General features: G+C 38.3%; 3 protein-coding genes and 1 long non-coding RNA gene across 6 annotated transcripts; all 4 read right to left on the bottom strand.

Moving 5' to 3' along the window:
* Positions 1–7,965: 7,965 nt before the first annotated feature.
* Positions 7,966–44,347, bottom strand: mpp3a (MAGUK p55 scaffold protein 3a). 3 transcript variants are annotated; one of them, XM_023263052.3, is made up of 20 exons: positions 44,192–44,347; positions 33,620–33,682; positions 33,392–33,510; positions 31,104–31,181; positions 30,674–30,754; positions 26,765–26,902; positions 26,541–26,622; positions 24,297–24,382; positions 23,224–23,298; positions 21,285–21,481; positions 19,455–19,519; positions 18,586–18,606; positions 17,821–17,862; positions 15,735–15,800; positions 14,978–15,133; positions 13,567–13,647; positions 13,380–13,473; positions 13,192–13,300; positions 12,854–12,982; positions 7,966–11,472 (listed from the first exon to the last, which is right to left on the bottom strand). In XM_023263052.3, the coding sequence occupies exons 2-20, from the start codon at positions 33,654–33,656 to the stop codon at positions 11,293–11,295; spliced, it is 1,836 nt and encodes a 611-aa protein (XP_023118820.1). In that variant the 5' UTR covers positions 33,657–33,682; positions 44,192–44,347; the 3' UTR covers positions 7,966–11,292. The 3 variants fall into 3 exon arrangements, with proteins under 3 accessions (XP_023118820.1, XP_023118823.1, XP_023118824.1); XM_023263055.3 differs by lacking the exon at positions 15,735–15,800; XM_023263056.3 differs by lacking the exons at positions 15,735–15,800; positions 17,821–17,862.
* Positions 44,348–47,000: 2,653 nt separating this feature from the next.
* LOC118469790 (uncharacterized) lies at positions 47,001–56,354 on the bottom strand. The gene is made up of 3 exons (XR_004846761.2): positions 56,256–56,354; positions 47,661–47,748; positions 47,001–47,554 (listed from the first exon to the last, which is right to left on the bottom strand). It is a non-coding gene; the product is annotated as an uncharacterized LOC118469790 (long non-coding RNA).
* Positions 56,355–57,089: 735 nt separating this feature from the next.
* si:ch211-198m17.1 (mucin-2) lies at positions 57,090–80,468 on the bottom strand. The gene is made up of 14 exons (XM_055005439.1): positions 80,219–80,468; positions 66,941–68,614; positions 66,215–66,337; positions 64,348–64,446; positions 64,142–64,251; positions 63,996–64,054; positions 63,765–63,895; positions 63,530–63,664; positions 62,193–62,235; positions 60,996–61,033; positions 60,807–60,894; positions 60,362–60,560; positions 59,851–59,883; positions 57,090–58,077 (listed from the first exon to the last, which is right to left on the bottom strand). The coding sequence occupies exons 1-14, from the start codon at positions 80,454–80,456 to the stop codon at positions 57,949–57,951; spliced, it is 3,099 nt and encodes a 1,032-aa protein (XP_054861414.1). The 5' UTR covers positions 80,457–80,468; the 3' UTR covers positions 57,090–57,948.
* A 12,568-nt stretch (positions 80,469–93,036) lies between these two features.
* Positions 93,037–109,179, bottom strand: znf281a (zinc finger protein 281a). The gene is made up of 7 exons (XM_023263058.3): positions 109,026–109,179; positions 105,063–105,516; positions 101,022–101,123; positions 99,388–99,514; positions 98,136–98,219; positions 97,891–98,009; positions 93,037–96,937 (listed from the first exon to the last, which is right to left on the bottom strand). The coding sequence occupies exons 2-7, from the start codon at positions 105,465–105,467 to the stop codon at positions 95,351–95,353; spliced, it is 2,424 nt and encodes an 807-aa protein (XP_023118826.2). The 5' UTR covers positions 105,468–105,516; positions 109,026–109,179; the 3' UTR covers positions 93,037–95,350.
* Between the last annotated feature and the right edge of the window lie 9,756 nt (positions 109,180–118,935).

Raw genomic sequence — 118,935 nt, 5'->3', positions numbered from 1 at the left:
CCTGGACAGGTTTTGTTGGAGCTCATGCAACAAACATTTTGGGTAACTGCACTTTAATATGGATGGATGACACTGAATTAGAGTCTGTTTCAATGAGACTGAGTTAAGATGTGTAGCTCTGTCGTTTAATGGTAAATTATTTCTCAGAATTCACAGAGAAAAGTCTGAAATATTTGCTAGGTTAGCATCCCACATGTTCTTTGGCTCAGCTAAAGCTAACTCTCTCCAACTTCTGGATCTCTTGAGTTGCTTGTTGTTAAAATATCTTGCTCGAGGTGCTGAAGCTCAGAAAATCTGAGATGTTTGTTCAAATAAGCTCATTCTCAAGTCTTATCTGAACTGTCCTCTTTTGTTTGAACTTTCCCTAAACTTAGGAGTTAATGACAGAGCAGCACATCCAGACTCAGTCTCATTTATGTAGAGATTAAACTTCAGTGTCATTCATTGATGTTAAAGTGCAGTTTTTCAAATGTTTGTTGCACATGCTCCCGACCAAACCAGTCCAGGTGGAAGACGATGTGAAGAGAAAGCTCCAGAGGATGAATATCACACATTTACATTGGAAATTAATGTCCTTTAATTTGACATTGTCATGCAAAAGTTGGATTTCCCTTCAATGATGTTCAAATCTTTGTTGAGTGTTTTGTTGATGTTGGTTTCTAAATGTTTTTTGACACTCGGCCCCAAAGATTAAAACCTTTTACGGCTCACAAGCTGCAACAATTCACACATAATCATCTATCTTTCTAAGACAAAAAGTGAAAAACTGCCTGATTCCTGCATCATGAATGTAAATCTTTTTGTTTTTTTTATGACAGTAAACTGAATATATTTGGGTTTGATATTTTATAAACCAAAACAAGAAATGAGTTACTGGAGAAAACAATCAATAGATTAATCGAGAAAGAAAATGTGTTTTCCAACATGTATGGCTGAATTACTCCCACATTACAAGATACATACAATTTGAATTCAATTTTGTTTACACAACGCCAGTTACAGGTCAAATTGTGTCAAGATGCTTTCTTTTTCCATTTTTTGTCATATTTAAAAATGACAACGTAAGAAATTAAAACCTCTTGACTAATCCAATTTATTATTTGGTTTTTAAGAGACTAATCGGCAACTAAAATAACTTTCTCCACTAAAACTAATAAACACGAGGTCAAATAGAAGAAACAGTTTTAAATACTGCAGTCCCACGATGACAAGAATAAAGTTTCTCAACAAAAACTAAATCTGCTGGTGGATTCCATTAAAGTCCTAATAAATGATAATAAAGTGTGATGTTAAAGGTTTGTGGTGCTAAAAATCTCCAAGTAAAAATATCAAGTTGAACATGTGGATGGAGGTTGATAAAAGTTGACCTCCCTTCATTTCTCTGGAAGGACTCCATGGATTTTATGGATGGTGGTTAAAGACCTGCTCTTCTCGTCGTCTTCCTTCTAGTCGCTGTAAAAAGTCACTCCATCCTGGCCGACTTCAACACCTCTTCATGACAACTTGTTCTGCCTCCGACCTCGTGGAAACTCCAGAAACTCAGGAAAACCCATGGAGACTCGAAGAACTCGTGGAGACTCGAAGAACTCGTCGGGTGGGGGAAGGTGGGGGAGTAGAGGGGGGAGGCCGCCACCCACCTCCCCGCCTACTCTCCGCCCTGACTCCACCCAGGCTCTGCCTTGGCTCCGCCCATGTGGTGACTTCACGAACTACGATGCCAAAGGGACGACGAATTTATTTCTTTTTGTCTGATCTGTAGCTCAGTGAGTTAAGGATTTGCCTATGGAGCTGCAGGTCGCTGGTTCAAGACCAGACCCTTCTTAAATTTTCATCAAAATCTGACAAAGACAAAGAAAGAAAAGTGCCAGTGGTGGGTCTCGAACCTGCGACCTTCCACTTGGTAGTCTTCTTCTTATCCTCCTGAGCTACTCGCTCAGATACTAATTCTTCTTTTTTTTGCGCATTTATCATCTATTTTTTGTCGTTTTCGAGTTTTTTTTTTAACTCGAGTCTCGTCTTGACCGTTTTTCTCAGGAGGTTGGACTTCAGCCTTTGTGCTGGAGGGTTGAACCTTCAGTTCCAAGACTTTCCAAAGCCTCCACACCTCCCGAGTCCTCAGGACCTGAGCTTTCACACAGTCTGAGGGCTGAAATTTTCTAAGTCCCACAGTAGTTCTCTGTTAGATTTAACTTTCACACAGTCCAAGGACTGATATCTTCTAAGTTCCTGAGTAGTTCTCTGTTAGTTTGAACCTTCAGACAGTCTGAGGACTGAAATCCTGAAAATTCTTGAGTAGTTCTCTGTTAGTCTGAACCTTAAGACAGTCCGAGGACTGAAGTTTTAAAAGTTTCTCAGTACTTCTCTGTTAGTTTGAACTTTCTGGTTAACAGAAGCCTTAAAACTTGTGACCATGAGTCTTGATTTCACATTTAGACCATCCATCTGAGTTCTTCTCAGACCTTCACCTGTGGGTTTTTTAGAAATCCTCAACAAACTTTGATTCTCTTCACTGAACAGTAAAGTTTGTGGAGATCAAAAGGTAACATTAGTTTGATCAATGCCTTCAACTACTAGTAGACTTTATCTGGAAAGCAGTTTTCTGAAATGAGTTCTTAGTAAATCAGTCCACAATCAAACCAAGAACATAGAAAGAGGAAATGTTTGAAGAAACAACTTGATGTTTTCATTTCAGACTAGAAAACGCTTTAACACCTATACCTGTTTTTGCTCTTTTTGATCGTTTTATTGTCTCTTCTGTTTAATTTGATCTTCTAAAGTTTAACTGGTGTCTTTTCAAATGTTTTGTCTTTAGTTTGATTCTTCTTAAATATTTAGTTTTGCTCTTTTCTCACCTTTTATTCTTTTCTAATGTCTGATTTGATTTCCAAATGTTTTGTCTTTTTAATGTTTAATTGTTGTTTTTTCAAATGTTTTATCGACGTGTTTGAAAAATTTCCTTTTCTTTCCCAATGTTAAATTTTTTGATTAAATGTTTAAGATGTTTCTTTTTAAATGTTTTATCACCTTTTAATGTTTAACTTTCTTTTAAAATGCTTCATTGTATTTTCTGTTTAATTCCTATTTATAGTTTTATTGTCTTTAAGATTTAATTTTCTAATTAAACATTTAATTTTTTAATTAAATGTTTTGTCTTTTTAAAGGTTTAATAATCTAATTAAATGTTTTGTATGTTTTAAAATGTTTAATATTTTACTTGTTTAATTGTATTTCTTCAATGTTTAATTATCTAAAATATTTCATCTTTAATGTTTAATATTTTTGTTTAAAAAATTGTTTAATTTCATAATTACATATTTTGTATCTTCTGTTTATCTAATTAAATATTTTGTCTGTTTAATGTAATTTAATTGTGTTTAATGTTTAATTTTCTTTTTAAAAGTTTTATTGTATTAAATGTTTCTTTCCTTTGATTTAATTGCTTTTTTTAAATGTAGTTTATTTCTTTAATCTCTTTTTTGTCAAGATTTTAACCCCAACCTTAAAAATGAAACAAACCCTTAAATCACAATGAAAATACTTCTGTTGTCACAGTCATGAGTTAGTCAATTATTCAGTTTATCAATTCAACTTTATTTGTTTAGCACCTTTCACACAGATGACAAAACTAAACAAGCAGAGAGAAAAAACTACGCTAAAACTATGATTAAAACTCAAAAACATATTTTTTAAAAAAAGATTTAACGTGGTAATAAAATATGTTGTGTCCAGGGGATGGAGGGAGTTTATTGAAGTCTTCTTGGGCTCACATGGGAAATCATTTAAAATATAAACTTGATATTCAGTCTAAGGAAACTGCAGAGTGACAAGAAAAACCAACAATATCTCCTGTTTTCTCCTTTAATGAGTCGACTCTTCTTGTGCTTTCAGACCAAAGAACTACAGACTCTTCACAACCTGCTCAAACTCTTGGTACAGGACCTCACCACACGGGTCAAGAAGGTTTCTGTCTCATTTCTACTCTGAAGCTCACCTTCTCTTGCTCAAACTACTGACAAAGGTTTCTGCTGTTCTAAAGTCTGGTCTCCAGAACTTCCTAAAAACTCTCAAAGTCTCTTCTGCTGCAGGTTGCTTTGTAGAACTGTTGCAGAAAACCTCACTAAACCACATAGAGGGGCCTCAAGATAGTCGTCCAAATGAAACCGTACAAAAACCAAACTAGCACAACCCAAACGCTAAAGTCTCCTGCAGCCTACCAGAGAACCTCTGAGAACAGAGAATCAGGACAGGATCTCTTACCTTCTGGACAACCAACATTTGTTCACAAACAAGAATACAGAATGTGTCTGACCAAAAACCTCTAAAGACTCACTACAGCCAAGATAAAGACACAACTCAGCTGCATCAAATCCACTAATCACTGCATACATTAGCACCATGTGCTAACTGTGGCTAAAGAACCACCTTTATCAGGATGACTATCCAGTACAAAGCCCTAAAACACACCAAGAAACACATTAAAGACGATTTTACTGCTGGAAGCTGCAAGCAAACACCTAAAGAACAAACTAAAGCAATGGAGCCAAACCCGTTTCAGTGGTGAAGAGAAACAGAGGAAATGTTTGGCTGCAGCTAAATAAAGCAGGAAGACACTGAGCTGCTCAGGTGTTCCTGATAACACCAAGCAGCCACCTGGACAGCCAATAGGAACACAGCTTACTGGAAGTCCAGAGGGCTGGGTTAGTGAAGGAAATTTAGTTTAAAGTTGAAGCAGAAAGTTAACAAAGAAAGTTGAAAACCACCTTCTGATACCTGAAATCTCTGAGTTTTCACACAAAGAACGCCTGAACATGTCAAACTGGTTTCATAGTAGAACCATCATTGTAAAAACGTCATAGTATGGTGTGTTGCTCAAAAAACAGTACGACCCGGCACACAGGTCTTGCGAAGTGGCGTAAAGGTATTAAAAATTTGCAGAATAAATGGTTAGTGCCACGTTAAAATCCAGTACCCGAGGTTTACAAAACTGTCAAGAAAAAAATTTTCTGATGAGGGATTCTCAAAAATACGTAATTTAAAAATTACATTAACTTTTGGGAAAATGATGTGATTTTGAGATGCTCGCCAAGGTGCACTATTGCAGATCTTATACTAATGTGACATTTAAGGGTTGCTGGGAGTAAAAATTAATAACTGTTTTGATTGGATTTAGTTCAGAGACCTAAATACCTCCTTATGCCTATCTACCGTGTCAAGGTACCAATCACAGACAGGTTTTTTTTTTTTTTTTTTTTTTTTTTAAATTTTCGTTTTGTTTTTCTAAAATATATCTATGTAATTCTAAAAAAATACATAAAATAAACAAGATTAAAAGAAAACAAAAACAACAAATCATTGAGTACAAGAAATTGCAACATTTAACAGTTAACTGTCCAAATGCTTGTTGCTCATGACTCAGAGATTGACAAGTCTGAGTGCACTGTGTCTGAAGCCTATTCCGACTTATTTCCCAGTCCTTTATTTGAAGACTTGTGGCGTTTGAGGAAATGGGGACATACACAACAAAGAATGCATCAAGTTCAATGTTGTAAAGTCAACTGGATCTTCCAGAGCAGCAGGCTTTCCCTTGTCTAATTCCAAGAGGCTGTTTCTGCAGTGTGTACAGATACCATTGGGCAACTTTTGATCAGTTGGATCAAAATCTTCCATGAAGAATTTGTGTACTCTAATGAGAACAATTCCTGTGATAGGCACCATGGATGAGCCTTTCTTAAAGCAGACAAGGCAAACCAAAGATCGATTGATATCATGAGTTTTTGCTGGCGGCATTCTTAGTCTAACTCAGGTTGTGTAATATCAGTCACTATCTGTTTATCTCAACTTCAACAAAAAGAATAAATTGCTTGTGAAAAAGAGCTAATTAAGGCCTCTAACATGTTACACACTGCAAAACAGATATTAACTTTGGCATATAACAGAAAAGGAAGGGTGCAATCCATTGCCTCTTTCAGGTCATCTTTCAAAAGTTTGAATACATTTCTACCATAACATTTGATTTGATGAAGCTAATAGAAATGCTAACTTGCCAACTACTGTGTTACACCAATATCAGCATGTACCTCGAGATGCAAATGTAGAGGACTTAAGATGTGTGGGATGACTAGTGTTTCAACAGATTAATGTATGAAAAGTAAATGGACCAGATGGGCTTTCTCCTTACGAAACTTTCAGTACTATGGAACTAACAATAATACGTGTGCACACCAAAACTGCTGAGATAGGATGATAAGGATACATCTCTTACTTTGATGAATTATGTACATGAGCACCAAAATTTACCTGTAAACTATGCACATTGGCCCTGTTTCTTGATTTTAAGTCAGTATTTTATACAATTCTTAGTAGAAATATTCATGAAACTTGTGTCAGAAATATTTGTGTGCAATAATCACATACTTTCTGTTTAAGGAATAAGAAAATGTGCATCATGCTTGCTATTAACACTGTACCTCAGCAAGGCTGTGTGCACTCACCAACATTGTTTACTATCTATACCATTCACTTTTGTAATATTACTTTGAAATATTTACAATTTGTAAACCTCAAAACATCTGTTTCATGCTTTGAATGCCACATCTAGTTGAAAACTTGCAAAAGTATGCCTTGGCAAGCAAGTAAAAATCATGTAATTTTTGCAAAAATAGCCATAGATTTAAAATCAATTTTCTTGAGAATCTCTCATCAGAAAATTTTTTTCTTTGCAAATTTGTAAACCTCAGATACTGAATTTCAACGTGGCAATAACTATTTATTCTGCAAATTTTTGATACCTTTACACCACTTCGCAAGACCTGTGGGCTGTCTAGGGTCGCTGAGGAGCAACACAAAAACAGGACAAACACTGGTTTCCAGGGGGTTAGGCGGGTATTTATTTGAAAGAGGAAGTTTACAACAACACAACATGTGAGCAGAAAAATCACAAAGTCTGTCTTTAGTTCAGCTGAAAATATTCGTTTTTGTCTTTTTTATTTACCAAACTTTTCAGGAAGTAGATGAAGAATAATTAAAGCTCTCATGTAGAAGTCCAAATTATTTTGGATCCTTGTGGAGAGTTTAATCAGGGTTCCCACTCTTTCCCTGAAATTATTTTCCAGGACATTTCCAGCCGGTACAGACACACATTATCACGTCATACACTAATACATTCCCGTCCCCCTCATTCTTTGGAAGTGTTCTTACTACAGCTGTAACTTGCATTTACCCAGATTGTAAACACGGGGTGGCCAATCAGATCACAGGGGGGGCCACTGCCCCCACGTGCACCCACAGAATATTCGCCACTGATGTCAGAGTCTCCAAAATGCCAGAAAATGTCGCTAGATTTGTCGCTAGTCGCTTTTGACAAAAAAAAAAAGTCGCCAGGAGGCTTTGGAAAGTTGCCAGATTTAGCAAGAAAGTCGCCAAGTTGGCAACACTGCTCAGCACCCCTAAACCTCTGATTCTAGAATCGCCCCTGATATATATTATATGCCAAAATGTGGCCAAAAACGTCATAGTTTAGTATGTCGTCCAAAATGTGGCCAAAAACGTCATAGTTTAATATGTCGTCCAAAATGTGACCAAAATATTTCCTTGCCTGTTACCATATCATATAGTTTCATTCCAACAAGTCTTTACATGATCTGACATACTTGCAAAAATACAAGGTGATAGAAAACATATTTGTATATCAGAACTTTTTCTACTTGTTTCAATCAGAGCGCTCATTGTCATGTCATTACTGTTGTCATGAACACGTTTTTGCTCATCACTCTGACAATATTCTGTTCTCGGAGCCGAACACCCTGCTGACGCCATGGAGATGCGATGTGTCGAGTGGTCTGATGGATTAAAGCTGAAGAGTCCCAGTGACATTTAGATGGACTTGGATGCACTGAAGCCAACAACCGCTCAGAGGTAAACACGCTAAACATTTACATATAAAAATAAATAACTACATACTCACGGTTAGATTCAGCTAGCTTTATTATGGCACTTTGTACATGTCAGGTTCCAAATCAACATCCTGGGTTTCTTGGTTCATACAGCACTTTAAATATTTCATGTTCTACAAAGAAAAACAAAGAACAGTGGGGATCTGGAAGCTGCTTTGGTTTGGAGTTTATTTCCTGATTGGTTCACATTTTTTTTAAAAAAGGAAGCAAAATGCATGCCAAAGAAAGAGCTGTCAGTTGCTTCAATTCTTCCTTTTCATTCTGGCTGTGAGAGGATCCCTGTGATTTGAGAAGTGAACAGATTTTTGTACAAATTTGTGTATTTCAAGAATTGCTTTTGTATTTTTTTCAGAACAAACTTCATTCATCTGTGTAGAATCCCAGTCATACAGGTCAAGTTAATTCTACGTGTTTCAACCAAAGTTTTCTTAATTTGGGTTTCTTTTGGTTCTTGGTGATGTTTTACATTCATCCAAGAGGCCTCATGAGTTCTAATGGACTTATTGTAGGTATTTATTGCCATAGACACCCTTTTATCTCTTTGGAGTGTGCATTATCCTTTAGATGTAGGTGGATTGCAGTCTTTTTCTGTAGTTATTGACAAAAACGGGCACAGCACAACAACAGAGAGCCAGTTCCCTAAACAAGAGTCAAGTCTTTAGTTGTTTTTGAGGTGAACATAAACATCTTTGATAGAATTGAAGACGCCTCTTGGATGAGAGGTGATCCAGTTTCCTAGACATAGATTAAGCCTCGTCCTAGTTTTGAAGAAAAAGTTTCTGGACTAGGATTAACTCAAAGCTGGGAAACTGAGCAAGATTACATTTCAATTCAGAGTTTCACCATTAAAATAGGTATGTTTTCACAGCCAGTGCAGGGAAAAGGAACAATTGCAACGTTTTTATTTTGCTACACTAAATGCTAGCATATCAAAGTTCTACTGTATCATATGTCAGTGCCAGGTCTTTAATTGGATGTAGTTTTCATTTCAAAGAATTAGTTGTATGATATCATGCCTTCAAATTGTTACTTTCTGCCCAACCAAAACCCCAATTGTGATTTTACTATCACATAATGCAAAGAAAAGCCAGCTAGTGTCCAACCCTGTTTTACAGTCAAAAACACAGATGCTGTATGTGCAAAGAAACTGTACAAAATCCATTCCTGTATGTAAAAGGAGCATCGCAGGTTGGCATACGTGAACACACACTGTGACATACATCCACACACACTTTGTGCACAGCTTTGTTTTTTTAAAACACACAAACTGACGTGGGTTCCCGGGGATCCAAGGTAAACAGGTTGCATTGAAGTGCTACGAGATGTTTCGTTGGCACACAAGGAGTAACATTTACACTATTTACACCCTAAATAATCATGCATTTCCTAAAAACAGACAGTTTGGTAGAAAATAAAATTCTCACATTCCATTTGGATATAATTTCCGTGGAAATTATATTTAGCAAAAACAATGAATTAGTGTCAGATGGCATTTACTTAACTCTGTATTTCCTGTTGTGTAGGTTGTATGACAGGCTCGTATACTGTACAGGATGCATGAGCAGTAGGAATAAACAGGAAGCATTCTGCAGTTGGCATTGAGGTGAGTAAAGCTGTTTAATAAAAAAAAAAAACATGCTACCAAAAGTTACTCCAACAGGAGTCACAATAAAGCTGACTGAGAAATCCTCTGAGTGGGATCCCAAACCTGAAGCTCTCAGTGTGAGGAATAAAACGTGGTTTATTTTATTACATGCTTTCCAGCTAATTTCATGGATCAGTTTCTGCAACAGCCACAATGAGTCACATTTGTTTGAAATATGTTTAACTGATGATTTAGTGAAATTTATAGTATTGAGAGTGTTTGATTTGTGGCTCATTGTATGAGGCTGAAACACAAAACTAGAGAATTTCTAGTGCAGTGCGAAAACTATACATGAATTTATTGCATAAATTCTTCAAAAACTGACTTCAATAGACAATCTTTATTTCAGTTTCACTTCTAACTGCTAGAGCCACTTGGAAATGAAGTATTTATTAATATGAGTTGCTCTATATTGGTTAAATTTCATGTGCTGATTTGTAGTTTTCAGCTGCACTGGAACTGTCTTAGTTTTGTATGCTGAAAACTACAAATCAGCACATGAAATGTAACCAAAACACTGCACAAATGTCGATTAAATCAATAGTTGCCCCCTGATGTAATCAAAACCTATTGCAGGTCAAATTCAAATGCATCTTAATCAATACATGCAATTGTAGTTTTCAGCTGCACTGCAGGTTCTTTAGTTTTATGTTTCAACCTCATGCTATGAAAGCATATTAATGCCACACCAGAGAACAAGACACTGGTCAGATTCTTGTTATATATGTAAAAAAAAATTCTCTGATAGAAGGTGAAGCTCATGTTTTAATGAGAAAACTGTGCACAGAGCAGATAAAATTAAAATATGGCTCATTTATATGATTTCATTAAGTAGAAAGTTTTGCTGGACAATTAATTTCAAATTGAAACAGTGCAATTAGCAAAGGCTACAATTTAGTACAGAAGAGATGCGACTGTTAAACTAATGCAGCTGAAACGTTCAGGAGCTCTTTTGCTGATTAATCAATGATGCTTCAGGCATCTGACATGAGCCCAGTGTCATTATTTAACAGCCACACCTCTTACATTTTGCAGCACATGATACTGATCAGATTTTGTTTTCTTTGTGTGATGATCCAGAAACTCACATCCTGAGTAGTTAAACATATTTTTACAGAGAAATTAATTAATTTTGATTAAATTAAATGCATTACATTTTCTAAATAATCACTAATTTTCATTCTCGGAAATTTGGCTGTATATTGACATCACTTAATCACCTATTGTTTTAGTTGCCAGTTCCCTTCTTCCCCCTTGTAATTAGTTCCAAATTGTGATGCATTGATGTTGTAATTTACAGTTAAATAAAGGTTTATCGTTGCAAAATTATGCATGAAATTACTTGGAAAATACAAGAGCAATAAATTAAACCATTACATTTTGAACTACAAACTTTGATCCCTTTCTTGTCTTTGAAGTCAATAAATAGATTAAAACCAAACCTGAATAATTTTGAGGAAGTAAGACTGTGACTTTTGGGCAATTTACCTGCTGCAAAACTGAGGTGATCCTCTGACATCATCCTCTCGTTTGGCTGACCAGCCCACTGTCAGTCAGGTTGTGGAGTTCTGCAGACTCCAGGCCGGACAGCAGGCCTTTGTGGGGGGGATCAGCTCATCAGGAGAGGAGCAGTGCAGGGTTTGGGACTGTGAAGTTCCTCCAGAGGGCTTTGGGGGAGGGTGGTGTCGTTAAAGTTTAGGTCCGCACCCAGCAGAGAGGCACCCAGAAGGACTCTCGCTCCAGCCTCTCCAAAATACCTCGCAGTTCTGCACAAGCGCTGGCCGAGTCCTCCTTGATCAGGACCCGGTCCACCAGGTGTCCGTACTGCTGGTCGATCTGGATGGCAGACTGACGCATCTCCTGGAGGTCTTCATCCTGGAGGAGGAAGCAAAAAGAAGGATTGTTATAGGGATTACTCATTATGTGTGGTTTGTGTCCTCACAGAGTCTGGATCCTCTGGAGGAAGAGCCCACTGGACCGTGGCCTCCTAAAGGACAGAATGGTCTCTTTGAATGAGGCACTGACAGTAGATTGCAGTCGGCACCCAGCGAGTACATCTGGAAATGAACAAAACCTCTATCAGTTTAAATGTGTGCTATATTTAGACACCTCATTTTTCCACATGCTGTGCGACACCACAGATCAGCTGTCAATCATAGCTTGACAGGTGAGAATATTGGAAATACAGCATACACTTAAGCTGCTATTATTTATTTTTTCTTATTTAGGTGGTTAAAATAGACTTTACTGCTAACCTTGTTACTCACTGCCAGCTGCTTCTTCAAACTGAGGACATGACAGCTGCAATCTAATGAAGTGACTCTGGATATGAACAATATACAACCTTACTTTAAAGACACCAAACATTCATATTTGCAAGCCTCAAGGCTGAACCTGTTTTTCGTCCAAAAAGGCCAAAACTAACTACAATTTAGCTGCTGCTAAAATAGTCAAAAATGTGCACAGAGCCAGTTTTACAAGTTGGTGTGACATGCCAACTGTCCTACGAATGGTATTAGAAATTATGTCATGTTTAATATTTGGTCAAAGATTTCTAGAACTGTGATTGGTGTGTGACATTAAACATATTATGGATACAAAAGAATGCCTCATTTTACTGTTTATCATGTGATACTGCAAATTCATTAGTTACTCGAGCATTATAAGGTGGTTGCACTTTTGTGGAGGTGATGAACTAGCACAAATCACTAGCCTGCTGTTACTCCAGCCCTCTAACTTGGTTTGAAAGGCATGCTTTTTTTTTTTTTTTTTTTAAATGCCAAAATCACATTATCACACACAGAAACTGCAAAACCAGCAAGAATTGCATCTGTCAGTCATTACATGTAATACAATTCCATTAGGAAACATAACAAAATCTAATCACATTTTAAAAACAAAAGACTTCATGCTTGTTGGTACAACCATGAAGTCTTTAGTGACTCAGCTGTGACTATTTGTCAAAATTTAGGACTCTTGAAGTGCACAGAGCAGATAGGAGACAAATACATAGTAAAATATCTACAGTATGTAGTGTCACCTGTAGTCATTATGGCATTCTAACTTCAACTGCACACAAGACTCTCTACTTCTAGCCATAGTTGTGCTGTGTTTTATAGAGGTGCAGGAGTTTATACTGCAGTGAAAATAGCAGCTGGAAACTGCTTTGGGTTCAGAGTCTTAAAGACATTTGTACCCTGAGGCTGGCAAAAAGAAGCCTACATTTGGAACATTATTAAAAGAAATCAGGACTCACTGTGATGCGGCCGTGCTCGCCCCCTCCTGGTGAAGTAGCTGCACTGCGGCGACGTCGGCTCTCGGGAACACGAGGTTTGACAAATATAACGTATGGCTTGAACTCTGCCGTCCGCAGCCTCTTGAGGGCCTGGAGTGGTGGAAGATTTACATACAGAAAGACGACGTGGAAGGAGAAAATCAACGGTCAGAGTCTCGGCTCAGTGAGCAGATCTGAGCTGACTGACTGCCTTCATCCGCTCAGGCTCTAAGTAAAGTGCTTCTGCCTGAAGACTGTAACTCATCACGACATGTTATAATAGTACATTCTGATAGCTTTAAAAGAACTGTGACCCTCACCTCAGGCTGCACATCTACTATACACATCTTATTCTTGGCCTGGACGGAGCGGATCGCCTCTATACTGGTGCCATACTGGTTCTCCTTGTATTCCCCGTGCTCTATGAACCTGCAGAGCAAGAATAAAACCTTCACTTCTACAAGAAATCATGTTCACAAAGCAATAAAGAATCAGCAGAAACACCTACTTGTTGTTCAAAGCATCTGCGTCAAACTGCTGCTTGGTGACAAAGTGGTACTCTACACCGTCCTTCTCGTGAGGTTTCTTGGGCCTGGTGGTGTCTGTGGGAACACAAAAGAGGAATTTAGTTGATATTTGCAGCAAATTGTTGCCCCTTTTATAAGAACTGAGTGCAGAAGTGTTGAGCAACTCACGTGGTACAGCTACTGCGTAACGATGAGGGTTTTCTGCAATCACCCGCTGCTTGAGCTCATTGATTCGAGCTCCGAGAGAACCTTTGAAAAACAACATTGTGTGTGCATGAAAGAGAAGATATAAAATACTCAGCATGTTGAAAAGCAGGTTTTAATCCACTAGATGTCACTGTCACCACAGGAGACCATTTGTGCTGCTGATGTAGGTAAAAGAAACACATTTTGCCTCAGTTCAAGTAAAAGTTTGCCAGTTATTAACACAAAACAGATACCATGAACTGACAGAAGACGGTCTTATGCAAATAGGTGGCTATGAGGCAGAGGGAAAAAAAACCTGAAAGACCAGCCAAGATGCAGATATGTGAAAAAGGAAGGCTGTTGTAGGGTTCTTAGCAATTCATAGAAATGTCTGTTCATCCAGTACCAAAGATGGCGGCCATTAACAAGATCTGCAGGTTCTCACCACTAGTATGTTTTGAAAAGGACGCATGGAGCTACGTTTATGGACTATGGTGTGCAACTTCAGCAGAAAATGGCAAACAAAGGTCTAAAAATTTAGATCTGGATGATTGCCACATGTGAGTGGAGGGAGCTGACTTGGGCGTATGAGATGATGTTTCCCAACTTAACATCAGTGCCTGCTTCATTAACCAGCCTCAGTTTATTGTATTTTGCCAAAACAAAATGTAAGAATCTAAGAAATGCACCTGCCTTCATGTCTAATTTGATTTTTGAGCTGAGTAGAATTCATCCCCATCTTAAGTCAGCAACATTTTGAAAGACTGTCTGCTCGACCATACTTGATTTGCCTAAAAATTTCATAGCATAAATATAGATATTCATGAAGGTATTTGTGCAATTCTAGATTTAGATATTCATGGTTCAAGTTTTTCATATTAAAAAAAGATTCTATATGAAGATTTTACTTGGTGACTCGCATCATTTTAGTTAATGTGTGTTCAAAGATGGGCTTTTTCATTACAGCTTCCATTTCTTTCCAATATTTCAACTCCATCCATAATCTGAGAATATTTGATCTACTTGTCCAATATTAGACTTTAAATTAATGACATGATGGGATAAAACTGTGAATATTTTGGGTTTTTATCTTTAATAGTTATTGAAATATTGTTATTCAAACAGTTTTAGTTTTCAATGTGTGAAATAGCTGAAAGTGCTATTGATAGTTGATTTTTTTTTTTTTAAAGTTTGATATATTAATGTCAATTTCACAGATATCTTCATAAACCTCTAGATTTTATTCTATTAAAAATGTCAGGCAAATCCAGAGATAGTCAAGCAAAAGTCCCCCGATGATTTGAGATGGAAAAGCCCAGAAATAGTTGTTGTTTTCAACAAATTCAGTGGCCCTTCTGGAGTTTTTTTGCACTACTCAGCGGCTCAGTCTTACCGATCAGAACCACCAGCCGTGGCCTCTCATTGGGCCTTTGCTGGTAGCGGGTCACCTCCTCATAGGTCAGGAAGTCGGGGTCTCCTGGATCAGATCCCTCCCCCGATGATCCCTGCCTGTCCTTACGACTCAGCCGGAAACTCCTCCGTAAACCAGCTACAGCGTAGAGCCAGAGAGGGGAACAGAAATCATAAAAGTTTGGTCAGATGTGACGTACAATAAAAAATATTTACATAAAATTACATTACACAGCTTATCAGGTAAATGCAAACATGTGCTGGATAAATGCAAGACCAACCCATTTATTATCATGCATTAAAGAACCTCGGTAAACAGTGCACATGGATGAAAATAGCTCACTCTTATCTGAAGTGCAAATACTTCACGGTGAGAGATATTAGCAGAACTCTGAGGCGATTAGATGTCATGCTTCAACTAAAAATTGCATCACATGCGAGTAAACATATTAGGTGAAATATTAAAAGCCTGAGAATGAAGCAGACTCTGATCTATTTTAAGCATCTTCATTAACAGTTCAAAACAGATTCCAGGGACTGAAGTTAAACATAGATTTCCAGCATTATGTTCCCAGTAAGGCATGCTGTTTTCAACAAGGCTACAGTGCTGAGGCAGGACAGACAGTGGAGCCTGGTCCTGGGAGACGCCACGACAAAGATCAGGGTCTCCCATGATCAGGACTGTCTGGATCCCCCCTGTCAGTGGTGTGTACCTGCAGGAATGAGCCGGGGCACTGTACCTGAATAAAATTCCCAGGAAAACACCTGGCCACAGGAGGGCGCCACTGCTTTACACTTAGGAGAGACTATAACCGGCGTTAGAGCATCACACAACCCAGCCTCACACCTCCACACAGGGTGAACGAGCCACAAACGTGCCTGGTTGAGTGTGCAATGCGTCCAACGCAGCAGGGCCCTCGTGAGGGTGGGAGCAGGTCGAGGCGGGGGTGGTTTGTTTTTAGTGGGAAGGGGGGCAAGCAGTGCACTGACCACAGCAGCAGCACGGGCAGTTAGTCGGATGCAGGGCAGGAAGGGGACGGAGGGACGGGGTTCATAGGAGGATCCAAACACTGCTTATGTGGAGGCGGTGGGTGGAGGGACGGGAGAGGAGGTGGGGAGGGATTTACAGCTCCAAGCAGGTGGGACAGAAAGCACAAATACTGTCGAATAAGGAGTTTCGTGTTACGGTGAGAGGGTGGTGTTAAGCTTTCAGCCTGTGTTTTGATCGCTCCTCATCGTCATTCCAGCGGGCGGGGGGGGTTGGGTTGGGTTGGGTTGACGAAGGGTGAGGGAGGGGAGGGTTAGAGAGGGGTTGAGGATAAAGGGGACTGATATACTCCATCCACCCCATTATGGATACAGTAAAGCCTTTTATCGCAACATACCTGTGGCCTGGCCGTCTATTTAAAGGCTTACGACTCACTGATGTTTCACTAATTAACCCTCTGATCCCCAAAAAACACTGGCAGGTTTAAAAGACATATTATTATTTAAAAAAAGAAGAAAAAACTGCCAAAATTATATCATTTATCAAGGCCACAAAACAGAAAGAATCGGATGTTCAACTTCATATTGAGGAAAATGAGCCAGTTCCAAGCTTAAAACTGTGTTATGTCATTAAAATCACTTCATTCTACAGGTCTTGTTTAAAAATTTGGCCCAAAATATGCTGTTGGCAGTAACCAGATTCTGTAAAAAATAAAAAATTCTGTGCTCAACACAAATGTGAAGCCATTTGTGAATCAGCTACAGAGACCTTTTTGCTGACCTGCAGGTTGTATGGAAACAAATTACAAATGTATATACTTAAATATATAATAGTATGTAGAGTTTATCAGGATAATGAATACATGTGGGGACTTGGAAAAAGGTTGTTGATTCCAGAGTTTTTCAATTTTGTATAAGTAATAAAAAGAAATATCCAATTTTCTTTTTTTCTTTTTTTTTTTTTTTTTTTAATAATTTATGGTATTACAACCATAACTGAGTTCTCTCTCTCCTTGTAGTCACGGGTGTACTGTTTTTATAGAGGTATAGATCTATGTTTGAATGAAAAATGAGCCCAGAGTGAGTAAAAATATGACAGAAGCAAAAAAAAGACTGGTTGGGGTTCAGAAGGTTAAGCCACAGTAAAAAAAAAAGGAACTCTCTTGAATATACAGTTCCTTTTAATCCAAATGAACTTTCATGTATTAGCAATGCATTATTCTCTGTTAAAGTTGAATTATATGCTTTGCATTTTAGCTAGCTTCTATTTGGATTTGATCATATTAAACATCCAAACTGAGTGCACCAATTGAACACTGTTTCTCTCCAAATAACAGTATTTTTCAGGAAATTTTCAAAGAAATAATCATACATACTGCAAACTATGCACCAACCAAAACACCAATGATTAGTTTTGTGTGTTATTCAGTCTGTTTGTTGTGATTCTGTGCTGCCACACTTGGATGCATCCCTGAACTACCACCTAACTCTAATTATGCAGAGTCTCTGAAGAGGCAAATCTGTTACTGACACCTGCAGAAGTGTGAGACGATACTTCCTACACATTTTCCAGACGTTTTTTTTTTTTTTTTTTTTTTTTTTGACAACACATTAGCAGTTGCATCTCTACTCTCTGGTTTTCAGTATACTCATCGGGTTTCTCAGATTCCCCTCTTTTGACCCTTCCCTCAACCCCGAGCTCCAGACGGGTCGAACCCTACAAGCATTTTCTGGCGCCCCCAGCCCAAAGCACCCAAAGGGAAGCAGCGCACAGCCAGGCTGCGACAGGCAAAGAGCAGATAGGGAGAAGGAGGTGGAGAAAGATGTGCACGCTCTCACCTATGTACTGTCCATTGAAATAGCCCTCACAGTCACAGTCCTCTGTAGGGAGGCAAGCAGGGAAAAGATGGGGGTAAGCACAGGGTAAGAGACCTGGAAGAGTTAAGGGGGGGGGGAATAGTTAAAGGCGGCCCGTGGGTGCTGGAGAGGGGAGGCGGGAGGCCCAACAGGCAGCAGGCAGGCAGACAGCAGGGACAGCCAAGAGGTAATGAAGGAACGCTGTTGGAGGCCGCTAACAAAGGCTTCGTAAAGAGATTTGAGGAGAGGAAAAAGGAGAGAGACGGCTCTACTTCATCTGTACGTGAGTCCAGAGTTTGTGCACGAAAGATGCACAGCTGATGCACATAAACAAAATATATATATGCATTTTTTTTCCTCAACTGTGTCCGAATATGCACTGAGCTCACAATCTATACATGAGGAAAAAAACTGAAAAACAGAACAAAGAAGATGACGCAAAACAAAAGATGAGCTATTGTTATCTTTAACAACCTCTGCTTGCTAAAGTCTCCAGGGATGCTGCTTCTGCCTGCACATCACCTGGTACACGCAAACAAGCACAAAAAAAAATCTATTCTGGTCTGGTACACTAACAGCAGGAGGGGAGGAATTAAGCTGCGAGCAGTAGAAATCCCAAATGCACACCCCACTAGCACACATGCAGGCTTTACACACAGGCTTTAAGGCCTCATGAACATTTTATGTTTTTTGTAACTGTGTCTCTTTGTTGAATGCTGCTGTGTTTGTGACTGCACGTGTACCCACCTTTATCACATCCTTGGTCATCTGATATAGCGAAGGGGGATCAAAGAGTAAAAGCATTAAGAAGGTGAAGCATAGAAATTCATGACAGTGGAGAATGAAGTTTTACAGATGCTAAATATAAGGTCATTAAGCTGACGTTGCTTGGAGACGAGGAGGGGGGGACCCACATTTTAAAAAAGCCCCTGCTGGGATTTGTTGGAATTACTAAAGCGAGCTGGAGGAGCGTGTAGGAGACAGAAGAGTCCGGCAGGTCTGCCGCTGCGTGGCGTAGCAGGGCTAGCTGCCATATTGCTAAGCTCTTGTTGTCTCCCCACGGCTCAGGCCTAATCGGATCGCCTGCAGCTTATGCGCCACGAAGAGCCACCACTCGCATTATCCACTCACCTGGCTGTTTACATACGCCGCTTCCTCTGCAGCATCGCATGAGAAAGTGAGAAGTACTACCGACGCTTTGCTTCTACGGCTGCTGTTACACTGTGCAGATCTGCCTAAGCTGAACTCACCGCCTGCTTACTGGCCAGATGGACTAAACATGAAAGAGATTAATTCATATCTGTGATCCCTCCCTCCTCCATCTCGGTGCCCCTCCATCTCCATCTCATCCCTTTTAAAAACATGTCTACATAGCAGCATTTAGAGGACAGACAATGAATGCTAATGGATCCGAGAATGCCAATTAGTGGCAGAAAAAAAGGTCAATAAATGTCAGTGAAAACATCCAGCGGAGTTATTATTGTCCTCTAACGACACTGACTGAGCACACTATTAAAGAACGCAGCGCTGCTAGACAAAGAGATGCTTCAGGTAGTGAACTGTAATTATGAAAAGATGCTGAAGATGCAGTGAAATCCTGGGAAGCAGAAACTTACAGGCAGGCTTTTTAGGGGATTTTGGATTCGGAAGCGTGCCCATTTTCATCCTGTAGGCCAGTCGCCTGGAGGAATGAGCAGCAGAACAGAGACACAGACAATAAAAGGCAGGAAGAGAATCATCAGCAGAGAAATGAGAGTAAGCAGAAGTGAGGAGAAGCTGTCAGGAAAACAAGACGCAGTCATGAAAGGCAGAGGAACATACGACGCACATGGATAGATTGTGAGACAATGAGTTGCTGAATAAAGAAGCTGTGTCTGCACTTGTTTTGTGTCTCTGTGGTCACCTGTTAACCCTCTGAACCCCAATAAACAATGTTAAAAAAAAGAAAATTGACTAAAAAGATCATTTATCAAAGGCAGAAACTGTAAAAACAGAAGTTGTTCAATTTTTCTGAAAGAAAAATAATCAAATAAGCTTAAAATCGTACTATTTTTAGCCATATTACTTGATTCTATATGCCTTTTTTTAAAATGCCAAAAATAAACAGCATGGAAGTATAGAAATTAATTTTAAAAGTAAGTAGTAAAATATCTATATCTACAAGATTTATTGTTTTTTAAAAAAAACTGCCAACATTACAGCATTTATCAGAAACAGAAAAACCTCTTGGGAAATGTGTGGTTCTGTTGGTAAAAGGACCCAAATCTAAGCTTCAAATTGTAATATTTCATCAAAATCACATTACTCTGTACCTCTCATTTAAATACATTTTTTGAACAAAATAAACCATTTTCTGAAACCAGGTCCTGTAAAAAAGAAAACAACAACACAAAGCTCTGCATTCCTCAGGGCAACCAAGAGGCGATTTGTAACCAACAGTCACAAAACTTTAGAGACTTTTTGATTGAACTGCAGGCTGTGTTTACACAAAGCAGATATGAGACAACAACTAAAAAAATGTAGGTTAGTATAATATCTATTCTATGTAGAGTCAGCCTTTTTTTCCAGTACCGGTAACACCTGTGGGAATTTGGAAGAATGTTGTCGGTTCCAGATTTTCACATATTTTGTCGAAATTCAACTTTCGTTTTTCCTTTGGTTAATCCTTTGTGGCATTATAGGTTTGATATGTTGCACAAAAGAAATTTCTGAGTTCTCTTCACTCCTATCTGTGGTTGTTCTGTTTGCATAGAGGTGCAGGAGTTTATATTGCAGTAAAAAATGAGCCCACAGTGAATAAAAATGTAATGGGAGTGAAAAGGCCTTTTCACTCCCATTACATTTTTCAGTGTTAACATCATTGTGGTCATTTTGAGTCTCTATCTTGTTAGAAAGTTAAATGACTACAGTCGCTTCCAAGAGAGACCTATTAAACCTAACCTCAAATCACGTCCTGCTGATGCATTTAAAGCCAATTTACCCTTAATGTAACCAAGAGCTCAAAGCGCAGCAGTGACCCACAGCATTGTTCCATCCTTCATTTATTTACCCTATAAAAACCCTCCGTTTAGGCTTTTCTGACCCGGATCTCTCTGTGTGCTCAGCCTGCGGTTATTAATCCAGATGCTGCAGTGTTTGGCAGGGATCTCCCAGCCTGCTGAGATCATCTTACTGATGGATTATGACACTTAGGGTATCAGCGTGCGCCTATTCAAGGCTGTGTTTCCATTTATTTTTTTCCACGCTGCTCCGATGCTCCATCTAATCATAGTTGACCCCTCAAAGTGGAACACATGAATGTGGATTTAAAAGATTACAAATGGCTGGATAAAATAAAATACTGGCGGCGCGCGGGTGAACAGTTCAGTCCCGCCGCTGATTAGTTTACACCACCAGCTGTGAAGTCGTGGGATTTAAACCTTCATCTCAGCGTCTTATGTTCTCACCTCTCCTGGAACTGTTTGGACGGGACGAGTCCGGCCCGCAGGTTGCTGTCTCCGACCCGCTTGGCCTGCCACCACGTGGGGTCGTCCTGGGTCACGACCTGCAGGATGTCTCCTCGTTTGAAGGGAAGTCCCGCCTCCTGGCAGGGTGTGGCCTTGTCTTCCAATGGGATGTAGTCAAACAGGGCTCTCATGTAAACCTGGAATCGAAGGCGCAGGTTGGAGAAAACATATTTGATACTCTTAACTGCAAAAACATGAACAAAAGTAATCTTCAGTTTTTCTGAAGTATAAATGGATTTAGAATCACAACTATTCAGTACAAGCATTTATGTATGTTTTTATTTTTTTTTCTACTGATATTCTTTCATTGTTTGAACTATCCTCTTTGCTGCTGTAACAAAATTTCCCCACTATTTTTCTTTAATAATAAGATGAATGAGAATCTTCTTTTATACACTACTTTTCAAAGTCTAAATCAAAAAGTGCTTCACAGGGCAGAATTTAAAATAAAGATGAAAAGGCAATATGGTGAATAAACACAAACAGTACTAAAGAAATAAAGACAGTTTAAAGGAAATAACAAACATAATCAAGACAGTATATGCTTTAAGAAGAGACCTAAAAGATGTTACAGCACATTTAGGTATCATTTAGTATGTTTTTCTATTCTTGTATACCAGATTATTGACAGGATAAAAAAAAAAATACACCCTGCCTAGGCTTTATCAGGGGTGAAAGTGACTCTGGGGTATTATTTGGGCAATTTAATACCCTTCTAGGCCAAATTACACCCACTGCATCAGACACACAAAGCATTCAAAGATACAATCTTAGGTTTTTGATTTGATTTCATTTTACACAACCTTATTCACTACCATACACAGTATAAATCACTAAGAAAAACAAGTGCAGACCACAATGCCTCATGAACTGAACAAAATATACAACTAGCTTTGCACAAATAAGCTGTCCCCTGAAGTTATAAAGAGAAAACATATGTTACTGCAACTGTTTTCAATTGTGCGAATTTCCAAAACATCCAAGAAACAGATTCGGTTTTCTCTGCACTGTGACTGACAATGTGATATTTAGATCTAAAACTTAATAACTCTCTCAAAACTATCAGAATTCTAACTAAATTAAAGCAAAAGTTGCCACAACATACTCTACTTACTTTATACAATACTTACCAAAGTTTAATTATGCTACTTCTGTGTAGGTTTTCCACATCCAAATGTTAGTTAGCCTTCAAATGAAAGCTGTCACAAGATAAAATATGATGCTCACAAACGCCCAAATTTAAAAACCTAAGCTGTTATTCTATAACGGTCAAAACCTTGGGGGTACAAAATCTGCATGGTCTCAGTAAATTGTGAATAGATTTTCTTTTTGTTTTCCTCTTGTAGGTCTATAATTATGTGACGTAGCATCATATTGCCAAGAGCCATGATCTGATTAATCAATAATTCTACAATTATATGACCAACTTTTGAGATACTGCCGCTTTGTCTGGACTTTTTGGCGCCACATTTCATTGCACAGAGTTCCTTTCAGCAGAATTTTTCAGCACATTGGGTGGGTTTCTTTTCAGGAAACAAGAAGTTCACCTAAGTTGTAATGTGATTATTGCTGTGACAGGGTGTGCTTCAATCCAAACCTAAACTTAATTAATTAGTTTTGTAGTTGTCCAGCATAGAATATGAACTTCAGTCTCCTGGATCAAAGTCTGAGCGACTCTTTCAAAGAAAAAAAAACAAACTCCTATATATCTATTGGTGCTGAATACTGACGCAGTGAGCGCCGAAGCTAAAGGACATCTTTTGTGCATCTCTGAGACACCAGCAGCTTTGACAAAGCAGCGGTATCTGCCGTCCTGACAACGAGAAGAGGTTGGAAGTGTTTTAAATGATCATAATCAGCCAGTCGTGCTTCGTCTCACCTTGCTCTCCTTCAATCGGTCCTCCTCTTTAATGGCGGGGATTATCTTTAGAGTGATGGAGCCTTGGGACTGAGACTAGATCACAAATAGACAAGAAGAAGAAAGGGAGGGAAGATTGTGACTGCAGCCTCAAATTAAAGACAAATACTAAACATACTCGGCTTTAAAATGCATTTTGATGTGAATTTTACTTTTAAAGGAGTATCAGTGATCCCTGTGTGTGTCTGCAAATAAAAGAAGGATATTTCATAATCCTACAGAAAGTCATGTTGGTTTTTTGGTATTTTCTTTACTGACCTTAACTTACAGCTTAGATTTAGCCCAACATTTATTCATACAAACTTAGAACACAGGGGGACAAACACTAAGTTTTTTTTTTTCAGAAAATCAAACTGAAATTTGCTCTGCACTCCTCAGTGCAACCAAGAGGATATTAGTGACTTGGAGTTTTTTTCAATTGGTGTAAAATAGATACAGTAATCCAAAACACTCAACTTTATTTTTTTCTGATTTCTGACAATATAACTGTGTCAAACTGCACAGATTTTTCTGACTTCTCTCTTCTTCTAGAAGAAGTTGTTTTCATAGATGTACAGGACTTTATATTGCAATGAAAATGAGCCCACAAACATGAATAAAACATACCCAGAAACTGTAATTTGGAGTATTCAGAGAGTTAAATTGACCAATTTAGCCTGAGAAAGCCACATCTTCAATTGATTTGATGCTGTACTAGATCATTTTAAGTGATTAAATAGTGTATAAATGTGACATGACCAGTTCCACAAATATATTTTTTTCTTTAATAGCTTAAAATGCAAATCGGAACTGTATCAACACACTTTTCCTGTTAGAAAACGGTGGATTTTACTCTGTAAAGCCGACACACATTCACTGAGAACGATGAACCTCTGGGATTAAATAATCTATACTGGATCATTAAAGGGAAAATGGGGATTCACAGAAAAATCTATTCCTATCCTCCCTCAACAGAAACTCTCGGATGTCTACATTTCTCAAATTACATCAGAATGGCATTATTTCTGCACACTAAGTCTGTCTGTTTGTCTTACCAGCAGCTGACTGATCTCGTCGGGCCTCTTGTGGATCACAGAGACTCCGTTGACCTCCCTGAGTTCATCTCCAACGTGGACGAGGCCTGCGACGAGGGGAGGCAGAATGAAGACACAGATGGAGTGGCAGATACATGAGTGACAATCAAAGAGGCTTCCTGGGTCTTTGGGGTTTATCGGTCGTATCTCAACATCAGCATTGTTGTCGGAGCCACGGATTCGGGCTGCTTCTATCCTCAGCTGTGATCTGTTTATCTGCAGCCGCAACAATGAGACCGAAAGGCTGAGAGAAATGAGATCAATACAGTTTTCCCCTCAGGACAGAGATGCACACGGCAGACACAACGTTTTGCAGTCATGTAATGTATGCTTTATCAGACATACGAGTGCTGAAATGTCTCTACAGCTTCTGTCTCCACACTAATGAGAGCTTTTTCCATCACTTGACGCAGCAAGAAATCGGAGGAAGACATTAATGATTAATGGATGTGGACACTGATTGGTTTACGTGACCAGCATGCATTTTTCTAGTGTCAATAACGCACCTGCATGTGGCTGGAATTTCCATGGTAACACCCATGAAAGGATCTTTGCCGAATGTATATCATAAGTGATTGATTCTACTTCCAGCAGAGCTTTGGATTTCAGCAAACTACCGCACTACTCTTCTCATTTTTCTCCTGCTGCAGCGTCTCTCTTCTCTGTGCTTTGATCTCACCATCGTTAGATGATCAGGTTTTGATTTGTTGTCCCACACATATGTGCATATTTTCCAAGAAACAATTTCCCTCATCTGCCGTGGTTGCAAGAAGAGAAAAGTAATCCCACTACTATAATAATCAGAAGCCTCCCTCAGGGCTCTGCTACATTTCTGCAGCAGTCTGGCTTAGTTCTCACTCTGGGGGCTTTTTTTTTCATGCCATTTGTGACTTTTTCCAATTTTTTAAACTATAAAACATCAACAAAATCCCTAAAAAAGTTATCTTTTACCTCAGCAATTAGCACTATTATTTGCACTCATGGAAATCTTTTCTGTCCTGCAATCTGAAAACCCCAAAACCAGCAAATCGTTTATTTTTTCACAATAAATTATCACCAAAATTACACCCTTTATCCACGCCAAAACAAAAAACTATATAAGCAGAGAGAATCACCAGATTTTTAACTTTCCAATTTTCCTCAATTTAATCATGTGAACCTGTGGTTCTGCTGGAAGAATGAACCAAATCTAAGCTTAAAAGTGTGAAAAAAAAATTGAAATCATGTAATAAAAACCATGTTATTCTACAAATCTCTCTGAAACATTTGCAAAAAAAAAATCAGTTTGCACTAAACAGAATCTGAAAAAAAATAAAAATCTGCACTTTGCAATATGTTTATAGAGTTAATGTGCAATACTGTAAAAAATCCCTTGTTTATTGAGATTGGAAAAATAAATGTGAATATTTAAATATCTGTAGTATATAGACCCGCCCCTTCTTTCCTTGTTAACACATGGGTGCTTGGAACAATGTGGTACCAGCTGATTAGATGGTTTTATTTTCTTTGTGAAACAAAACAAAAAAAAAATCAAAGAAATCTAACTTGTCTTTTCTTATGGTTTATGACCTTATACCTGTTTTATACTGCACAGAAGATATTTCTCACTTCTCTCTACTTCTTCATAGTTGTTCTGTTTCCACAGAGGGACAGAACTTTATATTACAGTGAGTAAAAATATGAAACACCCAGAAATTGCTTTAGGTTAATACTAAGTTTTATCTCTATTATGGTGCACAACCAGAATCTATAATTCAACAAAAATAACTCATGTTATCAGAAGTAGATTCTAATATTTATTACATTCAGTGTCTTTAATTGGTTTTAGAGCTAGAATGAAATAAAGGGGATTTAAATTTTATGAGCCAGAATTAAATTCCTGCCAAAGTTATGTAGGTTTTAAAACTGCAGTTAGACAATCATTGAGGCAGATATAAATTTAGATAAAATACTTTCATAGCAGTTATAAAATTACAAAAATAATGATTTAATTTTCATTTATTTATTTTTTTTTTTAACATTGTTTGATGGCCAACAATTAACATCTTGGAAGTATAAAGCTACACAGGGAGAATATAATAATATATATAGAACATAATTTAAAAACTCTGGCTATGGCCTTGAAACTGTTCAATATCTCACAATAATAAAGCTGTAATCTGTAATTCTTTAACCTATATTGATAGTGGAATCATACAGACTCACCGCTTCGATCAGCTGCACCTCCTCTCATGATCCGAGCTACGATCACCGCCCCAGTGGCTTCATCTCTCCTGATGGTGGCGCCCTGGAGCACAGACAAAGAACAGGATCATTAACAGAGGAGAGCAGAGGTCTCTACTTCTATAATCCCTTCCTCTCTTCATCCAGATCTCCTGCAGGCTCTTATACGTTTTCATTACCGACCTCGTCCTTCCGTCTCAACTCACCAGAGGCTCCTTGTTCTTCACCAGCCGGACAATCTTCACCGACTCCTCCTCCAGCTCGTCCTCCAAGTCGTCCGGCAGCGGCGGCAGCACTGGGTCGAAGTTCTTCTGGGCCACGGTGTCGTGAACTGAGAGGACAGCCTGATGGGACAGAAACCACACGTTCAGCTGCTGAGAAGCAGGAATAGCAGCCTGAAATCTGCTACGATGTGTAAACAGCTTCAGAGATGAATTTACAGAACGATGTCAGAGCAAATAAAATCTCAAAGCATCAAAAGAGGCAGCGTGGAAGCACATTAGAGTAAAAAGGAAATACCAGCTTTTGTGTTATTATTCAAAGCTTTGGCACCTGATCTTGATGTAGTTTTAGTCATTAGAGTTTGACTAATTTAGTCTAGTTTTAGTCAACAAAAACTAAAGACATTTCAGTCTAGTTTTAGTGACACTTTCATCACATTTGTCTGTGAAGCTCTCTTGTTCTTGAAATTGTTGGAGTTTACAGCATAATATGTCGCGATATCTACTGATAACAGGCAATATTATAATTGTGTTTCTGATGTTTAAGTCGTTTGTGTTTGGTACGGTCTAATATTCTTGTTTATATTTAGAAATGACACTATAATGATCTCTTTTACAGTTATCCTATGGGCTGCAATCTGTAAAATATAACCCTCAACAATGAAATCATTTTGATGCATTATTAATATTACTAACAATGAAGGAGCTGTAATCACTTCTTTGGCAAAAGAAAACTGCATTGTAAGAATAGAGTTAGTCCTTTAAAGCTAGTTCAACAGCTATAGAGAACTTGATCAGTTATAATTTGAGGCACAGGGCAGGTTAAATAATGCAGAGCAAGCAGATAAGTGCAAAAAGATATTTTCTTTAGGACTGCTTGCCCCAGATAAAAGCAGCAGCTGTAGAGTTACAGTTCCTATAAAAAGTATTCTGCCTCCTTGGAAGTTTTCCCTTGTTAGTGCTTTAAACACTGACTCATGGTCAATTTAATCGGACTTGTTTATGACAAGAATTTACAAAAATACACTCTTTCATGTCTAAATGAAAGCAGATTTCTACAAAGTAATGTCAGTTAATTAAAAATAGAAAATGTAAACAAAAGACTGCATAAGTATTCACATAAGTAATCACTTTATTAATACATTTTATAGTCTTTGCACATAAACTGGGCTTTAAAAAGTAGCATCAGTTTTTGGCAGATGATCATCATTAAGGAAACTTATTCATTATTTCTGACAACAACATTAAAGATATCCGACTGAAAATAACATTAACTGTACATCAGGATCCCCTGCTTTAGATTTGCAGTGTTAGATTAATGTTAGCTTAGCTTAAATGTTTGTCTTAGCTGTTTTGTTGCTTATTTGTTTGCATTGCAATTTGCAAATAAGTTAATTCTTGAGTCCATTCCTTTCACAAAACTGTCAGATAACATCATAGCCTGGCAAGTTATATTAATGAATGTAAGAAGCTTCTTAAGTAACAGAAGTACAACAGGACAAACTGATAAATCCTACTGAATGATTCAACAGATGCTACAGCTCACTGAGAAACACTTTGCATTCAAACAGTTCATATTTCTGTTCATATGTCTCGAACATTAACGTAAAACATTTTGTCATAGTTCCCGTCTTGAAAAATTATTTTCAACCTTGTGTCAGTTGAGTGTTTGTTGTGAAAAGTAAGTCATAAACATACATTTTTAATCATAGTTATTGCTGAAATTAACTCATTTGAAGTCATAAAACCTAAATAACCTGAAAATGTGTCTATCTTTAACAACACCACATTCTCTAATATTAATTGTTTATGGACAAAATTACCTGTATTCTTGTTTGAAGTCAACCTCAGCAATGCGGTTGAGATGAACGTTGGGAAAAATAGGTCGTCAACTGTATTTTTTGGCATAGGTTTTGTTGAAATTAACCTAATTTAGCAGAAATTGCATTTTCCTAGAGATGCAGTTTATTTATTTTCCTGAACTTAGAGGCTTTAACAATGCCTGCTTCTCTAATAGGAATCGGTTATGGCCAAAATGTATTCTATTCTTGTTTTCTGTCAGGTTCAGTTACACAATTGAGATGAACATTGTGAAAAACAGGTCATTAACTGTACTTTTTGTCATAGTTTTCATTGAAATTAACACACTCTAACACACTGTATTTATATTCTTGAATAACAAGGTCTCCTACTCTAATAGTTAGTTTGTTTTCAGTCAGCTTCAGTAGCATAGTTGGGATGAACGTAGTGAAAAATAGGTCATTAAGTGTGTTTTTCTTCACAGCTGTTGTTGAAATTAACCCACTGGAAGCCAAAACAGCTTCATTAGCTGGAGGTGCATCTATATTAAGATGAGGTATATTTAACAAAGTCTCCTTTTCTGGCCAAAAGGATTGTCTGTTCTTGTTTTTAGTCAGCCTCAGTAACACACTGGAGATGAGCATCTTGAAAAACAGATTATCAACTGTACTTTTCGTCACAGTTTTTGTTGAAATGAATGCACTGGAAGCCATAAACAGTTTTTGTTGAAATGAATGCACTGGAAGCCATAAAGTGTAACTAAGCTGAAAATGTGTTTACCTTGAGATGTGATACATTTATTTTCTTGAATTTGGAGATTTTAAAAAGGTCTCCTTCTCTAATGGGAATTCGATTTTGACCCAAATGAGTTTGTTACGGCCAGCGCCTCCTACCCCGTGTGTGTGTGCTTTAACCAAATGTTGTGAGTATGCAAATAGGGCTGTGTGATCCCCACTCCCTGGTTGGACCACGACGACGGAGGCGTGGCTGCGACCAGGAGCCCAGTGATTGGTGCGGCGCTCCCCAGGCCGACCAACCGAAAACTGCCAACTCCTTTAAAAGAGTTGGCAGTTCCACTGAACGGGGCAGCTGACTTCCAGCGTGTCATTCTGTGTTCCTGTGTGGTGGAGGCAAGATTGTCTGTGTGAAAGGAATTGGGCGAGGGCTAGAATCAAAACTGATACAGCTTCATTTCATTCCAGGTAGTTCCTTTTGTCTAGTTTTCACCAGGATTAGGGGTGCTGACTCCTGTGTAAGTTTTGTTTTGTCAGTTCCTCTTTAGTGAGCCTTTTTGTTCCGTTTTTCTTTTGTCCACCGCGATGGTAGCGTTAGGTTCTCCTTATGAGAACTCTTTTTGTGTTTTGCTGTTTTCTTTGATTTGAGCAGCACCCACCAGCCCTCTTCCTCAGTTCTGCCTCAGTTTGTATAGTAACGTTGCACATTTCTGTTCAACCTTTTCTGTAATAAATAATTTGATTTTTACCACCAACAACTGTTTATGTTGCTTCCCTTCCCTCCCCACGAGCCGAGGGTTGTAACAGAGTTCTATTCATGTTTTTAGTCAGCCTCAGCTACAGAGTTAAGATGAATGTTATGGAAAAAGAGGTTTCCAATGCATCATTTTATCATTGTTTTTGCTGAAATGAACACATTGCAAGCAAAAAAAAAATATAATTAGTTAAAAATGTGTCTACATTGAGATGTGGTGTATTTATTTTCTTGTTTTTAGAGGCTTTAACAACGTCTCATTCTCTAATATGAATTGATTATAGTCAAAATGTGTTGAATTCTCGTTTCCAGCCCAATTGAGATGAAAATCTTGAAAAAAAGGCCATGAACCACATTTTTTATCATAGTTTTTGTCTAAATTAACACATTGAAAGTAAAAAAAAAACTGTAGCTGAAAGTGCATCTAACTTGAGATGTGATATTTTTATTTTCCTGAATTGAGAGGCTTTAAAAAGGTCTCCTTTCCTAATAGGAATCGGTTAAGGCAAAGAAAAATAGGTCATCAACTGTATTTTTCGGCTTTGTCATTCGTTGAAATGATCACACTGAAAGTCAAAAAAAAATCTAAATTAGATAAAAATGTACCTTGAGATGTGGCGACGTTAACAGGTGCAGCAGCTCCTTCTCCTCTGTGCTCATTGGTCCACTCTGCAGCTCCTCTGCCACCTGAGAATCACAACACATGAACCCTCAGCCTTTAATTCCCGCATATTCCGGTAATGTAAACTGCTGAAGAATAACTGCAGACAGATATACGCAGATGCAGGAGGAGATAAGTAGCAAGCAGCTAAGGTCAGCAGTTTCCCCCCACTGATAGCTGGTGGGAGTGAGACAGCAGCAGGATATGGAGTTTCATTAGATGAGCATCAGGATGATTCAGCACTTTGAGAACATTAAAATTCCCTTTTGATACCTGCATCGCTTCTCTGTCGGGGCTAACTCATTGTGACTGACTGCTGTGCCCGAGTGGAAAAGTAATTTCGGGTTTGTGGGAGTGTGTGTGTGATGAACTTACATCCTCTGCCAGGGAAGAGGCACTGTGGAGAACAGGTGTCGGACTCTGCCGCTCGTACTGTCGCAGCTTCTCGTGAATCTGTGACAAACACAATTAGCACATCAGAGGGGAGGATTTCAATAAAGCAAGGCACAGTTTTCAGAAAAGATATGAGTCAAGCAGTTTGATATGATGTGCCACACAAACAGGCAAGATTTGCATTTGCACCACCACATAAAAACACGAAAAAAGGACTTTTACTATGAAAAACCACTAAAATGTTACTTGTGACAGCGACGGATCCTTTTTCCTTAAAGAATAGATTTTATATTTTTGCTCACAAAATATTCATTATGAGCTCATACAACCACTAAATCTTTCAGGGTTGTGATATCTTCTTCTGCTCCCCTCAAGGCGCCACAAATGAGCAGCTTTATAATAAAAGAGCAAGGAAAAAGTAGGAGGAGGAGGCCTGAAATTAGAGCATTTTTCCTCTAAAGGTCTCAAAACCAACTAAATTGATGACTTTGTCTGTCATTGCTTGTCTGTAGATTTAAATTTTGGGGCTGTAACAAGGCCCCATACTCTAATGGCAATGGCCAAAATGTGTTGTATTCTTGTTTTCAGTGAGCTTCAGTGACACAGTTGAGATATTAAAAAAAAAAGAGAGAGAATCCTAAAAATCTGCCCAAAACACAGATATATGTGATATTTTCTGAAAGTTTTTAGCATGAGCAGAAATCATACTGGAATCCACATAAGACATGGAAATCCAGGATTTATAAATTAATTAAAACAAATTCATTTATCATTGATGTTGAACATGAAAACAGTTAAAGTGGTTTCTTCCCCAAACAAAAGACAGCAAATGGACAGAAGAGTAAATCCAGAATATATGTGTGTTTTGACTCAGCAGGGGCAATATTAGAGAACAGTTGATCTGGGGAGAATAAATATTTGAAAGCAACACAGAATACCTGACAGCTTCACTGCTTTATATTCCGTTTTGTTATGAATTTTCAGCACATTTCCAACACAAATTGATGCAGAAAAAGAACAAATTGGTGCAGAATAATTCACTAGAATGCAGAAAACTGAATGTTTGATGCTCAGAATTTCCCAGCGGAAGGATCCCAAGACCACCTTCTTATTGTTCACCACCCTGAACGTTTACACAAAACCCCACACATCCAGGTCCAAGTACGGTGGCAATGGCTTATTAAAACTTTCATCAAGGTTGAGCAATGTTTGCATTTTGTTTTTGTAATCACAGAAAACATTTTTACAAAGTTCCATCCATATCTGATCTTCACGAAAGACATACACTGATGTCTGACATATGACAAATGAGCTATGTGCCATATTTTATCTGATGAAGTGTTACAGTTGAAGAAAAAAGTGAAATTATGATGAAATATTGTTAAAAATAAATAAATTTAAAAAAAAGCTCAGCTATGCTCATTAATATTCACCCACACCAAAACTCGAAAAGATAACACATGCTCTTTCAATTTGGGTTTAATGTCCAACAATTTTAAAGTATAGTTCTGATGTTTTTGTCTTGGAAGTACTCTGTGAATTAACAAGATGCAAAATCTGAATTTGAAACAGAGGAATTAGCAAATCAAAAAGGCTGCAAATTAAGATATACGTTATGCAATACATCTGGGCTAGAATATTAACTGTCATGTCAATGTTTTAACAAATTAACGCCACCTTTTATTGTGATAAGTCACAATTTTGATACTTTCTCATGTTGAAATGCTAAATTAAGAGTTTAAAATCCTTTCTCCAGTGAATACTGACCTAAAAAGGAATTTATTTCGCAAATAAAATCACAATATTTGTCTGAAAATCTGCAATTTTTCCCAAATCGTTGAGTTCCAGTTGCCTCTTTGGCAAAAAGTAATCCAAATATCTTCCATGTGAGCTAAACGGAACTCAGCTGTACAACAGATTAATACAGTTGCTGCTAACCTGACACACAGTTCTTCAACATAGAAACCTTCTAAAACATCTAATTTCTAAGCCTCATGAGTGTGCAGGCCTGGAGAGAGAGTATAAAAACATAATTCCAAGGCTGCTTTGTCTTACAGAATTGCAGGCTGATGATACTGTAGTTGCATCATCGCACAAGGAGACTATAGGAACCTTGAAATGACATTAAAATGATGTTCTCCTGGTAAGTGAAATGAGTGTCATCCCTCTGATGCAAATGCACAAACCTCGGAGAACACAGCGGCGGCAGCTCAGCTGAGAAAACTGTGGTGACATTTCAGAAAGTTTTAGAAGAACTAGGTCTTGCTAACCTTCATGAGGTAGCCCAAACTCCGCTCGCTGAAGACGTCTTTGAGGAACACCATGTCCTCTTTGTGGTTGGCATCGGGCCTCAGCTGAGAGGTCAGCAGGGCCAGCGTTTCGTGCAGCCCTGCGGACGACAGCAACGAGAAAACCCATCACGTACATTAAAGACAAACAGATGGAGCGCAGCGAGCTCCGAGCGGTGAGCGTCGAGCATCTGTGCCGGCTTGTCTTACCCGCTCCTGCTGTGAGAACCGGCATGGCTTCTTTCATGGGTCAGTGAGGTGAGGAGGGGAAACCTGTGAGGGGTAAGAAGAAGAAATAATTCAGATTAGCCTTTCCTCTCACGCTCATACAGGCTTTCACCAACCGAGAGGATAAAACATTATTTCTTCTTCTTCTTGTAAACTGTGAAAAAAAAGGCGTGTTTTCAGCATGTAGACGTGATCTAAAGGCACCCGGAGACCCATGTTTGGCAATCACAGCCGTATATCATGTTCTTGTAGGCTCGCTGCAATAAATCCTGGCTGCACTTTCCATTTTGCAACGCAGTTACCTCATCTGTGAATGTGTAGGTGTGGATGCATAAGTGCGCCTGCTTTATAGAGCAGGAATACTAAGATAAACAGTCGCTGCTGGTACTATTAATCGCACCAACTCTCACCAGGCCCTCTGAGCTTTGTGTTGGTGTGTGAGAGAGCAGCAGAGTGGGATACTCTGGCATGAAAACCTGTAAGAAATAAACACTGTCTCATACCTCAAACTGATAGGAAAGCTGCTGGTAGGACAGGGAGGAGGCTTTGTTTTGTCCACAACCCAAATATAATCAGTTTACTGGCATAGAGAAGGAGTCAAACCAGAAAATATTCACTTTAAGAAGCTGGAAACAGAGAATTTCAATCAACTGATTATTCTATTATCAAAATAGTCACAGCTCCAGTGGTAAAGATATATATATATGTAGCAAAATACATCCGTGTTGACAGGCCTTTAGGTCCAATTTCTTATATTTCTGAAGCTTATTTTTCATTTAAAGAAAAAAAAAGTCACCATTATTTGACCCAGGTTGAAGAATTTCATTTTTTTGACACAGCAGAATGAGGCAGATCAGTGAAACGGTATCATTACATATTATTCCAGATCATTTAAGCAAGTTGATTTGTGTATATAGCAAAATATACCCATGTTGACAAGTCTTTAAGTCTAAATGTGAACATTTTTAGGCTTTTTTAAAGAAAAAATGAATGAAAAAAGCACCTTGAGCTTGTCCCAGTTTGTCTAGTGTGAAGAATTTTACATTTTTTTGACATAACTAAATAAGGCAGATCAGTAGAACTGTAACGATACATACTGTTTGAAATCATTTAAACAAGTTGATTTGTGTATGTAGCAAAAGATTATCATGCTGGCACATGCTTAAGTCTAACTTTTTGACTTTTTTAAGGCTTATTTTAATAAAAAAAATAAGTACCTTGAGCTTGGCCCAATTTCTCTCATGTGAAGAATTTTATGTACTAATCAGCATTTTGGATTTAGTTCTATAAATACATACTACTGAAAATGATTTAAACAGGCTGAGTTGTATAGGAAATGTCCTTATTTTCCTGGGTAATAGCTAAATCTGATCTAAATCACATGAGCTAAATTACATGTTGAAAGAACATTAATGGAACTGACAGACACTGAAACAGCCTGAACAGTATCAATATATTCATATATACTGACGGAACTCTAAGTGACTCACAGATACAGTCAGCAGACCGCTGCATTATTGCAGGTGCTACCGATCAATAATCCTGTCGCTCCACTCAATATTCACCATAATTCCTCGCTGGTAACCTGAGTCGGTAACAAAAAGACTGAGACTCCCTCATGCCACACAGAAAATGCAGCAAGGCCAAAGCAGTGCATTGAAGAGAATTAGCTTTTTCTATTATGTTGCCATAATAGTCAATAATCTATGATGTCATAGCTCAAATTTAGCGATATTAGTGGAAGAGCTGCAAGGCTTATTCGATGAGTTCTAAAACAATTAAATGAATCATCATCTGTTTTGATATTCAATTGATTGGTTTGGGTAACTTTTTAAGCAAGAAAAACATCAAATTTGTCTGAATTCAGCTTGTTAAATGTCACTATTTTCTGGGTTCTTTTCCTCTTCTATGATAGCTTCTGGAAACAACGATCGACATTTTTCACCATTTTCCGACATTTTAAAGACCAAACAGCAATGAAATGATTGAGAGATTAACTGACAGTGAAACTCCTCATTAGTTGCAGTATGAGCAAACAGCATCCCAACACATTAAGCGATTTAGCTTGAAAACCAATGACATTTCTATTAGCCATATTAGCAAAATGCTATGTTTCACTAAGCTGGTGAAGATGGTGAATCTATCAGTTAAACAACAGCATGTTGTAAAAATAAATGATGTGTTTCATGAGTGTACCTAATACACACTCAGCCGTAAGAAGTTGCTCTGTAGTGACGTAAACCAGGATTCATGTGCTCACATGAATCCTGGTTTGCATCAGGTCACAGTGATATTCTTGGGTCTCTAACCTAAAAACATCAACATCGATATGCAGCGCAGCAAGTGAAGAGTTCCTGAATGAGGACATGAGCAACATGAACCAACTGCATCTGTCTGAATCCTCAACTTAAAATCAGATTATCCTCGTTAATGCTGCTGTTACAGTGAAATAAAGTACTCATGAACTCATGTCACTTCTGACTGATTCCATCTAAAAGCAAAGGCAAAAATACCAAATCTTACTGGAATATTCTGACACCATCCTGCTTTTCTGCGAGTTTTAATGTGTCTCAGGAACTTGATTTACTTTGAAATCTGTAAGTCTTTTTGTTCAGTTATGTTACTTATCGACAGACATAAAAAAAAATAGATAAAAATCTGCAACATATTCTATAAATCCCATACAGTATTGTTAAACTGCAGAATTTGAGCACCTATTTTGTATTTTTGCAAGCTTCTACATGTTCCATTATTGCAGTATTGCAGTTTTCTTACTCCTGAAGCATTTCTAAAACCCTGTGCTTTGATGGTTTACTATCAGAATATGATTACGATCAGCAGAGATGTAGACAAAGGCAGCAACGAGCTCATGAATAATGAACAAAAGCGATATTACAGCAGCAGCAGCAGGAGGAGGAGGGGAGGCAAAACTTTTTTTTTTTTTTTGTTCTGCTGTGAAAATCAGTGGGAGCAACACCCAAGAGATATATTCTTTATTCTCTAGAGTGTCAGGGGGAATTTTCTCCATATAACCTCACTATATATAACTCAGAGGAGGAAAAACATCAATACAGCATCTCTGGGAATGATAAAGTACGGGCTTCATTTTGTGCTCTTTATCAATATATGCTTTTCAGAGATATATTTTAATGTCAAACAAGCACTTTAAACGCTTTGTCCCATCTCCTCCCACTCATCTTCTGACGGACAGAACTTGCAGACTAGGGAGGATTAATGGGCAAATAAAAAATGTTATGTCTGTCTTTGTAATGTACAAACAGTTGATTTATATTAAAGGCTTGAATGGACCAGGCTTCACAGTGGAGGCTTGAATAGAAATGCAAGGTTAGTAAAGGTTTTCATTAGATGACATCCTTTATCATTTTAAATTTGAATTTGTAACACCACTTAATTTTCTTCAGTATCCATTGAAAGCTGTCTGCAAAGTATTCATGGATGTACAATACAAAGGATAACTGATAATACTTATTTCATCAGATTTTCAGTGGTGCCAGTTAGATATTAAAATAAGAACGTGACTTACTATATATATATATATATATATATATATATATGTCTATATATATATATATATATATATATATATATATATATATATATTTTTTTTTTTTTTTTTTTTTTTTTTTTTTTTTTTAAATTTTTTGCCTTCGCAGGAGTACAAACAATTGCAAACATCAAAATACAACACAATAATGTTTCATGTTTGTGCTTGAAGCTGCTTATTTGCACATCCAGGAATTACAGAGCATCTTGACATTCATTTAGAGACATCTCTCTGGTCATCTAAACCAACATTTACTCTCTTCTAGTTTGGTCTCTACTAAAAATGAGGGACATATCTGACTTTTTAGCCGTTGAATGCTTCGCTAAGCTCACCAGCATATTTCTAAATTTGTGTAACTGCTGCTTGGGGCTGAGCATGTAGAATAAAATGGGTTTTTAGAGGCTTTTTGTTGAATTTGCTGCCTGCTGTTGTCAAAAACAACACGACAGAGAAATGAGAATGAACCAAATTGAAAAAATCTGTAGAAAGCTAAACAAAGACCTGAAAATTTGCTATAGAGCTCCCAAATTTTCTGAAACCCAATACCTGCCAGTAGTGTTGAATAGGTTTGGGAAAAATAAAATGATTTTAAAAAAAGCACCAAAATTTACACCATTTATTGTAGCCAGAACCTGTAAAAGCAGAGAGAATCACCAGATTTTCCACTTGTCAGCTGTCATTTAACGAGTCGTGTGTGACACGTAGTTCTGTTGGAAAAAATGACCAAGTCTAAGTGGAAAAATTGTGAAATTTCATCAAAATTACTTTATTCTATGTGCATCATTTTAATAAAATGCCAAAAATAAGCATTTGAAAAAGAGACTTTTTCAGCTGAACTGCAGGCTGTGCTTACACGCACACACCAGATAGGAGACAACTTTGAAAACAAATTAAGAAAAGGAAAGTATTAAAATATCTATATCATTGAGAGCCACCATCCGCCCCCCCACCCCCGATCCTGAAGCTGCTGTTAGAGATCTAGATGATGACATATGACAACCACAATACCTGACTAAGTTAATTTTAGTCTCAGCAGCGTTTAACATGTTACATGACTACCCTCCTTTCATCACCCACATCTTTACATCATCAGTTCCTTCGTTATTTCCACCACTGACAACATCAAAATCAACTCCAAGTAAACAAAAGTGCTTCACAAGGAAAAAAAATACATTCATTAATGTCAGATTAATTAGCCGAAAATGGCAGGCAGATGATATGTTTCTGAATAATTAAACTGGATATGGATGTGCTTAGAAACTGCAGCCTTTAAACAATCAAAAGTGCACGGTTCATTACATCTCCCTCTGCAGCTGTTCGGTAACAGAGCTAGGACATCATTTGCATTGCTGCTGACACATCGACATCTTGGGGACATCAGAGGGAGGTGTTATGGGGACGCCGCTAAATGACACCCATGGGGCGTCACGATCGAAGGAAGATGTGGATGGATTAAGGCAGAAATTAGTGTTTTGATTTGGGGGAAAATGACAAAATATTTCAACTTTGGGAAGGCATTTCTGCTAAGCTTTTAAATGTGAAACAGTGACAATTAGCACTTTATTTAGTGCTTTAGTATTTAATTAGTCACAAGCAGTACTTTATATTCTTGTGTACCATGATAGCTGCCACAACAGTACAATGCTGACATTAGTACATTTACACTGCTAAATGGAACTGGAACACATGAAAAGTTTTTCCAATTAACAGCTGGATTAACAGTGTAAATTAGACTTGTGTTCTCTATAATATAAAATTTTGCCAATGAATTAGTTTATTGTTGTTGTTTATTAATTCAAACCTCGTGGCAAAACTGCTTATGATTATAAAGAAAGAGTCAATGCTAATACTTAATGTTCACTTGTCTAAATAGTTCTGAATCTTAAAATTACAGCAGCGCAGCGTTAAATCAGCAAGCTAAAAGCTGGATGGTGTGCCGTGACTGTCTGTGCTTTCCCTGATGAGACAATAACATATTTAATTCGAAGGAGCAAATTTGGACTATCTTCTATTTTGGATTCGTCAGTACTCTGTTTCCTCAAAGGTCAGTATTGTCAAAACCGTTTATAAATGCATGAAATTTGCATGCAAAAGTTCTAAGTTAAAGGAGTATTCCAGATCTTCCAGAGATAGTTTAACCCTATGAACACCTGCTAGCAGTTTCGAAAGCACGTTATCTTCAAAATAGATCTATAAATAACAACACATCTAAGTGAAAATAGACCCTATGTGTTCAATTTTACAACTTCGGCAATTCTTTTAAAGCATCTTTAAAGTCTCACCAATCGCAGATTTTTCACAGGATTTGGCTGCCTTTTTAATGAATATCCCAGAAACCTCAAAAAACAGTTGTAACTTGTATTCATGTCAACAGCTTATGCAGATTTTTTTGTCTTTAACAGAAATTTAAATAATAAAAAATTACAATTTATCATCAAAATGAAAGAGTTTTCATTTTCAAAAATATATATCTCAGCTAATATTCCAACCTATTTTTTGTTGGTGGTAGAAACAATTTAGTTTTGTCCTGTCAAAATTTCATATGGTGCTACATCAGAAACTGATTGCAACAGGTCTTCCTAAAATTAGCTTTGGTGCTGGAAAATCCACTTTTTAGGATGTGTTTGTTGTTTTATTTGCAGGAAGGATGGTTTTGATTCCTTTGAAACGGGAAAGTCTTCATGTCCACTGAAAACACATAAAAAAAATCTCACTGATTGGAGTACAGCTGTGGGATTTTGCAAGATTTCATGGTTTAGGTAGAAGTTTTTGCCTGATTTATTTCAAGAAACTCCATGACCTCAACTGTGAGGCCCTATTTGAGTTGGCATGGAATGACCCATATCGTACAGAAGATATTTTCAAGTTCTCTCTAGCCCAGAAACTGCTTGGGGATCAAAACTAATGCAGAAGACCCAAAGATACTGTCCTTGTTGAAACCTGGCGACTTAAACAGCGAAAGCTTTAGGTGTGTTATGCCAGCAGTGGATAACAAAACCTCGAGCAGAGATACAGACGCTAACTGAAGCATGTAATATGTACAAAATCCGATAAACTGCCATTTAGAAGTCAAATCTGTAAACGCTTCAGTGTGTATGAAGCAGTTATGCCGTAAGTCTTTCCAAGACCTGTAAACAAATTTGTTTAAATGTGTAAAACTAAAAGGAATCAGTGAGAACTTCTAAATTAAATGCAAGGGCTAAATTGCAGCAACATCTGGTTCCGCGAAATTAATTCAAGAATTCTGGCAACACGAGCCTCCTCTGCTGGGATTCAGACCGGCAAACAGAAATAATGTTCAATCTCCCCATCATTTAAACAAACAACACTTGTATCAGCACTTTCTCTCATCCACTGACCTCTGGCTTCACAGCTCTCTATAAAACCTGCAGGAGTCAACCCAGGTTCCTGCAGCTGAACGGGCCTTTGGAAAGCACCAGATTCCTGCCGTCTCACATCGACATGACTACACATCAGCGCCAAATCACCACACGTCACCGATCCAGAAATAGACTCAGACATCACCCTTTTTCTGCGTTCTGTCCCAGCAAAAATGACGTTTTCACTTCAAATCTAGTTAAGAGCTTAGCTGCAGATCACACAAACATGATGGAGCGCCGGTGAAGCTCAGAAGTCAGCTGATCAGATAACCAGCCTTCGTCATACAACGTTCTTATGGGCACATTTTGCAAAAGTGCAAAACGATCAGCCATTTCTACCACTAATGACGTGATCCTGCCTTAAATGTAACATCTATAGAGCAAAATAACACCGCATGTGACTCCCAGTGCCATTCATAAAGAGATCAGCAGGTTGGATTCACATGAACACAACATACTCAGCCAGCTTCTCCTACTTCATCTTGCTCTGTTTCTTTCTACTCCTGATTCATCTTTTATCTTTGCTAGCCGGCTCCTGAAGCCTTTTATTCCTGTGCTTTCAGTCACGAGCCCTGGAGGTGGCGTGACGTCAGCGGGTTCAGCTGGATGGCAGTTGGCCCTCGCAGCAAATCAACAGACTGCCAAGAGTTTCATCAGGTCTTCATCCGAGTGACTTTGATGCCGCTTCGAGTGAAGACCTCACAAGAGCCTGAACGGAGCTACAGAGCAGCTGCTAAACTGGGTTTCAAACTCACAAGGCGAGACAATGATGTTGGCTTCAGGGCAGCTGCTATTTTTTCATCATCTATCAAACTGTTGATTATGTTTGAGCGTAATCAATTACTATTTTATTCTACAAAATGCAAGAAGAAAAAGTCTTCAACCTCGAGTATATGAAATTGACAATCAGATTTAATCAGAGAAAAGTAGCAAAATACTCATGCCATATAATGGTCCTAAATAATTTTCTGTTTTCACATAGGTTTTTGCAAGAATATAGGAAAGGGTTTGTTTTTATTCTCAGGTTGTTGCTGTTTTTTTTCTTTTTCACAATGATGCAGGTCAACTATTCTACTTGTCTGTTAATCTGAATTACAACCAAATATCTGCACAATTGATGAAATCCCCATAACTGTCATGCCATTGTCATGCTAATCATAGCATTTGCTTCATGTATTTCAGTGCATAGCTGCTAGCATGGCTTTAAACTATTAATCTTCTTTACATGGACTAATATAAAATCACCTCCTGAGCACAGAAACAATACAACTGGCAGCCATTTACATATTTTTATTATATATATATATATATATATATATATATATATATATATATATATATATATATATATATATATATATATATATATATATATATATATATAAATAAAACAAAATAACTTTTAGGGTGGAGGTTAGAAGGCATAAATGTGAAAGTGGCTGGCACCCTACTAACATTTAAACTTTCTGCTTGCAGGTGATTCTTTTCTAATCCAGTAGTATGAGTTGCATCACCTTAACCAGACTTCAACCCCTTTCCTGCAGAGTCTACTGTTTACAAGCCGCTCATTAACCACAACTAATTAACACTCAAATATTTGCAGGTCTCATAATGATCTAAATGATCATTGTCAACTTCTGAACTACCACTTTGAAAATGTATTTGAAGTCGTACTTCTATTTTTGTAGTTAATAAAAGTTTCTTCCAGTGTCCCCTCTGTTTTCATTACAACCAAGTGTACCATCTGCACATTAAAGGCAATTTAAAGGAACTTAAAAACTGTTTTGAACATTTTCCTTCACCATCAAAAACCGATTTCCTATCATAGATCTACCACGAATATATGGCAACTTTTTCAAGAGTCATTTAAATAATTGGTGTATTGATTGTATTATAATTTCCTGTAGATGACTAAATTAAGTAATTTATGCTAATACATTCAATGGGACAATATTCTTCCTCACCTGAAGCTTTTAAGAATGATTCTGTGATGCTTACATGACAAGTTATGAACTATTAAACAGAGTTGCAATGACTGATCAATGAGTTGTCAACTATTAATGAATGGCCAACTGTTTTGATAATTAATCGGTTTGAGTAATTTTTTTCAAAAAGAAACTCAGACTCCAGCTTCTTAAATGTGAAAATATACTGATCTCTTCACTCCTCTGTGACACTAAACTGAAAATCTTAAAAAACTGATGAACATTTTTCATCATTTACTGACATTTTACAGACCAAACAACTAATAGAAAGAAAATTACTGACAATGGAGGGGGTTAACCACAGAAGTGGCTGATCAAAAAACCCACTCATGAGTAATTTTGGGACAGCAGAGTGAATTGTTTTTGGGAGCACAGATTATCCATCAATTTTGTCATTAAGGTTTGAGTTTTAAGAAATAAAAAACAGTGTAGCAAGTAGTTGTTTTTATTTCTCTGAGATGCATATTTTTGTCTAATCATCTGAAAACCCAAGTGGAAGTCTAGCTCAACCCTTTCCACAATATCTCCATTAGATGCAGCGGTAAGCCATCATGCTGTGGCATTGCTTGTTATTGTTTATGCGCTGCTAAAATACGCTCCATCACTGTGTGTGTACATCTAAAGATGTGACAACATAAAATCTGCCATCTGGAGTGTTTACTGCGCTGCCTGTGTGTGTGCAGGGATCACTGGAAACACCCTCTTGAACATAACAGCTCTTAATGAAAATGTATTGTCTACTATGCTGTGAAAACGCGCTGGCATCGAGGCACTAAAATAACAAATGCTCGGTCAAGCTGTTCCAAGCAGGCTGCCTTTCTGAGGGTTTTACTTTTGCCAGATTGACGAGGGTCAGTCGTTTGTCTCCTCAACACTCTTTTTACAATATGGTGGAGGAAAATCACCAATGTAAAGAATTTAACCTCACGCCAGCGCTGCAGCTTTGTGTACTACACTGTTTTCCACTTGTACAGACACCGGTGGGTATCTATGTCAGCCGAGAGTGACAACATCTCGGCCGGCACATGATTGAGTGTCTTGGCTCGCGTCGAGAACGAACGCTGCTCACATGAGGCTAATCCACTGCCCTGACAGTAATGGGAGGCAACACTAAGCATGTCTGGCCGGCATCCAGCACGCCTTTCACACACACACATTTCCCAGACTGACACCCTCGCCAACACAAAAACCTCCCGTCGCCACCTGATCTCATCTCGCAGGAGGGTGTGGCCACGCAGAAACTTAGATCACCTCCAACATGGAGGGGAAACTAGTACTGATGTTGACAGCTGACACACTCCTGCACACTGTCACTCAAAAAGGCTACACCCCCTCTGCTAAATCCCCCCATACACCCACCCCCCTCAATCCTGCACAGCAAAACAGATGCCTCTTCTACTCCTATTCTTACTTCCTCGTGTCTGTGGAGCATAATAAAGCCTCCCCTCCCTCCCTCCTCCATCCCTCTCTGCATCACTCCGCAGTGCTACAGCTATAGTCAGCTGGCAGACGGAGGAAGACGATGAAAACAAACGCCGGATAGCCGAGCGTCTTCCAGCTGATGCCTCACGTCGGCGCTGGGAAACAGAAAGGCGTGGATGGAAAAATAAAGCAGCCTTCTTACCTTCTCTTCTATCTCCTCCTCTCTCTCTCAGTGTTTGCGTCCCTCCTGACTGCAGCCACACTGTTTCTCTCGCTCTGATTCCTCCTCCTTCCTCCTTCCTTCTTCCTCCTCCTCCTCCTCTGGCTGCTGCTCTCACAAACCTGCTGCCTCTCAGTGTCTGCCTCTTCCCCTCTTTCTCTCTCTCTCTCTCTCTTTGCCTTTCTGCCTCTCTCAGCCCCTCCCCTCACCGTCCTCCTCCTCCCTTCACATCTCCAAAGCTCTATCTGCTCACAACATCAGTGAAAGATGCCACAGAGGGGATGAGAGTTTGCATTTTTCCTCACAATTTCTGCCTCTTCAGTCACACCACCACTCGTTTCTTCTCTTAAAAATGAATAACCAGCCTGGCCAATTATTGCATTTCTCCATTTATCTGTATCTGTATTTTTATTGACCAGTTATTGATAAATTAAATGCAGTATTTTGCATCGGACGCAGCATTCTCTCTCGGTCTGAAGTCACTCTGTGCTGTGTTATTTGATGTTCAAGGTCATCAAATGACATCGAATAACAACAGCGATCAATTCAGTGGATCGTGATATGCTGATACGCATCTGGGAAGGATTCTCTTATCGCATTGATGTTGTCCGTGCTGCAGGTGGTGGCCACATTGAACACTTGTAAGACAGGAAATACAAGTTGATTGTGAGTAGAATACTTGTGACTTGGCTGGAGTTTTCTATTGTTTTTCCTTATTAAAATATTGCGGAATGAAATCGGTTTATTCTTTTTGAGTAACCCTGGCTACTTGTAGAGAAACATGATTTCTGTATCATTGTAAGATATCAGCACAGTGTCACTGCAACTACAACAAGTGAATGCTACCAGCTGCCCGCTGACAATCGCATGATTGGAATCCTGCTACAAATTGACCACTGCGGATTTATTGGGACTTATCCGTCAGAAATCATACAAGAAACAATTGATTAAATTGTGGGCGTTTTTCCGAGTCCCATCAATTCCGCTACATATTTAGGTCACGCAAAAATGTTGCATTTCTGACAATGCCATAGGGGGGAATGAGCAGCCTTGGCGGAGTACTGCGCTCTCTGAGTGCTTTTCTTGTTTATCTTTGTTTTGTTTTTTAGCATCTTTAAGCTAACTGCTTTGGTTTTCCAGTGCCCATTTTGATTTGGTTCAATCTCTTGTCCAGCTGGTTAGTAAATAAAGCAATTTTATTAGCATTTAGCAGCTAAAGGGAGTAGGTGGAGGCAAACATAGAGCTACAAGAAATAACTTTCTGGTAGCCACAAACACATCTTTAAATGAAAGCAAATGTTTTAAATGTCTTGACATGTTTGCTAACATTAGTTTTTTTAGCTTGTTTCACAACCTCCAAGTGCCATTAAACATATGTCCTGATAATAACACTTTAAAACTCTTGAAAAAAGGCTAAACTGAACAAATATGTTCCTTCTGGTTATAATCTTTGTTTGACCTTTCTGATTTAATATCTCAAGAGGATTATCTTGTAGAAAAACTGATTGTTTTTGTGAGTCAGATGTAATGACACAACTAAAAGTGGCACAAACTGGAGCTGCAAGATGCTGCAAAGATGGTCACTGCTGTCAGAAAGCCTCCTTTCTTTTAGTCTCCTCTTGTGCCTTTATTTCACTCTTACGTGTTGTGGCGTCTAATTGGATCTGATTGGCTGCTTCTCCCTGAGCTTCTCCCCTCCCCCTCCTCTCCAATAAGGACAGGACTGAAGCTGAGGTTGCTGCTGCCCACATCCAGCTACTCAGCGGCTGCTCGCTCTTTGTCTGGCTGCATGTAGCTCACAGACTGGACACACAGCATCCTAATGATGCTGTAATCCCCCACCACCACCACCACCACCACCACCACCACCACCATCACATTCACATGGTAATTGGGGGTGTTTCCAGTCTGTCTCTGCGCCCCCTTCTTTTCATGTCCTGACCGCCACGAACCCCAGGACACAAAGAAGTGAACTGCACACACAAACATGCACATGTGGACATGCAGACACGAGGTTTTATTCAGTTAAATTCAGAGTTGACCCACATGTGTTGCTCTTCACAGGAAGTCAAATCAAAAGGTAGAATAAGAAAAGTCAGAGTCCTAAATGCTCAACTGATGTAGCTATGTGTTTAGTTATATATAAAAAGTATTGGTTTACATTAGTCTGATCAGCACCCACAGTTCTCACCATAAACAAAACTTATATTGACATTAAAGCAACCATTCAGTGTGAAAGGAGACCAAAGGACCAATCTTCTTTAACTGTCTGATTAACTAAAAATATAACTTATAATCATAAAAGCAATCTTTAATTTTGTTGTGCAAACATATATTGAGTAAATATAAAACTAAACATACTATAACTGCTTAAAAAATATTTTTTTGACTGAAAACTTCAATTAAAGGCATCAAAATGAGCCTTAACTATATGAATGTTACATATATGGTACATACGATATGTTCTAACTGTTGAGTTTACATGTAAAGATTAATGGAATATTCATTTCATCTCATAATTGTATTTGTTCAGTTGCTATTTTCGCCTATGATGAATGTTCAAGACATCAATTTATGGAATTTTCTTCTTAGAAAATGTTATCTCATTTTTAACTAAAGAAGTCACCTACACAGCTTTATTATTTTAATAATTGTCAAGTTAGATGCTACATTCAATAACTTGTCATGCTTGTGCAAAAACAAGTTATCTTTGTAACTTAAATTTTTATTTTACCATGTTTATCCTGCGATTTAGGTACAATTTTCCAGCAAGTGTATATATTCTTTATTTTTTTTTTTTTTTTTTTTACCTTTATTGCTGTTTAATATTTCTTGTTTTGTTGTTCACTGTGCTTCATTTTTATCTAGCTGCTGTAACATGTGAATTTTACCAGTAAGGGATTACTAAAATTGATCTCATCTTAGTTTGGAAGAAGTTGTGACAATGGTTTCTTTTAGCTTTAATTCATTATTTTGTCATGTATCCCCGGGTGTTAAGGTGAACAATTAAAAGTTGCTGTTACCTATTGTCCCTGTGAAATAAACTTAAAAGTAATTAATATTAAACACACTTTGAGTCCTGACCTGTTGCAGCAGTTCAGCTGGACAGCGATGCTCTCTGCGCTACAAACATCCCCATTAATTGCAGCGGAGGTTGTTTCGGGTCTTTGGCCAAACTGATTTAGAGACATCTGCTCACCTCCTCCTCCGGGGAGAAAGGCCGGCCTGATGTCCACGATGAAGGGTGGAGCTGGACGTCCAGGCTGTCTTCTGACCCCACAAATAGGCTATAAACTGGGTCTGTGTGCGTGTTCAGTCAGCTCCGGAGGGACCAGCTAGATGGATCTGCCATTAGATAACAGGACGCATGCAGGAGACTGTGTGAGCCAATTCTTTGTGCAGAGTCCAGATGTGTTATAGCACAGAATGATAAAGCCAACTATTTACTTACTATTAAAACTGCAGCCAGCCGTCCCTGCAGGGAAACAACACAGCCTCTCTAAACTGCCTTTCATGTCAGTCCCTTCTCTTGTCTCTTCCTGCAAGCAGAATGACAAAGCAGAAATGTACATATTTTGTGCTAAAACAAATCCCAACACCCTTCTTTTTTTTCTTTCAAACATTCATTTTTGCAAAAGCAACCAGAGCAGAGAAATCAGATAAAAGAAGTGATGCTGGAGAACAGCGATGAATCATCTCTGCAGTGCAGGAGATGTTGTGCATCAGGCCTGCATCATTATTATCAGAGAGCAGAGCATAAAGGATGGAATTCTCTATAGAAAACACCACAGTAAAAATCTATCCAAGCATTGTCCCGTAGAGGGAAAAATGTCAATATGAAATCCATAGAAAGTAAAGCCAAATACACGCACTAGTGGACAGTGCAGTAATGATACGATAATATTCTTCTGGAGGACATACTGCAGACTCTCAAGCTGCTTTTCTCCCCACATAGTAATTAAGGAAGCCTATAGCCGGAAAGTCAGCGGTTTAATTACAATGATTGCCAATTAGAGCATAAGCAGATATGTGTTTTTTCAGTAACAAACTACCCGACAGCAAGACATTAAAACTAACTTTTTCCTTTATGATGAGATAAACGTCTGGAAAGAAATGTCACCTTAAGCTTTTGCTGCACAGCGTAAGCTTCACATAATTAAACCAGTCTCAGGAGCAAGTCTGTCTATACACTTTTTAAAGAAGATAACCTCTGTGCAAACTGCAAAAACACTGCACATGAGGCAGCTGTAATGCACACACATTAAACCGTCTGTTCTCAAACTGAATGCTGAAGTTTCTCATTGTGCCTTTGTAGATTTTTTTTTCCTTTGTTTAACCAGTAAAAGACAAAAAAACACAGAACAGACTAGGCAAACTAACTGCAGCACAGTAGATTACTGTACACAATGTTGTATTTACAACTTACATTGCTCTTAAAAATGGACTAAATCTGCACCACAACCCCTCTGAAAAAAAGCTACAAGATGCACCAACAAAACCAGATAATAAAAACAGTACATATTACCATACAGGTCAGCCGAAGTACAGTTTACTGTGCAGCTGATGGTGAAATGAGTGCCAGGTGTGCAGGGAGGAGCAGAGGTGATCGGCAAAAGCTAGAAAATTTACGAGGACAACTGGTGGACAGGAGTGGCATAACAAGGTCTGCTGAGGTCAAAGAAAATTCAGCTGGTAGAGAGAAAATTAGAGGCTAAAGAAGACGAAATAGAGACAAAATAAGTGCCACTATACCAGGTAATTCTTCGTGGGTTCTTCTTTTGCTTTTTAAAAGTCTAATGAGTGCATTTAACCCATATTTTGTCTAATGGCACTTGATAACAACATTACACAACATACAGCAGCTCTGTAAAATTACCAGTTGGCAATGACAGTCTCAATTTCTAAAGAGATTATAGCCTCACAAATCATCTCTTATTAAATTAGCACTGTGCTAGATTGTATAAAGCAGGGAAGGATTCATTAAAACAACCAAATTTAATAGAAAAATCAATTACAGCAGGATAAAAATATATATTTAAAAAAATAAGAGCAACAAAAATTGTTTTATTGCAGTTACAGTGCAGTAATAAATTGTCTGCAATCTGCAATTCTGTTGTGTGTACATATAGAGTAAATATAAAACAAAACATTCTATAATTGCTAAAAAAAAAAGATACTTTTTGCAACGAAAACTTCGATTAAAACCATTAAAATGAGCCGTAACTATATGAATTTATGTGGTACTTACAGTATGTGCTAACTGCTGAGCTTATTTCAAAGGGATGGTGATGTATTTCATATGTAAAGATCAATGGAATATTCATTTCATCTAGCAACTTAGATGAGGCCAGAAGAAGAAACTTGGGAGTCCCCAAACATTTCCAAAATAAACATAAAGAAGTCAGAGATATAAAAGAAAAAAACAGAAAAGTTCTTCAGAGTAGCTTCTTGTTTAGAAATACTTTCACCTTTAACCTTTTCTTAAACTTTCATAAAATCTTTTAACAGACAAATCTGAGAGAGAAAAATCAATCAGCCTCTTCTCAAACTAAAACCATAACCCTACAAGAAAACACTGCTTGATTTTAAGGGTCACAAGCCAAAAAAAATCCATATATCTAGTTCAGCCCATGCATGTGGATCTCTAAAGGGTGGGCTTACTTGGCTTGTGAGTGGTGGACGACTAAGAGAACATGGTATCACCTCTCTGAGTGATATTAACTGCAATCATATTTACTGTTCGGCCTTTCCTCAGATCGCTGCAGTTTGTCTGGAAGAAGCAGAAGGCTTAATGTCCTTTCAGACTAATGTCCGCACGGCGCCACATCTTTCTCACCGTTCTCTCAGCCCCCAGGACTCATCAATATGATGGTCTGTCTGGATCCTCCCTGCATTATCTGCTGGCACTCAGGCTCCTCCAAGGTCTCCGACTGCTCTCCGCTAACCGAGCTAACGGGGGCGAGATGGAAGGATAACAAATCTGATTACTAGACCGCTCTGACAGAGTGAAGTGATCAAAAACGAGCCAGAATTCATATTTCTGGGACAATTCAGCTTGTTTCTTATTCAACTGACTAGATGATATTTTCGATTTCATAAAAGTGGTGGCACAGGGCCCTGCACTATTAGAGGGAGAATTTGATAGACAGTGGGCTTGTTAGTGTCACAACCTCTGTTCAAAGCAAATGGTAATGTTTCTTTGAAGGTCTAGTCTATCAGGAAACCACAAAGAGACACAAATTGAAGAACAAATGTCTACAAACTGATGCAAAAACCACAACCTAAAGCAAAGCTACCACAAAGAAATGCAAAACAATATCAGTAAAACACGAAACAGCTACAAAATGACATAAAAGAACCATGAAGACATACAACACAAACACAACAAGAAGTAATATGATCACAAAAAAAGCAAGACAACCACAAGAAACATGAATAGTGGCTGTACAATTGTTTGATTTCGAATTGAAATTGTAACTTCAAACAATGCAGGCAGAGTCAACGCTCCATCACATCACATATACAGCAAATTAAACTGCAATTACAATATCTGCGAGAAAAATCGCAATTAGATGTTTTCATACAAAATGTTTAGCTTTAATGTAAAACAACCAGGAAGAGAGATCCACACGACACAAAGAGGCAAGAAACAACCACAATAAGACACAGAACAACCACGACACATGAAAGAAGCACAATGAAACAGCAAAACAGCCAAACAAAGATGCAAAAGCAGCGTAAGACAACTACAAAGTAATGCAAACTTACCATAAAGTGATATGGAACAAACCTAAAGAGATGCAAAAACAACAACGAAATGCAAACTGACACAAAAGTCATAGAGAAATGCAAAAACAGCAATGAAACAGTAAATGACCACAAAGTGATGCAAACTCACCACAAAGAGAAGCAAAAACACTACAAACTGATACAAAAAAAACACAAAGGAATGCAAAACAAGAGCAATAACATGCGCAAATACTACAAAAAATGCTAAACAACTACAAAGAGAGACAAACAAACTACATAGGAATGCAAAGTACCAACAATGAAACGACCACAAAATGACACAAACTGACCACAAAGAGATGCAAAACAATGATGAGATGTAAAATGAGAGGCAAAGCAACACAAAAACAAAAGCCAAACAACGACAAAGTGGTGGGAAAAAAGCCACAAGGAAAAGCAAAGCATCAATAATGAGAGATGAAAAATCAATAAAATGACACAAAGGGACCACAAAGAGCTGCAATAATGAAAAAATAATACAAGAAAATATAGTTTAAAAAGTATGAGGTCAAACTGTGGTTAAATGAAGAAATTGGTGTAAATAATATAGCAGATAAAATTACACTTAAAAGATTCATTTAAACCATTTCATTATGAATAATCACATCTATTCTCTTCATTTTTGCAATAAAAAGTCCACTAAAGCCTCACTTACGCATTGAGTCAATAATATTGCTTAACAGTGACTTCTTTAACGTATATATGAAACACTATTGTCAGCCTAAATAGTTGGATAAACTCATTTTTGCATATAAAAACCACCGGTGAGACGAAATGAAATGGCTATAACCTCCATTGCATCTCCAGATATGATTTTTATCAAGAAGGTGTAAGGCAGAGGAAGATTTTTCTTTCTCATCTGTAGCCGAGACCCACGAGGTTGCTGGGAAATGTTTCATAATTTTATGTAATTCAGTGGCTGCTGCAGAGCTGCATTAGTGAAAGTGAATTACGGCCTTCTGTGTGACTTAATAGAGAAAGAAGAAGAAGAAGGGAGGGCAAGGAGGAGGAGAAAGGAAGGAAGAATAACGGGTGGATTTCTGCTCATTCGCAGCAATAAAAACAGGAGAGCAGGTGGCTTTGGCTTCTTTTGTGGGCCTTTTGGCAGGAATTTATTAGATCGGTTTGTTCGCAATCGTGCAGCGTAAATTTAAGTGTTTGCAAACTATCATAGGCTTCATACGCTGTAGTTTGTTATTTGTTTTGTTGTTATATCCCTGAACTGTGCATCACCCATGTAATATAATATCCTCAGATAGGATTTTTGTTGTTTTTATGATCTTGAAAATAAACATGAACCATTAAATCTAATGCTGAATAGCTGTTGGACTTCCAGAGTCCAGGGAGGATTAACAGTTTTATCATACACTGTGCGCTAGCTTGTGAAAACCATCCAACTCTAAAGTGTCATTTTTTTTATTTACCTGAGAAAAAAACACACAGCTGCATTTAAACAAGGGCAACACAAAAAGAAAATTTCACTAATGGAATTTAAAGCACCGAAAGATGCTACAAAGCTCAGTAGAAGTCATGGAAACTGCATAGTTTTCTGCACCTTTGTCATTTTCAGTAAGTTATTTAGTGATTTGTTACTAGAAAAAATTGATAATGCAACTTGAAAAAAGTTGCACAAAATAAAAAATGTACAAAAACGCTACTACATTCATATGTTTCTATACTGAAGGTACTTTTTTGTTACCAGTTTACCATAATGCTGTAACAAATGATCACTTCCTCTGTCATTTAAGCTGCTCATCTTGATTATTTTCTACATTTGTCTCTAAAATATTAAAAAATTTGGAGAAACAATGCTAATTACAGGCTTTAGAGCCCAAAATGACAAATTCACGCATCTCATTTTTTAATTTATTGTTTAAATTATCAAAATTATTACCTAGATGAGTCTGAAATCTAACATTTACAAGCAGAAAATACATGCATTTAAAAAGCTGGTACAAACACAACAATATCCTGATTTTTAGCCAATTTAATTCTGAAATGAATTTAACAGATTACATAAGCAAAACACACAATTTTAAGTTTTTTCAGCTGTCTCTGGCAAAAATGTGTAGAAAATTAAGTTTTTAAAATTCCAATCTTTTCCTCCACCTATTGTGAAAAACTGGTTTGGGGAACTATTTTAGATGCCTTTTGTGGACAATTTCTTTCTTAACATTAAGGAATAATCACTGTATATAATCTCATTGTGGAGCTACATCTTTATCTTATAAGTATATGACTACAGCTGAAAAACGTCTGATCTGCCGAGCGGCTGATTCTGGATTGCTCTGGGAGGAGGAAGTTCCTCAACTCGGCGGTCCAGCTCGGTTGTCTCTGTGGCTCGATGCTTATTGGATTGCGTGCCCATTCCCACAGTTTCAGCAGGTCAAATGACTGGAATGTGTAGCTCACGGCCGCTAAGTGGTCCATCGATCAGCCGGCCGAGCCTGTGGGCTGACGGGACGCGCTGCAGCAGACAGAGCCAGGACTTGGCAGGCTGGTAATGGCTACAAAATACAATACGTTCCTGCACAGATGAGAGGAACCGCTGGCCAGGCTCAGAGAGAGAGGGATGTTCAATAAAAAGAAGAGTATAAGTCATATTAATGGGCAATTCAGTTCCTCACACGGTCTTCATTGGAAATTTGGAAATGCAGCCTTTTTATCTTAACTCATACACTGAGTTTGAAAGTTATAATGTTTGCCTACATCCCACCGAAGAACAATAACGGTAAATTCAGCAAAATAAAAGTAATTTTTCCTAAGGCATCAACTAAGAGGGAGCCACTCAGCCAATCATCTAAAAAGTGATATATATGATTAAGATGAATTGCTGCTGCGTGGACTGAATTTTTGTGAGCATAACGGAGCTTTAGTCAATACCTGTCTTGACATTTATGAAAAAATGCATTAATCTCAATTACAGCTAATAACAGAAGCTGAAGAAGCCAGAAGATACAATCTATAATTTAAGTAGTTTCTATTATTATCAGATTTGCTTTTGGGAGCTTAAATTATTGCTAATATAATTGAGTATTCAAAATTATTTTAAGAACTTGTGTATTAGATTTTGGCCACTTATCTTTGTTACTGATAATCAACTCTGACAGGATCTGCAGGCCTCAAGCTGAACAGAAACACTGCCAGAGAGTAAAGTCTTTGCAGGCACAAATATTTTACACAGAAAACAGAAGAGAATGATGGTAACTTCACTCTATCTCATCAAAATCAGTTTAATTAAGACAGTGGAGTTAAACAGCTCACATGGATTTCCTCAATGCAAACAGCTAAAAGACCACAGTCTCTTTCTTGCTTCATGGGTGTAATTTTACTCTCAGATTAGCTAAAATCAAACCCTTTAACTGGCTTTGGTATTTAGCTACAGATCTGGATGCTACACGCATGTCTACTCTATACACGATAAACACATATCAACACACAACATCTGATTTGTCCCCCCATATGTCAGTCGCAGTCTGTTCCAGTGACCCGCTAGCCAAGATTAAGGCCTGGCAAAGCCAGATTTAGCTACCAGCAACCAAATCCTAGTTTTTAAAGAGCCTGTGAGGAGCAGAGTCCTGGACTTTAATACCACCACAACACACTGGCAGCCAAGTTTTCCACAAACACCAGCATAAAACTTGTGAGGCTTTCAAACAGCTCGTCACTCTCGGTGACAGAGTGCAGCACAACAGACAGGGAGATGGAGAATTTCTGGGTAAAGTGCACAGTCAACATCAACTCCACCTCCAAGGATAAAATAACACTGTGATTCATGTAGCCATTCAATTAGGTCCAAGCCCTCTGCAGCTATGAATAATGAACTGCACCAGGACATATTTATTATTCAGCTGAAATGACAGTGGTAAGGATTGCAAAGCAATTCTGCTAATTAAATGCTGAACTTTGCATATGATTTCAGGGCTTAAAGTAAGATAATGCTGCATGTCTGAAATGCATCAGGTTAGTTCCAGATTTGACTTTAAATCATTTTCATACAATTTAACAGTCAGTGTTTTGATCTGCTTGGAAAATTTTATATTAGGGCTACTATTCAGAGGCAGAACATAGATGTGTCAGCCACGTGATATTACATGTAGCCAAATATTCATCTACTTTTCCAATTTTCAAAGATCATATCCAATATTTTAACTGACTTTTAAACTGTTACTCTGAAAACCATTTTCTAGTAGACTAATTCTAGCATTATAATCAACCTAGCTATTTAAAGGGACTATTTATCCAATACTTAAGTATATATTTTAATAATTGATCTGTTAGTTTCAGCTAGCTATGTATTAGTTTTACCTAACCATTCATCTTTTACTTTATACTAGTTAATTATTAGTTTTACCTAGCATTTCTTATTGTATTTTCAGCCAGTTAAGTATTCGTTGTAGCTAACCATTCATTCATTACAGTCAGTTAGTATATACAACTACTTATCAATTACTTTAAGACAGTTGTTAGATTAGCAAACCATTTACCTGTTATTTTCATTAGCTATTTTTGTTTGTTTTAGCTCACTGTATATTGTATTAATTCCAACTAGCTATTTATCAGTCTTAGTTAACCATTCATCTATTTTCACCTACTTGTTAGTTTTAGACACTCATGCATATGCAACTTTGTGCTAGTTAATTATTAGTTTTACCGAAAAATTCATGTTGTTTTCAGATAGCGAACAAAAGTTTCAACATATCGTTTTTCTGTTGTTTTAAACTGTGTCTTTATTAGCTTTAGCACATGTGCTGACATTTCTTCATTACTGCCAGTTAGCTAACTATTTCATCCATTACTTCACTTTAATTCATCCATTGCTTTCAGCTGGCTAACTATTAGTTGTAGCTAACCACTTACCACCTATTTTCAGCCAAATGTTTAATAGTTTATTAAGAGAACTAGTCATTTACTTTAAGTTGGCTATTTCTTACTTTTAGCCAATTCAATCATGTATTAACTGCTCTAAGCTAACTAGTTCAGTCCTTTTTGCTATCTAGTTTTCATTCTTTTCACTCTTCCTTTTTAATCAAATTTCCGACTTTTTAAAATTTTGCTATACTAATCTTTACATTAAATTAAGTCCTTACAAACTGCAGAATTACCTTCTGTGGTGGAACGCCCACCTTTGGGTGCTAAAAACATAGCCTAGCTAGCGGAAGGCTAGAATCCGGAAGAAAAGCAGAAGAACTGTACTCGTGACTAAATGTGACTCTTTACATGAGTCTGAAAAGGCGGAAATGCAGCATTAACTCACCCTGACATGGGTTCTTTGTCCTCTTGAAGTCTGGTAGTTTTATCCAAGTCCATCTTTTCAAGAAATTAAAATAATCCAACAGGCCTCTTTCAAACATTCCCTCCCTCAGTTCCCTAAACAGCGCATGCGCCATGAGAGGTTTCCATGCGTATGCAAATCACGTGATATTTTGGATTTTTTTTTAATTTTTAGACAAACCGAACAGTTGTACGCATATAAACAAATAATGAAATACAGTAAATCCATACAATAGTTAATACGTGTAATTATATACTTTAAAGATTATAACAGATAACTGGTGCCACATTATTTATACAGCAGATTTAAGTGCTTTCCAAAAGAAAACAATAATTTATCTGACAAGTTTAAATATTGAGTTTAGGATCCTACATGTTATTCACGGTGTGAATTTACTACAATGAATTAAATAGTAGGGAATAAAACCTTACAAAAAATTACATAAAATACAGCTTTACTTGTCTATAAAGAAATATTAAGTATGAAAGTACACAATGTTATCAATTAAGGAGGTTAACGTGACTAATTAAGAACAAAGTAGATGTTTAGAAAAAGAACAAATCCATAATTTCCTGGATTTGCAGCAGAAACCCCCAAACAAAAATGTCATTTTCCGAAGCTTCACAGTTTTCAAATCTTAAGAAATTCTCATTAGAAAAGCCATAAAGTCATGTTTAATATGTTGTTTGAGCTTTGACCTATCTTTCTTAATACAGAACAGCAGCCATTTTAGTCCTACAGTATTGTATTTCAGTTTGCAAAAAGTCAGCGAGCAAAAAAGTTGAAAATAGTTAAAATGATTGAAAAACAAGTCTGTTGCATTTAAATTAATTTATTTCCACAGCATAAATTCACACATTCTCTGCCGAGAGGTCTTCAATTATGTACAAAATCTTTACACACTTACAAAATAGTGCACTCTCTCAGACACTCAAGGATAAATATGTTTTTATATATATATATATATATATATATATAATCTTTGAAAGAAATGTATACAAGTGATAATTGGCACATCCGAGAGACAGGCTTCTTCAGCAGCTTTGCATAATGTTTCCTATTTGTCAGAGCGACCAGTAAAACAGGCACATTTCTGCAAGTGCAGCTTCAACAAACGCGGAGTTCTCAGTTGCAGACTGCTACAATAAATCCCTTTAAAAAACACTCCCAGCCAGGGATCCAGCCCCTTTAGTCACTTCAAGATTTGTTTTTCTAGAAAATAATCACACCCTTAAGAAAAAAAGTTAGTAGCTGCAGAAAGTCCCACATTCAATTTGATTTCAGAGAGAAATCGGTGGTAAACTTAACACACACTTTAGTGCAATTAGTAATGTAGGAATCTCCAGTTTGAATGTCTACAGAATGATTTCTTTAAAGCATAAAAAAGACCCCAAAAAAAGCATAAAAAGTTAAATGTACCCTTAAAAAAAAAAAAACAACTATTGTACTAAATTTACAGCGCAACAGTGACATCTACTGGCTAGAATCATTAAAAGCAGACATTAAAAAACGTTCTTGCTTGAATAAATGATTCTCTTTGGTCACTGATCTCAGCTTGTCCTTTGCGATTAATCCAAGTAAATATCACAAATAAAATAGTCCAGCTCAGGAAGTGTCCCTGAGTTCAAACCAGTGATTTGTTTTTGATCTCGTGTCCCTCGTCTCTTCGCGAGTTTCAGTTTTTCCTCTCGTCTCCTGGTAGGAAGTAGGGGTTCTCATGTCCTTGGACCAGATACGAGTAACGGGACGGGTTTTTACCTGTGAACGTCCTCAGTCCGTCTGTGTTGAGATCATACGATCCGGACTGAAATGTCAGGAGAAGTGCGTCAGTTTCTTTCAGACGCAGAGATTTTCCACATTTACAAAGAAACACTCATAAAAACCAAACACACAAACACATTTAACCCCAAGTGAACCCCAAGGAATCATCCGTGACGTTGTTTCGTCAGGAAAACTTCGCCACATCAAAGCTTACCATTGTTATATATCATTAAAATCACTTTAATTTACTAGTACATGTCCCCAGCAGTTTTTGGGCATTTTATTTGTTTTTTTGCTCCCGTCACATTTTTTCCTCACTGTGGGCTCATTTTTCACCTTTATGGAAACGGAACAACCATAGCTTGAAATAGAGAGAACTTAGAAATCACTCTAGTGCAGTATGACACAGTTATAATTCCATGAATCATTAAAAAAAGAAAAAAACAACTACAGTGGAATTTGATTTATTTTACAAAAACTTAACAAAACCAGTAGTAGTGCAATATTTTTCCATGATGTGGTTTTCAGTGGCGGCTCAAAATTTTTACAACCTCTACAAACTAATTTTTTGGAGTTTTTTTTTTGCACTACTCTGCACTCAAAAAGACATTTCACCGTGTAAAATGTATCTTCAGACAACTTGCTCTTCTGGACACAATTTTTTTTAAAGCTGTGCTGCATTTATTTGTTATTTGTTTTATTTTTCTCTTGCTCTGAGCTGAATATTTACTGAATTTGTGTGATATGAAGGTCGGCCACAGTTGAGTCACTCATGAGTTATTAGTTACGTAAAGGAGCATAGAATTTTTTGGCTTTTTACACACTCTGTTTACTGTCATTTTGCCATTGTTTTTAATGAGACATGTAGTATAATGTGATTTTGGTGAAATATCATAATTTTAAGCTTAGATTTGGTTAACTGTTCTGACAGAAAAGCACATCTCACATGACTAGTTAAGGGGCCATTAGAAAGGTTTCTGTTTATATAGTTTCTGTTTTATAGGTTTATCAAAACCACTTTATTCTACATGTCACGTAAAAATTAATCAAAAATAAACTGTTTGCTCTAACCAGATTCTGTCGAAAACAAAAAATTCTGCACTCCTTGGTGTGACTGTAAAGTTATTAGTGACTGAGCTGTAAACAGCAGTCATGTGACAAAAATTCTGGAAATATTTGGGTGAACTGCAGGCAGTGTTTATGGCAGATAGTAGAAAAGTATGAGAACAAATTAAAGTTGTCAGTAGTAAAATATTTATAGGGACACTTTTCTTCCCAGTGTTGGCTATACCTGTTAGCACTTGGAAGAATGCTGCACATGCTGATTCCAGGTTTTTTAAATTTTGTAAAATAATGAATAAAATAAAGTCAACTCTTTTTCCTTTTATTGATAATGTATGTCAATACAGCTCTGTCATACTGCTTAGAAGACATTTCTCTCTCCTTCTGCATGGTTGTTTTGTTTCCAAAGAGGTGCAAGATTTTATATTGCGGTTAAGAATTAGTAAATGAGAAAAAAGAAAAAAAAATGCCCATGAGTTGCTTGTGGTTCAAAGGGTTAACCCTAGTCACCATTACAGACTGAAAAATTCTCCATGACTACTCCCAAACTAACCATCAGATCCCCTTCTTTGAACTGTCACTCACTAGATTTAGAGTTTAGATGAAAGCATGCAGCTTTCCACAACAATCAGAGATCAGTCTTGAAGCTTCCCATTACCCGGAAGCACCATCACCCTTATTCCCACTGTGGTCTAAATTATCAGCAGGGATGCATCAAGGCAAATCAGGATCTGAAAGCAAAGCCAGGCCTTACCTTCTTCCATCCTTTCGGCTTCAGTTGAAACCCCTAAAGCAACACACTACGAGTCAGGCAAAGCAGGGAGCATGAGAGGGAGGCTACGTTTCAGCAATGTGTTTACATATCTACATGATTGGGTTAAACATGTGCACTTAAAATACAGCATCAACACGTCTGATCTGTCTCTGAAAGGTTATGTGCTCAGTGAGCAGGGAGAGGTTGATTTGCAGGTCAAAAAAAATCTAGTTCTGTCCAGGAAAAACAGCTAAATTTGGCAGAAAACCAAGTCAGACTTACACATAGTTGAAAAAAGTGTTTAATTCCTCTAATTTTGATAGATTTAACCTAAATCTAAAGATATTTTTCACCTGCAAAGTGTCAATTCCATGTTTTCTGAGCGGGTTAGTAAACAAGCGCACGATGGTTGGACGACACTGAACAAACGACATGATTTATTGGGGGAAAGACTGTGAGTCTGTGTTAAGACAAGTGGTCAGACGATAGAAGAAGAACCATAATAACTCACCAGTCCGTTGCTTTGGTGCTTTTTGTCTACCAGAGCGTGAGTGCTGCCCCCTTCTGTCATCTCTATGGACGGAGCTGCGTCCCAGTTACTTGTGGCTCGAGGGATCGGAGTGATGCCGGTTGGCCACGGCTGGTTTCCGTCACCTGATGAATACGGACTGGTGCTGCTGAAGTCGGTTTTGTTTTCCGAACCTCTTGTCCTGACGTACGGAAAGTAGAGAATGATGATTATTATATGCTTTTTTTAAATTTTTCAACTCAAACACTGAACTGGGGTATTAAACATTTACTGTAAATTAATCCCACATATATCATTCTATTGTTGTAAATACTGAGCAAAACTTCAAATATGAGGCTCAAAATAGTCCCCAAAGGAGGTAATAAATAATGGAATCTATACTAGTGGTGTTCATGTTAGAAGGATTAATGAGATTAAATGTTCTCACCAGCAGCAGAATATGAGCAGAGCCAGGATGAGGATGAGCAGAATTCCTCCTAGAACACAGGAAATGACCACGACTGCGAGCAGAGCAGCTGTCAACACACAATTAAAGACACATTCAGAGGTTTTTGAGTCTGCACATGTGGCTTCTGCTGCCACCTCATTTTACTTCTTATATTGTATTGTTACTTACAGTCATTGCAGTTGAAGCCAGCATAACCAAACGCACACCTGAAAGAAAACACAGAGATATTCACATTTTAATTCTGTATAGTGTCACAGTTCTGGGTACAATTTTTTGTCACATTTTCACTCATTATTGGTTTATTTTTCAGATGAAAACTGTAAATTTGGTGACTTTGAGGGGAAAAGTGTGGTTTTACACACTGAAAAAATTCAACTCTACATTTTTCACCAAATTCAGGGTTTTTCCACACCATTCTGCACGTCAATTCTAGAAAGATATTTCACCGTGAGCCATGCCGCATATATTTTATTGACCAAATATGTTTGATTTTCCACTCAGTCTCACTAATTTGTTTCCATACTTGAATTCTATCTGCTTTATGGAAGCACACCCAGCATGTTCAGCTGAATAATCACAGAATCTTTTTGACATGATTGGTAGGTATCTAATATTTAGGTTGTATATGTTCATATCATCCATCCATCCATTATCTATACACCGTTTAATCCTCATTACGGTCGCAGGTGAGCTGGAGTCTATCCCAGCTGACTTAGGGCTAAGTCAGGTCACCAGTCTATCACAGAGCTACATGGACAGACAAACAATTTAGAGCATGTTTTTGTACTGTGGGAGGAAGCTGGAGTACCTGGGGAAAAGCCACGCATGCACAGAGAGAACATGCAAACCCCATGCAGAAAGATCCTGAGAAGAGCAGGAGGTGAACCAGTGATCTTCTAGCTGCAAGGTGAAAGTTCTAACCATGACGCCACTGTGCAGCATAGGTTCATATCAGGACTTTTCAAATTTTGTGAAATAATTAACTAAAAGTCATGTCGCAGGTGCATTACTCATTAGGTTTTCAATTACAATGAGACTCAGACTACTGCAAATACTTTATTTTTGGTGATATATCGTAATTTTTAAGCTTAGATTTGACTTAGACATGACTAATTAAAGAACCAAAAGTAATTTGAAAATCCCAATTTTTTTCAGTTTTATAGTTTCTCACTCTCATAAATGGTGGGCTTTGGTGGGCAAATCCTGAACAGGTATTGAGGTTCAGAAGGCTAATGTAACTCTGAATCCACACGGTGGAGCCAGTAACATCAAATCAACATGCACCTGACACAAATTTACATACCTGCACTGATAGCACATGTAAAACCTGCCCTGTAAAACAGAAAATAAGCTGCATGTACTCACGGTTCGCAGACATCTCCCACTGCTCTAAATCCACTTGGACACGCTGCAAAAAGAAACACAATGTTTTGTACTCAGGGACTGACAATGAGAACATAACGAGCTACAGTTTCGCCTGACTGGACATACAATCAAAACAGACGCACACAGCTTGTTCCTCATGAAGGCTGCATGTTGACTGTTACAAACAACTGTACGCCTTGTTTATCTGAAGCTATAAAGGTCTTATTCTTTAATAGCTCTTCCTATAGCAGATCTCCTTGGTCACAACCCGACACACTGAGGCAACGCTGCGATCATTCCACGTGTTTCCAGGGTAACATCCCCGTTAAAAAGAAATAAATTAGAGAGATAAATGAAGTGAGGGTCAAGGGTCGGTTTGGAGAAAAGGCATCAGCTCTTGACCTTGTCTGTGAGTCTCCCTCCCTGTTGTTTCTTTCCCTCATTCCCACACACAAGTTTTCCAGTAAGGATAAGGACGTTTTGTTACAGTTTTCTTGACTGTAGATCGGCAAAGAAAATTTCACTTAAGTTTATTCTCAAACGCTGCAGGTTGTAAGCTTTTACAGTCTATACATGAGGGTTTAATGATGTATAGCCCTGTGGTAGAAGGACTTTGCAAAGAGTTATAATCTGCCCATTTAAACACAATGGCTTACTCACTGTGCGCTCATTTTTCACTGCAATATAAAGTCCTGCACCTCTATGGAAACAACACAACCGTAACTAGAAGTACAGAGAACTAAAAAAAGGTATTTTGTGTAATATGACACAGTTATAATACCTTAAACTATGCAGAAAGAAATAATGAAAGTTGGCTTTTGATTACTTATTCGACAAAAACTGTAAAAAAAAATAAAAAAAATAAAAAATCAGGAATCAACATGTACAGCATTTGTCTACAGTTGGTAATCCTGCTTATTATAGATATTTTACTAAATTTTTAATTAGTTTCCATACTTGTCTTTAACCTGCTATGTGTGTACAGCCTGCAGTTCAACCCAGTTTGACTAAAAAGTTCCTGAATTTTTGTCACGTTACTGCTGGTTGCAGCTGAGCCACTAATAACTTCATAGATGCGCAGATGAGCGCAGAATTTTTATATTTTCAGAGGATCTTATTAAAGCAAACTGTTTATTTTTAGTGAATTTTTAAATGAAACATGTAGAATAAAGTGATGAAACGCCACGATTTTTAAAATTACTACCTCAAGGACCGTCAGAAAGTTGAGAATCCAAAAAATTCTTTCTGTTTTTACCATTTGGAGGTAGAATAAATTGTGTAATTTTGGGGTTTGGAGGTTAAGAAGCTAATTAAAGAACATTACATTTCAGTTTTACCTCTGCAACTGGTGTTTGAGTACACAATGGAGATGTAGCCCTCTTTACAGGAACAAACAGCTCGGCCATTTGTGTTTGCGCACAGTGTCGTGGAGACATCACAAGGCAATGGCTCCTGGTCACACAGGTTTGTAGCTAAGGCAGAGTGATTAAAAGACAGACATGTAAGAAAATAATCTACTTTAAATAATAAATCATGCATAGATCCACCGACTTGCATGCAATCAGTACTTACATGTAAATGTGGCGTTGGCCAGTAGTCCCTCTGAGCTGGCTGCAGCCTGACTAATGGACTGATCAACAGACTCTTGAGTGGCGTTGGTTTGTTGAAATACATTATTCACAGTTGCCTGCACACTTCCTGGCCTGGAGAATCATTAAAAAAAAAGCATCGACAGACCTTTAAAATTTTTTGCTACATGTGGCATAGTGTCTTTGTGGAGCAGAAGCAAGAGGAAACACTCACTCAAGTTGCACAACATCAGAGCGTACGTAACCCGGCTGATTTCTGAGGGCACCTTCCAGCTACCAAACAGAATAAATACGGTTTAATGGCGAACAAAGGAGCATTTATAAGAGCTATTCAACATGCTCCGTGACCTGTTGACCCACCGCTGCTGAGATCTCCGCCGCCGTTTTCTGGAATATGCTCGAGGACCTGTTTCGCATTTCATTTTGAAATGTCAAAGAAACGATATGAAGCTGGCCTGGGAACACTTGGGCTGAGTGAAGAGGAAGAAAAAAGAAGTATTTAAGAATATTACGATCTTTGTTACAGCAAGGACTTTCTTTCATCTGAAGAGGTATGACGTTCTTACCAGGTGTACAACGTCCATTCAGCAGGAAGCTTCCAGAGAGACACTGGCAAGTACCATTTAGACAGACGCTCTCAGGTGGACACGGGACGGCAGGACACACTGACAAGAGAGAGAAGAAAAACTGTCCATTAAACAACTCAGTGTTTTCTAATGTGAACTGATTTTGTAAAATATGCAACATCAGACTTTTTAAAGCCACTTGGGGGCAGCAGAAACAAGCTGTGAACACAACATCGACACATCAGTTATTGAGTTAACGTGCAATAAAACAGTTGCATATTTACACGTCCAGCAGCATTATCATTTATATTAAGTCCTTGGAAACATGATGCACGCAAATCCAATACTGGTATGGTTATATTTTCTATTTTAGCTGTGTTCGCTCTGTTTTTGGTCTCCACCAGCTGCTATGGGAAAACATTATTTCACTGCTAAAAGCTCCTCTTTCTTCACCAGTTGTGACCAAAAATAATGCAGCATGACTAAACAATGAGCTACAACTTAAAATAAAAGTCTAAAAAGCTGAAGGAAGCTGCAGATTCAGGTGTTAATTCTGCGCAGGTACTTACATATTATTTTCCACATTAGCTTCCTCATTTTTCTTTAAAGTAACAAGTGTGAGCCACTGGTTACCTTCAATTTCCACAAGGGGATGAATATCCTTTCCTTGGGGTTGTGTGAAATGACTCCTATTAACTGAATACAGGCTGAGCTCCTCATTTACTGAACATCTGCTGATTGATCAACCCGCCCGGCCAGCAGGCAGATGGGTTGATCAATAAGCAGCTGTTCAGAATTGAATTGAATTGAATTGATCGATTGCTACATTATACAGATGTTACATGCAGGCTACAGTTTATGCTAGCTAGACGACTGTGCATGGAGAAGCCTCTAGTTTCCACTAAGTTACTGTAGTGCAAGAGCTCAAACAGCTGTGAGACCAAAAAATGACTATAAAAACAGTGAAATAAGGTGTTCAAACACCAGACTTACAGTTAAAATCAAGTGATTTTATTTACAAGAGCTGTTTTCTATGAGCAGAGTTTTCTGTGAAAGTCAGGGTTGGTCATCTTCACATAATTTTGGGAGGGTAAAATCGAGTTTGTTGTTATTATTGGTTTAGTTTTAATAATACTCTACTAGCAACTATGATTGATTGTAGTACTTTTTCTTCTTAACCAGCTCAGTTGGTTCCTGCCCTCACTTGTGCTTTACTCATCAGGTTTGTCCGAGTCTGGATATTTCAGTTTCCTCCTCTCTCTTCCCATTTTGTTTTACAATACACTCTGCAGTAGAACACTTCTTCTTTGGAACATGGTAAGAGATAAATAAACAAATGTTTCAGGTGCCAGGTAGGGACAGACTGACTGACTCAGTCAAGACGACAAAGTAATACTTTTAACCACAATGGCTGATGCAGCAGCTATCCATGACAGCCAGAATGGCACCAAAACAACCTAATGATTATCATGCGTACACACACGAATGTAACAACGTGAACTTTCAACTCACACACTGAACTATTTTGGCTGCGGTCTGGAGCCCTTTGACTCTCCACTTTCACATGGCCACACCGGTATTGCATTGTCATTTAATTCAATTAAATTTCAAGGATTTTAGCTTCTTAAACTTCCGGTGCAACTTCCAGTCTTTCCTATTTTGTCATTTTAAACTATCTTAGCACAAAATGCATGAAATCTCAAGCAACGTGGCTCCTTGTGTGTAAATCCAAACAAATCAGTCATATTTTTCTGATTATGATTGAAATGATCCTCAGGAGTGCTTCATTTGAGTAAAAGCCTGCATACATACATACACACATGAAACACAGAAAAAGACATTAAACAGACTGGAGAAAGGTACAAACCTATGACTGGGGGAGGCGGAGCCGCTGTGGTCATGTTGCTGGTGGTGACCTCTGTTGGTGGGATGGTGGTGATGGTGCTGGCGGCAGGGGTGGTGGTGATGGAGGTTGGAGTGATGGTGGTAGCTTCAAGAAATTCAGAAATCAATTACTCCATGAACATTAAAATAGATAACACAGACAACATGTAATTCTGTTTTTACAGCTAGGAACAAAAGATTCCTATTCCTGTTTAAAGCTGCACAGAGTTTAATTATTAGACAATTTATCATGTTCTTTAATGTCTAATTATGCAAATGAAAAGCTGCAAATTCATCACAAAATGCAGCCTGACTATCTTTTAGTGTTGTGTCATTTTATAGACATCACTTTCCTCAACCATGAAGTTGACTTTTTTGTTTTTAGGAAAATATCTCATAAAGTATTGGGTGGATTGTCATGTAATTCTTCACTAAAGTGATATTCATCTTAAGGATTTTGACACAGTGGAGCAGATCCAGTACACATTTAGAAAAACATTCCAAATGTGGCAGGAGCACTGGGAGCAGTGCATCCCTGCACAAGAAGACTATTTCAAAGGGGACAGAAGTCATATTAGTTTTGCTTTTAATATGCACAGACTTCTTGATACATAAAAATGCCTTGTGCGGGTTTACTTATGTTCCTTGCATGTTTTACTACGTTATTCATAAGAATGCACATCAACATTCACCATGCTGTCAGTATTACCTCCTGAGGTTGCTGTTGAGGGATGAAGGGTGCTGGTGTTTCCGGTGGGGGGTGCGGTGCTACTGCCTGGGGAGGTGCTCGGTGGAAGTGAGATGGAGGTGGAGGCAAGTGTAGAAGTTGAGGGTCCAGCTGTGAGCGTTGTGTTTGTGCTGGCGGTGGAGGACAAAGGTGTAGCAGTAGATGTAGGAGCGGTGCTAGTAGAGTTTGTTGGTGCAGCCGTAGTTACTCTGGTCGGAGTTGTGTCGCTGCTGGTTTGTGTGGTCGCTGTAGTTGCGTTGTTGGTTGTGGGTCGGATTGTAGTTGCGTCGTTGGTTGTGGGTCGGATTGTAGTTGCGTTGTTGGTTGTGGGTCGGATTGTAGTTGCGTCGTTGGTTGTGGGTCGCATTGTAGTGGCGTTGTTGGTTGTGGGTCGGATTGTAGTTGCGTTGTTGGTTGTGGGTGGAATTGTAGTTGCGTTGTTGGTTGTGGGTCGCATTGTAGTTGCGTTGTTGGTTGTGGGTGGGATTGTAGTTGCATTGTTGGTTGTGGGTCGCAATGTAGTTGCGTTGTTGGTTGTGGGTTGGATTGTAGTTGCGTTGTTGGTTGTGGGTCGGATTGTAGTTGCGTTGTTGGTTGTGGGACGGATTGTAGTTGCGTTGTTGGTTGTGGGTGGTATTGTAGTTGCGTTGTTGGTTGTGGGTGGTATTGTAGTTGCGTTGTTGGTTGTGGGTGGAATTGTAGTTGCGTTGTTGGTTGTGGGTCGCATTGTAGTTGCGTTGTTGGTTGTGGGTGGGATTGTAGTTGCATTGTTGGTTGTGGGTTGCATTGTAGTTGCGTTGTTGGTTGTGGGTTGGGTTGTATTTGCCTTGTTGGTTGTGGGTCGGATTGTAGTTGCGTTGTTGGTTGTGGGTCGCATTGTAGTTGCGTTGTTGGTTGTGGGATGGATTGTAGTTACGTTGTTGGTTGTGGGATGGATTGTAGTTGCGTTGTTGGTTGTGGGTGGTATTGTAGTTGCGTTGTTGGTTGTGGGTCGCATTGTAGTTGTGTTGTTGGTTGTGGGTGGTATTGTAGTTGCGTTGTTGGTTGTGGGTCGCATTGTAGTTGCGTTGTTGGTTGTGGGTGGGATTATAGTTGCATTGTTGGTTGTGGGTCGCATTGTAGTTGCGTTGTTGGTTGTGGGTGGTATTGTAGTTGCATTGTTGGTTGTGGGTTGGATTGTAGTTGCGTTGTTGGTTGTGGGATGAACTGTAGTTGCGTTGTTGGTTGTGGGATGGACTGTAGTTGAGTTGTTGGTTGTGGGATGGGTTGTAGTTGCGTTGTTGGCTGTGGGATGGATTGTAGTTGCATTGTTGGTGGTGGATGTGCTTGTAGTTATCTTGTTGCTTGTGGGAGTGACCAGTATGGTGGTGCTGTTGGTTGTAGGAGTGTCAGGTGTTCTTGTCATTGTGTTGTTAGTTGTGGGTGTGACCTGTGTTCTTGTAGTTGCGTCTTTGGTTGTGGGAGTGTTTGGTGCTCTTGTAGTTGTGTTGTTGGTTGTGGGAGTGATCTGTGAGCTTGTAGTTGTGCTTCTGTGTGTGGCAGCTGTACTTGAGCTTGTTGTGTGGCTTGGAGCAGGTACAAGGGTTGTGTTTGTCGTGCCACTGGAGCTGGTTGTTTGGGTTGTTTGTGGTTCTGAAGGTGTAGTTTCTGTCACTCCTACAGTTAGAAAATAAGCATAAAAAAGGTCAACAGTTTTCAATCTGACAGGAAAAATTCTCTAGATCATGAGTGAACCAAAACTGTAACGTTGCATGCTGTAAAACCAAAACAATGAGCGAAAGATGCTATAAAGATCTTCATAGCTATGCACAGAGAACCCTCTAGTCTCCACAAATCTCCAACAAAACAGATTTTAAACCTCAATAATGCTGCTGTTCGTCCAGTTCTTGGAAGCCAAATGATTAATATTTGATTAACTGTGTCACCCTAATACATGCTAATTAGCTTGGCCAAATAATCCATGAATTAGCAAATATTTCCATATCAATGTACTCGTCTTCACATGTTCAAATTCACAGCAAATGGGAGGTGTGAATATTAACAAAGTGTTCAAAGCATGAATAATTGCCCAGTCTATACAGAACTGCCTGTGATGTAGATCCTGTTTCTGTAATATTTACTTATCTTGGCAAATAGTCAGATTATTAAAAAGATAAATATAACCAGCAAAAGAAGCAAAATATTTGGGAGTGTTTTTATCAAGTACGATACTGCTAACATGATGTTTTGCTACTTAATTTTTCAGTGTTTTCTGTTGGATTCATTAGGGCTCTAAAATAATAAAGGATCAAAGTTATGAAATACACTTCACATAAAAATCAAAGTTTAATTCAACCCCCTGAATGAGGCTTATTTGTTTTTTGCTCTGGTCGCATTTTTAATCACAGCAGGCAATTTTTTTTTTTTTTTACTGTAATTTGAAGTCCTGCACCTTCATGTAAGCAGTGCAACCATGGCTAGAAAAGAAATATCTTTTGCACAGTATGTCACAGTTATATTGACACAAATTATACAGTAATTCTTTATTATTTAGGTTATTTATGTTCCAAAAAATGAAAAAAAATTGCAACGAACATGTAAAACATTCTTCCAAGTGTCTCAAGGTGTTATCAATATACACCTATAGACGTATCTACATACTATAGATATTATACTACAGTTTTTTAATTTGTTTCCATACACAGTCTGCAGTTCAGTGCTTGTTTTCGTCGATATCTCATTTTACTCTTGAGAATTTAAAAAAACCCACCACTTTATGAAAGATTGTAAGCACTAATGGGTCACTATCAACTTTGATTAGATTTATCTCGGTTTGAGAGGAATTTAGGTTGCAATCACAGCCATTTCTTTAATAAACATTTAATTTCAAGTGTGTAGAAAAGTGGACAGAAGGTGTGACCGCAGATAACAACTACCGTAAGTGACGGCTGTATAACACACAGAAAAGCGCCATCGACTAGCTCTGAACACCTCAAAGCAAAGAGCTGCCGTCTGTTTGTTCAGTGTCCTGTTTTGACGTCTGTTCCCACTTAGCCCGCTAACACTCTCCACTTTTAGTTTATGGGGGAACAGAGGAAGCCGGAGGACAGCTGGAGGAGGATAGAAACAGTAGGAGGTTTTTCATAATGGCGTCTCAGCCTGTTTACCTCAGCTCCTCATCTGTATGCATTGAACGATTGCATTCATCGACACGCAACCAGGAGCCAGATGGGTGGACGCCCTCCACAAACAGTTCCCTCCACTAAGTCATCTCCGAGACGCAAAAAAATCAAGATTTATATCAGATCCTGAACTTGATTTGATTATTTTCCATGCGCATGAAGCCCTGTGTGACCTAATGTCTTTATCACTTAGTAACCAAGACTCATTTAGAGATGAAAAACCACAGTACACCCTGTGACAGCTAGCTTTTTATGGATATGATGTACTTAATACGCACACACATACACACCCTGAAACATTATGTACGAGGGGAGTGGAATACGGCATTAAGCAATCATATGTGACAGATGAGGAAGCGAGAAAAGGTGGAAGAACATGACGTTTTAATGCTCGTTAAGTAAAGGAGCGGCAGAAGCAGCATAGCGTGAGATCATTGCTGTAAAACACACGTATCAATTTGGGACTGGCTGTTCTAGATTAAGACTTAAATACATGGGACTAATCTTACTGGATAACCAGAGATCGAGATTAATGAAAAACCTCTTAGATCAGATCTAGCCGACTCCTTTTTAAATTAGCCCACTACCTTCTCCCTGTGTTACATTTTAATTAACCTTTGAAAGGACGCGCGTGTTTCCAAGCGTCGAAGGTTCATTCCTGCATACCTCGAATTCTGTAAAATCTCACAGGGCCACGTTTTATCAGCTTGTATCAAAAAATCACCACATTGCAACCGTTTTTTACATTCCTGCTGCTTTTACAGAAACCGGGGCCAGTTTCAGTTTACACTCCTTCCTGTAGATTAGTCAGGCGTGCATGATTTGCTGCACTAAAGTGGCCGAATGTCGAGATGTTTCAGTGCCAGCAGGTACGTCTGCAGGAACATTTTAGGAATATAGTTTTAACACACACCATCAATCAGTGTGTAATGAGTCCCAGGGAGGCAGTTAAATAAAGACAAGAAGCATTAAGTCTGAGTGTGTGGACTCATAAACTCTGTCAAACAGCCTTATCAGCTCTGTGTGTGTCCAGAAACCAGTTTCTTATCAGCATCTTTCATCTCCTCATAATTGAAAGAAATAATGGAAAGTTTACTGTTTGCCCGTCTGTCTGTGTCATGACTAATGGTGCACTCAGGAGGGAGGTGTTTGTTAATTGAACACTGAATAAATCATAAATACTGAACATGGGTCCACGTTGAGGAAAGGACATCTTAGAGAGACACATATTCTGAATACAACTATGGCTTACTGTCAGATTTAATGGCAAAAAAGAGAAAGTATTCTCTTAATCATTCTCTCAAGTATTTTTTTTCAGCAATTTATGTTTAATGCTAATGTTCACAAGCAAACATTCTATAAAGAGGTTGCAGTGGAAAGTGTGTGTCCTGTCTTTTCCCAAACACTTTTCTTTGACCTTCATTGGATGGTTTTATGCCAAGTTCCCTAAAATACAAATTATCTTGGATGCACTTAAAGCCATACCACCAGGTACAATAAATCCACCAAGGTATTTTCAGATGCTTGAGTTAAGAAAACTATCAATCGAATAGTCAAAATAATGACATCACATCCCAAATTTTCTTGACCTCAGTCTAAAATGTCACGAGGTCAATGAAAGATGTCAAGAAGAATTGGACAGCGCCCACACATGGCTACGTAACTGCAATGATGGCGTAGGTGGTTTGAATGCTGAAAAAAAAAAAAAGACATGGAAGCGTCTTAAATCTGCCAGCAGGGGGCAACTCCTCTGTCTGGAAAAAGAAGCTAGATAATATAGAAGTGTATGAAAAAGTCACTCTACATCTCACTTGATTTGTTATTTCAGTAAACATTTTTCTAATGTGCTTATGGTCGTAATTACTAGTTTCAAGCCTTGTGCAACACAGCATGTAGTCCATTTTTTAAATTTAGAGTAAAATAGACAATAAAGCAGGGGATATTTTAGGGCGGGGCTACCTTAAAGTAAGAGACTGACTCGCCAAATGCACTCCTGCCATTTGCCGTACATTTCACGAAGCTTTCTCTTTCCCTTCCACTACCTATTGTTTTTAAAATCCCCTTTGCTACAGGAAACAACAACAACAACCTCCAGGCAGCAGCCTACAGAGTTTTAACAAAGGGTTGGATCATGTAGTAAAGCAGGCTGGCTAGTTATTTTTGGGTTTCTTGCCTCCCTGCCTGCAAATGGTGCACCAAAACATATATAAATCCTGTTATTATGAACATTTATCAATGTTTTTCAGAGATTTTAATTGCTAACCTCGATGTGCAAAGAACTAGACAAAAGCCATGACATCGATATATTTTTTTGTTGTATTGGAGCATAACAGAGAGATAACTACCTTCACAGCAGTGATGAGTTAATAGTGTATTTTAGCAAACCTTTACAGGCATCATTAATACAGTACTGTCATCCTCATCACCTGCTGCTACACAGATAAGACAAGTCTCACCTGTCAGTCCTGCCAGTGTCAAACTAATATATGTCCTACATTCTGTGATTCGTCCAGTAAATCCACATCACTACACTGACAATGGAAAGGCTCAGCTTTACAGTTTCCTTTGAGACCTTTCTACATGGCACAATATATAACTGCAGTGTAAACAACCTGATGTGTGCAATAGTCAGGGTAATTATATTTGCGTCTAAATACAAAAAGGAAAAACAAACTGTTTTCCATGGATAATCTACAAGAGAAGCCTGTGTCACTCAACATCATTTACATTTGGCTGAATTTTCAACTTTCTGATGACCATTGAACTAATCATGTGTGACCAAATTAACCAAATCAAAGCTTAAATTTCAGAAATTTCTTCAAAATAAATTTATTCGATATGTCTTGATTAAATATTTGCCAAAAATAAACAGTTGGTATAAACAGATTGTAGTTTCTATAAATTCTGCACACCTCAGTGCAACCAAAAAGCCACAAGTGACTGAACTGTGACCAACGGTCAGGTGACAAAAATTCAGGGATATTCTGTAGTGTATGGGGCTGCTATTATTTCCCATTGTTGATAACACCTATGGGCACTTTGAAAAATGGTGTTCATGTTGATTCCAGGTTACTTTAACTTTCCTAAAACATATAATCAAACAAATTCCACTGTCATTTTTGTCTGATTTGATTAATGGCATTACAACTGCATTATAACATGTTTTTGCTGTTTCCATAGAGGTGCAGGACTTTATATTTCAGTGAACGATAAGCCCACAGTGAGTATAAATGTGACAGGAGCAAAGAAACTCACAGGAACAGCTTGGACTTCAGGGGGTTAACACTGCAAGTCTTCAACAAATGCTGAAGCTGAAACCTTGAAATGGTAAAACTGAACAAAGTCTCCTGATACACCGAGATATTTCTGCTACAAAGAATCGTAAACAATCCAGACAGAGGTGAGAGAATGTCATGGTCACGTCATAAAAAGGCGGAGTCCATTTATGGATACAGGTGAACACAGTGGTTCTCTTTTTACTGTCATTTACATACAGAATGTTTGTTCAAACAGTTCACTTCTCTATTTACACTAACATGGAAATGTCAGCCATAAATACATACAGTACACAGAATAAAGCACAAAGAAGGTTCCATAGTTCAATCTGACTGAACAGCAGCAACAAAAATGTGTGTTTGAGCTTCTCCCACTTCACCACAGACCACATAAGTACTTGGTAGCAGCCCGAGGCCTTTGTTTTTCTGACTGCGACAGAGCTGCAAGTCAAGTGTGCGATTGTGAAGCGACTGGAGGAGGTTACGTTGACGCATACAGGCAGCAAGTTAGTGCAATACTGCTAAAACAGTGGAGTAATTAAGCGCGCGCTCTGCGTCTAACAGGGAGCCTTGTCTCTGAGGATTTAACCTACAGCCGGATAATCCCCTGCAGACACAAAAGGGATGACTGGGTCAGGCAGGGTGTCAAGTGGGTCTAAGGTCGAACTGCGAACAGGAGGATGTGGACACGAAGGTCCGGCTTTGCTTGGATTCCAGCCGTTAAAAAAAAAAAAAAAAAAAATCACTGAAAGCCACCACACCTCCCCTCTCCACCTCTAGATTCCCTTTTTTATTTGTTGACATGGAAATCAAACAGAGTGTATCTGTTGCCGAGGAGATCGCCGCCTCCAGCTGCCAAAGCTTTGCCTCACTTCAGATCACTAACAGAGAGACGGAGCTCGACTTTGTGTTTGAGCTCTGCGCTGCACTTCAGGGGTTTTTCTATTCATGCGACACAACGGCGCTCACTGTTAAGTACCTGCACATGAACCGGCTGTCAGATCCAGTTCCCCAAACACAAAACTTCCTCTCTGCGCTGCCACTCCCTGAGAATAAAGGGTGTTGATAGCAGCCACAGAGAAGGAATCCTGAGACGAACAATCTGCAGTTTATTGTTCCAGATTAAGGGAAAGTGTGTTCCTGAAATGTATCACACCGGCCTGATTAAAGCCTGCAACACACAGCAGGACCTGAACTGACAGGTTGTGACCCACCAGTCAGGAAGAGCCTGAGGCCAAAAAGCAGGATCTCATTAGGAGACAGAGGAGTCATGTGGAGGCCTTGACCTGTAGTGATGTGTTTCAGAAATCATGCTGTATGACATCTGAAACAGGCTGATCAAAGCGGAGAATGCTGCAGGCGTACTGGACAGATAATTACTGTGCACGCTTTGGGTCCCTCTGCCAGCTAATGAGAGTCAACATGTCTTACAAACTCCTTTATGACCTCCTGGTATTTAAAAGGTGCCTTGTCCTGTGTTCCACATGCGGGTCAGTTTCCCTCAGGATGGGACAGAGAGGAAGCTTTTAGTTTCATTAACCAACAGCTGAGTGTCTCGTGTTGACAGTCCTGATCACAGGATACTCACAATGTGGAGGTGAAGAGCTGGGAAACACAGCTGAAATCAGTATTAAAATATAAGCAAAAATATTGATGGACAGTGCTGAAGAGATTACTTCAACAACCAATGAATTTACCCTCTGAACCCCAAGCAGTTTTCTTGGTGTTGTCAGTTCATTTTTCACTGCAACATCAAGTTCTGCTCCTCTATGGAAACAGAACAACCATGACTAAGACGAGAGAGAATTCAGAAATGTGTTTTATGTAGTATGGCAATGATATACTACCGTAAATGATCAAAAAAAAAGTTCTTTGTATATTTATTTAACAAAAAATGGCATAAAAAAATGGAATCATAATGTACAACTTTTTCCATGTTCTCGCAGGAGTTACCAAATAATGAAAAAAAAGGGGACTCTGCATGCTTTAGATACTTTGTTACTGATATTTTTAAGTTGTTTTCATATTTATCTGCTCTCTGCTCTGTGTAAACACAGCCTGCAGTTCAGCCTAAAAGTTCCTGAGTTTTATCAGGTGACTCTTAGTCACAGCTGAATCACTAATGGCTCCACGGTTCCACAACGGAGCACGGAACTTTTTGTTTTCCACAGAATGTACATAGTATAAACGGTTTATTTTTAGCAAATTTGTGAATGAGACATGTAGAATAAAGTGATTTTGATGAAATATCACGATTTTACTACTTCCTTTTTTAATTTGTTTTCATATTTGCCTCTAATCTGCTATGTGTAAACACTGACTGCAGTTCATCTGAAAAGTCCCTGAATTTTTGTCACGTCACTGTTGGTCGTAGCTGAGTCACTAATGGCTTCACACTTGCAACAAGGTATGCAGAATATTTAGATTTTTACAGAATCAGGTTACAGTCCATTTATTTTTGGCATTTTTAAAGTACAAAAATTCAGAATAACATGTAGAATAAAGTGATTTTGATGAAATATCATGATTTTCAGCTGAGATTTGGTAATTTTCACAGAAGAGCGACAAGTTACAGTTGAGTAGTTCAAAGAGTGTTAGAAAGTTGAAAATCTAATTATTTTTTTCTCATTTCACAGTTTCTGACTTTGATAAATGGTGTAATTTTGCAGGTTTTTTAAAAAGATAACATCCCTTTCATTCCTGCCAGGTGGTTTTGGGGTTCAAAACGTTACAAGTATGAAGTTTACAGCTTAAGAGTGCCAAGGTGTAGGTGTAGAGGTCACACGAGAAATAACCGACACTTCTGACCACTTCCTGCTGCTGGTGACAAAGGCTCCATACATGACGCACACAGATGCAAGCAAACATTTAATCTCAGTGCAGAAAAGAAAGCCACTTTTATTTAACAATTACTAACATGGAGCAGCATCACGGACAAATTAAATAAGGCTGATCTCATATCTCAGTTTCTATTTATTCCAGTTGATTATGTCGTACTGTTCGCTTTTATTCGGTTCCTCAATCATCAGACAGTCTCCTGTTAAAGTGGCGTCCTCAATAGAAGCAGGCACACAGAAATGAGTCCTCTATATCTGAGCAAACAGAGCTCTTTCACTGTAACTCGGAGGTAACAGATGGCTCCCTGGAGCAGCAGCTCACTCGCTGGGCCTCTGCACATATCATATCCAATTAAAGCTCCGCCAGCACATGCTTTCCAATTACAGAGTGAGATTTACTGGCCTGGAGCAGGTCTAATCCAGCAGGATACAGCAGGGACGGAGGGAAGGAAAGACAACCGGAGAAACCAGCAACAAGTGGTTCACGAGAAGTGCATGTTGGAACAATACAGGTGGGAGGCAGAGAAATGAGGAAGGTGAGCAGAAAGAGGGAAGCTTGATGTAGCAGCAGAACTAATATCACATAAACAAGGGGAGGAGGAAGTCAGTGACGCACAAAACAACACTGGTATTAACTGGAACTGAGCGATCTGCAGGCAAATCACTGAACAATAAGTGTGAGTGCATGGATCTATAGTTAGTCATCATATATTGCAGTAAAGTGAAGGCATCACCATGACCTCATCAAGTTATTTCGCCCGTTTTGACCTGAGGCATTTAATATTTACTATTTGTTGATGTTAAATCCCAAACTGAAACCATTTTACTTGACAAGACACACTTCAAGTACATTAAAGTTGTAAAAAGTCAATCCAATGTACGCTTGACAACTGAATATCTCTGCAATGCATAAAAAAACAACAGTGTTTCTGCATCCAGAGGGTCATGAACCTTATTGTAAAGCTCAAGGTTGTATTGTGGCTCTACAAGCTCCAAAAGATGGGGGAAAAAAACCCAAACTCTCTACATGTTTGTCAAAAAATGTATAGTAGATTAGTTGTAGTACCTGGTTGCACCACGAGGTGGAGCCTCTTAATAATAAATACTGTGGTAGTCTGACTCTATGGATGTAGACTGTGGGTATAAGCCAGTCATTGGATGTGTATTTTAGGAGTTTTTTGCCTTGGTTTGTGCCATCTGCACTTTGCCATTGTACTTGCTATGGGAAACAACAATGGAACTTTTGGAGCAGCAACCTACCACACTAAAAAGTTCAAGTTTTGCCAAGGATTGTGATCATGTAGTAAAGCAGCCCAGGTAGCTTTATTTATTTATTTATTTATTTATTTTTGGTGGATTATCCATTGTAATCATAGTGCTCGTCTCAGTACATGCAAATGTTCCCCTACAACAACTCTACTTGTCATTTTTTTAAGGGACCACCGAAATCACATTCTTCACAACAACAGTGATCTAAAAACAAGCCAAAACTTTCTTTTTTAACACTAAAATAGAATTGTAGTGAAGTGCAACAAGAACATTCCGTACTACAGAAAATGCTGGCAAAGTAAGACGAAGACTTTAGCAGTCAGTAGGACTACCGGTAGTTCCATGTTTGCAAACAGAAAGCGTTGAGGAAGTTTAGCGAGCAATGGGCACCATGACAAAAACTTCTGTGGTGGTTAATAACCTTCGACCAGAGCTCATGTGCTTTAGACAAACCAGGACTGACTAGGACAGCGTGACTTAATCCCATTGGGTTGAAACAGCTGTTTTTGTGTCCTAAATCATGTGTTCATTGACTAAAACAGCAATACTAGTTTAGGATGACTGTTTGCTATGCTCAATTTGTGTCGATTCATACATTATTGATGAAGAAAATTAGCCAAACTTTGCATCCCTTGTGTCTTGCCACAATATGTGCTACACTTGTGTGACAGAGGAAATTAAAAAAAAAGATCAGGCCTACAACTGTCCGTTAACTCCTTAGCGTGTCTTGCATGTTCTGGTAATGACCTCATGATGACTATCTGGCAAACCATGACACGTGGAGGAGATGCAGCATGTGGTGTTAATGGAAGCACCAGCAGAGAGAGAAGAAGGAGGATTTTGGAGGATTTTCTAACAGGGAAGCTCAACAAAATGAGGCGCCAGAGTCAGAGGAGGAGGAGCTCAACCTTCAGGAGGTCCTTTCATCTCTTTATGGCAACTTCAGACTCCAAAGAGGAGCTTCAACTTCCTCTTCACTGCCATTGAACTTTGTTTCTATACCAGCAAACACATGACAGGAGGGGAAACGCACCAACCGCCTGCAGGCCTCCAGCGCATGACAGCGATCGAGTCTTCGTATAGGAAACATGGACACGCACTTTAGAATGATCCGACGTGAAGCAAAAAGAGTGACCAATGGGTTTAGTTCAGCTTAGAGCGAAGCATACAGTGGAGAGATCATCAAAATTCCTCCAGCAGCTTCACCACGCTGCTGACGACAAGCATCTGTTCACTCCCAGAGAGTCGTGAGTCACACTGAAGCAGCAGTGAGTCAGATGGAGGACGATTTAGGAAAAACCCCCCATTAACATGTAGTGAAAAAACTAGAAAAACACAAAAAGTGTTCTATTCATCTTTAAAATCCTGGATAAATACAATTAGCTACGCCCTGTAGTGTGTGAAATGCTTCTAAAAAATAGATATTTATGAGATAGATAATACTTATTTCTACCAAAAATATTATTTGTTCGTATGATTCAGTGTTTTATCCCTGTCTGATATTTTGTATTTTCTGCATGAGAAGTAGATTACAAATTTGTGCAAATTATCAAGGTACAGATTGCAAGTTTAAAAAACATATTAGATTGCAAAAACACTATCCATGTACATGCAACCTGATACGGAACAAGTACTTAGATCTTGTACTATGGCTCCAGCTAACATATTCAATTGGCAAATAATTTGTGAATTATTTTCTTAATTATCCGATTACTTGTTTGGTCTATTAAAACATCAGTTTTCCAAAATGACATGCTTAACTGTTTCATTTTGGCTCCAACCCAAAATATTTTCACTTTATTGTCATAAAGTAGAAAAGAAATCAGAAAATATTCATATTTAAGAAACTGCAATCACAGAATTTGGACATTTTGAAAAATCTATATATTAAAAGCAATTAATTTTTTACCAAAAAAGTTTAATTCAAAATTTGAAAACTATTCAATTAATTGTTGAAACTCTAGCTTGCACTTAAGTAAAATTAGTAAGACCACACCATAGATATACTCAAGTGAACATATTACTGTTTACCTAAAGCACAAAATGATTAGTATTTAAATACACTATAATTACTAAATGTACTCATTATTCGGTATGACATACTACAGAATAACGTTGTACTATTATATTATTGGATTGTAATTACTGATGCATTAGTGTCTGTCACTTTAATATTGGTGCTAATAAAGGCAGTTTAACTATTTTCCATCTGCTGTCTAGCTTGTGAGTTTATCTTTAGTAATACATCATAATTTGTTTCTTCATTGTATTTATTGTCATTTATGTAAATATGCACAATAAATAAAGTAGTAGAATAAACAAAGTGGAGCAAAAAAGTACAATATTTCCCTGTGACTTGCAGTGAAATGCAAATATAAAGTTGCAAAAAAAAAAAATGGGAAAAAAACTCAAGTAAAGCAACTCTATATTGCTGAGTGAAAGTACTTCCACCACTGCTGCAAAACACCTTTTTGACAGATAAAGGTGCCTGGTTTTACAGAAAATACGGAATATTGCTGATTGCAATGACACACATGGTGTGTTAACATTATGACTGTAGGAGTTTAAGTACAATGGAGCAGTTTATAGTCTGTTATTGTCATTTTTGCTGAAGAATAAATGACCACACGTGGATTAAAATTCTTCAGAATCCAGTAAAAGCAGTGAAAAAGCAGACTGAGCAGCAGAGGAACAGCGGTAACGTAAAACTTCTCTCACCTTTGGCGACAGCAGCGAAGAGAAACACGACGGGCAGATATCTGAGCTTCATGTTGCAGCCGGTAATAACGACGCTCCGCCGGCGTACCGGACAGTATAATGCAGAGTATAACGGAGTGTAACGGTGCACACAGTCTCCTTCGGCTGCTACAGGTGCTTCAGTTTGCAGCTGAAGCTCTGACACCATTAAAAGCTTTAGTCTCTGCTCTGATTGGCTGCTGCTGCTGTCACTCATCATTACTGCTGCAGAGTTCTTCCTTCTCCTCCTCCTCCTCCATAAACCTGCCATCAGCAACACAAATCTGTTCTACTGTACAATAAAACTCTATTCTTAGCTAAGAATTTACGTAAAACTACGCAGCACCTTGCTCAAGGACACTTGGGCAGAGTGTTGATAACTGAATACAGTGAATCCTGCCTGGAAAGAAGCTCCTGCACCTTAGAGTCCATGAGTCAGACCCAATTTACTGCTCATTTGTCAGGAAAAAAACTCATTCAGTCACTAATTTGCAGGCTCAAACCCAGCAGAGGATGATGGGAAAGTCTCCTCTGACACTAATGAAGTCATAAAATGATTTGAGCAACACATTTTTCATACCAAATTGTTATTTATAATGAATTTAGTAGGTTTCTTTTGACTAGAAATAGCAAAACAAGTGATAAAAGATGGTAAGATGTGTTACAGATATGAAGAATGAATTTGAACTATTTCTAAGTTTTCTTTTGTGCCCAAAATTATTTATATCTGTCAAATACTTTCTCAATTTGTCGATTACTTGTTGGGTCGTCTGACTGGAAACTACGCTGTCGTAATGAAATTGTGTTAATGGTGCTAATGATGAATTCAAACTTAAATTTCTATCCAATATGATGATATATATCATTCTAATACACCACACTATTCATTTTAAAATTTGCTTGTTAAAAAAAGGCAAAATAGGATGAGATTAGAAATTAACCCTCTAATATATTAGTGTATTGTAGACAAAAGTGTGCACTTATAGAAAATGTCATTCATGCAAACAAAGGTAGAAGAAGTAATCAAAAAAAGCTTAGTGACTTGATGTTACAGTCTATCACTGTGTGAGAGAACTGTGCATTCTGACTACAAAGCCATATTCAAATGTTTTCAGGTGTCAGTTATCATTGCATTAAAAAGTACAAGGAGTTCCACATTGTCAAAAATCGGAAAGGTTGTGGTAAATAGCAAAAGTGAGCTTTGCATTGGCAAGACCATCCTGACAAATCTGAGCACTTCTGCTGGCAACATGGTGGACGCCCAACCAACCAGGATAAGGTGAGACTGGAACTGTTTGGACAAAAGAAAGGAGAAACATTCAAACCCAAGAACATCATTCTCACAGTCAAACACGGTGGTGGGAAAGTGAGGCTTTGGAGGTGTTTTTCAGCTCATGTGCCAGACAACCTTGTTAAAGTAAACAGAAAAAAAACTCGTCCTTGGGCAGCGTTGGATCTTCCAACAAGACCTGAAACATACAGTTAAAGAAGTGAAGAAATGGTTCAAAGACAACATTACCGACATTTTAGAGTCCATAGCTTAGACCTACCACGAATCTGCGGAGGAACTAAAGACCAGATTGTTGACAAGGAAGCATTAAACCACAAAGGCCTGGAGATCAACACAAAATCCCATTGGAGATCTGCAGACAGCTTGTAAGCAAATATAGGAACTGTTTGATCAATGTGGTGGTAAATAAAGGCTTTGGCATCGAAGACTGACCAAGAAATAGTCTAAATCTATCATTACCATCTCTAACACAACATCTAATCATCATGTATCCCTTGTTTTTGTCACTTCCAGCCAAAAGTAACCTATTGGTGACAAAAAAAAAATCACTATTAATAAAAATGCTGTGTCCATATGAGTAACGTAAGGCCTAGCTGTATCCGTGCCATGGATCATAGCAGTCTTTCAACATTTCATGAAAAAAAAAAGCAGATTCATAGTGGTCAATAAAAAACTCAAAGTCTTATGATTCACCCTTTTGGCATCACCATGTTACAAAATGGGTTAACAAATCAACAATGCCATAAAGACACATCACCACTTTGACTAAAACTTCCATAAAGAGTACCGTGACCATCATTTAAAGGAGCATGGAATGCTTATAAAACCAAGAATATTCCTCCATTGGCAAACACACCAAACAATTTCCTCTCATATTGAACTGATTTTGTCACCTACCTATCAAGGTTACAACAGTGGATGTTACACAAAGATGCCCTAAATTCAAATAACACATCATTTTACAGTTTGATGCAATTTTTCCAGACAGATGTCAAAGGTTGTTTTCCAAAAGGAGCACCACAGTACTAGAAACCAATGCATTTTATGTGAGAAATCTCAATTTCTCCCTAAAATTTTTCAAAAATGCTACACTAAAATTGTGTTATTGAGTTTTATTTTGAAATTCAATCGTCCTTTCACCGCTTTGTTTCCTCAATGAGGTGCAGAATCAGCCAGTTTGCTTCTTTAATGTCTCAGATTTGCTTCAGCATCATCAAACAGTGAACCAGGACCAGGTCACCTTGACTCTGAACTGAATTAGACTTCATTCTCTTTCGTTTTGTTTTCCATTTCTTTATGAGTATTTTAAATGAGAACACAACATAATAAACTCTCCTCCATACCCTCTTTCTTTCCTTCATGTCATTATTGTGCACTTCTAAATGGGTTCAGGATGAATTTGTTCGGTCAGGATATGAAACGAAGGGATCCGTATTAATCATTCTGTTGTATTTTCAGTTATTATGCAACCTCTGGGAGAAACTTATTGAAGTAGTGAACAAAACATGTAATTGCTGCCAGACCTTTACCATTTGTCTTTAAATTAAGGGGCTTAAAAGTTTGTGTAAACAAACTGGAAACTTTTACTTCCACTCATCTGAAGTGGTTTTAGATGCTTTGGAGGTTTTCAGATGTCTTTTTCGCCAACCCAGAGATTCTTTGGAGGGGTTTGATAATTTTTATGTAGCGATAAGATAATGAGAAGTATGTTTGTAGAGCAGACACTCAAATGAAGGAAGGAGATAGGAAAGGATCCATCTAGATGTTGGTAGTGGTGGAGTCGAACTAATGGATGAATGGAAGACTTCCGAGACATCCAAAGACATGCAATAGTAGGTGTGGATCATAATTCAAGATGATGTCTATGGAAAAATGTTTCATGAGTTTCCAGAAAATTGGAAAGCATCTACATTGAGTGTCATTTGTGACTAATTGTATGTTATATTTGAGTATTTCTAATTCTATGGACAGTAAATTCAGACTGATATCAGTCAATTAAGGCCCTTAACCAACAAATTCTTTTATGTTGCTTCTTTGGGGGTTATTAGATTGAATATATTGTCTTTACCAGTGGCTAATTTATCCTCTCAAGCCCTCTATATCAGGAACCAACAGAGAAAATACCAGTGAAAACACCTCCAATGAAATGTTCGCTTGCATCAAACAGTTTTCCTGGAAGCATGAACAGACAGCACATTTATGGCATTAACCGAAACCTAAAGTTAATCACTAAATATTGTTCTGCTCCTCCAGAACCATGTTGCCTGAGCTTTGTCACAAGCACTCCAAAACTGTGCATGACCAAAAGCAGCAGTGGTCAAAGATTCTTTTTATTCCAACACCCATACAAAGAGATGACCTTTATCATACAGCGTTTACAGCCTTTTTCACACTTCACATCCTCCCCAAGGACACAGTTTACTGTTGGCCCACTTGTTTTGAGTTATAGGGAGGAGGAAATAATACTACATAGATGGTTTTTAAGGAAATGTCTTTTCTCACAAATGGCCTTGACACAATTTCCTGCAAATGACACACTAAACCCTTGAACAAAAGCAAACAAATCAATTCTACATGTAAATTTGTCATAAAGCTGTGGATAACTCCGAATAAACATCTCTTTTGTAGGTCAGTCTGATCGTAATATCTGATAACACAGACTGATGAAACAATTTCCTTATTAGGGTTTTGTTTATTTTCCTCTGCCAGTGTAATTATATGAACAATTGTTGGTGTTATTATTTCAATTAGTGCCACAGAAAAGAATGCTACTAACAGCGGCCAGGTCTCAACAACACTCCTGAAAATCACAAGTCTGGTCTCAAAAAGACTAAAAAAAAAAAAAAAACAACTACGTCTCAAAAATCCTCTTAAAACACCAGCCCAGCTTCAGAAACACCCCCAAAAAAAATTCAACCAGGCCTCCACAATGCCCCTAAAACACTGGCCAGTTCTAAAAAATGCTACTAAAACACCAGCCAGGTCTAAAAAACACTAACTAGGTCTCCACAATGCCCAGAGTACACCAGCCAGGCCAAAAAGCATCCATAAAACATCATCTTGGGCTCCAAAATTCTTCTAAAACACCAGCCTGGACTTTGAAGCACCCCTAAAGATGCCAACCTGGTCTCCACAATGCCTCTAAAACACCAACCAAGTCTCAACTATGCTCCTAAAACACCAGCCAGGCCACCAACGCACCCCTAAAACACCAGCCCAGTCTCAGTAATGACATTAAAGACACCAACCAGGTCTCCACAATGTCCACATTATGCTAGCCAGGCCTCAGAACACCTGTTAAAACACTAGCCAGGTCTCCACAATGCCCCTAAAACACCAGCTACGTCTCAAAAATGCTACAAACGGATCAGCCAGGTCTAAAAAAAAACACCAAGCAGGTCTTCACAATACCTGGAAAATGCCAGCCAGGCCAAAAAAAGCATCCCTGCAACACTGATTAGGTCTCAAAAATTCTCCGAAAATGTCCGCCATGTTTCAACAACACCACTAAAACAGTAGCCAGGCCTCAAAAGCACCCTTAAAACATAAGCCAGCTCTCAAAAATGCTACTGAAAGACCGGTCTCATCTAAAAAATGGTTCTAAAACACCGGCCCAGTCTCAGCAACATCAGTAAAGATGCCAAGCAGGCCTCTACACTGATGTTTAGACCTTGTTTCATCTTCTAGATATTGTTTAACTTTTTTTTTTTTTAAATTTTCCATTACAATGTTTCTGAATTTGAACCGTCACTTGGTCTACAAAAATTTTGTCTCCAAAAATGCTACTAAAAGACCAGCCAGGTCCGAAAAACACCAACTAGGTCTCCAAAATGCCCAGAGTGCACCAGCCAGTGTCTTGTCAAACACCAGTCCAGTCTCAGCAATGACATTAAAGACACCAACCAGGTCTCGACAATGTCCACATTATGCTAGCCAGGCCTCAGAACACCTGTCAAGACACTAACCACGTCTCCACAATGCCCCTAAAATACCAGAAGCATCTCAAAAATGCTAACACAAAGACCAGCCAGGCCTAAAAAACACCAACCAGAATACACCAGCCAGGCCAAAAAAGCATCCCTACAACACCATCTTAGTCTCTAAAATGCTGATAGAACACCATCTCAGTCTTTGAAACACCCTTAAAACACTGGACAGGCCACAAAAGCACCCCTTAAACCCCAGCCCAGTCTCAGCAACACCACTAAAGACGCCAACCGGGTCTCCACAAGGCTTCGAAAAGACCAGCCTGGTTTCACAACGCTCCTGAAATGCCAGCCAGGTTTCAAGAACACTCTTGAAACACCAGCCAGGATACAAAAGCACTCCTAAAACACAAACCCAGTCTCAGAAATACCCCTAAAGCCATCAGTCAGATCTCAAAACTTTTCTAAAATGCCATCCCGGTCTAAGAACTGCTTCTAAAACACCAGCCAGCTCTTTAAAATGCCCCTTAAAGGCATTTAGATGTCAAGAAACACCTAAAAGACATTTAGGTATTAAGGATCTAGGTCTCAAAAATGTTCTTGAAAGACCAGTCAGCTCTTAAGAATGCTCTGAAAATGCCAGCCAGGCTTCAAAACACCATCCAGTATTCCACAACATTACTAAAACAATAGTCAGGCATCAAGAATGCTTCTGGAATTTCTACCAGGTCTTAAAAATTCTCCTAAAACATTTACTAATCCTGTCTGGGTAAACAGCTTCCTTGTTATTGAAGCAGGATTGTTTGTTTTCCTCCATAGCTGTGATGTGTGGATGATCTATGGTGCTATTACTTCAGTTAGTCAGCATGTAGTGTTTATCATACACTTGAAGCACACTGATTGTACGCAAGCTAAAATTAACAGTAATGTCAGGAACTGCTTGAAGGAATAACTTCCTTATTACCACATAACACCATAAAATGTTTATTACCTAGAAAACTGTAATGATGATATTCTTGGCTGATTGATTTACACCTATCGTTGAACAGGAAAAACTCACGTATTGTATAATTTGGACTATAGCATGTTTTACAGTTTACAGTACACTAAAATATAGCAGTAAAGAGTTTGAAAATTTCAGATGTTATCCACTTACTAAGGGAGTATTTTTATCGTGGAACCTGGATTTATTAAACATTGCGTTATTGTTTAACCAAGGAGTGGACTTCATCTGAACTTAACATAAATGCTTTATTTTTCACTGTGACCTTTCAACTACTTATTACTTTCCTACTGTAAAGAACATAATCCTGGAAAATTCATACTATCTGTTCACTGTGTCACCACTGCCCAGCTTTTATGGCTCTGCTAAAGGACACTCCTCGATCAGACGCATAACAAACAGTGTATAAAAAGTGTATAAAGCTGAACACTGTGCTCACCTCACTCTTATCTCATGCAAATACTTGAGGACATTGCAACATTTTTCAATACCTTGTGTTGATTTTTCAGCCTGGCAACCACCGGGTTTAATTCCAGTGGCCTAATTCCAGTATCGCCACAAGCGTGTCTTATTTTAGGGCTGGATTCTCGGAAAAAGGTTGCCAATTATTAATATTTTTAGACTGGCAAGGGTGTGGTTTTTTGATTTTCTGGTGCTGCAGGATTACTCAGTTGTTACCATAAGTGAAAAAAATGTTTGAGGAGACAATAATCCTTGGACCAACTAGCAAGTTAAACCACATCAATGTTAATTTTTAACTGTGTGTATGTATTAACCATATTTTCTATTCCATATTATATACCATATTATCTTTTCTAATGCCTGATGTAAATATACAAATAAAAGTACGCAGAATGGAAAATTTCAGAAGTGGACCATAATTACCTAAGAGTAAATATCACCTTTCAATGACTGGATTATCTCCTAACTGGAAAGTAGATCAGCCTTATGACTGATCAAAAACAAATACTAAAGAAAGACAGGTTCCAAAGCAGAAACTTATGCAACAAAAGTAAACACACATGTGATCACTGAAACTAAACTGAGCACACCTGTGATTTCCACCCAAAGTGCATAAACAGGGTTATAAAAACACCTGTGAACACTAGAACTTTCTCAGTTAATGACAAATGGACCGTGTCTGCCAAAGTCATGCATGCATCATGACTCCGCATGGAAAAGAATTTGTGAGGAAATGGAAAAATCTGATTGTGAGACTTCAGAAAGATGGAAAACGATGCAGGAAGATCAGTGACCAAGTGAAAATTAGTTACAACACAGCTGCAGCAGTAATCAGAAGGGTTTAGAAGGAGCCATAGTGCCACTAATCGGGTGATCCTCTAAAAATTACACCACAGACAATGAAGTATTTGCACAATCTGCACTGTCTGTCCAAAAACAAAAGTCGCCACTTGGATTTAACTAAGCAAACAGGTAAGAGCCTTCCATTGAATAATTACTGCAGTGATGAATATGTTTCAGCTGCAACAACTCATTTAACCTGAGCTGATGCAGTGAGGAGCTTCTCATTTCTTAAACAACCGTGTTGGAAGACATATCCTGTGGTCATGGAAATGATGTTAATCTGTTTCAGGAGGGTCAAATTACTGGCCTCCATCAAGCAAAGAAAACAACTAAGGAGATTTGTGAAACTACTAAAATCAGGTTAAGAACCGTCCAACGCATTATAAAAACCTGAAGGACAGTGGTGAACCACCATCTTCGAGGAACAAATGTGGTCGGAAAAAACTCTTAGATGATCATAGGAAATCAACAGTAGAACTCATGGCTATGTTTAATAGTGAAAGTCAGAGCATTTCCACACGCACAATGTGAAGGGAACTCAAAGGATTGGAACTAAACAGCTGTGTAGCTCCAAGAAAACCACTGATCAGTGAGGCTAATCAGAGAAAAAAGGCTTCAATTTGCTTGGTTGCATAAAGATTGAACCCTGGAGCGATGGAAGAAGGTCATGTGGTCTGATGAGTCCAGATTTACCCTGTTCCAAAGTGAGGGGTGCATCAGGGTAAGAAGAGAGGTGGATGAAGTGATGCACTCATCATGTCTAGTGCCTACAAGCCTGTGGGGGTTAGTGTTATGATCTGGGGTTGGTCAGGTTCAGCAACGTTATGTTCCCAAAGAATGAGGTCAGCTGACTACCTGAATATACTGAATGACCAGGTCTTTCCATCAATGGAGTTTTTTTCCTTGATGGCATGGACATGTTCCAAGATGACGATGCCAGGATTCATGGGGCTCACATTGTGAATGAGTGGATCCGGGAACATGAGACGTTATTTTCACACATGGATTGGCCTCCACAGAGTCCAGACCTCAGCCCCATTGAGAATCTTTAGGATGCGCTGGAGAGGACTTGGCGCAACGGTCAGCCTCTCCCATCATCAGTATAAGATCTTGGTAGAAAATGAATCCAACTCTGCACAGAAATAAATGCTGTGACACTGCAGAAGCTTATCGAAATGATGTCACAGCAAATGTGTGTCGTTCTCAGAGCTAAAGGCGGTCCAATGAAATATTAGAGTGTGTGACTTTTTTTTGGGATGGCCAGTGTTTTTCTGAAAAGCATTTTGCAGAGGGGTCAAATCAAGAATCTGAGTTTCTGTGACAGTTCAGGCAGTGTGAAGGACAGTTTATAATGTCAACTTCTACATATGCCATAAAAACACCCCCCCCCCCCCAAAAAAAAAACCAACTATGAGATGAAACCTAAAAATGTGTGAAAATATAATGAAAAGAAGTCCTGTGCCTAAACATTGTTGCAAGCAAAGCGCACACACCCCCAATGACAGCAACCTCCCTTAAAAAAATAAGGCTCCCCATCACAGTGCAAAAACTGTAACAGAACAGCTCAAAGGACACATCAAAGAGCCCAGGAATTGACCATCATCACTGGAGGCCCCAAAGGATCTGCTGCCAACACCCTAGTATCAAACACCACAGGACATCCAGATCCCAGTCCATTCCCCAACAGCTCAGAGGTGTATTGGTGGCACATAGGGAGCATACACAACTTTAGGCTGGTGTTTTCAATGTTGTGTCTGGTTGGTAAATGTGAGCCTCATGGTGGTGGAGTATCAACAATCATCCACAACCATCACTTGGAAATCATGAATGTACAAAATTGAATGGCAATCTGTGAAATACTTGTTGAGATATTTCAGTGTGGATCAAAAACATTTACAGAAGCAACACTCAAATCGGTTCTTTCAGCCTTTCTATCTCAGTTGTCACGTTGGATTCTCACATTTTCAACCACGACACGAACACCAATCATTCCAAAGTAATGACAAATAGTACGTACTGTATGTAACTTTAGTTTTATGTTCAACAATGGAGGGTTGTTATGTTAGCCAGTATGATAAATTGTTCTGTACGACCACTGCTACTTGATAAGGACATTAATAGGGCAGGGAAAAAATAGTGCTTGACGTCCTATTTGAATTTCACCAATCAGCAATGAGTCTCATGAGTTTTTCAAAGTTGTTAGAAGTACCTACCCAAGGTATCTTTTTTTTTTTTTTTTTAACCAAAGGTTAACTCTGGCATGGCTATAAACACTAATTTGCATTCTTTGTTTAATTGCACTTTGCCTAAGACTCGTGTCACAACATCAGAACTCACCCTTTTTTCTTTTTATTGCCGTTGTTCCTCATTTATTATCTTGCTGTGTAAACAACCCAGTATGTGGCCATTTCCCAGCTCTGAAGATAAGAACATCATGCGCGTCACTCTCACATCCAGCCTGCCAACTGAGCTGGAATCAGAAAGAGTCAACAGAAGCAAAGACACTGAGGACACAGAGCTGAAAAACTGCTTGGCAGGCCTCCCACAGGGTTAAATCTGCATCTGTTGTACTTGGTCCAGCCAAGGAGAACCCTCAGTGAACGTCAAGTACCGTTTTATCCAAGCAACACAATTCCTTAGTTACTCAACAATACCTCAGTGCATTCCTCCTGGTCACACCTTGGTTCTTGCTTCAACTTTTACAATCTGATTTTTTCATTTTTCCAGTCACCAATGAGCAATTCAGTCCTGACTATGACACACGGAAACTTTGGATAAAATCAACAGACCTGGAACTTTGGTCCTATTGTTATCACGCTGTTGAATAGAAAATGAAGTCATTTATTTACAAGCCTTTGCATTTGGGCAAAGTACATCGAACAAAAATTTGCAAATTCATCCAACGCTTTCCATCCGTGGCAACAGGAAGACAACCTAGTTCTGCTATTCATTATAGGAAGCAGTTTAATTCCACAAACAGATAATGAAAGTGGAATGATCCCTGACCTGTGAAGTTAAAGGTTAAATACTCAGATCTGCAGTTGTTTCAGCGCTCATAAAGACCTAGAAAATATCATAATTCACGTTATTTATTCATAAAGATCTGCATAGGTCTTACGTGACACAGTCTTATCATTTGTGGCTGAAACTTTGTCATGCCTTTGTGAACATTTTGTATTTTTTTTGTCTAAACACAGAACATTAGGCAATTTGGTCTCATATGAGATGTTGAAAAAAAAAATCATGCTATGTTAGAATAATGGCTGTCATGAAGTAGATGAATATGACAAAGTCGGTGTTTGAAGGTTGGGTAAATGTTCAGGAGAAAGTATTTGCATTACAAATTAACTTTTTCCTCAAACGCTTTGTTGGGATCCATATTAAAGGGACCAGACTACATATCTGTTGATCCAAGCTTCCTTTTTAAAATTTTCCATTACTCAAATTTTTATTAAATAAGTGACAGAAAAAGAAACTAATATATGTTTCTGAAAAATAGAAGTAGTGAAAAAAATGTGCTTGTTTTCACTGACTTACTGTCAAATGAATAAAAACGTATTTAACCAGGAAAAACGAGAAAAAGCTCCTGCCAGTACTTTTGCTGCATCCGGAAACTCCAGCTCTCAGGTCAGAGTTTTGTGAGGCGAGATGTGATTTTTATAGGCGTGACTGTGAACCATCCAGTTCATTAAGCCCGTTCTTCATTAAGAAAAAAAGAAAAAATAGAGAGCCTGCCGACATTTCTCGTAATGCCTGGATGTGCTGCTGAATGAACCAATATGTCATTGTAGTCATGCACAATGGACACTCATTCTCATGCAGACATTCCGTTTTACATGTCCTGCCTGTTTAATCTGTCCATTTGGCATTTGAAATGAAGTTTAAAAGCCCGACCAGAGACTGCAGCTGCAAATTGTCTTTAGCTAGATGTTGCACTGCTTATCTTTATACAACCATGCATATAATATAGCCTATATAATGCTTTTTAAGCAAATAAATAGCAAAAGTGCCTGAAAAGCTGGCCTAAAATATAAACACTAGTAATTGCACTGTAGCAAGTGTTGCAAAGACCCACTTTTAGAAGAACATCACCACCATCATGTGGTGGAAGAGAGTACAGCTACAATAAACTTCAGTGAGCCTCTTCAGCGCTACACGTAAGTGTGCAGAAGGTCCCATACGGTGAAAATACTTTTTTATTGTTTGGTGGGTGTTATAAACATGGAGTATAAGAAATGAAGATGTTACCATTCTCCCATTCCAGCCACCCAGTCTACCAGGTTTTCTTACTTTCTAGAACTGCTTCTGTTAACTCTAAAATGTCTCAGCCATGAGCAAAACTCACCCAATGTTCTTCTGTTGGCTTCAGGAGTGAACCCAAGAGTCTTCATGCACTTCCAGCATCTGAGGAACTGAACACCCAGTAGATTACATGTGTTTTCGATGGGAATGTCCCCATAACAATAGAAAAATGTTAGCGTGGTTGTGTGGCTAATGTGGGTAATGTTACCCTTAGCTTTGATCCCACAGATCAGAGCTCTGTGGAAACCATAAAGCTGAGGGAAATTCAGAGTTAATGAAAAGTTTAAGTTTGAAACCAGCAAACAAGGACTGAATGGGCTACTGTGTTTTTATGTCGCCCGTTGTGCTTCATCTTCTTTAAATCTGTTAGTTTCTCTCCCGGTCTCTGTGCTCAAATATACTGTATTTTTACACAAATTCCCAATAAAGTTGTTCTCATTTACATATTTTGTCTTTTACCAAGCAACACAACAAGTATGAAATAGTGCGCCCATTAAGATTACATGCTAACCACCATTCATTTCAGTCAAGCTGTTGCTCTGCACTAAAAAATTTTTTTTAATCATCTCGTTAACTTTGAATTTAGTCATATTTCAATGTAAAATGGAGCTTTAGAAAGCTAGAAGGAATAGAAAGTTCTGGTCTCACACTCATGTCTATGTCAGCTGCCACGTCTCAACTTTTTCTCTGCGCTGTCAGTCACAGATGCGGAGACCATCTTCTTCCTGAAGGGGGCAGGGACATGGGGAAAGCTTCAAACAAAGCTACAGATACTGAAAAATCCCATTTAGAAAACCAAAGGTCATATAGTCCTGGTGAATTTAACATATTTGCAGTAGTTTGAGCTGAAAAATTGAAAGACACACTCTGGGGACATATGACTTTCACTAATTTGCTAAAAGAAGGCACAACATTGGATCTTTGATATTAACAGCATCATCACCGCTGATAAGAACCGATGAAGGCAAAGCACTTTTCCTGGTAACAGTTTTTTTTTAATGTTTTCTCCCTAATCAATCAATTTTTCATTCATTGGACAAGTACAGCCTCATGAAACATGTCACAAGAACCCGAAAGAACATAAAAATGGAAGATGATATCAGCTACAAAATTTGGTGGTGATAAAAAAAAGGAGGGAAAGAGTCAAATAAATTTTATACAGGGGTAAGTAAGATGTAGTGTTTTGTACAATTTTTTTCTTGTAAACAATACTGAAACAATATGGCAAATAAGATCTGGATGAGAGAGGAGGTTCAACTGAATAGACCGAACACTGGTTGGCAGACATTTACAGAAACCCTTAAGCGACGGCGCCTTAAACGGTCACAGAAATGTCACAAACGTTTAAAAATAGTCGCACAGAAACATTTTTGCACCTATGACAGCATTTCTGCTACATACATCAAACCTTCACTCTTTTGTCCCTGGTTTACTGTGATATGAGGTATATGCGAGGCAAATTCTTTGCTTTGATGCCTCAACACGGCATTATTTTTTGATATTACAGCATTGCATTCACTCTGCCATGTCAAATGATTGCTTAAAACAACAGGCCATCGGGTCGTGAAGGGGTTCATTCAGCAGAGTGATATCGTTTTCCAGCACTCAAGGCCAGTTGTTGCTAAGGAAGACAGCGCAAATTATGTTTTCACAAAAAGCAAAAAATTCTAAATCATCAAGAAATTACATCTAACATTTTCTAAACATTATCTTGCGCCTGTACTTCTGAGGAATAGGCACCCAATATCTAAGGGGACAAGTACTGCCAGCACACGCGAAAAAGATCTAAATGGATACACAGTTTCTGGCTAGCCACCTTTTTTTTCCCTTGTTTTTTTTCTCTTGCTCAAACCACATATGGCTGCCTCATTAACAGCTGAAGAAATACTTGATCACTAACACATTTTGTCTTCAAAGTCAATAAGAAAGCAAAGCTGCTAAGTTGGGTAACAAGTCAAACTAAAACTAGGGGTTTGAATTACATTTACATTATCCCGATTAAATATTTTAAAAGTCCGCCCTCCCTCCCGAGCCAACCCCTCCCTAAGGAGAAAGAGAAAATATCAATGAAAAATCCCACTTTTCACATAGCAACCCTGCCCTCCCTTCATCCCATATTAACCATGCTGCCCAAACAAAGGGGAACTCCCGTCCCACAACCCCCGAAACCCCGTCTGCATATGCCCAAACAGCGACACGTCTGTCAAAAAAAGCCAGTCCATTCCTGATGTTTTGAGCTCCCCCGATCTGACGGGGTACTTTTACTCAATGTAAGTAAGAAAGCGGCTCAAAGTGCTAATTGGATTCTTTCAAAGAAATAAGAGGAAGAAGAGGAGGACGGGAATAGGGGAAGGCCATTCTACCGCTGTCCAACAGCAACCTCTATTGGCCAAAGAAAAGCCCTAACATCACTTTTGTTCTCCAAAAATATACCAAGGACAACATTTAACCCCTGAACCAGCCCTCATTCTTCCTTGACTTCAACTGGCAGATCCCCAGAACGATTAAAACTGTTATTTTACACAATATATATTCTTATAAATATATATATAGATATATATATATGGCCCTTATTGAAGAAAACATGAGTTCACATTGACATGAAAGTACCATAATCTCTATATAGCCAAGTAGAAAGTGTTTTCAGTGTTCAAGTGAGCTGGCAGCAGTCTATTTATGTCACACTCATTCAACAAGTAATAAAACATAAGAAAAAAAATCCTCTTTGAAGTCGCAAACTTACACTTCTGAAGAGTGCTCACTGCACCTCGCAAGCTTCTCCTTTTCCATGTATTCCTGAGTAATACTTTTAACCTTGTAACAGACAATAACATTATTTTTTCTTCTTTTTTTTGCCATTTCAATTCTGGGCTATTCCCTGCCATTGCGGTTATTTCTATTATTATTATTTTACACTTGTAAAGAGGTTGATTGCTCAAACACTTCAGCTTGTTGGAAAAAGAAACATGTCCGTCGCTACTCTACGAAAAAAAGTACTTTCAGTTCAAGATCAATGACCAGATCTACTGTCACTAGTATGACAAGAATAAACAGTAAAATATATATTTAACTTAAAAATAACAGATACTTAAAAAAAATTGCATTTGCGGGAAGCCTCGCAGGCTTATTGCGGGGAGAGGAGTGGGCACAAAGACAGAGCATCAGTATAATTAAAATATAGATGTCACTTAAAAAAATAATAATAACAATAATAATAATAAAATAGGAGCACTAAAAAAATTAAAATAGGAACTTTAACGAGAGAGTGTTCTCTCCCTCTCAGGCTCTCATCTGTAGCTTTGGCTTGTTGGAGTTTTGGAACCTGTACTTACTGGCTCATTGACATCAGATAACAAACTACTATACCCTGAGAATTCAGACACAGGCGTCCGTATCCTGTGATCCACCTCCCTGCTAGGGTCAGTGCCGTAAGACAAGCCACGGCCGTCTGACTTAAACTGGGAGCCAAAGGCCTGGGCAAAGTTTTCAATCTGGTAGGAAGGCTTAGAGGAGTCCAGAGAGGCCAGATCCTGTGAGGGGGCCAGAGGGTAGACCGCCTGGCCGTTTTTGACTGGCTGCTGGTCCTTCCGGCCGCTCAGGTCAGATGGGCTGATCTGGTAGGACGAAGGGGGAGTGGAGGAGTGCTGCTTCTCCATCTGGTCGGTGAGCTCCTGAGAAGGGGTGAGCTGCTGGTGAGATGCCTCCAGGCCGCTCAGGTGGAAGCTGTGCTGTGGCGAGGAGCCCGTCAGCATCGCAAAGTGAGACTTTGGCACCGAGGAGGGCAGCGAAGGCGAGGCCACCGACTGGCCGAACCCACACTCTATCGGGGACGTAGTGTAGATGTTCTTGTCGGCGTAGAGAGGGTTTCCTGGGTGGGAACTGGTGAAGGGACCCGAGGCTGGAGGCCCGGGGCCCAGGGGGAAGCTGGCACTGTGGCTGGTGCGCTCCAACGCCTGCAGCAGGAAGCGGGAGTACTCGTGCATCATTACAGTCTTGTCTCCTGAGGGGCTGGGGGCGTTGTGGCCGAGGTCGGTGCCGTCGGCCGGGGCGGGGGTCAGCTCCACATGCTGGTCGCTGAGATCGAAGTGAACGCTGTGGTGGGAGCCGTCGGGCTTCTGGGTGTAGTGGTCGAGGAGGCTCTGCAGCACCTCGTCGGGGATCCCTGACTTGTCAAGACTCAGAGGAGTGTCGCTGTCCATCACGCTGGAAACAACGCCCTGGATGACAGACGGCTGGGAGGACAAGTGGACGCTGACGTCATACTCACTGCCAGCTCCTCCACCCACCGCAGGCCCTGAGGCGTTTGCATTGTTTGCTGCATGAAGGTAGCGTCTCTTCTTCAGAAATTGCATGGCGTCATCGTAGTTGGTGCTGGTGGGCCCGACTTTAGCCCCGTTACCCTGCATGAGGCCAAGGCCATCCATGCTCCCGTCCTGCTCCAACGAGCCTGCTTTGTCCTGCTCTAGACCCGCTTTGTCCAGGCTCTTACGATTGGCCTTCTTGAACGCCATCTTTGGAGCTCGACCGTGGTGGCTGTGCTGCATGCTGGGACCAGGCTCAGTAGAGGAAGACACTGCTTGATTCTCCACAGAGTATTCAAGGACGCTGTAACCTCCAGATACAGCGCCATGAAGGTGTGGCACCCTCACCCCTCCTCCATCTCCCTTCTTCTTCTTGCGCTCCCCTCCCTCTCCTGAATTTTTGGACTTCCCCCTCTTCCTACCGGTACTCCCAGCATTTCCCTGAGTGATTCCATAGCTGCCGTGTCCCATGTCTACGCAACCCAGGTCCATCATGGTTGGATCCAGGCCCTTCTTTATGGCTTCTCCACAGGTTCGCTTGTGCTTAAGCAGTCGGTCTGTTCTAGAAAAATACTGAAGGGCACAAACACAAGATGTTGTATTTAAAGTAAAGATAAAAGTATTTCAAAGTGATGGATATACGAGGGGTGATAACAAATCCCTGAGACTGTTCAGGGTGCACATGCAGGAAGCATGCAACAAGTGTGAGCAGTAACTTTTGGGAGTAAGAAGACTTCTTGACATGATCATATGAACATCCGGACCCGTTTTACATGTGATTTTATGACCACTAGTAGGTGCACATTTGTAGTTTCTCCATCTACTGCAAATTAGAGCAGAGAAGGAAACGTAAAATTTTGTGTCAGCAGCAGGGGTGATCCAAGCTTTATGATAATGATCACTGGTGACCAGAGTTGGGTCTGCGGCTACCATCAAGAGAAGAAACAGCAGTTTTCACAATAGAAAGGCTCATGAAGTCAGGAGTGCACCAGGATCATTGTTTTCTACAACATTTATGTGGTTATGCACCTTGAATTCGTCCCCCAAAGTTGGATTGTCAAGGCAGAGGTCTACTGTAAAGTCCTGTGCTGTCTTGGGGAAAAACATCAAGTGAAAATGATCTGAACTGTGCGGCACTGGCATGTGGATGTGTGGTCACATCACTGTGATTATGCACAGGTTTTGTCAGCGACAACAACACAATCACTGCTCTCCACCCATGTTAGTCACTAGATTTGGCTCCTTGTGACTTACTTGTCTTCTCTAAAATTAAATTCAAGTTGAACTACTGTTTTGACATGGTTTAGGAGGCTCAACACTCATCGCAGATGGTGCCTGACTGGTTTACATAACAGGACTTCACTGGAGCATTACGAGTGTTGCAGGAGCACTGGGAGCAGTGCATCACTACACAGCAAGACTTCTTCAACAGGGAAGGCAGCCAAATTTAAAGCAGGTTTTTCAATCACCCCTTGTACAGTACAAATAATCCCCCGACAAAAAAGGAGGAATTAAGGTTCACAAACCTGTTGGCAGGTCTCACATCTATAGGGCTTCTCTCCGCTGTGCGTCCTCTTGTGCCTCTCCATGTGGTATTTCTGAATGAATCGCATGTTACACTGGTCACAGCTGAATGGCTTCTCTCCTGTCACACAAAGAAAAACACCACCACTCAACGTTAGTTATATTCTGCGGCACTGGAAGCACACTATGACTCACAGGTTGCATCAGGCCCTGGGGGTGGTATGAATAGCTGCCATTAATCACTCACCACTATGGATTTTCTCATGTCGCTGGAGAAGGTACTTCTGAATGAAACTCATGTTGCACTGACTGCATCTGAAGGGTCTTTCACCTGAAATAAAACCACAGGAGACGCATGTTCATTACCCCTCCACTAAGATGGCACTGGCAGAAAAAAAACAAGCACTGGTACAATTTATTGTCATTCAATGCATTATTTAGGATGTTTTGTTGTGTGTCATAAAGGTGTTGATTCGACTCTGGCATTTCTGGCAGGTCAAACCAAACCCTTGACACATTTTTCACCAAATGTAGTGCATGTTGCATGGCTATTGCAACAGATTGCAATGTATTTTACACGTGCCACTGTGTTTATCTCTTGGCAAATCTTTTATTCTTTAACTGTTGCCTATGGGAGTATAGTCCACTATTTTCACAGAGCGGAGAATGAAAAACTTCCAGATTCAACTCAGAATTGTTTTCACTCTTCCCCTCACAGCAAAACTGAGCTAGTGGCTATGAAAGTATTCTTATATAGTATTTGTAAACGACACAAATAAAAACAAACTACACAGTTAATGCTTAATATGATAGACAGTGCTTAAAATAACTTTTTTAGATCACTGAACTGCAGGTTTGGGACAACAGAATTAGCATCTAACAGTCAATCACTATAACACATAGAGGAAATGAGATTTAACACTTTGAATCCCCAAAACAACTGTAAGTTTGAAAGACATTTTTTCAAACAAATAAAATTTATCAGAGTCAGATTGAGAGGACAACAAAACATGCTTTATCAATTAAATGAATACAGTATGGAATAAACATGATGAAATATCTTTGTAGAGTTCATGAGCAAAGTAGTGTGAAAACCACTTAATTTGGAAAGGTTGTAAAAATGCAAATATGCGTAGTACAGTAGCGTATCTATAGAATATGAAGACATCTGTGTTTTCAGATGTTTGTTGTTGTTTTTTATGATTCATGGCACAAAATCTATTTTTGAATACTCTCCACTTCTAGCCATGGTTGTTCTGTTTCCATGGAGGTGCAGAACTTTATATTGCTGTGAAAAATGTAGTCCACAGTGAGGAAAATGGACAGGAGGTGAGCACACCTAGACATCAACACAAACAACATTATATCCCGTATCTGCCAACTGGCATCAATGTCTTCTTCCCAATGTTTATAGTTGTAATCGAAATAATTGATTAAGCCCCACACGTGTAAACACACAGGGAAGAAAGCAACAAACATTATGGCGGAAATATGAATACCTGTGTGAATGAGGACATGACGGCGCAGGTGATAGGAGCTTCTGAAGGATGCAGTGCAGTGTTCGCAGACGTGAGGCTTGTTTCCTGGAGACAGGCTGCCTCCATCTGCATCCAGCATCATTGATTGCTGTAGAAAAACACAGAAGAAAGAAAAAGGAGTCAGTAGTCTTCTACGTTAATTGAAGGTATTTAAAATCCTCTGCAGTCAAGGTTAATCTTTACAAAGTCCTATTTTTTGTTTAGCAAAGAGACAGTATTCTTTTTCAAACCCTGACTTCAATTTTTGTCAGTTTGCAAAAGCATAAAGCCACCAGTAACTGAAAATACAAGAAAAGTGAATCAGCCACCTGAAAATTTGCACAACTCTTAATGGATAATTCCCTTAAATATCAGCATATCATATTTTTTTCACCTTTTATATACACATAGACAGCAGGAGATGTATGAAATAAAACTGAAATAGAGTATTTCTGTATGTAAAGTGATTAATTTCCAATTCATTTTAATGTCATTAAGTTTAATAAAAAATTACAATCTGCAGACAAATTAGATATTTTGTAAAATCTTGCGATTAGCTTTCAACTTCTTTTCTCAACTTGAGTCTACATTATATTTAAATAAAGTTATGTTACTATAAACATATCATGCATGAAGCATCAAAAGGTAGGCTACAAATGAAATTAAAATTAGGGCTATTTTAGTCATTTTTCATATCTTTGGAGTTTTTTACTTGCTGGCTGATCTGAAAGTATCAAATAAACAGCTATTTGTAAGAATGACAAACTGTAAAAGCAGTAACAATCTTTTGATTCTGAATTTTCTTGCGGTATTTTCACTAAATCTAAGCTTAAAATCATGATATTTCATCAAAATCGAGTCATTGTACATACAGCATTTAAAATTTTGGTCAAAATGAACGATGTGCACCAGATTCTGCAAAAAATTAAAATTCTGTGCTTCATTCTAAAATTGCAAAGACATGAGCAACTCAACTGCGACTAACAGTCATATGGCAAAAATTCTGGTTCTCTTCAGCTGAACCGCAGGTAGTATGAAAGTAAATTAAAACTCTTAATAGTAGAATATCTTTAATATGTTGCACCATGATTTTTTTCAGTATTGGTAACACCTGTGAAAGAGTGTTATATGTGCAAATGCTAGATTTTTTCAGCTTTTGTAAAATAAATAATAAAAGAAATTCACTTTTTGTTTTGTTTTCCTTTTATGATTTATGGCATTATAACTGTGTCATACTGAACATATGATATTTCTAAATTCTCTCTCTTTCTAGTCAGGGTTGTTCTGTTTCTATAGAGGTGCAGGACTTCATACTAAAGTGAAAAATGAACCTACAGTGAGTAAAAATGTGACCGGAGCAAAAAGTGTTGTATCAACATAGAAATTATTTTTAGATATCTCATATATTTACTGAATCGGATTTTTTTCAGCACACAAGACAGAACAGACGGCAAGTGAACCAAGAGGAGATATTCACTGAATTTCTCACAGTGTTGGATTAGAATCAGTGACTCCACTTAATTTCTTTCTACTAATGTGTGTAACTGCATAAGTCAGTGTCATTAGGACAGAATAAAATATGACAGCATTCACAGATACATAAATACAAGACAAACCTTTGCGTCGCTTCTCTTCTTTCTTGGTTTACCCTCCTGTCCATCACCATTTGACCTGCGACCTTTCCTCCCAGTGGGCTCCTTTCCTAACTGACTCGGCAGCTGTGAGGACGACAAAGGGAGAGGCAGAGGGCCGTGAGAGCGGACCACGACGAGGAAATCACTTGATTGAAGGTTAAGGGCCCCCGCTCCTAAAACTACCATGCAAACAAGTCCAATGTTTGTTGCTCGTCCAAACAAACAAAACACTTGGAAGACGTCTAGCGATTGTCTGTTTGAAAACTCATTGTGCAAGATGTGGTTCTAGTGGGCGGAACAACAAAGCACAAAATTTATGGCCCCCTTTATGGATACGCAGCCTGTAATTCATTCAGATTGCCTTTCATTCTAACCAAAGAATATATACAAACCGCTCGCCTAACAAACTAAACATTCAACGTGATTACTCTTCGGTAAACTTCATCACAAACAATTCGGAGAGGGGTATTAATTCAGCAAAGGAAGAAAATGAGTTTGTGATTCCCCCTTTTCTTCTTTCTGTTTACCATCCAGCCCTGCAGTTCTTTCTGGTAGCTCGCTGCCATATGGAGACTGACAGGACAAATGTGGGTGCACCTGCTGTTCTTAAAATCTGCCGATCTTTAGGGGAAATCCAGCCAAAAAACAGAAGTAGTCAAATTCTGGTTCAACAAGTTTAGTGTGGAGGGTAAAACACTGCTAAAAAGTGGTAAGTGGGCATACAAAAATTATACTGAAATGCATCAACATCTGCTTTGCTATAGCTCTCCTGAGCGCAGCTGCAATTAGTCAGTTGTGAGGCAGAACAATTAATCAAAACATTACAGAAATCGAAAAATATCCAGGAGCAACATCCAGCTCACAGAGGCTGCAATATTCTGATAAAGGTAAAATGTGCCACAAAATAGTGTAAATGAAGCATTGTGGTGCTACGAAGATGTTCCCAGCAAACAAATCATATTCTCAAGACACAAGGGGACATGTTTATTCATAGAGAGTAGATTATCATTTTATTCTTTTTTTTTTTTTTTTTTTTTTTAAAATGGAAAGAAATTACCATTCCGACCGAAAATTTTGATTCCCAAAGAAATAATATCAGTCAAAATATACATTTTTTGCATATCATTTAGCTCTAGACTATTTATCTGCAGCACAGTCAATAATGTAAAATACTCGTTGGTTGCTGCCTCAATGTAAGAATAAAAGCTTGAAAAATGCAAATCTGTTGTTTCTGAAGATGATATATTGTTCTTGACTAGACAATTTTTAACCAAAACATGCAGCTCAATGAATTAGATTCCCACTAAAACTACATAAAACAATACAAAACATAAAAAAATTGCAATATGACTTATTTTTGTATATCACTGCGGCGTACTTGATGGCATGAAAAGAAATCTGCAAATAAATCAAACATTTCCTGTTTACACATTCAAAAATGTGAGGATTTGCTGCTTCCCCTCTCTTTTGTATAATCCTAAACTATCTCTGAGTTGTGAATGAACAAGACAAAAATGTGACAGCTGTTTTCACTCTTTCCTGACTATTTATCAATTTAAAAACAACCTGCAGTGCAATCAATCACATATAAAGCATTGCAAAAGCTTAAAAATGAAAATGTGTGGTTTCTATGGAGAAGATATTGTCCTTGACTAGACAATTTAAAAAAAAATGCAGCTCAATGAGGGTAATAATTGATTCGGTTTTTTCAGTATACAGCCCTGATGACCTCTGTTGATTTGCTATTGTTGGAGAGTGTGGATGTGTATATTTCTATTTGAATGAGCACAAAAGGCGTCTGAAATGAAGTGCATGCTCAAACAAGACAGCTGTGTCCTTGCCAAGACGTTCTCATTCAAGCCGAGGCTGCATGACATCACCCCTCGGCCCAGAGAGAGAAACTACTTTGCATCTGAAGCCGTCAGTAGATTTATGTCTCCATAACTAGTTTCACATCAGGCTCCTCCTCCTCAGGCGTTTAAAATACGAGCTGCTTGACAACACGGAGGGAACGTGTGGGGACAAACTGACCTAAAATGACTGCACCTTTTATAGCTAATCTGGCTGATATTTGACCCCACACTGGTCTCAGTTACATTAAAATGACCAAATAACACAATAATGCACGAAAGGACAAGAGAGCACATAAAATATTCTGCTTCAACAGCCACGAATTACAGCTGTCACAGACGATGAGCTCAGAAAGAGTCTGAAAAATGCTAACTGTCAGAAAAATAGCTTTTGACCACATCAAGAACATGACAGGAGAGTGTGAGGAGCTACAGAATTATGGGTTTTGTGTATGTTATGTTTCACTTATATGAGAAAAATGGGAAAAACTGCTATTTCTTTGGATAAAATTTAAACATGTTAGAAAAGGCAGTCAAAAATGCTTAGTGTTTCATTATAGTCAATGCATTTTGTGTAATATTTCACTATTTTATTTGTATTGATTGCATTATCTTCCATTTATCTTTTATCATCTCAACTACCTTTCAAATATTTCATCTTATTCAACTCTTTCGGTGTGCTTTGAGCTCTATTTTCACCATCTCAAGTTTTGTCAGTAGCTTAAAAAGCAACAATTATTTTCACTGTCGATTAATCTGTCAGTTAGTTTCTTGATTGATTAATTAGTTGTTTGGGCTATATAATGTCAAAATAGTGAAAAATGTCAATCACTATTTCCCAAAGCCCACATTGACATCCATCAAATGGCCTGTTTTGTCCACACTGCAAAGATATTCAGTTTACGATCATAAAGAAGGCTTTAAAAATGGCTCTAACTGATTCATTGAACACAGTTGACAAATAATCCTTTAGTTGTTGCAGCTCTTTAAAATGCTTGATCTGCTTGAAAAGTGCTATATAAAGTTGAAATGAACAAAAGGGTGATGTCTTCACAAGCAGAAGTGATTACTTATTATTGTAAATCTATTAATCTTCAGAAAATGTTAATGATCAATAATTTAACTCTTCTTTCAAGAAAAAACATTTATTACATATTTTTGTCTCATTCTCTGTAGAAAAAGCAAATAACTGTCTGAGAAATTAACTCATAAAATAGATAAAAATGTCTACCAAACTCATAAATGCTCCATTTACTTTCGAGCTCTCAGTTTTGAGAAGCATTATTTGGCATTTTTCCTTTAACTGCTGATCAAAAGGATTACTGGTGGCTTTTCTTGAGGTCAATTCCTTGTTAATTATATTATCTTTTCAGCTCTAAACTTCATTAACATAGGAAATGTAACTTCAACCTTCTGCACCCCAGGCGTGTTTTTGTTCTTGTTTACATTTTATAAAGTCCTGCACCTCTAAGAAAACAACACAACCATAGTAGAGGGAATTCAGAAATGTCTGACGCAGTTATAATGTAATTAATCGCAAAATATAATAAGGTTGAATTTCTTTAATTATTCATTTTACAAAAAATGATAAAATCTGCAGATAACATGTACAGCATCATTCCAGTGTCCATGGATGTTAGCAATACTGGAAAAAATTATGACTACATATTATGGATATTTTACTACTTGTAGTTTCATTTGCTTTTTTACTTCTACGTGCTTTGTGTAAAAACAACCTGCCGTTAAGCCAAAGACTCCCAGCATTTTTGCCACATGACTGCTGGTCACAGCTGAGTCATTATTGGCTTCAGGGTTGTGCCGAGGAGTGCAGAACGTTCAGTTTTTACAGAAGCTGGCTGGTCAAAATTGTTTATTTTTGGAGATTTTTACATGTGACAAGTAGAGTAGAAAAAAGTAACATTGAAGCTTAGATTTGGTTAATTTTCCAGTCGAAATCAAAAATCACACATGATAAATTCATGAATCATCAGAAAAGTTGAAAATTCAATGATTTTTTTTTTTCATTTTTACAGTTTCTCGCTCTGATTAATTGTGTGATTTTGGTAATTTTTAAAAAGATAAAACACCTTTCATACCTAGGTCGAGAGGGTTAACTGATACTCGATTTATTCACTAAATAAAGTGAAACTAACTCCCTATGGATGGTACTTACGTCGCCCACGTTGAGGTCATGCACCTGCAGGTTCTGGTTGTTGCTGACAGTCACCTCCAGCAGCTCCGTGCTCTTCCCCAGACCCCCGGGGTAGAGCGGCAGGCGGTAATCGTGCTCCGACACCTTCTCCTGCTTGATGCCCATGGCATGAACATAGTCCCCCACCCCGACGCACCCCAGGCTGCCACCCTGGGCGCCCATGCTGCAGTCGGGCGAGTCACGCTCCTTCTTCAGGATCATCTCTTGGGGCGGGAGGTCCTGCATGACGGAGTGGGCGGACAGCCGGGTGAAGCTGGTCACCGGGGGGAGGTGGCTGAACATAATCATGCCCGCTCCGAAATTGGAGTCCATGCTGCCGTTGGAACGCAGGAATTCATTGCCTAGTTTGTCTTGAATGATGCTCATGGTGAAGGCCGGCAGGCAGGTAAACTATGTGGAGGAAATCAGTGTCATCCTGCGAGCAAAACAAAGGAGGAGACATTTAAAACAGTAATAACACACAGTGGCAACAAACCTAAAGAAGCACCTTAACTAGTAATCAGAGGATGCAAACACAAATAATAACAGACAACAGTTATGAAGCCAGTTAAGCTCGGTCTTCAGTAATCAGTGTCATGGCCTCCTGATCTCACAACCAGCCGCTTAGTCGGATTAAACCGACAGTTTGTGGGTCAACAAAAGGCCGCAGTCTGGAACAAATGGAAACAAGCTGCAGATCCCGTGAACAAAACTCGATCTGCTTGATTGCAACGTGTCCGTTTTCTGCATTTTTCAGGGTAAAAAAAGGTCATAGCGACTGCAGATCGAGACGCAACATGAGAGGAGAAATGACAGGATTGAAGTTGTGTGTTAATCTTTTGATGGGTCTATCTGGACCAGTCATCCTATTTGCATGAGCTTATCTGCCAATGAGAGCACACAAAGGCCGCATTAGAAGGTCTGCTGTTGTAATTATGCGGCTGCTGCATAAACAAATCATGTTTATGTCCTCTAATCGCTCTCAATGAGCACAGTTGGACGTGTATTAGTAACACAGGTTTGAGTTTTGTCCCAGTTTTGATCATATTTCAGAGAGGGAATTCACACACGCACACAAAAAAACACTCATCGGATCTGATTTCAGCATTTTTCTGATTACTGGTACTTTTTTTTATAAACCCTATTTCTGACCAAATAAGTTGATTTAAAATGTTTTCTTTTAGCTCTAATGCAGCTTCCTCTCTATTTGTGGTGTCCAAGCTGTGGTTTTAGCAGTGTCCCACCCAAAACATTATCTGACAACAGCCAATCAACACTGTAGGATAAATGCTCCAAAGTTATCTTCTAATTAAACACATGTAAATCATAAAAATAAAAAAGGGTTTGTATTGGAGTTGGTGATATTTATAATTTTGTGACCAAGATTCAGTATTTTTCCCACAGATATTTATCAGCCATCACTCACATCGGCACTGAAAGAACAGTCCATTAATGAGTGATCCAGCCCAAATTTCCATTTTTCTTTACGAAGATCTCATGTACGCTTCTGAGACTTGCATACGTGTAAATGCATACAATACGATGTTAAATTCAGATGTTTGAAAGACTTCCAGCTGAACAGCTGAGCAGTTTTCAACTGAAAAATGCAGTTTGAAACAGTGCAATTAGTGAATCGCAAAGCCTGAAATTTAGGATATGCATTGTGTCTGATGAAGAGTTTAAACTGTTCTGTCAATGGTTTTACAATTTCATGGGATCCTCCGTGTGTGACAGTCACACTTTTGATGTGGTGATTCTTCATCACGTTTTAAATCTATTACTCAATAGATTTTTACCTAAATCTTGACTGTAATAAAATATAATGCAAGACAAATCATATTATCTGTCTGAAAATGTAAATTATGTAATTCAACCCCACTCATGAGGTAAAAAAAGATGTCTATATTTAAATTAAATGTCACCAAATGCAATTTCTAAGACTAGACAATGTTGTTGAGGAGTCTCTGTGCAGCATACTTTCATTGTTTTAAGTCAAAGCTACATTAGAAATTATCATAAATCATAATTAAGTATTGTATATGTTCCCATGACATGAGGGACGCATTAATAACGAGAGCTTTATTACTGCCGCCAACTGCAATAATTAATCACAAAGTATACAGTCCAACTTTGCTGAAAAAGGAAGAAAAAAGTATTGTACTGACTGATAATAAAATTATTCCTATAATAAAGGCACTAAATCACAATAAAACACACACTAAAGTCTGATTAAACAGTCAAAAACTAGTCGCCACAGATGACGAGCTTAAAAAGGGTCTCAAGAAAATATTTTAGTTAAAGGTGTCCAAAATTTTGTCCAATATGGTTGTTAAAAATCCTTATCTCTTTCTTCAATATTTCAATGTGTCACTAGAAGCTTTAAATTGTATTTGATATGACTACAAAGTGAGGATTAGTAGCTTCTTTGAGTAATTATTCTCAAGAAAACACATTTGAAAATGTAGGAGCCCAATATTCTGGTCATTACAGTAGTAAGGTACACATCCTTTTATTGAATTATCCAAGGTTTCAGCATAATCATTTTATTTTGTGTATCTTTTATTATCTTAACTTTTTATCAAATAGTTTGTCTTATACAGTTGTTTTAGTGTGCATCCGTCTTAAAATGCATTTTTGCCATCCTATATTTTGTCTGTCGCTTGTAAAGCACTTTGAGCTGTCAGTTGATGCAAAACTGACATATTTTTTGTTCTTTGATTAATTTTTTCTCAAGATCTAGTAGTAAAAACACAACCTTTTCTTCTATAGTCTAGAAAGACTAAGAAATTAAACATGGTAAAGGTTTCTGATCTGACAGACCATGGTTATCTGTTCTTTACCAACAGGGAATATTCAGAAATTTGGCAAAGGAGTATTCAGGTCTGTCTCAATGAGAATTCCAAGTAGCATTTCCAAAATCAGAATTAGACCTTGTGTAGGTTTCTGAAACCAGAAAACGACATGCTGTATCACACAGCCAGACTACTTTACTACCTGTAAACACACTAAACGTGATGCTAAATGCAGATATTTGAGTTTATGTGTTAGGTAATGTGTCCCTTTTTCATTAAAATTGACAAGAAATCATAATCGTATGTTTTATAATCACGTTTGCCCACCACATGAGCAACCCCATCCATAATGAGAGCTAGTGACTGCTGCCAAATCTGATGGTTCGCTACATAAGCTAGTACAAAGACAACTTTGTTAGAAAAAAAAATTAAACAAAACTTGCTTTACTTCGGCTAACTTTGTCAGACGTGTTTAAGCAGATTAAGAACGAGCTGCTCTGAGCACATTAGTGTATCCTGCCACGCTTGTTGACTGTGAAATTAGCTGCCTTGCTAAGGTTTGGCTAACAGTGTTGCGGGGCCCTTCTTTGTGATGCAGGATCAGGCAATAATTAATATGGCCATGCAATAACAGCAGCCGATCTGCGCTCATCAACCCCAAAACCGCCCAAAGGTTAGCGCAAAACCGTGCAAAAACCTCGAGTAAAATCGCTGCAATTTGATCATTTCGACACAGTAACTTCTGCACTTTTACAGTTGATATTAAAAAAATCTGAATTTGAGGCTGAAATCACCACAGGAGCTAAACAAAATCTATGAGCAACAAAAAAAATGATGCTAAAGCTGGTTTACGGTTCGAAATAAGAGAAATTATCTCACATCGTCCGTTTCTAACCTCCAGGTTGTTGGGTTTTTTTTTGTTCCCCGGACGACTGTAAAGTGATGGAGACAACACGGACATGACCCACAACAAACGGCCCATTCAACTCCAGCGAACAATGATGCTCGTCCGACTAGCCGCTAACTTAGCGGCTAACTAGCGGCGGCTCAGCGTCGGTGCGCTGCGCTTTGTTGTCCGTCCCGTCCGGAGGAGTTCAAGAGCAGCGGCCGCCGGTTCCGACCGCGAAGCCCGGTTCGTATAAAGTTCTCTTACCGGTGCAGGACCATGACCCGCTGATTTGGCTCGCGTAGTTCACCCTCAGCGGTCCGTTTTAATATCTAGAGCCAAAACATTGTTCTCCCGCAGCTGCTGGGTTCTTCCATCTTGCCTCGGCGCAGAGCATTCTGGGTCCCGCAGGCGTCCTGAAGAACAGAGAACTACAATAATGAGGGCAGAAGCAGAGCTTTACTCAGCCTGCAGGGAGTCTTATTTGTCAGTCAAGTCATCATTATAACAGCATTTTTGTGTATGTTAACCAGATATTAATGAACTAGATATTAATTAATGACATTATTTTATTCTATTATTTTATATCATTATTATTATCATCATCATTATTATTATTACACTGGCCTCTGGTGTTATTATATATTATTATTATATTATAGACTGCATTGGTTGTTTTTGTTTTGTTTTTTTGGCTCTCTTGTAAAGCACTTTGTAATGTGTATGTTTTTTTAAGTCTTCAGTCCCTGTTTCTGTTGAATTCTTCATTTAGTGCTCTCTGACCAAGCGTAATTGTCGCTGTATTTTTTGTGTGTGCATGTGTTAAATTCGGATAATTTTATGATTTTATTTTTTTGTTTTATTTTTCCGCCTTGTGAAGCACTTTGCAAATTGCATTTTGAAAAAGTGATACGTGAATAATAGTAATACTTAATTTTTATTGTTATTTTTATCATTATTTAGCTATTCTGAATTGTTGACTTGTAATGCCTCTGGTTTATCCTCATCACATGTACTTTATTCTTTAATTTTCTGAAGTAGTAGCATGAGTGTTTTTTTTAATATTCCTTTTCTACACATTTGAAAAGGTAGGAGCCCAATATTCTGGTCATTACAGTAGTAAGATACAGTGGTAAGATAAATATATAAATAAATAAATTTTTAAAAAAAAAAATATATATATATATATGTGTGTGTGTGTGTGTGTGTGTGTGTGTGTGTGTGTGTGTATGTATGTATCACTTTGTGTTATATTCTATTTGTACTAAAAGATCAATAGATAAAAAGTCTGATTGTTTGCTAGTAGCTTAGGCTATAATAAATGCATTTGATGTAATTCTTTGTTTTATATGCAAAGTAGTCAAATAGTCTGTAGGCCTTTAAGGTTTATAAACAAAGTATATGAGTAACAGAGAGACAGAGGGCTGCTGCTACAAACTTAATAGACCACATTCTTTCTTCAACTTTTGTATAACCCTTTATTTGTGAGCACACAACTTCAAATTCTGTAAGTTTTATGCAGCAGCCCCCCCCCCCCCCCCAAAAAAAAACAAAACTAAATTTCAAGCTGTTTTTTCACAGTTTTAAGTCAAACTAACGAGGAAATGAAAATTTGCATGGAAAGAAAACAGCCTACGGGCTCATTTGTTCCCTTTGTTTAAAAAAATAAAATAAAAGCACACACTTAAGACACGTGATAAATTGAAAGTAATGACTTCAGTTTGTTGTTGTGATATGCAAAAATACATCCAAGTATGAATATACAAAGTGCCAGGATATTTACCAGTTGCTTTTTAAATATAAAAAGTGGCAGTAGCCTGTCACAATGCACAGCAGGATATTGTTTCATGTAACCTATAATACATGTTATTTGATAAATGTTGTAAGTAAATGTTAATCTTACTGATAATGAATCCTAATTTACAAAGTAATTATTTAAAAAAATGTTAAATATAGTGTTATATAGTTTTAAAAGAAGCAACATTATTTACCTGATATGTTGTGGAATCTCACACACACTGGTGTAAATACAAAATGTTCTTTATAAATAAAGTGCAGGACAAAATATAATTACTTTGCTTCATTAATTAATGTATAGAAGATGAGCAGTGATTAGTAGGAGGATTGTGGCATTTTTCCACATTAGCTTTGTCATCCGAAGCAACTAAGTTCTGCCTTTTTGTTATTTCTTCTATTTCCAGCCGCATAGCCTCAATTAAATGATTAATGCAACAAGAAAAGGAAAGCCCAGTTTGAATGGCAGCGGTGAATAAAGCTCCCCAAATTCAAAACGCCTCGGACTTATTGTTCCCACGATAACAGTGAGAGTCTCAGAGCGGCCATTCAGATGATGGTGATGGATCTATTTAGAGGAAAAGCTCTTAGATCTGTCGGATGAATGACTGTGTATACACCTAAAAGCACATCAGAGTCGGACCTCGCGCTCCCACTCCTAATTGCCTTTGCTAATGAGCCAATTAATTCAGAAAGAAGAGCAGAATTGAAAAAAGCAGACAGTAGAGTAATGCAAAAAAAAAGGTCAGTGAGTGCAGTTTTTGACGTCCCAGCTCTTTTCATATCTCCATAAAGACAACCCACACGGCTGACAGTGATATCTCTGAAATCACCCTCGACTCAGAGTATTTGAATATTTATGATGGTCTGGTTGAAAAACCCGTAATTGGAAAATTGAGAATACGGGTTTTACTTCAAATGAGATAATTAAATGAGTGGTTAATTAATTAATTCGAAGATTTAATCATGCAATTTAAAAATAGCTGCAATCAGGACGGATGACAAGAACAACCTGAAGCCACTGAGAAATTTACATATTACGAGGTAGCATCCATGTTCTGAGCTCATTTTATTTAAAGCAGACAGAATATAAAGTATTGAGAAACTACCTTCTCAAGGCCACGGTGAACATACACTCAGTTTTATTTATTCCTGTGAAAGGTTGCGTCACAGGAATAGTCATTTCATTGCAAGAAAAAATCATTTGAGCTCACCTAGATAGAAATAATCATCTCTTATCACTGAAAATTTTTTATATACACAGGCACAATATATATTTTTCAGTCATGAGATAATTTAATAAAGTTAAGCTAAAGTTTTTAACTCTCTTACTGATATTTTAATTTTTTCCCCATTTTTATTAAATCAAATATAATAAGAAAGAATAGCAGTAATTTACATTAACTCTACAAACAGGTCAAAATTGTAAATAATTACAACATCAAAAATCTGTATTTTTACAAAGGGTAATTCAATCTTTTGCGATGTTTGACTGTATAATTTATATTATTTTGTTAGTCTTTAATTGTATTTTCTTTAACTATATTTAATTGAGCAAAGAATAATAAAATCTTTACAGATTTTTAAAAAATATATATTTTATATGATAAGGATTGAAATAATGGTGAATTATTTTGTTAAATTTCTTTTCTTTTTGTTTTTTTTTACAGTTTTTCACTGTTTTGTGAATTTGTTCACACGTCGACTAAAAAAAAAGAGAAAAGCTCCACATCAAAAATCAGTATTTAGTTATTTGTTTTGTACAGTTTTATTGTATTTAAATTTGCTGATGATATCCATATTTTACTGATCCTGTTATTTTCCCTGTTTTTACAGTTTTTTCAAACAATGCATATTTTCTTTGAGTTTTTTTTTTTTTTTTTTTTTAACAGGGTGCAATTATGGATTTTGGTGAGCATTTACAGTACATACCCCAAATGTAAATGTAATGCAGTTTTGGAGACGTTCACAAAAAGTCCTACAGTGTTATGTTTTTGGTATGGCAAATATGAAGCAACATTAAGCAGTCAGATAGTTTGGCTTAGCATAGGGGCTGAACAGCTAGCCTAGCTCTTTATAAGGTTACAAAATTAATTCACAAGCAACTCTAAAGCACTAATGAACTAATTATATCTTGGTTGTTTAATATGTTGAAAAAAAAAACATTAGCATCAATTATCAGAGCCAAAACTGTAAAAATGCTAACTTTAAAATCACAATGTTTCATGAAACTGATTTCTTTCTGCCAATAATAAAATGTTTGCTGAAATCACAATCTCTGAAAGACAAAAAATGATGCACTCCTTAGCACAACCTTAAAGTTACTCGTGCTTCAGCTGTGACCAACAGTCATTTGACAAAACTTCAGGGCACTTGGCTGATTTAGGCTGAACTGCAGGTTGTGTTTATACAGAGTAGATGCAGGATGAGTATGGAAGCAAATTAAAAGGTTTTTAATTAAAGAGTTAAAGTTAAATTTTTGTATTCTAGCCATGGTTGCACTGTTTAAATAGAGGTGAAGGACTTGATACTGTAGTGAAAAATGATCCCACTGTGATTAAAAACATGACAGGAGCATAGAACACCACAAACTGCTTGTTGTACTACCGTTGGTTAAAGCTGAGTTAGCAGTTTCCCTCTGTTTCCAGTCTTTATGCTAAACCAAGCTAATTAATTTCTATCTGTAGCATCAGATATGACAGTGGTACTGATCATTTATGTCTCAGTGTTCATGTACACTCAATTTTTAAAAAAATAATCTGTCATGAAATGCAGTTACACTTGTAAAAGCACAAACTGAGAGAGAAATCGAGGATGTCCTGGAACCACATTGTGTTATTTCAATGTCATATTTTATTTTGAATCTTCAATGTCGGTCTAAGCCAGGAAAACATCAATGTGTGGCTCAGCTTTCCTTTCCATCAGCCTCCATCATCAGCTGAGCATTTGGTAAATGAAGGTCAGAGACATTTGGACTCCAGCACTTTGAGTCACTCCACTGACTCCATGCTGATTGAATGAGTCGACCGCCCTCATTGTGGAGGGGACACAAGAGCCAACATGTCTTTGCCTGTGCACCGACCACAGCTATGGAGGAGGTTAAACTGGAAAAACAGTCCAACATTTTCATCTGTGGCAATTTGTGTCTCGTATGACAGAGATGGTTATCAATTCTAACAGCTCATTAATAATTCAGTCCGTGCAGCACGTCTTTGTTCTTTCTCCCTCCTCCCATGCATCCATACTAATCAAAAAACGCACGGAAATGCCAATATTTCTTCCTCGTCTGATAACGAAAGCTAGGAAAACTGTGCAGCTGAATTCCTGATTTGGATTCGTCTCTCTGGGAAAGTCTGATGCCTTCACATAACAGATGGCGACCCTGGCTGTCTACACACTAATCCTCAATTGTCAGGAGGATCACAGCCACATGAGTTCCCTCTATTGAGATGCATCAGTTATTAGAAAACTGTGCAGTGGGAGATTATATCTGCTGCATTGGTAGTTGGTATTTGGTGATGCTACAAATCAGAAACTCAATAATATACACATAATTGATTAGCCTCCTACATAAACTTGCAAATCCTTTTATAATCTTAGAGATAAAAAAATACATATAGGCCTGTTTGCACAAAGAACTCAGCCTACCAGCTCACCGGACAAAGAACAGGGCTTACAACTCCAGTGACTTTTGAACTGTGAAAGCTGGTTTCACTTTTCTGTGACAAGATGTTGGTTTAAAATGTTCTTGAGCTGCAGAACTAAACAAAAGAGCATGAGAGCATGTCAGCCACACCTCCCCCCCCCCCCTTCACTTTAATTTTCAGTCGGAAAGGTTGTGCGCACAAAAGCCAACAAAAAATAATCCAGAACAAACATTAGCCGATGCCGGTTACTCATTAGCTTGGGATTTAATTCAAGTTCGATTTATGTTACCTCAATCTTCTTGGGCCTGATCCATTTCTGTCTGACTGGAGTGGACTTTTGTGTGGAAACAACCAACAAAGAATACAGAAAGTGTAGTTAGAAAGGACACGTGTAAAGAAGCAGCAGAGTACAGTCTAAAAACAGCAGTAAAAGCTCTCACATTGAGCTGAAATAGAAACAAAATGTCCATAAATCTGGTAAATAACATTAATAAAATTTTTTTTTTTTTTTTTTTTTAAATAATTTGGGATTTTTACGGTACTAGCTGAATGCTGTACCACGCTTTTGATTTTCAAATTTTTTGTGGCAGGTCACTCTCAGTCTATTTACATGGAGGACCAAGAATTTCAAATGGGAGGGACTCGCATGCATTAACATCCACAAACATGCACACATACCCAGACATGGAATAGAATGCCATTACTCCATTATATCGTTACATAATTAGCAATACTACATAGTTAATTTACAATATAATTGGTTGCTGTTATATTAGTGCAATATTTATGCTCAAAATCTTGCATATTGTACCTTTCATAGCAAGAAAAGCACTCAAAGAGCGCAGTACCCGCCAAGGCTGTTCATTCCCCCATAAGGCATTGTCAGAAATGTAGCATATTTTTGTAGAAATGCAGCATTTTTTTTTTTTAATAAGTTATTGATGATCCGAAATCACGGCACTATAGAAAGTGGCCATTTAATATAGACGTACCCAAAAAGAAAATGGCTTTGCGCTAAGCATAGGCATGTGTTATGCATGTGTACTATATGTATGGATACCGAATCACGTGACCTAAATATGTAGCGGGTGGTGGGAATTGATGGGACTCGGAAACACCCCCACAATTAATCAACTGTTCCTTGTATCATTTCCGGTAAGTCCGCAGCGGTGGATTTGTAATAGGATCGCAATCGTGATCGTCAGCAGACAGTTGACGTAGCGTTCACTTGTTGTCATAGTTACAGCGACGCCGTGTTGCTGTCTTGCAATGATACAGAAATTCTTATAAATCCGTGGATCCAGACTATAAGCCACATCTCTGCCCAAATCTAATGAGGTGGTCCTTGTGTCATTTCTGACCTTCTCTGAAAATTTCATCCAAATCCATTATTCTGTTTTTGAGTAATATTGTGCACAGACAGACGGACAAATGTATGCCAATCGTCACATAACTCCGCCGCATTCCTTGGTGGAGTGAAAACATGCAATACAAACTATAAAATGCCAACCAGGGATGTCCCGATCAAGTTTTTTGCTTCCGATCCAGTCAGAGTAATTTAATATTTATCTAGCGATACCAAGTTCCAACCTGATACCATCTTCTGAGATAATACACACCTCAAGTATTGTAGATTAGCTGTAGTACCTGTTTGTACCACCAGGGAGAGCCTCATACTGTAGTGGCCAGAGAACCCGGTCGTCTCTGTGTTGGCAAGCAGAGAGCATTGTGGGGGTTTAGTAAAGGGGCACCATGCCAAAGTCTTCTGTGACTCTTAATGACGTTCAGCCAGGGTAAATTCTTTTGTTTTAGACAGCCCAGATGTGAATTAAAACTTTTTTCTCAGATTTTGCTAGTTATTATCTGTAATTTAACAAAATAAGGAAGATCTGTAAAGTTTTGTGAAACTATTTACCGTTTTTCAGTCTTAAACATACATCATTTTTCTTTCAAGTAATGGAAAATATCTGTAAAATAATGAGATTTTTTGTGCTTATTTGAATATATTAAAAATAGCGTAATTTTATTGCCAAACTTTCTTTAAAAAAAAAAAAATTAAGAATATAATGTTCATTTTTTTGTTTTGTTTTTTACAGTCAACATGTAAATTAATACTTTATTCTTGATTTTACTAATTGTTCTCTGTAACTTAAGAAAAGAGGGGAAAATCTAAAGCTTTTAGGTTTAAAAGCTGCTAAAAATGTTCATTTTTTACATGTCTAGTAAAATGAGGACGATATTGCTCTTTTAATCAAACTCTGAGAACAACAGAAAGAAAAAGCAAGGTATTGGTTTAAAAATCTATAGTAATTTAATCCCACTTGGATAGATAGGGTTGGAGAAATTTATTTTCAAAGTCTCAGTGACTGAATTTCGACTGCATGTAGATCAGGAGCAGGCCGACTGCAGTGATTTAGAAACCTGTCTCCAAACCTGTTCTTTCAATCACCAACAGCAGCTCATTTCAGCAGTGCCAACAACAGTGGGAGTCAGCACAATGCTGCTCAAATCTATCCTAAACTAACCACCAGTGCCGAGTTTGTTCTCTTCTCTTTCAGAAATCTGTCTGAATAATTTGTTCTTGTTTGTTCCTGTGCTTTGATATCGACGACAGACAAAATGCAGCAGCCGTGCCACATGAAAACCTTTTCTTTTCTCTGCATTCGGTTATGTGTGAAGCAAATTCTACCTCCTGATTAATGTTTAAAAATTACATTTATTCTGCCATTTAAAATAAATGTCAGATAATTGCAGGTTAAATACCATTTTGTTGCAGGTTGTCCGTTTCATCAACCGCAGCAGGGCTGGTGAAATATCAGGTCTGTCATTCAGAATAAATGAAAGGTGAAACATACGAGACAATCAAAGAGCAAAATGAATCTGTTTGTATTGTATGAAATATTCAAAAGAAACATGCCTCATTCGGTGTCTGAAGCTATTCTGTCATCCTCTTCTTACATATGTGGCTTGAAGATAGGAATGTTTTTCTGTATGAATGACTAAGCCTCTAGTCAGTTAGTCACTAGTTGCCCTGAAGATTTGCTAGATTTTCCAGGGATAGGTAATTTAATATGTGATACAGCATAAAGCCTAATAAGGTACAATTTTAATACTGCAGCCGTGTTTAACATTCTGAAAAACTGAACTTAAAAGTGAAATTTACAGTACACAATACAAGTACTCCCTGTGCAATATGGCTTAAATGTCAAATGATTAAACACTGTATGACCCTACAGTAACTGCATTATTTCTAAGCAGAACAGTCTTGCATTTGCTCTTCTGTAAATATAAAAACCAGCAGATTAGATTTACTATATTAAAAAGACAGGCCCCAATCAAGGAACTTCTTACTGAGCTTCAAATCTTTCATTTACAATCACTCCTTTATTATATTCCTGAGGACAGACTCAGTTCTCCTCATCATGGTGGATATGCACAAATTTCAGCAATTTTTTTAAGCTGCTCTTTGCTGCAGGGGTTGTGCTGCTCTACATGTGTCTTAACAGTGCTGCAAAGGTGTTCTATTGGATTCAAGTCAGGCAACATACTTGACCAGGTTGTAGAATTCACTTTGTCCTTCTTTAGAATTTCAGAATCTGGTTTTGGCAGGGTGCTTTGGATCATTATCATGCTGGAATGTTCCTCTTCTTCAAGCTTCTGCAGACTGGGAGTTATCTTGTCAGCCAGTATTTTGGCTTATCCAGAGACACTCATGATGCCACTTATAATTTTTATCTCCCTAAAATCATTTATGCTAATGCAGCTCCATATCATAACACTCTCACCTCCGTGCTTCACTGTCAGGACTATGCATTCACTTTGCATTGCAAACACGCTGGACTCCATCTGAGGTGAACAAATTTATCTCATCAACCGAAGAATGTGCTCCCAACATTCTTCAGGTCCTGTAGAAAAGTTTAATCTTTCAGGTTTGTGCTGAAGAGTAGCGATAGTTGTTTTCTTGAACGCTGTCCATAGAGGTTGACATTATGATCTGCCGTCAACACTGTCTGGCCTTGATTTTCTTTGAGAAACACTATGCCAAGTCTGAAGCAGCTGCCCGTCTGTTTGTTCAGAGTTAAACTGTACAAGTCGCACAATGTCTGTGATGTCATTTTAGCAAGATGACCGCTGCAGCTCTGATTAGTGGTACTATGACTCAATCCAAAGTTCCCGATTACTGCTGCAGCTGATCTTTAGTCGGTCACAGATTTTCCTTTATCACCTTTGCGAAGTTGCACAAAGAGCAATATCAATCCAGGCGATGTCTATAATACTGCAGGGATCATCTCTGTGTACTAAAGTTACATATTTAGAAGGTTTTTTTTTCATATGGACATGTTAACAAGGTAAAAACAAAAAAAAGCTTAGTTTTCACATACCTTTAAGTTCAAGACAGCCACAATAAATTCCAGCCTGGTGAAAGAAAAAGCATTTTTTGCCTGCAATCAGTTGCATCAGATTGACCCCTGAATTTGTGATTAGCCTGCACCACAAACGTCACATTTCTTGTGATTGGATCAGCATGAAACCGAGGCAGACACAGCTCAGATGGTTAGTCCACCATATTCTTACATTCACCAGTCGTAGAAACTGAAAACGGGACATCTTTGGTTTCTGCTATTTAGGAGCTGATGGAAAATTTTCTGGCTCTCTAGTAGTAAATGCTACAACAACTTCTTAATTCATAGATCAACAATAAGTCATCAAAACTGGACAAATCATTTGTGCTTCTG

Source organism: Amphiprion ocellaris, chromosome 19, assembly GCF_022539595.1.
Source record: "Amphiprion ocellaris isolate individual 3 ecotype Okinawa chromosome 19, ASM2253959v1, whole genome shotgun sequence".
NCBI classification, from domain to species: Eukaryota; Metazoa; Chordata; class Actinopteri; family Pomacentridae; genus Amphiprion; species Amphiprion ocellaris.
Note: the sequence above shows the minus strand (reverse complement) of the source record. Positions and strands in the feature narration are given on the sequence as shown.

Coding starts and splice junctions, on each gene's coding strand:
- mpp3a (XM_023263052.3), bottom strand. CDS start 33,656: ATGAAAGAAGCCATGCCGGTTCTCACAGCAGGAGCGG. Junction 18,607..19,454: donor ATCCCCTAAAAAGCCTGCCT/GTAAGTTTCTGC, acceptor TCGCTATATCAG/ATGACCAAGGATGTGATAAA. Junction 13,301..13,379: donor GCAGATGCTTTGAACAACAA/GTAGGTGTTTCT, acceptor CTTGCTCTGCAG/GTTCATAGAGCACGGGGAAT.
- si:ch211-198m17.1 (XM_055005439.1), bottom strand. CDS start 80,456: ATGATGAGTGACAGCAGCAGCAGCCAATCAGAGCAGAGACTAAAGCTT. Junction 68,615..80,218: donor CTTCGCTGCTGTCGCCAAAG/GTGAGAGAAGTT, acceptor TTCTAACTGTAG/GAGTGACAGAAACTACACCT. Junction 59,884..60,361: donor AGCACCAAAGCAACGGACTG/GTGAGTTATTAT, acceptor GTGTTGCTTTAG/GGGTTTCAACTGAAGCCGAA.
- znf281a (XM_023263058.3), bottom strand. CDS start 105,467: ATGAGCATCATTCAAGACAAACTAGGCAATGAATTCCTGCGTTCCAAC. Junction 98,010..98,135: donor ACATGAGAAAATCCATAGTG/GTGAGTGATTAA, acceptor TTTGTGTGACAG/GAGAGAAGCCATTCAGCTGT. Junction 96,938..97,890: donor GATGTGAGACCTGCCAACAG/GTTTGTGAACCT, acceptor TGTGCCCTTCAG/TATTTTTCTAGAACAGACCG.